Here is a 142,371-nt window from a genome sequence, read left to right on the forward strand (position 1 = left end):
GACCAACATGCAGAAACCCCATCTCGCTTGAACCCAGGAGGCAGAGGTTGCAGTGAGCCAAGATCACGCCATTGCACTCTAGCCTGGGCAGCAAGAGCAAAACTCCGTCTCAAAAAAAAAAAAAAATCACCCCATTAGTCATCAGGAATCTGCCTCTGAGACAGCAAGTTACAAAATCCCCATTTAAGCCAGAACCTGTTTTCTTTTTTCTTTTCTTTTTTTTTCTTTTTTTGAGACGGAGTCTCGCTTTGTCACCCAGGCTAGAATGCAGTGGCATGATCTCGGCTCACTGCAACTTCCGCCTCCTGGGTTCAAGCAATTCTCCTGCCTCAGCCTCCCAGGTAGCTGGGACTACAAGCGCACACCACCACCCCCAGCTAATTTTTTGTATTTTAGTAGAGACAGGCTTTCACGGTGTTGCCCAGGCTGGTGGTGAACTCCTGACCTCGTGATCCACCCTCCAGAGCAGGGACATGATAGGGGATGGGTGGGTAAAGGTCATACAGGCATGAGGGGATGGAAGGTGCCCCTGGGCCATACATGAGTCTGCACTTCTCTTCCTTCTTGTGCTCTGTCTAGATGCACTGCAATTTGCAGATGAATTCCTTTGAGATGCTCCCATGGACTGAGGCCATGTATGTCATCTGCACTCTCCAGCTCCATTATGTTCCTGGATCAAGTAGAATTTGACCAATTTAAGGAGTAGACAGTACAGGGGGAACAGAAAGGAGAGAATGGAAGGGAAATTCTTTGCAGTCTTCTCAGACACCATGGACACCAGGAACAATTTCATCATGCCACATCATTTGTAGGCAATCGCCAATTGATTGGGATATGGAACAACTGGAACTCTCATTCATAGCAGACTGGAGTGTAAAATAATCCAATTTAGAAAAACAGGCAGGGTGTGGTGGCTCACACCTGTAATCCCAGCACTTTGAGAGGCTGAGGTGGGAGGATCACTTGAGTCCAGGAGCCTTGAGACCAGCCTGGGCAAGATAGGAAGACCCTGTCTCTACATATAATTTAAAAAACAAGTGAGCCGATTGTGATGGTGCACACCTGTGGTCCCAGCTTCGTGGGAGGCTGAGGTGGGAGGCTCACTTAACCCCAGGAGGCCAAGGCTGCAGTGAAGTGTCCTCATGCCACTGCACTCCAGCCTGGGCAATAGAGCAAGACTCTGTCTCAAAAAATTAAAAAATAGAAAGAAAAACTGCTTGGTGAGTTGTAATACAGTCATATATCTACATCCATGTTCTGGCTTTTCTACTAAAAAATTACTCAAGAGAAAGGAAAATATATTTGTCTGTTTTTAACAGCTTTACTCATCATAGCCCCAGGCTGGAAACAATGCAAATGGTCACCAACAGGAGAAAGGAGAAATGAATTGTGGTTTTCATACAACAGAGTGGCCTTCAGCAATAATAAGGAGCTAAGTCACAGGAAACATCAATGGGCCTCCCAACTGAGTGGAAGAAGCCAGATCCAAACAGACACATGCTGTGAGAATTCCATTCGAGTCAAGTTGAACAACAGGCCATAATGGCGTCACCCTTGGGGGTCACTGACTGGGAGAGGCACAAAGGAGTCCTCCAGAGGCTGGAAATGTTCTGGATCTGGTTCTGGGTGGTGGTTGCACAGGTGTTTGCCTCCATTAAAAACAGGCTGAGGCTGGGTGCAGCGGCTGACGCCTGTAATTCAGCACTTTTGTAGGCTGAGGCAGGAGGATTGCTTGAGCCCAGGAGTTCGAGACCAGCCTGGGCAGCATAGCAAAACCTGGTCTCTACTAAAAATCAAAAAAATCAGTGGGGCATGGTGGTGCATGCCTGTAGTCCAAGCTACAGGGAGGCTGAGGCAGGAAGACTGCTTCAGCCTGGGAGGTTGAGGCCACAGTGAGAGCTGTGATCGCGCCACTGCACTCCAGGTTCAGTGACAGAGCAAGAACCTGTCTCCAAACAAAACAAAACAAAACAAAACTCAAACAGAAAACGAGGATCTACATTTTATTCTACCTAGACAATATCTCCATAAAATACTGCTAAAAGAAAAAAATCTCCCAGAGCCCAAGGAGGCACAGGCACAGCTCAGAGTTCCAGCAAATCAGCACCTTAGCATCACCTTGAGCCTTGGTGGTTAGTCACAGGTAAGCAGCCACATTGGTGAGTCTAGCCCATAAAGGAGGGCCCTCTGCTCCAAGCCTTGCCTGGAGGGGCCCTGGTCATTCCCACTATCCATCACAAGTTCAATGGCTAACCAATGTGTGCCAAATACATAAAATGTAGCGGGCACAGTGGCTCATGCCTGTAATCCCAGCACTTTGGGAGGCTGAGATGGGTAGATCACAAGGTCAGGAGATTGAGACCATCCTGGCTGACACAGTGAAACCCTGCCTCTACTAAAAATACAAAAAAATTAGCCAGGCATGGTGGCAGGCGCCTATGGCCCCAGCTGCTTGGGAGGCTGAGGCAGGAGAATGGTGTGCACCCGGGAGGCGGAGCTCATAGTGAGCCGAGGTCCTGCCACTGCACTCCAGCCTGAGCGACAGAGTGAGACTCCATCTCAAAAAAGCAACAACAAAAAAGGAAGCAAACTGGGTATGTGCTTTTAGAGATGTTGTACGTTTTCAGCATTATAAATGAATAGAGATGACTAGCAATAGTTAGTTTGGTGGACAGATTTTTGGTATCTTAGTTTTGGATTTCTTCCACTAAAGGGATTGCCTGTTGAACGTTGTTAGGAATGTTAAGTACTGAAGGCAAACTGCCTGGGTTTGAATTTTGTTCTGTCCCTTGCACCCTGCCTGGCTTCAAATCCTAGCTTTGCTTATTAAGTTCTTTTAAGGGGATGATCTTTGAGCAAATGTCTTAGCTTCTATTTTCCCAAGTAAATGGACACAGTAGTTGCTACCTTGTGAAATAGTCATGTAATTGACCAGCATTTACTAAGTTGCGTCAGTGTTCAGTTTCAGTCATTGGTGATTCTGTAGTCAGACTGTGAGGAGGTTTTAGGGTGGGGGGTGGTGTGTGTGTGTAGCACTTAATTTCATACAGAAAGGAAAAGATACTTTTGATAACTGAGAGGCAGCTTTTCTCTGCTTTTGCATCAAAATGGAAGAAGGGAGTTTGGACAGGGAAACGAATTCTGTTCAATACTAAGCTCTCTTCCTCAAAATCAGAGGTACATAGAATGTGTAATAATTTACAGAATGTCTAGACTGAAACCATCCATTTTTTTAAATTTATTTTTATTTTTTCAGGTTGAGACTGAGCTGAAGTTAATCTCTGGCGACGTTCTGGATGTACTGGACAAACACCTCATTCCAGCAGCTAACACTGGCAAGTCCAAGGTTTTCTATTATGAAATGTAGGTTCTATACTAACAACTAACAAGTGTACTTCAATAATTTTAAACACTCTCAGGAATAATTGGCTTTCTTTTTTTCTTAGACATTTCCTATTATTTTCCTTATTAAATATAACCAAAAATCCCACAGAAATTAACTGAGGAGCCTCTAAATATCAACAAAATTATCATTTGATAGACTAGAATTAAACAAGCAAGTGGTTCCAAGAAATGGCACAAGTGTATTAATCATAAAATAAAATTTCTCCATGAAACATTCAGCCACAACTGTGAAATGTGTGGCCATTTGGGGGAGGGGAATGAGATAGGTCCCATGAAAGCAAAAGAATATAAATAAGTAAAGCAAAAGCTAATGCATTTTTATAATAGCCTGACCATCTTTTTATTCCAACATTGACTATCCTTCTAACATTAAACAATTATTTTTAAATAAAAGTTGGAAACCTACATAGAAGAAAGTCATGATTCTAAAATGGCCAACTTTTAATCTTACCTTTTCCTTTCTAGTATAGACCCTACATTTCATAACAGAAAACCTTTGACTTGCCAGTGTTAGCTGCTGGAATGAGGTGTTTGTCCAGTGCATCCAGCATGTTGCCACAGATTAACTTTAGCTCAGTCTCAACCTGAAAAAATAAAAATAAATTTTAAAAAATCATATTGTTTCAGTCTAGAAATTCTGTAAATTATTACACATTTCTATCTACCTCTGGTTTTGTGGAAGAGAACTTAGTAATACAGAGAATTCGTATCCCTCTCCAAACTCACTTCTTCACTTTTGACACAGAGGCAGAGAAAAGCTGCCTCTCGGTTAGCAAAAGTATCTTTTCCTTTTTGCATGCAATTAAGTGCTACACAAACACACCACCCCCTACCCCAACACCCCATCACAGTCCAATTGCAGAATCACCAATGACTAAAACTAAACACTGATGCAACTTGGTAAATGCTGGTCAATTACATGACTATTTCACAAGATAGCAACTATTGTGTCCATTTACTTGGGAAAACAAGCTAAGACATTTGCTCAAGGATCATCCTCTTAAAAGAACTTAATAAGCAGAGCTAGGATTTGAAGCCAGGCAGGGTGCAAGGGACAGAACAAAATTCAAACCCAGGCAGTTTGCCTTCAGTACTTACACTCCTAACAATGTACAACCGGCAATCCCTTTAGTGGAAGAGATCCAAAACTAGTTAAGATACCAAAAATCTATGGACCAAAAAAACTATTGCTACTCATCTCTATTCATTTATAATGCTGAAAATGTACAGCACCTCTAAACGCACATACCCAACTTGCTTCCTTTTTTTTTCTTTTTCTTTTTTTGAGACAGAGTTTTGCTTTGTCCCTCAGGCTGGAGTGCAATGGCACAATCTCAGCTCACTGCAACATCCATCTCCCGGGTTCACACCATTCTCTGCCTCAGCCTCCCAAGTTGCTGGGACTACAGGCACTACCACCATGCCAGGCTAATTTTTTTTTTTTTTTGTATGTTTAGTAGAGACGGGGTTTTGCCGTGTTAGCCAAGATGGCCTCAATCTCCTGACCTTGTGATCCACCCACCTCGGCCTCCCAAAGTGCTGGGATTACAGGTGTGAGCCACTGTGCCCAGCCACTTGCTTCCTATTTTCTATGAACTCATGGCACTACTGTTGAACCTTTCTAGGTTCCTCTCATGCCCCTGGAACCTCCTTTCCACTGTAAAACATTCTCTCGCTCTTTCTTCCATAATAGCATCCTTATCTTAGCTAAGCAAAACAATTTTCTGAATCAACTATCTTCCTGATGACTTTTCAAATAGAGACTGCTGTAGGAGATGAAAGGTTTCCATGTTCTCCTAGCTCCTCACATACTCAATGACTGCTCTCCTGTTACTCCAAATCTTTCCTCCTCACAAGCCGATATTCTACATTCCATTTCTCAGTTTCTGTCATCAATAGATCTCTAGGTCCTTATCCCACATTCACTGACTATCTACAGCCAACCTATCCAATACCTGAGATCACACCAAGGTATGGTGTGGCCACGTTCCACTCAACAGAGTTCTTTGCTTTCTACTCGAAGACTTGCACATGTCCATACCCCTAACTGTGCTGCTCCATACTAGAAGTCATACACTGTAATGCTCCACTCTTGGCCATGGCTTCCTCTTTTAGTTTCTTTTCTCTTCTTGTTTATACTTAGGGACTCAACAAGACATCTACACTCTTTCTCTCTCCCTTTCTTTCTTTCCTTCCTTCTTTCTTTCTTTTTCTTTCTTTCTTTCTTTCCTTCTTTCTTTCTTTCTTTCTTTCTCTTTCTTCTTTCTTTTCTTTCTCTTTCTCTCTCTCTCTTCTTCTTTCCTTTTTTATGCCTGTACCTCATCTAAGACATCCAGACTCGAACTTTTCACATCTTCTCCCAATGTATCAGTTACTTCCTCATTCCTCTGGGACACAAAACTTGTCTATTGGTCATCAAAATTCTTTGACCCAACATATTTCATGGTAATGATAACATCAACCCCAGCTTACAACTTTATTTTTAGGGACAGGGTCTCACTTTTTTTGCCCACTGCTGCAGCTTCCAGGAGAAAAAGTTATTCACCTCTGCCCTGGAATATTCTGTAGCCTAATCCACGTGAGCAAAAGACAAAAAATCTACCAAGATATAAAATGTGTACTACATATACAGTCAAGTGAGCACTAGGCTGTGACCTCAAATGCCAATGACTATGGCCAAATTACTGACAGACATACCCTGAGAACTAAGCCAGACACTCAAAAGAAACAAGCCTCCCTTTTCAGAGACATTTTCTAAAACCATAAAGATAAAAGGCAAAAATTAGGACATATTCAGTTAACAACAAACTCCTTCTCCCAGATAATTTCTGTTGTATAAATCCAAAGATTAAAAACTATGACATTGGATAAAAAAACCTGAGTCTTTCAATAAAAAGGAGAATGGGACAAATTTAACCCAAAGCATTCATCATTTTTCTTGAAAATACAGTAGTTCCCTTTTATCTGAGAGGGATCCATTCTGAGACGCCCCAGTGGATACACTGAAACCATGGATAATACCAAACCTTATATATACTATATTTTGTTCTATACATACAAACTCATGGTAAAGTTTAATTTATAAACTAGGCACAGTAAAAGATTAATACCAGAACAATTATACTCTAATAGAAGTTACAAGAACATAGTCTCTTTTTCTCTCAAAATGTCTTATTGTACTGTACCACACTGGTAACTCAAACTGTGGATAAGGGGGGACTATGGTACAACAGTCTCACCATTTGCCGGTATTTCCGAATATTTTTCCCTTGTCTTATCCTCCCTTGTTTCCTTCTTTCTGTTCAAGGCTGCTGATTATTCTCCAGGAGGCTCTTGTAGCTCCAATCACGTGCTTATATGTAACAGATGGGAGGTTTCTTTCTTCAGCTGTCAGCTCCACATCCATCCCTGCTAATTTCTTCATTGACTCCACCATTTCTATAAGGGAAAAGCAAAATCTGTACACCTGCAGAATTAGCACCACATGGATGCTGCCAAAGGGTTTTCTGCCTGTGTCCTCTGGAGCGGTGACATCACATCCCCCCTGGACAGGAGCCCATTAAGCAACACTTGGCACAGTCAGGCAGTGCCACACCAGAATGTGGGGACCAGTGACTTCAGGGAGTGCTTGGCAGCAAGCCCCAAGGTCCTCAGGGTGTCCCAGGGCCTTCCTTGGAAACCGTACTGCTGTCAGTGCCCTGGCACCATGGGCCTGTGATGAGAGTGCAGCCTGAGCGATCTACACAATGCCTTCAGGGTCGTTCTTCCATCGTCCTGGTGAGGAGCACAGCCCTGATCCATGCAGGCCTCCTGACCCACACCCTCGTGTTCTCTCCCAAACACACTTTCTTATCTCTTCAATATGGGCAGGCTGAGAAGGCTAAAAATTTCCCACATTTTTGAGTTCTGCTTCCCTTTTGATTATAAGTTCTGTCTCTAAGTCATTCCTCTTTTCTTTCATTTTCCTAGAAACATTCAAGAGAATGAAGCTGCTCCTTCAATACTTTGCTTAGATATTTCTTCTGCCAAATTTCAGGTTCATCGCTGGCAAGTTCTGCCTTCCAGAAAACACTAGGACATGAGCACAATTCAGCCAAGTTCTCTGTCACATTATGACAAGCGTCACCTTTCCTCCAATGTCCGATAACGTGTTCTTCATTGCCATCTGAGGCTTCATCTGAATGAGTTTTCCCTTCTGTATTTTTATTTTTTAAAGAGACTGGGTCTCCCACTGTTGGCCAGGATGGTCTTGAACTCTCATCCTCAAACAATCCTCCCGTCTTGGCCTCCCAAAGTGCTAAGATTCCAGGCATGAGACACCATGCCCGACACCCTCCATATGCTACCAACATTCTGTCCAGCTCTCCTCTTCTCAGCCCTCGCCAGAATCACCCTTAACCAAGAGTCACAGGGAGAAGACAGCCACCCACACTTCAAGAGACAGGCCTGGAACAGAGCCTTCCTGCACAGCCTCAGAAGGGACTCACCCTGATGCCACCTTGATCTTGGACCCATGGCCTCCAGTACTGTGAGACAGTAACATTCTGTTGTTAAAGGTGCCCAGTCTGTGGTACTGTAAAACAGCCCTAGGAAACTAACACAGCCTGTTAGCCCACAGATGGTGGAGAGATGGAATGCTCAGTGGAGCTCCAGGCTTACTGTCTACAGCTCCCAAAGTGCGCTACGGGACCCTTGGGTGGGTGAGGTATGCAAGGTAATTTTGGGTGGTGCAGGGTGAAAAATTTCAATTGACATAAAAATGTGTTTATCTTACTGGGTAAATCAGGGGTCCTCACCTGTTAGGAACCAGGCTGCACAGCAGGAGGTGAGCAGCCAGCCAGCAAGCAAAGCTTCATCTGTAGAAACAGCCGCTCCCCATCCCTCACATTACTACATGAGCTCTGCCACCTGTCACATGAGTGGTGCCGTTACATTCTCATAGAATCCAACTGTGAACTGAGCATGCCAAGGATCTAGATTGCGTGCTCCTTATGAGAACCCAATGCCTGATGATCTGTGACTATCTCCCATCACCTCCTGATGGGACCATGTAGTTGCAGGAAAACAAGCTCAGGGCTCCCACTAATTCTATATTATGGTGAGTTGTGTAATTATTTCATTATATATTACAGTGAAATAATCATAGAAATAAAGCACACAATAAATGTAATGGGCTTGAATCATCTCTGAATCATCCCTTCCCCTTCTCCCAGGTCCGTGGAAGAGCTGTCTTCAAGAAAACTGCTCTCTGGTGCCAAAAAGTTTGGGGACCGCTGGTGTAAATGTTTCTAATAGTTAAACAACATAAACTTTACATGCTATGAAGAATACAGGTTTAAATGCTAATAAAAATAGGTGCAAATGAAAACACTCTTTCTGTGGTCCAGGGAATCTTAACCATTCTATCAGAAAGACTTGCAGCTTGGGGCTGCAGCTGCCCTCCCACATCCTGTCCACTGTAAAGCCCTGCAACACACACACACACACACACACACACACATGCATATACTTGCACACACACATGCACACAGATGCACATACATAAATACATTCAAATGTATATTCCTGCACACACACACACACATACATACATACACATGCATATAGATGCACACACACACAGACACACACACGCTGTGCTTCATGCCCTCACTAGGGTGGCCTGGAAGGAAATGCGTGTTTTTAGGAGAAGTGAAGACAACTGAGGCCCCTCATTCTCCTGGTGTTTGCACAAGTGCCTTCTCTGCAGACCATGCTTGAGTCTCTTTCTTGGTCCTCCCTCTTACTGAAAGAGAGAAGCAGAGGCCCAGCACATACTCGGCTGCTTAGGGCTCAAGCCAAGTTCGCAAGCTTCCTGGGGAGCCTAGTGAGATGAAGGCACTGCAGAGCCTTCTCCAAAAGAGGCGTCGGCTTTTCATGGATCCTTGAGCCCAGGAAGGCAATAGATGAGACATCACACTTCATCAGAAGACACAAGTAAACTCCAGTGAGAAAGGGCAATGGTCAAAGGTTTTATTCTGTCGGAGAAGGTGTTCTTGGGCTGTAAGCAGCAGGCAGAAGACTTTATTGCATGCGTAGTTAGGTGATGGCAACCTATGGTTTTCACTGGGGACTGGGATCAAGAGTGACCCGACCTCCTACTCATGCTTGTCTCTCCCTGTCTCTCTCTTTGCCTTTTGTGTCTCTCTCCCTATCTCTTGCTCCTTTTCCTCTCAGCCTCCTCTGTCTCTCTCCTTATCTCTCTTCCTCTCTCTCTCTAACTCCTTCTCCCCATCTCTCTTTCTCTCTCCTTCTTTTCCACTTCTCTCTCCCTCCTCATCTCTCTGCCTGCCACTGTTCAGGATCCTGTGGCCCCACGTGGATGGGCGGACACAGGACCCCTAGGCTACCTTTCACAGCGCAAGCAGAGGGCTGCAGGACCTTGGTCCCCACCTCCCAGCATCCTCAAAATGAGGGGTGTGGGATGTGCCTGTGCTCTCCTGGGTGGGCACCCCACACTCCAGGAAATAGAAACCGCAGGTCACAGCTGGCTCGAGTGGTGCCCACGGGGCTGCCAGCTTCCATCGTGTGATCTGCTGAGGCCAAAGCAGAGGACAGCAGCCCGGGCCCGACTCTGCAGCAGGGTGGGGGTAGGGGTGGGCTTGGGGGTGGGGATGGGGATGGGAGCCGCCAATGCAAACTGGCCCCTGGCTGGTTTCCTACCCTGCACCCTGCCATGCAAGGCCTCCTCTCCCACCCCTACCCCTGTCTGCCCCACCTCCACCCCTAGGCTGTCCCACACCCAGGCTCCAGAAGTCTCCCAGGATCCAGGAACTAAGGGCAACCACTGGGTTCCACAGCCCCTAGTCCATGGGTCAGCCACCCCTCTGCGTGCTGACAAACCTTGGCTCTCACGCCCCACCCCAAGCCAACCACACAGCCCTGTCCCCGCACCAGCATTATTACCGCCTCCTAATTTTGGCCCTGACAGCCCTGCTTCCTGGTAACCTTGCCCCCTCCCACCCAGCTCCAGGCAAGCCCAAAGGCCAGCGCCCTCCACCCACCCTTCCTGGGGGCCACTCTACTATCTCCTTGCCCAGATGTCTTAACCTGGCTTTACCAAGCTAGAATAAATAACAGGGATGAGGCCCCGGACTCCGCCAGGAAGATGTGCCAAAATACTCTCCATTTAGAAGCGGGAAAAGTGATGGGGCCTATGGATGACCCCAGGATTGTCACCCAAGCAGCAAGAAGGGCAAGGAGCCCGGTTTCCTGCTCTTACCCTGGGAGGACGTGGCCAGGGCTCCACAAGGCCTTGGAGAGGGGTGGGTAGGAGAGCAGATCCACCCTCCTCTTGAGGAAGCAACCACCACCCCCAGGAAGAGCAGATTGGGGCACACAGGCGGAGTCCCTGAGTGCTGTAGAGCAGGGCCAGCAGATTTGTACTCAGCCTCAGCCCCAGGGGAGCTGCAAGATAGACTGAGACCCTCACAGGTTGGGCTCTGTGTCCCCACCCAAATCTCATCTGGAATTGTAATCCTCCTGTGTCAAGGGAGGAACCTGGTGGGAGGGGATTGGATCTGGGGACAGTTTCCCCCCTGCTGCTCCCCTGATAGTAAGGGAGTTCTCAGGAGAGCTAATGGTTTGAAAGTGTGGCACTTCCTGGTTCTCCACTCACTCCCTCCTGCCGCCTTGTGGAGAAGGTGCCTGCTTCCCCTTCGCCTTCTGCCATGACTGTAGGTTCCCTGAACTGGGAGTCAATTAAACCTCTTTCCTTTATAAATTACCCAGTCTCAAGTATTTCTTTATAGCAGTGTGAAAACAAACTAATAACCCTTCCCTGAGGCGCCTTCTCCTTAGGCAACCAGCTGCCCCCATGCTCCTCCTCTGCTGCCTGTTCTTTCTTTTCCCCTCATGAGGCCCAAGTGATAAACAGGGCCAGCCGCAGCCCCAGCCCCAGCCCCAGCCCCATCCTACTGCAGGCCTGTGTGGCTGCTGGAGAGGCCGTGCTCCTTTCCTCTCCCCAAACCTGCCTGATACGCTTTCTGGATCTGCTGTTGCTGAATCTACAGATGCAGAGCTCCTGGATACGAGAGCCAAGTGTGCTTTGAGAGTAGGGTGGGTGACGTTGCTGATGAGTACAGGGGAGCAGGTGTTGATCAGGAGGACCCTGCACTGGGGCATCTGGACGTCCTGCCTCAGGACTTGAGACTCCAGTTGGATGGCACAGGCAGACTCAGCCCAGGTCAAAGTTGCCCCCTTGAAGTTTCATTTTATCCCAAGCTCTTTCTGGACCCTGGAATTTGGCATCCCCTAGGCCCTGCATGGAAGGACAGCTGAACCAGGTTTTAGATAACATGTCTAGAAGAGTGAGCCCCTAGTGTGTGCCCTGCACTTTCCCCACAGGATCCTCTAGCTAGAATATCCAAGGGTCATGGAGAGAAATACCCAGTTAAAATATCACAAATGAAGAAGTGATACCATTAGAGACACTAAAAAGATCATTAGGTAATAGTATTAGCTTTTGTATTCTGAGATCCAACAGCAGCAGTCACTTCCCTCCACCCCTATGTGTATCCCAGGACCACCCTGGGCAGGGAGGGCTGAAGTTAGGGAGCACCCATGGATGCTCTGATGCTGGCCCTGGGCCTCGGGGGTGACAGTGATGAGGAACTGGGTGCACACATGAGTGGGGCAGCCGGGCCTGGCCAGAGAAGCAACACACACGTGTACAGACGTGTTTACCCACATACACGTGTGCACGCACGTGCACAAACACATCGCAGGCAGGCATGTTGACGCCTCAGGCAGCGGAGGACCCTGACTATGGGCCCTGCTGACCCGGGCAAGGCCCCATTGTGATGCGTGCCATGACCTCAGAATGTCACTGGTGCTTAGCACCTATCCGCTCTCTGGCCTGCCTCAGTGTTCTACAGCAGTTACACACAGGCGGTGGTATCTGTGAGCAGCTCTGTGGACTCAAAGGTTTTCTCCCTGAGAGGCATAACCCAGGCCAGCTGATTCATCAGAATCAGGTGAGTGTGACCTGCTCTCTTCCCTCCAGGTTGACTTGGGGACAGTGGTTACGGTGTGGGCGGTGTTAGCGTCTGTGGGGCAGCTACCGAGGAGGGTCATCCCTGAGCACTCACCAGGCGCCCGTTCTACACTGCCCGTGTAGACGATTGGCTCTTTCGTCCTCATGGTGGCTTCGTAGAGTGGGTGCTGTTCCCAAATGTACCCATTCGACAGATGAGACGTCTGGGGTCAGAGAGGCAGTAACCGGCCTGGGAATCCAGACGTGACCCTGAGTTTTGCTCTCAGCCCTGCCGTGTGCTGTGCTGGAATTCAGGCCTGAACCCTGTGACCTCCTTACCCTAGATCCCAAATCTGCCCAGGTTTCCGATCCCGATGGGGCAGAGCCTGGTCCTGGCAGAGCCACTGGTATAGATCCACTGTGGGTGGGGTGAATAGGACGGTCCTCAGAACACGTCTGTGCCCTAAGCTGGGTCCTGATGGTCACTGTGGGCCCCACTGAACACACATGGTCCGTTGTCTGGGGGAGCCTGCTGCCCTTGGGCAGCTGTGGAAAATGAAGGAGCCCTGGAGGGCTGGCTGAGGGGAGACTATCTTCCCTTCTGTTCAAAGGGGTCCAGGCACTAGGGTTCTCCCCAGGTATTTCTTGCTCTGTGTGGTCCTCTCAAGGCCCCGCCCTCCTTTTGCCCCGAGTATTCCCAGGAGGGACGGTCCATCCAGGTGTTCTCCAGGACCAAGGACCCACTGTTCTTCCTCAGTGACCCAGGAAAATGAAGCCTCCTCCTCTAGGGACAGCTCAGAATGGTGGACTCCACAGTCTCTCTGCGAGAGACGTGGTTTCCATGAGTACAATAGATCTTTTTCATCCCCAAACCGAACACCCTCCTGCTCAACAGGCATTATTCCTAAAGTGGATTCACTGTTCAGACTGAAGGGCCATGGTAGCCAAAGTGATGAGCGGAGTAGAACCGAGTAGTCAGGAGAGATCTTGTTCCCTGTAGGAAACGGGGCATCTCTGTGGCCCTGAGCATCCCAGGAGGCCGAGTGTACAGAGACCTCTGGTCACTGACCCCAGTCTGCCTCCACATCCCTGGAACAGCCCATCATGGGCCCTTCACCCTTGGCAGGTGGAAACCATTCAAGTTGCTGGGGCAGGTGTGCCCCCATTTCATGGCATTTGGGGACAACAGGATTCTCTGTCCAGGCCCCACTGTACTCAAGTCCTTGGGAAGATGCCCACCCCTGCTTGGGACTTGGGACTCCAGAGACTCGAGCAGCTGTGGGCCACTGGGTCTGGCCCCTTTTTACCTGGGGGTGGCAGTAGAATGGGGTTTACGCAGCCAGCCAGCATCTGGGAGCCCGGCAGGAGTGGTTCAGGTGTTCTCCGAAGCTGTCAGGTACAGTGTAACCTTTAGACAATTTTGTCTCACAGGATGGACACGGTAGAGGACGCGGACAGTTGGTGGGCACAAGAGCGAGAGGACATCATTATGAAATATGAAAAGGTACAAGTCAGTCTGCTTCTTGGAGGGAGGCCTCTTCCAGTGCGCCCTGGTCAAAGGGTCCTGGGCTCCCTAGGAGCACAGGGCAGGGACGGGTGGCCAATGCCCCGAGGCCCTTGCACCCTTTACCTTGGACCCCTCAGCAAGCTCCCTCTGGGCTACAGGGACACGGAGCTCGGCTGCCAGAGGACAAGGGGCCTGTGCCTGTTGGAACCTACGGCAACATTGATCACTTTGGAATTCTGCAGTGAGTCCTCTGCACTCCCCTCACCCCTAAAGCACCTGTCTCAGCTCAGGGATGGGTTTGCTTTTAGAAAGGCCTTTCTGACGCAGGACATGTCTCGCCAGGTCGGGTCAACCTCCTTTCCAGGGACAGAACTCCTCGCTGGCTCTCCTGCAGGTCCAGCCCGAGGTTGTTGTTAGGCCAGAGGTGCGGGGCCCACCTAGGGAGCCGGTGGGAATGGAGACTGGGCTAGGTCAGGCACCTGGGCTCTCAGCAGTTCTGTCGGCAAGTGAGCACAAGAGGAGCGGGGCAGCCTGAGTGTCTGCCTTGTCTACTTGGAGACAACCCCAGTGAGATCCGAGGGTTGTGGCCACAGGGTGAGGGGATGCCTGGCCCAGCCTCGAGGCTGTTGTCCAGCAGGTCTCTGAGGGCCCACCTGCCCCTGTTCTCCCCCATTCCCCTAGAGCTACAGCCCTCACTGTCCCGTGAGGGGAAAAGGCATGGTGACAATGGAGGCTGTAGCCCTAGGAGAATGGGGGAGAAGATGGGCAGGGCCCCATTCTGGGCATCTCACGGTGAGGCCAGGGAGGCAGCAGGGCTTGTGGCTAAAGACCCTGGGTCTGGTGCTGGGAAGGGATCTGGGGCCAGGTAAGAGGAGCCCAGCCAGGATCTCATCCCTCAGGGATCATAAGATGGAGAGACAGAGGATCCCTGCGGAGGTAGGGTGGGAGGGAGCTGATGAGCCGTGCCACTTCTGAAACACAGGTGTGTGGCTCGGGTGCAGGGAGAGGCAGGTGGATGCTGGGAGGTCAGAACCTGCAAGGGCCTTGGGGCTGTCAAGTGGGATGGGCCCCTGGTACACCCAGAGTACACCGGGCAGGTCTCAGGGCAGGGTCCCTTGACCCTGGTGGGGTGATGTGGTCACTCCCTGAGGGACTCCTGTCAGGGCCCGGTTGCCCACTGTGGGCGACCCCCATCCCATCTCAGGGCTAACCTTTCTCAGCTCCAGCAGAAAGCACCACCTGGAGTCCAGGGCGGGCAGCCCCACTGGGCAGCCTGACCGCCTCCCACGCCAGGGGCCCCAGTAACCCCGGCCAGGCTGTCCCTGCACTCCTTCTTCTCCCAGGTCCTGCCCCTCCTGGGAGTCAGACCCACAGGAAGGCCCTTGTCCTCCCTTCCCTGTGCGTTCTCCTGGGCTGAGCCCTGAGCTGGATAGGGACAGAGCCAGTGCTTTCTAGGGGTCTGCTCCCGGGCTGGGGCGGCTCCAGGCCCCGTGCAGGTCCTCAGCTCTGCCTGGGTTGCCTTACAGTGAGACGGAGCTGCCTCCTCTGGCTGCACAGGAGGTGAAGGTAAGAGCCTGATGCATGGAGGGTCTGGTCCAGGGATGTAGGGACTGGGCGTGTGGTCGGTGAGGCAGAGGAAGCAGCCGGCCTGGGCGGTGGTGGGTGAGGGCAACACGCTGTCACTGGGAGGGGCAGCAGTCCCTGCTGGACCTGACCCCAGGTTGCTGTTAACTTTGGCAGTTTGATAAAATTTTCAAAAGGAGAACCACAGTCCTGGCTTGGGGGTGGCTGCATGCTTGTGTCACGACCCCACCTAGAGGCTGGGACCTAAGACTGGTGTGTCTGTGCCCTGAGGATGGTACATCCCGAAGTCCCAAGTCAGCCCACTGGTGCTCATTTGCTCAAAGGCTCTCAGCCCTTGAGGTCTGCCCTTCCCTAGCTCCTTCCAGCTGGGTCCCACCAGGGCTCCAGAGCCCAAGATCCAGCATCCGCGGACGGCTCTGGGAAGCCTGGCAGCTCCGCTAACTCCAACATGCCTCATTTGACAGAATCGGCGGGAGATGAGACGGACGAGCAAGTGGAGGAAAATGCTGGGAGAATGGGAGACATATAAGCACAGTACAAAAGTAATGTGTGGGGGGAGAGGCCCCTGGAAGCACTCTTTGCAGAGACAGGGGACAGGCACCCATGGCTGTGGCCTGGCACCGTCAGCCTCTCAGAGGGCGGGTGGCACACTGTCCTCACCCGGAGGACTGCAGGCCTGGTCGCCAGATTTCCTGCCTGTTCGTGCAAGCGTCACCTTGCTGGGAGGGAATCTGAATCTAGGGCTGGGACCACCCAGAGCTCAAGGCTAGGGATGCTCTGGTGACCCGAAGGAAGGAAAAGGTTCACATCAGAGTTTCGACTCTGAGTGTCCATCCACTCTTTCAGTCCTGGGAAGGGAGACCCTGTCCCAACTTGATTTCACCTCTACTGAGGAATCATGGGGCCAAAACCGACAATTTCCAGAATCCCCGGGCTCTGGTCCCCACTGGGGTCACCCTGTGGCCTGGGACACCAGACTGTTTTCTGCCCACAGCTCATAGATCGAGTGTACAAGGGAATTCCCATGAACATCCGGGGCCCGGTGTGGTCAGTCCTCCTGAACATTCAGGAAATCAAGTTGAAAAACCCGAGAAAATACAAGGTACGTTCAGCCAGAGCACAACAAACATGACAGGCCATGTCAGGGGCCCAGGTCTCCAGCTGGAGGGAACGTCAAGACCACCCTGGGGGGCTGGGGGCAAAGGTCAGATGAACACCCTGGGCACACATGGTTACACAGTCACCACAGACAAACTCAGCTGTGGTGACCCTCCCTGGCTTCAGTAACAAGCCAAAATGCAGCTTTCTGCAGAAGGAAACCTTCCTTCTGTCCTTTCTTCCCGAAGTGCTGACTGTGGGCTGACTGCCACTGGGGGCAGGGAGTCTTCCATCTGTTCTGAGGCTGCTTCCTCCTCTTGGCCCTGCCCTACAGATCATGAAAGAGAAGGGCAAGAGGTCATCTGAACACATCCACCAGATCGACCTGGACGTAAGCGGGACCTTAAGGAAGCATATCTTCTTCAGGGATCGATATGGAGCCAAGTAAGCCTACGGGAGCCACAGGGCCCCAGGGGAGATGGAGTGAACAAGAGGGATGGGGGCTTCCCTGGAGCAGAAGCCAGGGTCACCCAGGAGGGATGACAGAGCTGCCAAGAGCTCTCCTGGCCCAGGGAGCAGCCGGCACCATGAACCGAGCACCTCCCTGGTTCCAAGCCCTGGGTCAGACTGGAACATGTGGGGCCAGAACCCAGGAGGATCCTGAGGAGATGGAAGACAGTAAAGAAAATCATAAACAATGGTGAAAGGTGCTCTCCCTGACCCATGGGGACCCATGGTAGGACCCACAGGAGGGTGGCAGGATAGAGGGCCCATGAGCCCCCCACCCCCCCAGGCAACAATGACAGCAACCAAATGCTAGGAGAATTAGGGGTCCTGGAAACTCTCATCCAGGTCTGCTGGGAACATGACATGGCACAGCCACGTTGGCAGCCAGTTGGGCATTGGCTCACAAAGCTCAGTGGACTTGAACCACGCGTCCCCAAAGTGTCACAGATATTGAACCCACTGATTTGAAAACTGACATCCACATGAAACCTGCATGCCAGGTTCACTGCTTGATTGCTCGTCACTCACACAGGGAGCCTTCGGGGACGGCCTTGAACACGGGAATGGGGAGAGCAAGGCTGGTCCTCCCTTCAAACGGAAGACCCAGTGAGAAAAGGGAAGGAGCCAGTGATGCCCGCACGAATGTGGGTGGATCCTAGATGCATTTTGCTAAGGGAAAGAAGCCAGACCCAATAAGCTACCACAGTAGGATTCCCATTCCTAGGCCATTCTGGAAAAGGCCAAACCATAGGGACTGAGAAGCAGTCTGGGTGGCCAGGGGCTGACGGATCGGGGAGAGGCTGGGTGCATAGGGGCCACCCTGGAGACTTGGAGAATGAAGGAGTCGCTCCAGGAGGGGCTGCGGTGGTGGCCGGGAGACTCTGCACATTGGTTTGGAACCATGGAGGAACTGTACACCCACAGACTGAACTGGCGTGTGTGCAAACTGAAAAAAAAAAAAAAAATCATTCAGAGTGAAAAGGATCAGGCAAGTCACTGTACAACTGGGCTATTTGCATGTCACAGATGTGGATTTTACTGAAACATTTCTTCAACAGTCTCAGGCCCTGAAGAGCTCACTGCTTATCTGGTGAATCATCTGAACCTGAAATAGGATTTGCTGTTAGGCTGTGTAGACAAAGTGAAACAGCATCTGCACAAACCAAACCATAGCCCCTTTTCCCTGTTTCCTAGGCAGCGGGAACTATTCTACATCCTCCTGGCATATTCGCAGTATAACCCGGTGAGTATTCCCGGCAGTGAGGTTCCTGGGCCGTATTTCCATATTCACAGGAGTGGGTGTCTGGTGGGGGTGTCGTTGCTTCTTTTAAAGTTAGTATTTGTGACCCACCAGGATATAGGAGGTAGGATTCCAGCTCACCACTGGCATAAACCTCCAAGCAAGGGAGTGGTCTCAAGGGGTCAAGCTGAGACACAAAGGAGTCAGGGCCTCGACTCCTGCTGTCACTTGGGCCTGACCACCACTTCTCAGAACAAGAAATGACGCCCTCCTCCTGGGGCTGCTCCATAGCCCAGGAGCTTGGCAGCATCCCACACAGGATGGTGCTATCGGCAGACATTTTGGACAAGGTGCTGAAGTGCCTGATGGACTTGGCTCTTGTCATGAAATGAATTTGCATCCTGAGGAAGCCTCTTCTTCAGAGGAAGCCTCTCCAGTCACCTCTGCCCTCTCCAATGACATGAGTCCTCCCAGGTGACCTCAGCCCTCCCAGGTGATGTCCTTCCATGGTAACTCTGGCTCTTGCAGGAGGTGGGCTACTGCAGGGACCTCAGCCACATCGCTGCCTTGTTCCTCCTTTACCTGCCTGAGGAGGATGCATTCTGGGCACTGGTGCAGCTGCTGGCCAGTGAGAGGCACTCTCTGCAGGGTAAGTGAACAGCTGCCCCAGGGACCTCCTGCAGCCAGACCCGGGGATGGCCACCCTGGCCAGGTGATCACAGCTTTCAGCCAAGGCACCCTCCTTTTGTCACCAGCTTGTTGGGAGACTTTAGGATGTCTCTGCTGAGGGTCCCACAGGAGTCCACGGCTGACCCCCAAAGCCCAAATCAGATGCCTTTCATCCCCATCAGCAGAGGGCATCTCATCCTCCCCGTGGCCACCCTCTGTGTACTGGAGCCACACCCTCTGGCTCTGATTCTGTGCAGCTGACTCTCCCCTCCCTGAGAGTCCTCCTGCCTTCCAGCTGCCCGGGCTCCTGCTGCTGTTGGTGCCCACGAATGGGCCGACCAAGCCCAGGTGGCAGCATCTCCCCATCCCCTGTTCCCTGGCCTGACCCCACTTCCAGGAGATGACCAGGAAGCCCAGCACCCACCCAGTTCTGGCCGCCCTGTCGTGGCCTCAAAGTCAGGCTTGCCCTTTTTGCACCCTGGCCCAGGAGGCCTCCAGGAGAACCTCCAGCCAGGCTCCAGGGAATGTTCCCACCCCACCTCCCCAGGGTAAAGGCCGCATGGTGGGGTCACCAGATGGGAGGGTGGGAGGCCTTGGGGTTTGGGGGCCTCTCCAGCTGCCCAGCTCTTGCAGCTGATGGCTCCACATCTTGGGGGAAGGCTCTGATTTCATGATGGGCTGGGGGATTCTAAGGATTTCACAGCCCAAATGGCGGGATAGTCCAGGGGCTCCAAGACCTACAGGAGCATGTGGTACCCACATCACAACCCAAGACCATGTGGCATCAGGTGAGTTTGTGGTCCCCTCGGCTCTTCCCAGAGGCCCTGCCTCCTGTGGGGCTGTAGGAGCAGGGGAGCTGGAGCCCCTCGTGGGGCTGGTGACTGGCTGAGTCCCAGCCAGGGCCTGACCTGGGACGTCGGGTTCTCCGTGGGCTGGGAGTTGGTTTCCTTTCCTCCTCCTCCTCCTCCTCCTGGAGGAGACAGAGGCACAGGAATGGGGGCCCAGCTCCTGCAGAGCAGGGCAAAGGGCAGTGTGTCCACCGGGAGCGTGGGAAGGTGACAGTGTTGTGGGGAGCTCTGGACACTGCCCAGTTTTCTGCACTAGGGGAAGGGTCTTCAGAGGCCCTGGAAGAGGGAGTTTCTTAGGGCAGCCCAGTTGCCTGAGCACCTGTGTTGCTTCCATCAGGACAAGGAAGATCTATGTGGGCAGTGTTCCTCGTTAGGCTGCCTTATCCGGATATTGATTGACGGGGTAAGGAGGCATAGGGAGACCCTGGCTCAGGGACCCTCCTTACCCTGCAGTGCCCTGCTTCCCCAGCCCGGGGGTATGGCTCACTCCCAGCCCACAGGAGGCTCAGGCGGGTCCCCAAAGGACACACAAGGAAAACCCTCTGCCCAAGAGGGGTCATCCCAGTGAAATGGCTGGGGCTCAGGCCCAGCCTCATGGGCAGACTGGGCCAGGACCCGACTTGAGAGGGCTCAGGGAAGCCTCAGGCCCTGGGCAAGCCCCTCTCTCCAGGAGCCACATCCCCACTGAAATGAGTGCCCCCCATGAGGAGCTGCAAGACCTTGTCTGACCCAGCGTCCTGGAGGGCTCTGGCGACCCTCATGGGGAAGGTCACTGACTCTGGAGACTGAAGCCCCAGTGTGCAGCTCGAGCCACCAGCCCCAGCCTGGAAGGACCAGGTTCTTTCACACCTGCTGTCCCCACAGATCTCTCTCGGGCTCACTCTGCGCCTGTGGGACGTCTATTTGCTGGAAGGAGAACAGGTGTTGATGCCGATGACAAGCATTGCCTTTAAGGTTCAGCAGAGTAAGTCTACGTGTGCCCAGTGGGGCCTGGGGAGCCCTGGGGTCAGACCCCGACTGGCCCGAGGGCAGCTTCCTCACCCTGTCCTCATGATCCTCAGTTCTGGCCCAGAGGGAGGTCTGGCCAGGGGGGCTGGGCAGGACACTGTGACACCGAGTCCATCCCCCACATGACCCAGATGAAAGTCCAGAGTGTGGTGCGCACTTCCCTGCCCAGGTCGCCCCCAGCCACAGTCTCCTGTGTATATCTGGATGCCTGGGGTGGCCACAAAAGGATCCGGCACCGCCCAGTGGGAGACTGAAGTGGCCACGGGGTATGAGCTGTGACCATTCCCAGGTAACTCTCCTGGCCTGATATCCACCCTGTCCCTAGAGCGCCTCATGAAGACATCCAGGTGTGGCCTGTGGGCACGTTTTCGGAACCTGTTCGTTTACACCTGGGCCAGGGATGATGACACTGTGCTCAAGCATCTTAGGGCCTCTATGAAGAAACTAACGAGAAAGCAGGAGGACCTGCCACCCCCAGGTGGGCCCCAGTGCCATGTCCCCTCCCATGTCACCCTCTAGGGTAGTCAATAGTAGGGGAGTGCCCGGAACCCGCAACCCTACTACCTGGGCCTTCCTCTTCACCTTTTCTTCCTCCTCTTCCTCCTGCACTCTAAGAAGGTACAGGAGGCCCACCGGTCCTCAGGGCAGGCGCTCAGTGCCTGTATACTGGACGTGCTGTGCACGCAGGAGGGGGATGTGGGCAAGACCCTCCAACAAGCTCCCTCCCACTTTCCACGGTGTCTCGCTCTCCCCCTCACAGGGCCCTCAAAGTAACTAGATGAGCCCAGACCCATTTGGGGGAGACCCCGTCCCTCCCTGCAAGCACCCACAGCCTCAGAGAGCAGCAGAGGCCCCTCACTCGTGCACGCTCCTCCACGGTTGCCAGGACAACAAGCCTTGAGCCAGGGAGACAAGGGAATCGGTGTCCCTGACCCCCACAGCATTCAGGGAGAGGGCACAAGTGGGACCCCGGGCCCAGAGCCAGAGCCAAGAGTTCAGCCAGATGTGGGAACGGTCAGTCCTGGCATGGACTGGGCAGCCCAGGAGGGCAGAGGGTGTCCCACATCCGGGCCCAAAAACCCACTGCAGAGACGGGTCCCCATGTGAGGTGGCAAGGGGCTGGGTGACATCCAAGGCCCCTCCCACCTGAGTTCTGACTGGGGGTCGTATCCCAGGCCCAACAGCCCTGGGACAATGGTGTGTGGCAGGAAGCCCCCAGCCAGTCTGAATCCTGGGGGCAGTCTCAGGAGCCACCCCCGATGCCACGACAGCTTCTCCACGCCAGGCAGCACACACCCCTCCCTCTGGGATCAGCAGACTACAGGCGTGTCCTCAGTGTCAGGCCACGGGGGCCACACAGAGACCCCGAGGACTACAGAGATGCAGGCAGGTGGGGCCCAGCCCAGAAAGGCTTGCATGGGCTCACTGGAGACGCTGACCGCGTCTGTTTTCCTTTCAGCCAAACCCGAGCAAGGGTCCTCGGCATCCAGGCCTGTGCCGGCTTCACGTGGTGGGAAGACCCTCTGCAAGGGGGACAGGCAGGCCCCTCTAGGCCCACCAGCCTGGTTCCAGCGGCCCATTTGGTCAGCTTCCCCGCCATGGGCACCTCGTTCTTCCACACCCTGTCCTGCTGAGGCTGTCCGTGAAGACAACTACCCTGTGGGCACTCGGGGTGTACCCAGCCCGGCCCTTGCTCAGGGAAGACCTCAGGGTTCCTGGAGATTCCTGCAGTGGAACTCCATGCCCCGCCTCCCAACGGACCTGGATGTAGGGGGCCCTTGGTTCCCCCATTATGATTTCGAACAGAGCTGCTGGGTCCGTGCCATATCCCAGGAGGACCAGCTGGCCACCTGCTGGCAGGCTGAACACCCTGCGGAGGGGGTGAGATTGGCTTTCACTGCACTGAGCCACGACGTGGGCATGGACTTCCCGGCCCTGCAGTGCACCCAGCACTGAATCCAACCAGGGCACCCCCTTCAGAGCTAGGGACGAGCAGCAGTGCACTCCCACCTCAGGGCCTTGCCTCTGCTGCCTCCACTTGGAAAGTTCTCAGTTCCCTCCAGGTTTCTAGAAGCATCTGGGCCAGGGCTCATGGCTGGATAATTTCCCAAGGCTTAACAACCCAAGCAACCTTCCCATCCTCGTTTTATTTTTTGTTAAACTTATGAAAATTTATTAAGAAAGTGTGCAGCTCGAGAGACATTCAGAGATGGAACACACCAGCCCCAAGATCACAAAGCCAACCATGCCCAGCCCCTCCCAGTACCCCCAGACCCACGACCAGCGTTCTGAATTCTGATGACACCGCGAGCCTGCCTTTGTACTTTAAACTCATGGAAGGATAACCACCTTCACGTTTTAAAATAAATGTTTCCTGTTGAATGATTTTAGATTTTAGACAGAAATATTCAAAAGGCACTACAGTGTCCTCTTACACCTTCCATCCGGCTGCCCCTAATAATGACGTTTTGCAGTCCCATGGCACATAAGAAATTTAGGCCGGGTGTGGTGGCTCACACCTGTAATCCCGGCAATTTGAGAGGTCGAGGTGGGAGGTTCAGGTTCACTTGAGTCTACAAGTCTGAGACCAGCCTGGGAAGCATAGGCGGACCCTGTCTCTAGAGAAAAGTCAAAGAAATTAGCCAGGCATGGTGGTGTGTGCCTATAGTCCCACCTAGTCAGGAGGCTGAGGCAGGAGGATTGCTGGAGCCCGTGAGTTCCAGGAAGCAGTGAGCCATGATTGCACCACTGCACTCCAGCCTGGGTGACAGAGTGAGACTTTAGCTCTTAAAAAAAAATTGAGAAATGTAACATGAGTACAATCCTATTAACTAAATAATAATGTGAACTATTATCTAAGGTTATTAAGGCTAGAATTATCCCATTTTTGCCTAGCTTCTTGTACCTGTCCGAAGATCCCACCTTGGACTCACCCTCTGCCTTCAGCTCATGTCTCTTCAGCTTCCTCCAGATGGTCCAGCAAACACACACCTGGGCTGAATGGTAGAGCTGATTGCTCATACACAAGGGTAGACCGGTGGGCAGGGATTTTCAAACTTTTGCAGTAAATGAGTTTTCCATGGTGTTCTGGAGAGCACCGTTTGAGAAACACTTTGATAGTGAATCTAGGCCTCAATATCCATCAGCTGCTCTAGCTTGAATTTTGTTCAAGCTCAGTGAAAACCTGCTCTGCATGTGCATGTGAAATGGGCAAGGATGAGTAAGCTGCAGAAAAAGAAGACAGGACACAGGGGGTCTGTCTAAGCTCTATCTCCTGCCTGCAGCACTGATGGATCAAATCCAACGCTTAGGGAATAGTGACCACGTGCTGGGCCAGCCCCGGGCTCTGAGGATCTGACAGTGAGTGACGCTGAGCCAGGCCTTGCCCTTGGGGAGCTCTCCAGCATACACCTCCCTCTCCCCTCCCAGCGCCCTGCAAAGCGGCGTCAACGCCATTGTTAATGCACAGAGGAGGAACCTGACTGTTAGACCTGGGTTTTCCAGGGTTGCACGGCTTCTGGGAGACAGATGTGACCCTGAGGGCAGGGCACAGGCCAGTGTAATGCCAGGATGGAATGAGCTGTGATCTGTGCCATGTAGAGGCGTGGGCCAAGATGGGACTGACTGATGACCAGGTCAGCCAGGTTGCTGAAAATACTCTTGGGTCCTCACCTGCCAGCTCCCAGGAGTCCAGAACTGCCAGGAGAGTTGTGGCAGGTCCCCTATCCTCAGCTGGGTGGGCCTGGATAGAACAGCAAGGCGAGGGCACATTTCCCCAGCCATTCCCTCCAGGCACAGCTGTGACCTGCTCATTCCAATTTTTTGGAAATATTTCCACACACACACAGAACTGCAAATAGCAGTGGATATGGTGAGAGGTGTTTGGACATGGGATACGCAGTATTTTGGAGGCAGAGCCAGGACTTGCCGATGGGTTAGCTGCAGGGCTTGAGCAGGGAAGGAGAGTCGAGGATGATGTGTTCAAATCGGTTCACTCACCTTCCGTGTGCCGCGCCTGTGCTGGGCACTGGGTGAGACAGATGAGCACAGGAGCCCCAGGCTGGGGGAGATGTCGGGGGAAGCCCAGAATGTCTGTGCAGGGTAGGAAGCCCAGAGTGTCTACTGGGAGCTGAAGGCTTATGTCCACCTGGGTGCCGTCCAGGCTCTCTGCATGTAGAAGTATACGCTGAGCTGCCTGGAGGAGGAGCAGCTGCTGTTGGTGGTGACCAGCACGTTCAGGAACGGAGACTGCTCTGTCAACAGAGAGGGGGATGGCCTGAGGTCTGGATGGTGTAGCGGGTGGTAGGGCCCAGGAGGACCCAGGAAAGGGTCTCAGGGATGCAGAACATCCTACTGAGGGTGTTTGGGAGTCAGTGCTCAGGTCACTCTGGGTCACTCAGGTCATTTGCCAGCCTCTGTCATAATTATTGCCATATGAGAGTTCCACCTTTCCTATGACATATTTTATATATTTCTATGAATGGCCTACTTGTTTGTATTTATGAATTTATGTTTAAAGGATGGGCAGGGGTGCTTGAGAGGTCCCCAGGAGATTCCCTCTGGGGAAAGAGGGGCCCACCCCTTCCCAGCAGCCCTCTGAGCCCCCCGATCGCTTGGCCACAGCCCCTGCCTGGAGAAAGCATCCCCCTCGGAGATATATGGATATCAGAAGAAACCTTTCTCTGTCACCAGGACAAATCCTGTTCTTATTTGAACCAAGGCCAGTTTTCCTAATGAATGCAGGGAGGACAGCACAGACCAGTGAAACCAGCAGATAATCCATAAGACTCTATCCCAGAGCTGGGAAATCTCCTTCCCTGCCAAAACTTTTCCTGAAAGTTCTTAAGAATGAGGCAAACAGTTTAAGTCTCTCTTGCATTGTCCTTTTAGTGAAAGAGTTCAATAAGGAAGGAGAGGAAGTGGAGCAGATGCTTAGTTTCCAAGCTGGAAAAGTGGCCCGTGGTTAACCAAGACTGGATGTAAAAGTACAGGTAGCCGCGGGTCCAGGTGAGCCAGTCCTCTGATGGCATGGCTGCTAATGCCAGCAGATGCTCCCGTCCTCTCCTTTCAAAGACTGACTTCTTCTGGTCTTTCATTCATTAAAATAAAATTGACAGGGCATCATCCCAGAAGCTCTACACTTTCCCTTCCCTGGATTTCAGACTCTAGATTCTGCTGAGATTTGAGCTTCACGGTGAACACATTCTTGGTGTGCTTGCTGTTGAGGGGTGTGGAGGACAGAGAGATGGTGAAATGGCAAAGTGGCTCTTGAGCGTGGGTGGGGGAAGCCCCCACATTTCTGAGTCAGTGCCACCTGGACACTACCCTTGGAGCATCCTGCTGAGGTGGCCATTCAGGTTTTCCTTCCTTTCCTTTTATTCCACTGTTTCTGAATCACGAATAAAGATCCAAGGCAAATAGCACATTCAGATCCCCAAGCTCTACACCTTCAGTGTGACCAGGGACGTGCACCATTCAGGCTCATGCAGGACTCACAGCCTTTGGACAACAGCTAAGGGACCTGCTTCTCTTCAGCACATGGGGCTTGTTTGTGTTGGGGTCTGAGCCCTGAGCACATGGTCAAGGAGACCCCCAGGTCTTTCTGAACAGAGACAGCTGGCCTGGGGGCCTCCCTCTCACTGCATGCAAGAGTCTGTTAGGGTGGCTGTCTTGCTTCTAGGTGTTGGGAAATTCAATTTAGGTCCCTAAAAATGAAAAGCCCCAGGACATCTCCGTGGCTTGGGATCCACAGGAGAGCATCATTGATGCTGGGGATATCTTAAACATGTAGAAACCCGCAGGACTACCTTAGACAGGGCACGGGGCACAGCACCTGGGGATGCAGAGTGGAGAGTTCACCACTACAGCCTGGAATCACCTCTGTGATGCCTTCTTCAAGATACTTGGCTGCCTTCGCGGCTGGAAGGCTGATGCCCAGATCCCAATGTGGCCACAGGCTAGCAGCTTGCTTCACCTTCCTGAACTGCAATTTCTCCATCTGAGCCTTTCTCCCAAGAGGAGTGTCCAGGCTCACTTAGCCCATATGGGCCAGAAACCCCGCACGGTGCCCGGCACACAGTAGGCCCTCGGCAGATGCTGCCCCCTTCTGCCTCCACCACCCTCCTGGGGCTCCCTCCTGAAACAGCCTCCCTCAGCGCCTCGAGTCTTGCACCCTTACAGGCTCTTGCATGCAGTGAGAGGGAGGCCCCCAGGCCAGCTGTCTCTGTTCAGAAAGACTTGGGGGTCTCCTTGACCATGGGCTCAGGGCTCGGACCCCAACACAAACAAGCCCCGTGTGCTGAAGAGAAGCAGGTCCTTTAGCTGAGGTCCAAAGGCTGTGAGTCCCACATGAGCCTGAAGTGGTGCAGGTGCCTGGTCACACTGGAGGTGTAGAGCTTGGGGATCTGAATGTGCTGATTGCCTCGGACCTCAAACATCTCACAGGCTGCCTGGAAGAAGGTGGAGCAGACTGGGGTTAATGGTCAGCAGCAGCAGCATCCCCACCACTGGGGCTACCACTTTTAGGCCCTTACCATGGGCCAAACACTGAGCCGTGTGCTTTGTGTAACTTCTAAGCACACTTACCTCATAGGGTGACAGCAAACACTCGAAGAGGTGCCTGGGCTTGGCACATAGTAGCTATTGCTACTATTAGGAATGTTGTTTTGTCTTTGTTTTTGTTTTGAGACAGGGCCTCACTCTGTCACCCAGGCTGGAGTACAGCAGTGCCATCATAGCTCACTGAAGCCTCAACCTCCCTGGGGTCAAGCAGTCCTCCCACCTCAGTCTCCCAAGTAGCTGAGACTACAGGTGTGCACCACCAAGCCCAGCCAATTTTTTGTATTTTCAGTAGAGACTGATGTTGCCAAGTTGCGCAGGCTGGTTTTGAACTCTGGGGCTCAAGCGATCTGCCCACCTCAGCCTCCCAAGGGGCTGGGATTTCAGGCGTGTGATACTGCGCCCAGCCATTATGAATGTCAATATTGACATGATCTTGTTGTATCCTCATGCCCACACTGGGAGAGGTCTGATTGTCCCCATGTTCCTGCTGTGGAACCACATGGAGGAGGCCTATGTTATCCCAACAGCGCAGAAGCACAGTCTGAGTCTCTTCTTTGGCTGAGCCAAGGGCGTGCTGGAGAGGCCTGAGAGAAGAAGGAGCAGCCCTTGTGACCAGTGCCTTTTCAGTTCAGAAGGAACGTCTCCTCTTGTTTACGTGACTTGGCTGAGCTTGCTACTTCTGCTTTGAGAGTCCAATACCACGATCAAGACTTTAATTATCCCCAATTTACAGATGATGAAACCACATTGGGCAGGAAAGAAAGTCACCCCAGGAGAGTGAGTTGGACCTGGGCACTGGCTGAGGACAAAGTGGAATGATAATTTGGGATGTAGCTTGTTAAGGGGCCTCACAAGTGTTCTTGTGATCCAGGTGTTGAGAGGATAGAGCAGAAAGGTTGCCAGGGAGATGCAGGTAGGGTGCACTGCGAGAGTAGGAGAAATTAAAGAGAACATGCAACAAAGCCTTGGAACACCGGGAGGGGGATGGACCACCCGGTTTTGTGCTACGGGAGAAGAGAGCAAGAAAAGGAATCTGTGTTCAATCCTGGCAGCCTGCAGGAGAAGCAAATGCCCTTCATTTTGTTCATCAGCGGCGAGACTGGCATCCCTGTAGCTTTGGGAAACCAGGCTAGTGTGGATGCCAGCTCACTCCAGCGGGCCTGACTGGGAGACCTTGGGCTCGGGTTCTGGTCTGGGGCTCCTAGGCCTGATGGGAGGACAGTTCACCCCAGGTTTCCTGTACTTCAGCTCGTATCCAGATGATGGTAATTGTTGAAATGAGAGACTCAAAAGAAGCTGGAACCTGAACTTTCTTGTTGTCCCATATGGACACCTGTGTTCAGTTTCGGGTTCTACCTCTTGCTGTCTCTGTGTTCTTAAGAACTCACTTAAGCCTTTCTGAGTCTCATTTTCTTCATTTATAAAATAAAAGACATAACATTTATGCCAGATATTGTCCTCAGGATTAAATGGGAAAATGAGCAAGCCTCTTGTGCATTCCCCTGGCATCCAGTGGGTGGAGGCCAGAGAAGCTGTTAAACATCCTGCCAGGCACAGGACAGCCCCCATCACAAAGAATTGACTGGATCCTGATGTCAGTAAGGCAGAATTGAGGATCCTTCATGTGGGGGAAAAAGAATAAACTCAGAAGCTTGGCAGATCTCAATTCAAACCCTGGTTGTATCACCTCTAGCTGAGTGACCTTAGGCAGGTCTATGAACTCTCTGAGACTCGGCCTCCTCATTGGTAGAATGAGGTAGATAAAAATGCCAAGCTCACCCAGAAATAACCACATGCATATATGGTCAACCGATCTTTGACAAGGTCATCAAGGATACACAATGTAGATTCTTTTATTCCTTTACTTTCTTAATAGACTTGCTTTCACTGTACTATAAAAAAAATGCACAACGTAGAAAGGAAACTCTCTTCAATGAATGGTGTTGGGGAAACTGCTTGAAAAAGAATGAAATTGCACACTTGTTTTACATCATATACAGAAAATTAGCTCAAAATGCATTAAAGATTTAAATGTAATATCTGAAACCATGCAAATCCTAGAAGCAAACATAGGGAAAAATCTCCTTGCCATTGGTCATAATTGGCAACTTTTTTTTTGCTATAACACCAAAGCACAGTCAACAAAAGCAAAAATAAATAAATGGGACTACATCAACCTTAAAAGGTATTACACACCAAAGGAAACCATGACAAAATGAAAAGGCAACCTACAAAATGGAAGAAAACAGTTGCAACCCATATATTTGATAAGGGGTTAATTGAAAATATATGAGGAATTCACACGACTCAATACCAAAAATTAATAAATACATCAATAACCCAATTAAAAATAGGCAAAGTACCCCAATGGACTTTTTTCTCCAAGGAAGACATACAAATGGCCAGCCAGCATATGAAAAGGTGCTCAACACCACTAATCATCAGAGAAATGCAAATCAAAACCACAATGGGATATTGCTACATAGGATAAGACAGCTGTTATAAAAAATGACAAGAGATAACAAGTGTTGGCGAAAGCATAGAGGAAAGAGAACCCTTGTACACTGTTGGTTGGAATGTAAAGTGGTATAACGTTCATGGAAAACAGTATGGAGCTTCCTCAAAAAATCAGAAGCAGAACTACCATACAATTCAGCAATCAAGTTAGAATGTTGAAGAGAGATCTGCGCCCCATGTTTATTACAACACTATTCACAATACCCAAGATATGGAAACAGCCTAAGTGTCCAGCAACAGATGAATGGATAAATAAAATATATATAAACAATGGACTATTAGCCATTAAAAAGAAGAAACTCCTGTCCTGGATAAACCTGGAGAACATTACGCTAAGTGAAATAAGCCAGACACAGAAAGACAAGTTTTGTATGATCTCACTTCTATGTGGAATCTAAGAGAGTCAAACTCATAAAAACAGATAGTAGAATGGTGGTTGCCAAGGGCTGGGGGTGGGGAAAATGGGAAGCTATTAATCAAAGGGTGTAAACTTTCAGTTATAAGATGAAGAAAATTCTGGAGATTTAATGTACAGCATAGGTGGTAATGGATGTAATAAATTTGATTGTGATAATTAGTACACAACATATACATATATGAAATCATCACATTGTGTGCATTAAATATACACAATCCTTGTCAACTAAGTATTTAAAAAAATTGTTCTTAAATGCCTAGGTCATAAGAATTCTGATAAAGACAACATACATGAAGGGACCTACTACACAGAAGGTCCTAAATAGGTTCATTTTGTTTTATTTTATTTCAACTCTGGCAGATGTAGACTTATTGCAAAAGAATGTAGAATACACTTGCGCACAAAGCATTATCTATATGATGATTAAATATCCTGCATACATGCCATGTCATTTCTATTCCTCATTCAATGGATAAAAAAAGCAGAACCAGCCTTCTGGTGGTCACAAAACATTTTGACATGAGAAAGGCTGATCATGAGCAATTTGGCAATGTACATCCCAGAGCATGCATGCCCTTTGTCCCACAGCTACCATGATGTCATGTCTAGCGATTAGTCCTAAGGAGATGATCAGAGATGTGTAAAGAGATTTCATTCTAACAGCATCCTCTGTAGTGGTATATGTCAGGGGCTGGCAAACCATGTCCAGAGGAGCAGGCTGCATCTAGTCCACCACCTGTTTTTGTAAAGTTTACCAGAACACAGTCATGCCCATTCATTTACAAATTGTGTATGGCTTCTTTCCCTGCAACAGCAGAGTTGAGTGTTGCACCAGAAACCTATGGCCTGCAGAGTTTAAAATATCAACCCTTTGGCCTTTTGTAAAAAAAGTTTACTGACTCCTGGTGAGTACATTAAGAAAAAGTTAGAAAAACCTAAATCTTCAAGAGTGGAGAATTAGAAAATAAGACATGTTGTATATAAGACAAACTGTTTGTGTGTGTGTTTATTTCTAAATATATTATTTTGAAATAATGTTGTCGACATATGTTGCAGGTCTTAAAAATTGTTCAATATATAGTGTTAATCAAAAAACAGCAAATAGTAAAATGTAGACAGAACGTGATTGTGCATTTTGTGCATACACCAACAGAAAAGGGTGCTGGGAAACCTGTGGACCAACATACTAAGTGTGGTTCTTTTGATGGTGGTTATCATGGATTTTTAAAAATCTTCCTGGTTTTCCGTACATTCTGACTTTCCTCTAATGAGTATGAATAAATACGTATTTCTTGAGGAATGTGAAAATAACTTTATCTTCCCAGATTTCTCATAATTGAAAATGTTGGAATAAATGGTCCTGGGACAGATCTTTCCACTGAGAAGGGCAGAAGGGAAACCCTGGGGATTCAGCTGGGTTTCTGTTGCATTTCTAGTAACACACAGTTGTGAAAGGCCAGTGTTGGCCACTCCCCAGGACAGTCTGGGGTAGAGGAGGCCAGGATTTAACTACTTGAGGTACCAGGGAACAGATGTGGCCACAGCCCTTCCCGACTCACTGTTTTCCCTTCCACAGTCCCTGTCTTCTCTTCACTGATGCACATAGATGCTTGACCAGAGGAGAGATTTAGTTTTCATCCGAGGATTATCTGTTATGTTGCAGTTCTGAAATTCCCATAATGTTTAAGCTAGAACACAAGTGATTTCATTATCTCCAATGTGTATGGCTTGATATAAATATATTCCATTATGTAGCACCTTAAATCCAGATAAAACATAAGGAATTTCTATTCCATGTTTGTATGATCAATGTTAATAATATAAGAAAATCTAAAAAGAAGCTATTTCCTATATTACAGTATGAAATAAATATGCTGAATGATTTGTTTTGGGGGGTGGAAAGGTGTAAGACTGAAGAGGGTGCCTGTGGGGAACAGTGATAGGAGTCCTTTCTTAAGGGTTGGGTTTTACATATGTCTTTTAAAATAGATGATATCACTAATAAATTATCTGTGGGCATCATGAAAAAAGTGTATAATGTACAACTTTATGAGCTTGACAGTTGGTGAAAACTTTTCTGTTTAAAATTTTATTTGGCCCTCCCCAAAAGAAATGTTTATTTATGAGTATTAGGATAGTTCCAGTAGTAATGCCTCAAAAGAACCAGGAGGCATAGTGTTGTCTAAAATGTGGACTCAGGAGCCAGACTGCCTGGCTGTGCAATTAGCCTTGTCATTTCCTAGATATGTGGCAAGTTAATTAACTTCTCAGTGTTCTTAGCTGTAGAATGGGGATAATCACAATATACATCTCAGGGTTATATTAAAACCTGAAAAAGTTAATTTTGTAAAGCACTTAGAGTGATATCTGGCAAATAAAAGTGTTTATAAAAGTAAACCCTATGAAAGTGTTTACTCATTAAATACAATAATCTGAAACCATTAGTGATTTAAACATTTGTGGCTGACTTGGTAATGTTTATGAAAATAAATACTGTCTTTATAATCTTTGACCTTATTTTACTCCTAGGAATTTATTGTCCAGTAAACATTTTCACAGGCAAAAATATTACTATAAAATCATGTTTATTACATCAATCTGTGCAAAACGAAAAAATACACAATTAAAATGGCCATCAAAAGGAGTATTGATTAAACGAATGATAGTAAATCCATTCATTAGTAATCATATTATCCAAAAAGAATGAGGCATATTTATGTGACATGGGAAGATCCACAACTAATGTTAAATGGTAAAAGATATAAAACGTTATGCCCAATAAAATACTTTCTGTGAGAGAATATGTTAATTTATGCAAGTGGGGCCAATGTGGACGGTTTATGCTAATTTCATTATACCTCACAGACAGACCTGGGCTCTCCCACTCATCATCTATGTGGCCTGGGGTAAGTCATTGAACTGCTGTAAGCCTCAGCTTCTTCATCTGTCAGGCAGTGATACCCTGACTGCTCTGCAGGGTAACTCTGAGATTTAAACGTGATCATCCCAGAATATGCCTGGCAAACAGTAGGAGCTCAGAACTTGATGTTTTTTTCCTACAGCAACTGCTGTAGGGGATAGTAGCTAATGGAACATGTTGGTAAATCCTTATATATAGCAAATATTGTAGAAACATAACTACATCCTACTATTTTTTCAAACCCTCCCCCCACCCTTTTTTTTTCCCCTGAGACACAGTCTCACTCTGTTGCCCAGGCTGGAGTGCAGTGGCACCATCTCGGCTTGGCTCACTGCAACCTCTGACTCCCGGGTTCAAGCGATTCTTGTGCCTCAGTCTCCCAAGTAGCTGGGATTACAGGCATGTGCCACCATGCCCAGGTAATTTTTTTGGTATTTTTAATAGAGATGGGGTTTCTCCATGTTGGCCAGGCGGGTCTCCAGCTCCTGGCCTCAAGTGATCTGCCTGTCTCGGCCCCCCAAAGTGCTTCCTCAAACCTCTTCTATCCAGTAAAACAGCCTCACTGGGTCAGTGGATATCATGTGGCTGCCTCACATTTTTACTTTATAAAAGGTCATCCTGAGGCCATTCGAAAGTATGAATCAAAACACTTTAGGAACAGGGCCACAGGTTTGCATGAGGCTTGTCAGTGGACCTCCAGGATGAAGACCAAAGGAATTGTGCAATTTCTAGTGGAATCATTTACACTTAAGATCTTATTTATTTATCAAAAGCCTGCTTGCTGTGAGGTAGGAATTCTTAACCCCAATTTGCAGAAACTGAGACTTTGCCTGACACCACAGAGCTGGGAAAAGGTGGGCATAAGATCCTTACCAAGTCTGACTTCCAAAGGAAGATTTGAAAAGAAACCTCCTTGCTACCTGCCAAATCTCTGTAGAGCCAGCAGCCATGTTCCCACATGAAACAGGACAATGACAATAGCACCAGGAATAGCTACTCCTGGTCAGATCCCCTCATGAGCTCAACCCCGCAGGATGGGGACACCGGGCCCTGCTTAGGGGAAAGGAAGGGGGTTTGTAGAGGAAGCCCAGCCAGCCAAGCAACCAGAGATGGGAAAAACCCATTGGGAGGAACTTGCTTGCTCTAGCTGGGCTTTGCAAAGAACAGGAAAAGATGAGTCTGCACAGACAGAAATGGTCTAGAATGGCTGAATGTTTCATGTAGAAATTTTATGATTAATACACTTGTACCATTTCTTAGAATCATTTGCTTGTTTAATTCCAGTCCATCAAGTGATAATTTTGTTGATATTTAGAGGCTCCTCAGTTAATTTCTGTGGGATTTTTGGTTATATTTAATAAGGAAAATAATATGAACTGTCTAAGAAAAAAAGAAACAAAGCCAATTATTCCTGAGAATGTTTAAATTTATTGACGCACACTTTGTTAATTTTTAGTATAGAACCTACATTTCATAATAGAAAACCTTGGACTTGCCAGTGGTAGCTGCTGGAATGAGGTGTTTGTCCAGTACATCCAGAATATTGCCACAGATTAACTTTAGCTCAGTCTCAACCTGAAAAAATAAAAATAAATTAAAAAAAATCAGATCGTTGAAGTCTAGAAATTCTGTAAATTATTACACATTCTATGTACCTCTGTTTTTGTGGAAGAGAGCTTAGTGTTACAGAGAATTCGTTTCCCTCTCCAAACTCCCTTCTTCCCTTTTGACACAAAAGCAGAGAAAAGCTGCCTGTCGGTTATCAAAAGTATCTTTTCCTTTCGGCAGGCAATTAAGTGCTACACACACACACCATCCCCCACCCCAACACCCCCTCACAGTCCAACGGAAGAATCAGCAATGACTGAAACTAAACACCGATGCTACTTGGTAAACACTGGTCAATTACATGAATATTTCACAAGGTAGCAACTATTGTGTCCATTTACTTGGGAAAACAGAAGCTAAGACATTTGCTGAAAGGTCATCCCCTTAAAAGAACTTAATAAGCAGAGCTAGGATTTGAAGCCAGGCAGGGTGCAAGGGACAGTACAAAATTCAAACCCAGGCAGTTTGCCTTCAGTACTTATATTCCTAACAACGTTCAACAGGCAATCCCTTTAGGGGAAGAGATCCAAAACTAGTTAAGATACCAAAAATCTGTGGACCAAAGTAACTATTGCCACTCATTTATATTCACGTATAATGCTGAAAATGTACACCACCTCTAAAGGTACATCCCAGTTTACTTCTTTTTTTTTTTTTTTTTTTTTTTTTGAGAGGGAGTCTCACTCTGTCGCCCAGGCTGGAGTGCAGTGGCGTAATCTCAGCTCACTGCAACCTCCACCTCCCGGGTTCACGCCATTCTCCTGTCTCAGCCTCCTGAGGAGCTGGGACCACAGGCGCCTGCCACCACGCCCAGCTAATTTTTTGTATTTTTAGTAGAGACGGGGTTTCACCATATTAGCCAGGATAGTCTCGATCTCCTGACCTCGTGATCTGCCTGCCTCAGCCTCCCAAAGTGCTGGGATTACAGGCATGAGCCACCACACCTGGCCTATTATTTGTTTTTTAGACAGAGTCTTCCCCTGTCACCCAGGCTGGAGTGCAGTGGCCCTATCTCAGCTCACTGCAGCCTCTGCCTTCCAGGTTCAAGCAGTTCTCATGCCTCAGCCCCCTGAGTAGCTGGGATTACAGGGGTGTGCCACTGTATCCGGTTAATTTTTGTATTTTTAGTAGAGATGGAGTTTCACCATGTTGGCCAGGCTGGTCTTGAATTCCTGGCCTCAAGAGATCCACCTACCTCGGCCTCCCAAACTGCTGGATTATCGGTGTGGGCCACGTGTGGCCCAACTCTACTATTTCAATGAAGCTCCTGTACCCTAGGTCATCACTGACTTCCCAGTTGCTGAATCCAGTTGTCTTTACTGAGTTGGTCCTTAATTTAACTTTCTTTTGCATTGAAGCTACTGACTGACCACAGCATTTTGAAACTCTCTTTGTCTTACTACTGTGATTCTACTTTCCTTATTTTTCATCTTACCTCTTAAGTCTGTGGCTTCTCAGACTTCCTCACAATTCATTGCTTATTTTAAAAACTCAAAAATTTAAACCTCCTGAGCAGTTCAAAAATAATATACCTTTGAAATTTTTTAAACTTTTCAGAGTTGCAAGAATAGTTCAGTGATCATCAGTTGTTACCATTTTGCCATATTTTATATGTCTGTGTGTCCCTCCCTTTCTACCTGCCCCCACATATATGTATATCTATGAATATTCACGTTTTTTAACCTTAGTAAATTTTGTTCCTGTACAATTTGAGAGTTAACTGCAGATTTCATAGCACTTTACCCCTAATTTCTTCTATATGTCTGCTAAGAATAAGGGCATTTTTTTTTTTTTTTTTTTTTTTTTGAGAATGAGTCTCACTCTGTCACCCAGGCTGGAGTGCAGTGGCACAATCTTGGCTCACTGCAACCTCCACCTCCTGGGTTCAAGCGATTCTCCTGCCTCAGCCCCCCAAGTAGCTGGGATTACAGGTGCCTGCTACCACGCCTGCCTAATTTTTGTAATTGTAGTAGAGATGGGGTTTTGCCATGTCGGCCAGGCTGATCTCAAACTCCTGACCTAAGGTGATCCGCCCTCCTCGGCCTCCCAAAGTGTTGGGATTACAGACGTGAGCCTCCGTTCCCGGCCTCTTTTTCCTTTTGTAATTAACAAGTGATCTATGGAATGATAGAAACTGTGTGAATATTCTGTCCCATAATAATCTTTACTTAATGGTTTCATCTGAATTGCTTCTTGCCCAAATCAAATATTACTATAGTGATTAGAAAATGGAGACTTTTCTATTTTTTCTGTATTGTTTCTATATTGTCATTCTTCTGTAAAGATTTTTTTATACTCCTTTTTTTTTTTTTGAGACAAAGTCTCACTTTGTCACCAGGCTGGAGTGCAGTGGTATGATCTCAGCTCACTGCAACTTCCGCCTTCCAGGTTCAGGTGATCCTCCTGTCAGCCTCCAGAGTAGCTGGGACTACAGGCATTCGCCACTGTGTCCAGCTAATTTTTTGTATTTTTAGTAGAGATGGGGTCGCACCATGTTGGCCAGGATGGTCTTGATCTCTTGACCCCATGATCCAGCCACCTCGGCCTCCCAAAGTGCTGGGATTACAGGTGTGAGCCACCGCGCCTGGCCCTATACTCCCTTTTTACTGTTTTTTTTTTTTTTTTGAGATGGAGGTTCACTCTCTTGCCCAAGCTGGAGTGCAATGATGTGGTCTTGGCTCACTGCAACCTCCACCTCCCAGGTTCAAGCAATTCTCCTGCCTCAACCTCCTGAGTAGCTGGGATTACAGGTACGTGCCACCACACTCGGCTGATTTTTATATTTTTAGTAGAGATGGGGTTTCACTGTGTCGGCCAGGCTGGTCTTGAACTCCTGACCTCATGATCTGCCCGCCTCAGCCTCCTAAAATGCTGGGATTACAGGTGTGAGCCACTGCACCTGGCCCTTTTTTTTTTTTCTTTGTTTATTTTTTTCAGACAGGGTCTTCCTCTGTTGCTCAGGCTTGAGTGCAGTGGCACGATCATGGCTCACCACAGCCTTGGACCCCAGGCTGTCTCAGCTCACTGCAACCTCTGCTTCCCGGGTTCCAGTGATTCTCGTGCCTCAGCCTCTGGAGTAACTGGGAGTACAGGTGCTCACCACCATACCTGGCTAATTCTTGTATTTTTAGTAAAGATGAGGTTTCACCATGTTGGGCAGGCTGGTCTCAAACTCCTGGCCAACATGGTGATCCACCTGCCTTGGCTTCCCAAAGTGCTTCATATTGTTAGCCCTAATTTTAGTCGAATTCCATAGCGTTCTTCTTCTTTATTTTTATTTTTTATTTTTGAGATGGAGTCTCTATCTGTCCCCCAGGCTGGAGTGCAGTGGTGTGATCTCAGATCACTGCAGCCTCCACCTCCGGGGTTCAAGCAAGTCTCTGCCTCCGCCTCCTGAGTACCTGGGATTACAGATGCCTGCCACCATGCCCAGCAAATTTTTGTATTTTTAGTAGACACGGGATTTCATCATCTTGGCCAGGCTGGTCTTGAACTCCTGACCTTGTGATCCACCCGCCTCAGCCTCCCAAAGTGCTGGGATTACAAGCGTGAGCCACCGCGCTCGGCCACATTCTTCTTTCAGTTCATATTTGGATATCCTTTTTTTCTACAGTGAGAACTCTGGTAACAACATAAATAAATGCAGTCATTTGTTCGGTTGTACAATATATGCATTATGAAAATTAGAATACCAATAGTATTTCCAGCTACAAACCTACTAAGTTTGATTTAATATTTCTTTGCAAGTTTTTGTGTGCTTACCTATAGGCCACTAAGGGTGTGCAGTCTAAAATTACTTAAGTATCTTTTTCTTACTGGGAGCAGTGGCTCACGCCTGTAATCCCAGCACTTTGGGAGGCCAAGGCGGGCAGATCATGAGGTCAGGAGTTCGAAACCAGCCTGGCCAACATGGTGAAACCCCATCTCTACTAAAAATACAAAAATTAGCCGGGCATGGTGGCGAGCACCTGTAGTCCCAGCTACTTGGGAGGCTGAGGCAGGAGAATCACTAGAACCTGGGAGGCGGAGGTTGCAGTGAGCCGAGACCACGCCACTGCACTGCAGCCTGGGTGACAGAGTGAGACTCCGTCTAAAAAAAAAATCTTTTTCTCTTATATCTTTTTTCTCTTTCTCTTTCTGTAGTAAAGTTATTGGTGTAATAGTCAATTAAATTTATGTATTCCTATTGTATTCAGTTGTACTTCTCACCCCTCATCCTTGTTGATTTTATTTTACTTTTGAAATATATTAAACATTAATATGGTTCAAAAGAAAAAATCTACATTTTATAATTGCAGTAATATTTGATTTAGGAAAGAAAAAAATGGATGATGAAACCGTTGAGGTTTTACTCAGAAGGTATACTGAAAAGTCTTATTTCTTGTCCTTCCCTTCCATTATCGTTAGCTTTTAGTTTATCTTAGTTGTCTTCATTTTTGCAGGTATAAGCAGATACATATTATATATATATTCTCATTTCCCCTTTCTTGTACAAAAGATAGCATAGTATCCATGCTGTTGTACTTTTAAATACTCTTCTGTATCTTGCTTTTATGGAGATTTTTCTTATTTTTATAGCTTTGTTTAGATTCCATAGGTTTGGGGCCAATATCCTATGTCCAAGCATTTAGGCTGTTTCCAGTGTTTCACTTTCACAGATAATGTTGCAACCAATAACCTGTGTGTTTGCTTTCCATATTACTTATGGAGATGTACCATCGGGGTAACTTCCTGGAACTTATACCTGGCATGTCTAAAACAGGGCATCGTTTTCCCAAAACTTTTTCACTTTCATTTGACGATACTGAATGGCACCATTATCTAACCTATTACTTATGCAGAAATAAAGGTATCATCATTTTCTCTCATATCTAGTTTGTCAGCAAATGCAAATTATGTATTCTTAGCCTTTCATTTTTTTCTACCTTCATTTTCTTATAGATCTTCTTAGTTGGTTTATTATACTAGCCTCCTAACTAGCCTTATTTCTCTCCTAATACTCCCTACTGCTACTAGACGTGTCTGTCGTAAAGCCAAATATTTGTTCATTTCACCCAGACCTTCCTTTGTCCAGACCTTCCGTTTCCTGGCCTCTACCTACTTCTCTAGCCTAATCTCTAACCACTTCTAACCATAGTGAACTACTTGTAGATTCCCCAGACATATCCTGTCCTATCAAGCCTCTTTTGCACTGGAATGCCTTTTTTTACCTTCTACATTTCCTGCTTTCTTTGTTTCTTTTTTTTCTTTTTTTTTTTTTTTTACCATTTTTGTGGAGAATGGGGTCATGCTTGTTACCAGGCAGATCTCTGAACTCCTGAACTCAGGTGATCCACCTGCCTCGGCCTCCCAAAGTGCTGGGAATACAGGCGTGAGCCATGGTGCCTGGCCTATCTCCTCATTCTATATATGAGAAAACTGAGGCACAAATAGGTGAACTGGCTTGCTTGAGGTCACAGAACTACGCTGTGAACCCATGCAGCCAAGAACTTGCCGTGAACCAAGAGTCAATGCCAATAACCACCATGTTACAGGACCTCAATGCAGAGAAAGAACAGGATCTGGCAACTTCGTTATTACTTTCTCCTTTAAAACATTAAAATCCAGGAAGAAGCGCCCTTTCAGACAAGAAAAACTGATAGCTCTTTCCTACTGCTTTCTGAATCTTGGTTCCCACAAATTAAATAAACTAGGCTGTACTGTGTAAATAGCAGAGTGAACTGATGGAATTATTTGTTACAATTTCTAAGGTCAATTTGCAACATATAAAATTATATACAAGCAGGCAGTCATTGAAAATGTTTGTGGAAGGCTTATGAACTAAAGTTGATAAAAAGTATTAAGCAATATGTGGACACACACACATATATCCACCCTACAGAGCAGACAATCCCAAGTGCTACAGTGCTTGAGCAAATATCTTTAATGAAACTTAAGTAGAGTTACTGCCTTCCAAAATAAAAGCAGCTGCTTGTTTTAATATTATCAATGAGGAAGCTGTGATCTAAACGCATCAGCTGGAATTAAAAGTCATTTTTATTTCACTACTTTAATCCCTAGTCCTGAAACAAGGGAACAAGCCCCACAGTGTTACATTTCACTCGCTAGTAACTAAAGGAATGTATACTCATAACAAAACTTCCTAACCTTACGGAAAGACACAATAGAGAAAAGGAAAAGTTCTCCAGAAAATTTTCTCTCCAGAGATTATCATTATCTACGATTTTTATTTCTTCAGATTTTTTTCTATTCATATATGAGGTCAGTCTCTATCTGCAGATATAGCTTTTATAAAACACAATTAACAACTCCAAAAGCCTTAGAGAGCAATGGAGAACTTCATTACAGCTTTGAGAAAATGAATAACTGAAAATTACATTGCATGTCACAATAAAACTTCCAAAATGTCCACGTTAGCCATTTTCCCTCCATCTCACAAAACTGCCCTTTCTCTCTTTCTTCCTCCAAACTCATAGCTACCTTGTCTCAAACCTACTTCCTCTTGTTTCTTTTCCTTTTATGTTTTCCTATTCCTAAGCAAAGCAGTCTATAGGCATTTTCAGTTTCCAGCCTAAGTGACCCCATGGTTGAACAACTTGTCAAGTAAATGAAGGCTGCTTCCCCCTTAGAAAGGTCCCCAAAGGGAGGACAGAAACAGCAACAGAAAACACTCATAATTTAATGTTATGGTCCTTTTCACACATATGTAGCCATATCTATTATATTTTATTTTACTTTATTTTATTTTAATTTTTTAAGACAGAGTTTTACTCTGTCACCCAGGCTGGAGTGCAATGGTGCGGTCTCAGCTCACTGTGACCTCCGCCTCCCAGGTTCAAGCAATTCTTCTGCCTCAGCCTCCCAAGTAGCTGGGATTACAGACGTGCACCACCATTCCTAGCTAATTTTTGTATTTTTAGTACAGACGAGGTTTCACCATGTTGGCCAGGCTGGTCTTGAACTCCTGACCTCAGGTGATCCACCTGCCTCAGCCTCCCGAAGTGCTGGGATTACAGCACTTTTACAGCATGAGCTGCCATGCCCAGCCTATTTTATTTTATTTTGTCTTATTTTATTTAGAGACAGTCTTGCTCTATCCCCAGGCTGCAGTGCAGTGGCGTGATCATAGCTCACTTGGCTAATTTTTAAACTTTTTGTAGATATGGGGTCTGGGTATGGTGCCCAGCCTGATCTTGAACTCCTAGGCTTAAGTGATCCTCCTGCCCTGACCTCCCAAAGTGCTGGGATTACAGGCGTGAGCCATCCTGCCCAGCCTGTATCTATTTTATAAGTTGGTTTTTTTGATTACTTTAATGCAAATGAGATTATACCATACTCTCTTCTTTGTCACTTCCTATTTTCATGTAATTTAAGTTAGACATCTGTTGATGTCAGTATAAATAGATCTAGATCATTTTTTATAGTTGTATAGCTTTCATTACATGGATGTTTCACAATTTATTTAGCTAACTACCTATTGTTGGACATTTGGTTATTTCCAAATTTTTGCTATTTTATATAATGCTGCACTTATATAAAATAGTTTTATATAATTATGTTTAATTATATACTACTACTATGTCTGACAATTGACTTGTATCAAGAACATACAAAGAATTGTTACAAGTTGCCAGGCAGAGTGGCTCACGTCTGTAATCCCAGTGCTTTGGCAGGCCAAGGTGGGCAGATCTCTTGAGCCCAGGAGTTGAAGACCAGCCTGGGCAACATGGGGAGACCCCGTCTCTACAAAAATACAAAAATTAGCCAGGCATAAGGGCACACATCTGTAGTTCCAGCTACTTAGAGGCTGAGGTGGGAAGACTGCTTGAGCCCAGGAAGTTGAGGCTGCAGTGAGCCAAGATCACACCATGGCACTGCAGCCAGCGCATCAAAGGCCCTGTCTCAAAAAAAAGGAAGAAGCGGGGGTGGCAAATAAGTAGAGTACAAGCCACCTCATCCAACCTGACTGGAACCAGTAGTTGACTGGTTAATCAGTTCAAGCAAGGAATCATAAAAATTGATGCATGTGCCGGGCATGGTGGCTCATGCCTGCAATCGCCTCACTTTGTGAGACCGAGGTGGGCTGATCACCTGAGGTTAGGAGTTCAAGACCAGCCTGGCCAACATGGTGAAACCCTGTCTCTACTAAAAATACAAAAGTTAGCCATGCATGGTGGCACACATCTGTAATCCCAGCTACTCAGGAGGCTGAGGCAGAAAAAAGAAGAAGAAATGCTACGTGAAGCCTTTTTATAAGGGCATTAATTTTATTCACGAGGGCAGAGCACTCATGACCTAATCACCACCTTGAAGGCCTCACTTCTTAACATCATCACATTAGGTCTTAGGTTATAACATGAATTTTGGAGGACTCAAGAAAAAAAAAGTGAAAGACAACCCACAGAATGGGAGAAAATACTTGCAAATTATATACAAAGTAGGCCCACTTTATTTGTGGAAAATATGTAGCCAGACACAGTGGCTCATGCCTGTAATCCCAGAACTTTGGAAAGCTGAGGTGGGAGGGTCACTGTCCCAGGAGCTCAAGACTAACCTGGGCAACATAGGGATACCCTATCTCTACGATAAATAAATAAAATTACCCAGATGTGGTGATATGTGCCTGTGGTCCCAGCTACTTGGGAGGTTGAGGTGGGAGAATAATGTGAGCCCAGGAGGTTGAGGCTGCAGTGAGCCAAGATCGCATTAATGTACCCCAGCCTGGGTGATAGACCGAGACCTTATCTCAAAAAAAAATCTATATATCTATATATATATTTATCTATATATAGATATAGATAAATATAGATATATAAACTTATATTTATAGTTATATCGATACATAAATATATAGCTATATATAAATATATGTTTATAAATATATAGATACATATATGTAACAAAATATGTTCCAAGACCTCCAGTGTATACCTGAAACTGCAGGTAGTACCAAACTCTATATATACTATGTTTTTTTCCTATACATACATACATACTTATGATAAAGTTTAATTTATAAATTAGGCACTGTAATAGAATAACAACAATAAATAATAATAAAAGAGAACAATTAGAATATACTTTTTTTTTGAGATGGAATCTTGCTCTGTTGCCCAGGCTGGAGTGCCGTGGTGCCATCTCGGCTCACTGCAACCTCCGCCTCCCAGGTTGAAGCAATTCTCCTGCCTCAGCCTCCCAAGTAGCTGGGACTACAGGCGCCTGCCACCCCCGGCTAATTTTTGTATTTTTAGTAGAGACAGGGTTTCACCATATTGGCCAGTCTGGTCTCAAACTCCTGACCTTGTGATCCACTCACCTTGGCCTCCCAAAGTGCTGGGATTACAGGTGTGAGCCACCGTGCCCGGCTACAATATACTTTAATATAAGTGACATGAATAGTTTTCTCTCTCTCTCAAAATACTGTAATATTTGGGATTGCAGCTGCCTGCAGGTAACTGAAACTGCAGAAAGCATAAGGGGGACTACTGTATCTGACAATGGACTTGGATCTAGAACACATAAAGAACTCTTACAACTTGATAATAAAAAGGATATAACCCAATTTAAAAATGGACAAAAGATCTGAACAGATATTTCTCCAAAGAAGACATACAAATGGCCAGTAAGGGCCAGGTGCTGTGGCTTATGCCTATAATCCCAACACTTTGGGAGGCCGAGGCAGGTGGATCACTTGAGGCCAGGAGTTCAAGACCAGCCTGGCCAACATGGCGAAAATCCATCTCTACTAAAAATATAAAAATTAGCCAGGCGTTGTGGCGCATGCCTGTAGTCCCAGGTACTCAGGCAGATGAGACACAAGAATCACTTGAACCCGGGAGGCAGAGGTTGCAGTGAGCTAAGATTGCACCACTGCACTCCAGCCTGGGCAACAGAGCAAAACCCCACCTAAAAATAAATAAATAAATAAAAATAAAAGAAAGAAAATAAATAGCCAATAAGCACAAGAAAATACACTCAATTTCTGTCTTAGTCTGTTTGTGCTGCTGTAACAAAATACCTGAGACTGAGTAATTTATAAGCAAAAAATTTATTCCTCACAGTTCCAGAGGCTGGGAAATCCAAATTCAAGGTGATAGCACATTTGGCATTTGGTGAGGGCCTGTTCCATTGTTCCCGTTCTCGCAGAGGCATCTTCACACGGCAGGAGAAGAAAGGAAAAAAGAAGAAGAAATGTTATACGAAGCCTTTTTATAAGGGCATTAATTTCATTCACGAGGGCAGAGCACTCATGACCTAATCACCACCTTGAAGGCCTCACTTCTTAACATCATCACATTAGGTCTTCGGTTATAACATGAATTTTGGAGGACACAAACATTCAAACCATAGAAACATCGTTAGCCATCAGGGAAGTGCAAATCCAAACCACGTGAAGATACCACTTCACACTCACAAGAATGGCTATAATAAAAAGACAGATAATAACAAGTGTTCGAGAGAATGTGGAAAAATTGAAACACTCATATGTTGCTGGAGGGAATGTAAAATGCTTTGCAATGAAGTTGGAACTGCTTTGGAAATAGTCTGGCAGTTCCTTCAAAGTTTAAACATAGAGTTATCATATGACCTGGCAATGCCAGGCTTCATCATATTCCCAAGGGAAATGAAAACATATGTCCACACAAAAACTTATACGTGAATGTTCATAGCAGCATTATTCATAGTAGTCAAAAAGTGGAGACAGCTGGGCGTGGTGGCTCCCAACACTTTGGGAGGCCAAGGCAGGAGGATCGCTTGAGCTCAGGAGTTCGAGACCAGCCTGGCCAGCATAGTGAAATGTGATCTCTACTAAAAATACAAAAATTAGCGGGACATGGTATACGTGCCTGTAATCCCAGCTACTTGGGAGGCTGAGGCAGGTGAATGGCTTGAATCCAGGAGGCGGAGGCTGCAGTGAGCCAAGATCACACCACCGTACTCCAGCCTGAATGACAGACAGAGACTCCATTTCAAAAAAAAAAAAAAAAAAAGTGATAAAACAGATAAATGAAATGTATTATATTCCTACAATGGAATATTATTGAGCCATAAAAAAACAAAAGGAAAGAAGTACTGACACATGCTATAACATGAATGAACCTTGAAAACATTAGGTTACTTGAAAGAAGCCAGTCACAAAAGACCACAAATTGTGTGGTTCCATTTATATGAAATGTCCAAATAGGCAAATCCTATCCTAAAAGAAAGTAAATTAGCGGTTGCCTAGGACTGAGGGATGGAGGAAATGGGGAGTGACTGCTCATAGGTATGGGATTTCTTTTTTGGGAGAAATGAAAATATTCTAAAATTGATTGTGGTGGCCAGGCTCAGGGGCTCACGCCTGTAATCCCAGCACTTTGGGAGGCCAAGGCGGGCAGATCACCTGCGGTCGGGAGTTTGAGACTAGCCTGACCAACATGGAGAAACCCCATCTCTACTAAAAATACAAAATTAGCCGGGCATGGTGGCGCATACCTGTAATCCCAGCTACTCGGGAGGCTGAGGCAGGAGAATTGCTTGAACCAGGGAGGTGGAGGTTGCAGTGAGCTGAGATCGTGCCGTTGCACTCCAGTCTGGCGAGAGAGTGAGACTCCATCTCATTAAAAAAAAAAAAAAAAAAAGAATGTTTCAGGCAGAGGGAAGAGAAGTGCAATGGTGCTATTTCAGGCAGAAGCTTGTCAGGTTTGCTGTGGTGTGGCTAATGTGGAAGGACTCAGTGGGAAGGAAAAGAGATGAGGGCAGAGTACTGGGCAGGGCCAAGTTAAAGCCATATGCATACTGTTACATTTTTTACTTGTCTAATATATTTCAGTAAATATAGACAAAACATTATAAATAAAGATGTAACTTTTGACGTTTGTAAGGTCATCTGTTATTTCCACTCCTTTTTTTTGAGATAGGGTCTCACTCTGTCACCCAGGCTGGAGTGCAGTGGTGCGACCACAGCTCACATAAGCCTCGACGTCCTGGGCTCAAGCGCTCCTCCCACCTTAGCCTCCTGAGTATCTGGGACTACAGGCACATGCCACCGTGCCCCACTAATTTTTTATTTTTTGTAAAGACAGGATTACTCCATTGTACCCAGGCTGGTCTCAAACTCTTGAACTCAAACAGTCTACCCACCTTGGTCTCCCAAAGAGCTAAGATTACAGACATGAGCCACTGTGCCCAACTTGTTATTTGCATTTGTGATTTTAAAACTCCATGTTTTTTATCATAAGATTGTCAGGTGCTTTCTGAACAGGAAATGCCTTAATTTATGACTCAAAATACAAACAAATGTAGGTGATCAAATGCATATCTATGTCTTCAATGGAAATATATATACATATGTCATTAATGAAGACAACCTGAGAACATGAAATTCATGATATATTTTCTTTTCCATCACCTAGCCCCCTAAAGGAGAGATCTTTCATTCAGAGCCCTGGGTTTTGTTTTGTTTCATGATTTGCTTTTTTTTTTTAAATAAGAGTTTATTTATTTCTCTATCTGGGACAGGGTTTTACTCCCATCAGCCAGGCTGGAGTGCAATGGCATGATCTCAGTTCACTGCAACTTCTGCCTCCTGGACTCAAGTGATTCTCTTGCCTCAGCCTCCCGAGTAGCTGGGACTACAGGCACATACCACTGCATCCAGCTAATTTTTTGTAGAGACAGGGTTTCACCATGTTGGCCAGGCGGGTCTTGAACTCCTGAGTTCAAGCGATCCATCTGCCTCTGCTTCCCAAAGTGCTAGGGTTGCAGGAATGAGCCACCGCGTGGCCAAAAGAGTTTATTTTTTAAAGAAAATTGACTTCTTTGAAAAAGTAGAAATGAGGCTGGGCGCGGTGGCTCACACCTGTAATTCCAACACTTTGTGAGGCCGAGGCAGGTAGATCGCTTGAACTCAAGAGTTTGAGACCAACCTGGCCAACATGGAGAAACCCCGTCTCTACTAAAAATAGAAACATTAGCCTGGTGTGGAGGCAGGTGCCCGTAATCCCAGCTACTCGGGAGGCTGAAGCAGGAGAATAGCTTGAACCCGGGAGGAGGAGGCTGCAGTGAGCCAAGATCGCGCCATTGCACTCCGGCCTGGGCAACAAGAGCAAAACTCCATCTCAAAAAGAAAAGAAAAAGTAGAAATGAGGAAGTGGCCAGCCTGTGTGGGGATCTAATCAAACAAATCTTCCCTTGATGAGGGTAGTACTTAAGTTGAAAAAAATTTGCCTATATAATAAATATTGCAATACTTTATTTTATTTTACATTTTTTGAGATGAGGGTCTCACTGTGTTGCCCAGGCTAGTCTTGAACTCTTGGGCTCAAGGGCTTCTCCTGCCTCAGCCTCCCCAGTGGCTGGGCTAATAAGCACACACCACCGTGCCCAGCTCTACATACAGTTTTTTTTTTTTTTTTTTTGAGATACAGTCTTCGCTCTGTCGCCCAGGCTGGAGTGCAGTGGTGGGATCTCCGCTGACTGCAAGCTCCGCCTCCCGGGTTCACACCATTCTCCTTTCTCAGCCTCCGGAGTAGCTGGGACTACAGGCGCCTGCCACTGCGCCCAGCTAATTTTTTGTATTTTTAGTAGAGACGGGGTTTCACCGTGTTAGCCAGGATGGTCTCGATCTGCTGACCTCGTGATCCGCCCGCCTCGGCCACCCAAAGTGCTGGGATTACAGGTGTGAGCCACTGCGCCCGGCCCATACTGATTTTTAAATTAAAAAAATCTACATTCTATATGCCCATCATAGCTTCTCCCTAATAAAATCTTTGTGAGTGTTTATGGGACTTCTTCCCTGGAAAATCTGCAAGCAGCCTGGTAGCTTTATATATATAGGAAAGCCAAAGGACAAACTAGGAATTATGTCAGAGATGGGGAAAGACTAAGGATTTTACCCAAATCAGTTGAGAATCAGCCTTAAGTATAAATGGGCCAGGTGTTGGTGGCTCACACCTATAATCCTAGCACTTTGGGAGGCCAAGGCGGGCAGATCACTTGAGGTCAGGAGTTCGAGACCACCCTGGCCAACATGGCGAAACCCCGTCTCTACTAAAAATACCAAAATTAGCCAGGCGTGGTGGCACGTGCCTGTAGTCCCAGCTACTTGGGAGGCTGAGGCAGGAGAATCACTTGAACCTGGGAGGCAGAGGTTGCAGTGAGCTGAGACCACGCCACTGCACTGCAGCCTGGGTGACACAGCGAGACTCCGTCTCAAAAAAAAATAATAAAATAAAAAATACATGAAGCACAATTAACATTTTATAATTTTATAGAGCAAAAGTCCATAAAAATAAATATTCTAATTAACTGTTTCTCCTACATCTTATAAACACTATTATCAAGCTCATTTAAGATTGAAGATAAATTATATCATGGCATGGGTAAAGATTTTCGATAAGGAGTTGCTGAGATAAGAGTCAAAATTCTCCAGCATAAATTCACTGACAGGGATTTCTGTTCAATCTTTTTAAGATTCTAATATCCAATTTATTTCCTCTAGAGAATAACTCATGTAGAATCATAACCTCTTTGGTGGACCTTGATTTTTCCATCAGTAAAAGTATAGAACTAGTTTTGACTTAACAGTCAACAAATGCCTACCCTCTCCATATCTGGCTGATGAGAGCGCCCTCATGTGTGCATTTGTTGTAATGTTTTAGAAATCTGAAAAAGACAATATTAATCTCAGCAGTAATACAATAAATAATGTCTTCATTTGCACATTTATGATAGCTTCAGGTATTACTCAGTAAAAGCTAAAGGCAAATGCTGTAGTAGGTTAATCTTACTGTCGTTCACTATCAAACCTTTCATATGCCAATTTCATCCTAAAACAGTGAAGTTATTGTTTTGGTTTAAATTTTAATTTAATGACTTAAGGGATTTTTTCCCTTAAAACTTCTAAGTATTTCATTATAATATTATTTCATCATTAGGCTTAAAGGAAAATATGTGGTCAATTGAGTTGTTATTTATTATACATGATAGCTTGACATCATCTTTTTAGGGATGGAAAACAGCTCCAGGGACCAAGTCTAACTCAGGTTTTTGATATAAGAATTTACCTGTCGACCGGGCGTAATGGCTCACACCTGTAATCCCAGCACTTTGGGAAGCCGAGGCGGGCAGATATAGGTCAGCAGATCGAGACCAGGAGTTCAAGACCAGCCTGGCCAAGATGGTGAAACCCCATCTGTACTAAAACTACAAAAATTAGCCAGGTGTGATGGCAGGCACCTGTAATCCCAGCTACTTGGGAGGCTGAGGCAGGAGAATCACTTGAACCCAGGCAGCAGAGGTTGCAGTGAGCCAAGTTCACGCCACTGAACTCCAGCCTGGGCAATAAGAGCGAGACTCCATCTCAAAAAAAAAAAAAAAAAAGAATTTACTAGTTTAAATCATAACAGTTTCTTCCTACTCAAAGAGACTACATTGGAAGAAGCCAAAAGAGAAGCTTATTTATTTATTTATATGCTTTATTTATTTATTTTTGAGACAGAGTCTTGCTCTGTCACCCAGGCTGGAGTGCAGTGGTGTGATCTCGGCTCACTGCAACATCCGCCTCCTGGGTTCAAGCGATTTTCCTGCCTCAGCCTCCCTAGTAGCTGGGATTACAGGTGTGTGCCACAACGGCCAGCTAATTTTTGTATTTTTAGTAGAGACGGGTTTTCACCATGTTGGCCAGGCTGGTCTCAAACTCCTGACCTCAGTGATCCACCTGCCTCAGCCTCCCAAACTGCTGGGATTACAGGCATGAGCCACCAAGCCCAGCCTAGAGAAGCTTATTTTTTAAAAGAAAATATACAAAAAAATCAAAATCTCATAAGTCCAATTGTAATTTTTTTTGGCTTTTAAAAAATGCTAATGCCCTCAAATATTCTCCTATCCAATCATTGTATTTTAAATGGCATTCCTCCAACAAATATTTGTTGAGCCCCCCACTATATGCCAGGATTGAAATGTCAAATTGAAGGAGGCAATAGCTACTGAAGTAAAGCAAAAAAAAAGTACTGATTGTTTTTCCTTCTATAAAATGACCTAGTAATAACCGCTTTACCCAGGAGAGTTGCTGTAAAGATCTAATAACATGACATATATAACCACACCCCTAAAGAATGAGGTGTTATTAAAATGTTTGCAAGAGAAACCTTAGTAATTCCAAGCACATATTTTAGGAATGGTTTCTTGTGTAGAAAATCCTTGAATGTGAGGCTCTGCTGATTTTTTTAATGCATATTCTCTTCTTATGTATGTAGTTTTTTGTTTTTTTTTTTTTTGAGACAGAGTCTCACTCTGTTGCTCAGGCTGGAGTGCATTGGCACGATCTTGGCTCACTGCAACTGCCACCTCCCAGTTTCAGGTGATTCTCCTGCCTCAGCCTCCCGAGTAGATGGAATTACAGATGTGTGCCACCACACTTGGCTAATATTTGTATTTTTAGTAGAGATGGGGTTTCACCATATTGGCCAGGCTGTTCCGGAACTCCTGACCTTGTGATCCACCCACTTCAGCCTCTCAAAGTGCTGGGATTACAGGCATGAGCCACTGTGCCCGGCCTACTTTTTTAACTAATGTTTAAAGAGACCCACTTTATGTACAGAATTCTGGCTACAACCTAACACATGAGTTGCTCTGTTCATCAGTTATAGCCAATTTAAGTAATTGTGAAAAGCTCAACAATACTTTAACTGGCAATGAAAGCTTCAATATCTCACGTTTACCACCACAACTTCGGATTTCTTGGTAGCTAAATAAAATGCTTCTATTTTGTGGGGGAAAAACTGTCACATAAGTTGAAATTCTGCAATGTTCAATTGACAAAAAGGTCTCTATGTTAAATCAAAGCTATAAATTCCACATCAGTAATACATGAGAGAGAAAAAAAGCCAAAATTAAAGTGATTCATGCTCACTTCCCTAACTGAACCTAAGATTTTACTAACAGAGATGCCATAACTTTGATCATGCACACATCAAACTTGAATTTAAAAACATGCATGCACTCACTCATCTTTTATCTCTTATGTAATTAATACTGTAAGATTATATTTTGCCTACGTGCTCTATATTACTAATTTATAGGATTATTACTATTCAGTGTTGTTTACTTGAAACCATACTGTACTATACACAACTTTTGCATTCCATGCCAATTTTATTTTTTTTAATTAATTTTTTTTTTGATACAGAGTCTCACTCACTCTGTCGCCCAGACTGGAGTGCAGTGGCACGATCTTGGCTCCTGCAACCTCTGCCTCTCGGGTTCAAGTCATTCTCCTGCCTCAGCCTCCTAAGTAGTTGGTACCACAGGTACATGCCACCACACCCGGCTAATTTTTGTATTTTTGGTAGAGATGGGGTTTCACCATGTGGGCCAGGCTGGTCTCAAACTCCTGACCTCAAGGTTATAGGCGTGAGCCACCATGTCCCAACCCCACGCTAACTTTAGAGCTTATTTCCCATCCCATTCAAGATACAACACTACTTGTGTTACGTAGTGAGCAGTGTGGGGAAGAAAAGCATAGAATTAAGTTAGTGACAAATCCAAATCCAGTGAACTCAAAAAGAGGGAAAAAAACACTCCCAAACAATTGTTGTCCCCATATTCTATTCTCCCTAGAGGTAGTCCAAAAAGGAATGACAAAAGAAAAAAAAGGATACAAAATGAGATAATGGTTCATGTGACATATAAGTACAGTAATAAAATAAACAAACATATATGATATTTAAGCAAAATAGTATGTATGCATTGATGGTCATCTGATATAAATCCATCATTTCTGTTGGCCAATATCTAAAACCTTTACTTTTCTGAGGAGACAAGCTATAAATCTATACAGATATTTCTACAATGAGAATTCACTATTACATACGAACCAATATAATTTGATGTCAAATATTCACAATTAGTTTTTAAAAATCCCCTACTTGGCCGGGCGCGGTGGCTCATGCCTGTAATCCCAGCACTTTGGGAGGCCAAGGCAGGTGGATCATAAGGTCAAGAAATTGAGACCATCCTGGCCAGCATGGTGAAGCCCTGTCTCTACTAAAAATACAAAAATTAACTGCGCGTGGTGGCAGGCGCCTGTAGTCCCAGCTACTCAGGGGGCTGAGGCAGGACAATCACTTGAACCCAGGAGGCAGAGACTGCAGTGAGCTGAGATCGCGCCACTGCACTCCAGCCTGACGACAGACTAAGACTCAGTCTCAAAAAAAAAAAAAATCCCCTACTTATGTTAAGAGTACCAAAAATAGGGCCATGAATGATGGCTCATGCCTATAATTTTGGCACTTTGGGAAGCCGAGGTGGGAAGATAGCTTGAGTCCAGGAGTAAAATAGTGAGACTCTGTCTCTACAAAAAAAAATAAAAAATTAGCTGGATGTGGCACACGCCTGTAGTCCAGGTACTCACGAGGCTGAAATGGGTGGATCACTTCAGCCTGGGAGGTCAAGGCTGTAGTGAACTGTGATCACACCACTACACCCTACACCCAGCCTGGACTACAAGGTGAGATCTATAGCTCTTTCAGGAATAAAATACATGTAGTTAGTGAGGTTTTTCTCTCCCACTGCTATAACTTAATTTTTGGTTGAGATGCTAAGCCAAACATCATTTTAAGTCTGTGGCCCAACCAAAAAAGGGAATCATACTCTTCAAAGAATTGTACATTCCCACTCTAATTGCTAAAATAAAATGTTGGATTATGAAAATCAATTTTGTAGGTATCAATAAGTTATAAGAGCATGGCTTATTTAAAAAAAAAAAGTGGGCCAGGTGACCTACGTGAGCTGCAAAGCAAGCAAACTGAATTTACTTATCGAAGAGCCCATCCTCATACTTAAAATTTCCCGTGACTACATGGAAATTCTTTCACTTACCAGAAAGACCTGATTGGCACTTTCACTGAGAGCTGCGTCATCTGGGCTGTCGACAGGTGTCTGACGTGTAAACTTGGAATCAAACTGACTTACATCCTCTTCAGATTGCTTTACACAAACAAAATAATTTAGAAAATAATGAATAGTCTATACGACATCAATCAAATGCACTGTAAGCTCTGGGAGCTCTTTTCACAGGGTTTAACTATAATAAAGTATTAGAATAGTCTTAGCAGGCACAGAATGAAGAAAAAAATGCAAGTGGAAAGTACTGAGTCAAATTACATCTTCAAATCTTAAACATGCACTAAAATAGATTTTAGTACACTGTTATTCCTATTAAAACTGTGAATATATCGACTAGACATGGTGGCTTACGCCTGTAATCCCAGCACTTTGGGAGGCTGAGGCGGGCAGATCATGAGGTCAGGAGTTCGAGACCAGCCTGGCCAATATAGCAAAACCCCCTCTCTACTAAAAATACAAAACATCAGCCGGGCGTGGTGGCGGGTGCCTGTAACCCTAGCTACTCGGGAGGCTGAGGCAGGGGAATTGCTTGAACCTGGGAGGCAGAGCTTGCAGCAAGCAGAGATCATGCCACTGCACACCAGCCCAGGTGACAGTGCGAGAGTCTGTCTCAATTAAAAAAAAAAAAAAGAATATATCGAGCTCAAAACAAGCTGGAAAAAATGTGAATATCAATTTCCCCTCTCACAAAGCTTCAGTGTGCCTAGTCCACTGGCTAAATCCCTGTTTAGAGATAATTAATTCAGTTGGCTACTGCAGGTTTGTAATAAACCTGAAAAACTACTGAAGCAGAGTTAAAACATGAATAATACTGGTAAGATGCTCCAGTTAAAATTTCTTCCCACAGCTTATTTCATTCCTTTAGAAATCTAAAGGAGCAAAAATAATTTTCTATTCCGCATGGGTTATGTTATATTTCCTTGTGAAAGTATAGTTGTCACTTCAGTTGTAACCATGAGATTTATTTATTTAATTCCTTCTCTCTTTCCCAAAATATCTGGTTAGACTCTTGGGCCAAATGTAGGAAGTAAATAATAATTTAGAATATCTGACTTAATAGTAAAAGATGACCACACTGACCTTATAATTCTCTTGGAGCCCAGACTGTGAACCTGCACTCCCTGGAGGAATGGCTGATTCCAAGTGTGGGGAAAATGTACAAGGTAAGCATAGAACACCAGTTTCCTTATTTTGCTCTCTCGTACAACACCAGACAATGTGCTCGTGTCAAAAGGACTCAGAACCCAACATGAAGATGCACCCAGCATTCACTGCACCCAGCATTCAACGAAGGGAAAAAATGAGCATCAATAAAAATAACTGCCAGGTGCGGTGGCTCACGCCTATCATCCCAACACTTTGGGGAGGCAGAGGCAGGTGGATTGCTTTTGTGCTCAGGATTTGAAGACCAGCCTGGTGAACATGGCAAAACCCCGTCTCTACCAGAAACACAAAAATTAGCTGGGTATGGTGGTGTACCTGTGGTCCCAGCTACTCAAGAGGGTGAGGTGGGAGGATTGCTGGAGGCCGGGACGTCAAGGCTGCAGTGGGCAGAGATTATACCACTGCACTACAGCTTGGGTGACAGAGTAAGACCCTGCCTCAAAACAATAAATGAATAAATAAAAATAAAATAAAAATAACTGCAATGAAATGAAACACAAATATGTTAAAACGTGTAAGTTCATAATATACTGAAAAAGAAAAAAACACACACACAAATTTCATTGGTCAATTTTGGAAGATGCTAGGGAACTAATTCACTATTTTGAAAACTAGGAAAGAATCAAACATACATCCTGCCTTTCCTGTATGAACTGTACCTTGGGTAACTAACTGATCAAAGAGTTTCTCTTTATGAAAGAATTCTAGCTAACAAAGAAAGAAGAAATAACAGAATAAGACCATTTCACAAACACCTGATGAAATTATAAAAGTAGGCCAGAGTTTCTCAACCTCAGGGCTACTGACATGTTAGGCCTATTAACACTTTGCTGTAGGGGGCTGTGCTGTGCTGACTCTTACCCCTGAAGGTACCTATAGCATTCCCTCCCCCAAGCTGCGACAATCAGTGTGTCTCCAGACATTGCCAGATTACCCTGGTAGTGAAATGCTGACACAGGCAGTGACCACGAACATCACTAAAAAAAACACACATACACACACACAAGTACACATTATGCCTCCTGATCAAAGCATATGCAATATTGAGAGTTTAATCTGAATCAGATCAACCACCTAAATTTAACTACCAGTTTTTGCAAATTTGGGGAACAGATGAACATGGTCAATGATACTCTGGGGATAATATCAGCAAAATCAAAATTTGAGAATTCTACAGGACAAATGACCCCGTTTCTTCAATAAATCAAGAGGGGAATCTATAAATGAAAAGAGACCTAAGAGACATAGTAACCAAACTACATACAGACCTTGATTAAATCCTTACAAACAGGAGAAAAAAAAAAAAAGAATGGAACAACAACAACAAAAAAAATTAGGTGGGGCAACACAGGGAGACCTCATCTCTAGAAAAATTCAAAAAATTGGATGTGGTGATGCACCCCTGTGGTCCCAGCTATATGGGAGGATCCCTTGAGCCTCGGAAGTTGAGGCTGCCATGAGCCGCTATCATGCCACTGCACTCCAGCCTGGGCAACAGAGAAAGACCCTATCTCAAAAAAAAAAGAGGAAAAAAAAACCTGGGGAAAGTGTCAGCTTCTTAGGTGTGATGACGGGATGACAGTTATGTTTAAACAAGATGATCTAACTATTTTTAAGCTGGGCAGTAGGTGTATGACAGTTATCCTCCTTACAATTGTTTATTGTTTTTAAAAGTGGGTCACATTATGCTCCATGACCAAAAAATAATCACCATCATCATCCTCCTCCTTCTCCACCTACAGCCCAAAGAATGGAAAAAGAAACTGTGTTTTCTCAGATTCTGAGGTGGCAGAAAGACAATAACACACTAACTCATTTACTCATAAACATATTGTTATGGGTTGAATCATGTGCCTTACCCACCCCCAAAAAATTTCATATGTTGAAATTCTAACCTCTAGTTCCTCAGAATGTGACCTTATTTGGAAAGGGTTATTGCAGATGTAATTAGTGAAGATGAGGTCCTACTGGAGTAGAGAGGAACCCTAATCCAATATGCCTGGTATCCTTATAAAAAGGGGAAATTTGGCCACAGATATGCACACAGGTAGAACACCATGTGAACATGAAGGCAGAGATCCGAGTGATGCACCTACAAGCCAAAGAATGACAAAGATTACCAGCAAACCACCAGATGCCAGGGGAGAGGCATGGAACATACAGTTTCTCACAGTAGTCAAAGAAACCAACTCTAACAACGTGATCTAGAGTTTCTAGTCTCCAGATCTATGAGATAATAAATTTCTGTTGTCTAAGCCCCACGGTTTGTGGTACTTTGTTGCAGCAAGCCTAGCAAACTAATGCACACATATTCTATATTTTGAAGAAAAAATTCCCAGAGAATCATATTTAAAATAGTTAAATTAAGCAAAATAAAACAAACCAAAAAAAGAAAAGTCCCAACTACCTGAAATATTTAATTGTCTTAGGTAACTGACTTAAGAATATCTAATACAGTCAATTGCCACTGGTTTTAGTTCTTTAAAAGATAGTACAAAAATAAAAGATGCTTGGCTGGGTGCAGAAGCTCACACCTGTAATCCCAGCACTTTGAGAGGCTGAGGTGAGTGGATCACTTGAGCCCAGGAGTTCGAGACCAGCCTGGGCGACATGGCGAAACCCCGTTTCTACAAAAAATACAAAAAAATTAGCCAGGCATGGTGACACATGTCCGTAGTCGCAGATATTCGGGAAGCTGAAGTGGGAGAATCACCTGAGCCTGGGGAGGTCAAGGCTGCATTGAACTGTGATCGTGCTACTGCACTCCTTCCTGAGTGACAGAGTGAGACCCTGTCTCAAAATAAAATAAACAGGCCGGGCGCGGTGGCTCACGCCTGTAATCGCAGCACTTTCGAAGGCCGAGGCGGACAGATCACGAGGTCAGGAAATCGAGACCATCCTGGCTAACACGGTGAAACCCCGTCTCTACTAAAAATACAAAAAATTAGCCGGGCGTGGTGGCGGGCACCTGTAGTCCCAGCTACTCGGGAGGCTGAGGCAGGAGAATGGCGTGAACCCGGGAGGCAGAGCCTGCAGTGAACCGAGATCGCGCCACTGCACTCCAGCCTGGGCGACAGAGCGAGACTCCGTCTCAGAAAAAAAAATAAATAAAATAAATAAAAAATAAAAACAAAGATGCTGAAGAGAGGATAAACCAGAGATCTTTGAACTGCTAATAAAAAAAATGTTTCTGTCTGCTCTGAGATTTTTCTTTTCTTTTTTTTTTTTGAGACAGAGTCTTGCTCTGTCGCCCAGGCTGGGGTGCAGTGGCACAATCTCGGCTCACTGCAAGCTCCACCTCCCGGGTTCACGCCATTCTCCTGCCTCAGCCTCCGGAGCAGCTGGGACTACAGGCGCCCACCACCGCGCCCGGCTAATTTTTTGTATTTTTAGTAGAGACGGGGTTTCACTGTGTTAGCCAGGATGGTCTCGATCTCCTGACCTCGTGATCCGCCCACCTCGGCCTCCCAAAGTGCTGGGATTACAGGCCTGAGCCACTGCGCCCGGCCGAGATTTTTCTTATTCTAAAACAATCTCAAGCAATCTTCCTGCCTCAGCCTGGCAAGTAGCTGGGACTTACAGGCACAAGCCACCACACCCAGCTAACTTTTAAATGTTTTGTAGAGATGGAGTCTTGTTGCGTTGCCTATGCTGGTCTTGAACTCCTGGCTTCAAACAATCCCCCCACCTCGGCCCTTTAAAGTTTGGGGATTACAGGCGTGAGCCACTGCACCCAATTATACGCTTTCATGTATACTTACCAACAGAGGTTTAAAAGGGGGCTCCACCTTTTGAGCCAGAAATTTTTCCCAGTTAATGTGTCTAAAGAATGGATGAGCCTAGGGAAAAAAAAGCAGAAAGAAACGTTGGGGGGAATAGACTTTGCTGGATTGATAATCACCTTTTTGAAGTTACAAGTCACAAAATAAGCTAAACTTATAAGCAACTACATATAACCCTCAGAAATACATAAAACTAGCATTATCTTCCCCACAAAACAGCAAACATGCCAATCTCTACTTGCACTTCTCCAGCGTCCCCAGGACCAGCTCACAGATGAGAAGCAGCATTTCTTTTCAGCAGCTTTAAAGAGGATAAAGAACCTTAGTCAAACTGATTTTTTTCCTTTTTAGACTTTGCTTGTCTACTTTGCCTTGAGAAAATATAGTTTATTGGCTGGGCACGGTGGCTCATGCCTATAATCTCAGCACTTTGGGAGGCTGAGGCAGGTGGATCACCTGAGGTTGGGAGTTCGAGACCAGCCTGGCCAACATGGTGAAACCCCTTCTCTACTAAAAATACAAAAATTAGCCAGGCATGATGGAGCATGCCTGTAATCCCAGCTACTAGGGAGACTGAGGCAGGAGAATCACTTGAACCTGGGAGGCGGAGGTTGCAGTGAGCCAAGATCATGCCATTGCATTCCAGCCTGGACGATAGAGTAAGACTCCATCTCAGAAAAAAAAGAAAAGAAAAAAATATATAGTTTACTAATTACTGCTGAAAAATTGTTTAAGGGTCTGTAATCCCAGCACTTTGAGAGGCCAAGGCAGGTGGATCACCTGAGGTCAGGTGTTCCAGACCAGCCTGACCAACATGGTAAAATCCTGTCTCTATTAAAAATACAAAAATTAGCTGGGCGTGGTGGTGGGCGCCTGTAATCCCAGCTACTCGAGAGGCTGAGGCAGGAGAATCGCTTGGACCTGGGGGACTGAGGTTGCAGTGAGCCAAGATGGCACCACTGCACTCTAGCCTGGGCGACAGAGTGAGACTCCGTCTCAAAAAAAAAAAATTAAAAAAAAGAATATGAAAAGAAAGTCGTTAAACAAATCTGTACTTTGCCTTCAAAATTTAAAGACATTTTTGGTTCAATATATATTATTCAAAATATACATTAAATTCTATCTAGTTAAATCCTAGTCATTGAATCTTACAGTGTCAGTGACCATTTAAGAACCTTACCTTTTTAAGCAGACCTCTGGCTTCTTGTGTGAGGTAGGGAGGCAAATTGAGTTTACATTTGAGGATGTTGTCAATTGTTTTCTTTCTATTCTCCCCAGTAAATGGGGGCTAAGAGTAGAAGACAACTGAAAAATATTAGTATAACGAAACAAATTTTAAATAACAATATCTATTTCCTGAATTAGTTATGCATGGAGATCAGAAATGTATGCTGTGAAATGGGCTAACTGCTAAAGACCTTTATTTTGTTTTAGAGACAGGGTCTTGCTATGTTGTCAAGGCTAGATTCTATTAATAATCCTTAGCTCAAATGATCCTCCCGCCTCAGCCTCCTGAGTAGCTTGGGCTACAGGCATGCACCACAGTGCCCGGCAGACGTGCAGTTTTTAAGCAACAGGACAGAGGAAGTAGCAGTGTCCTGGAAGGAAGCCTGTGTTTCCACCGTTAACTTGCTGTGTGATAATAAGTGAGCCATGTGATTTTATGCTTCAATTTCTCCATTTATAAAATAAGGGCATTATCTGTTCAACATCTATTTCACAGGCCTGCTATGACATAGATCATTTAAATGAAAATGTTTCTGAAAGTATGAGATCCCATATAATCATACAGCATTATTAGTGTTAAACTGCTAATAACAAATCTTTGGGCTTTGAAAACTCCACTGGTAACATTTTCAGAAAGCACAGGACAGGTCTCTTGCTACAGTGACTCAGCACAGACCATAATACACACAGCTTTTAACTGTGCACCTACTGCTCCAGTCAGCATGTCATACATGAATGCTCCCAAACTCCACCAATCCACAGCACGATTGTGGCCACTTCTCATCAAGATTTCAGGGGCCCTACAATGAGGAAAATAATATGCTTAAAAATGCATCTAATTAGATGAATTCTAATTCATCTGAATTAGAATTTTAAAAACAATATACAGAGTCAATGAGGCTACAGAAAACAGGTACTATTCCTTAAAACAGGTAAAATTAGCTATTACCCCCAAACCAATTATGTTTAACATGCAGCTCACATGTATTTTATTGTTCCACAAAACGTGTGTGTGACTGTTCCATCATGAATAGATTCTTTGCGTAGTCCAAAGTCTGTTAGTTTCACATGACCTACAATGAAAGATTACAGCATGATTATTCTCAGAATTCCAAGTATGTGCAGTGTTTGAACATGTCATATAACACCTTAGTCTATCCTTCCATTTAACTTTCCTTGCCTCAAACTTTTCTTGCAGATGTCAAGAACAAGGTACCATCCATAAAATGGGATGCTAACTGTTTAAGGCTAGGGCAAAGTCACCTTTTGCCAATGATATAATCTCTCTAGTAAAGAGAAAATAAAGATAGAAAAAAAAGTGAAATAACCTGTTTAAGGCCCTAGCTTTAAGTATACGCAGAATCCTCTACCATCCTGAAAAAGAAAAATCCTGTTTTATGAAGTCTAGTTTAAGTACACAGACCCTAATAAAGATATTCTGTCCTTTTTAAACAAAGGTGTGAGATAGTACTTCAAATATATAGCTTTTATCACAGTGAACTGTGAAGAGTTCTTAAAATGGTCTCAGAAAGTCACTATAACAAGGTAGCTCATTCTACCCAATGCTGCTAATTAGGGGAAAGAAATAAAATTGCTAGATAGTATGAATCAATCATTGCTGACCCAGAAAGTAAAAAACTTACCACCTTATACAAAGATCATTTCAGTTCAAGTTTAGTTTTCTTTACTGGACTGTCATAACAAGTGGTTCAACAGTCTCAGGGACTCTAGTATTTGAGGTTCATTTCACAGAAAAGGCACAATGACCTATTGATTCAAATGTAAACATATACTACACTCTGATACAGAATAAGTATGGCCTTTATTTTCACAGAACCATCTGATACACTCAACCTTATAAATCAAAGAAGTTAACTATTCTATCGCTCCCCTATTCTATCCTGTGACTTAGAATTCACATCAGAATCCAGGTTTTGGGGAGTGAGGAGGTGTTGATGAGAGGAAGGAAGAGACACTGATTCCCTTGATATATTCAGTTAAGTATATCATTTCTCCTTAAAAAAAAAAGGTGGGTGGAGGAGTATAATCTGGAATGTTTATATGAGCCTCGGTTGTTCATACATCATTTTCTAAGAGTTTGAAACAATTAACTACCTCATGGATTATTCTGTAGACATCTAAGGATTAGCAGCTGCTACCACTTTCTAGATACCCTGGGTCAGCTGGTTGCTCCTTTGGGGTACGAGTGAATTGCCAAGTCTACCCACAGCCCAGATTAGCATAAGTTGAGCTGTCTGTAGCAGCATGCAGTTGCAGTCAAGGCTCACTATGCTATATCTATAGCTGTAAAGATTATTAGTCTCTCTGATGTTTATGTTTGTTGTTGCAAACAAACAGCAAGAATAAACTGATTCTGGCAGTGGGGGAGGTGGGTTATGCCTGTAATCCCAGCAATTTGGGAAGCCAAGGCAGGCAGATCAACTGAGCTCAGGAGTTTGGGACCACCCTGGGCAACATGATGAAACCCCATTTCTACAAAAAATACCAAAAATTAGCTAGGCGTGGTGGTGTGCCACAGTGGCCCCAGCTACTTGAGGGACTGGGGTGGGAGGATCACTTGAGCCTGGGAGGTGGAGGTTGCAGTGAGCTATAATCATGCCACTGTATTCCAGCCTGGGTGACAGAGTGAGACCCCCATCTCAAAAAAAAAAGAGTAACCTGATGCGTACTAAACATCATATTCCCAAAGTTTTATCAAATACTTTGGTTCAATTTCAATCCTTTTTCCAGCATTAATAAAACCTACTGTAAGAAGCATAGCTTCTAAAATTTGCATATTTTCTTTTTCTTTCTTTCTTTTTTTCTTTTTTTTTTTTTGAGATGGAGTCTCCCTCTGTCACCCAGGCTGGAGTGCAATGTTGTGATATTGGCTCACTGCAACTTTCGCCTCCTGGGTTCAGGCGATTCTCCCACCTCAGCCTCCTGAGTAGCCGGGATTACAGGCACCCACCATCATGCCCGGCTACTTTTTTTTTTTTTTTTTGTATTTTTGTAGAGATGGGGTTTCACCATGTTGGCCAGGCATCTTGAACTCCTGACCTCAGGTGATCCGCCTGCCTCAGCTTCCCAAAGTGCTGGGATTACAGGTGTGAGCCACTGTGCCCAGCCAATATTTACATATTCTCATTATTAAAACTCAACTTGTATAATTAAGATTCACTTTTCAATTTAAGTAACAAGCCAAAATTAATGTTTACGCTGGCTTTTACAGTCTAAAACATTACACAACATTTGATGTAAGGATTCCAAAAACATTAAAAACTATAAAGAGTAAGGATTAAACTAAAAAAGGCAGTTGAGCGACTATTATCCTCAACTTCTGTTACTCTCACCAAGCGTAATTACCTAAAGACTTAAAACATCACCAAGTACTATGATGCCATGAATTCTGAGGGAGGAAATATACAAAATAGAGAGATGAGTATGGGGCTTTGAAAATGGCCACGACCTGTGTGGGAGGATTTTAAGATGATTATTTACTATAGAATTGTTTACGGTATGTCTCCACTTGGTGATTAAGCATGATATTCTCCGGCTTCAGGTCTCTGTAGATGATCCCCTTTAGACGTAAATGCCCCAAAGCCATGGAGATTTCTGCCAAGTAAAAGCTGGAAACAAAAGTGATTTAATAAAACTAAAAAGAGTGTAATCTATCTAAAGCAGTTTATGTATGGAGCAAAATTCCTGGAAAGAAACAGACATGCACCAAAGACCAAATTAGTGGGGTAGGGGGATGTATGGGAAAAAGAGATAGCATAGGATGCTGCCAAAAGGCATGGGGACATTTATGTTTCACTCATTTTAGTGAAACTATGAAGTGCTTTATTTTGCCCTTAGAACATACTGCTAAAATTGCAAAGATGTCCGGAATATGCTAAACGGCCATTGGTCATGTTTTGTTCTGTCTGTGTAGGAATTAAGCTAATAGTCAATCATTTCAAAGCAAATTTCTCCCATCCACCCTCAACTTTAAAATCCCATAGGAAATAGGAACTTAATTATTCTCAGAGATCAAGTCTTGATTTCAAAAGGTGTCTTATAACCTGACCCTTAGAAGCCCACTCATCCCTTACTTAATACAGCTACATATTTATAGACAGCTTAGGCCCACAGTATCTGCCATCCCTCCTGTCAGCCAGCCCACAACTATAAACTGTGTGACACTCAAATTTATCTACCTCAAAAGAATAAAGGGCTGAATCAACCCTGTCTGGATTCGAAAAGCACAAGGCGCTGCAATACTGGCTGCATAACAATGTTGCAATCCTGCAGATTACTCCAGGATGGAGAGGGTGTGTCCCAGAGGACTGAGGCAGTTTCACAGCCAGCATGACCACAAACACAGCCTCCAACACGGCTCAGTGAGCCTCCTCCAAAAAAGGGCACTTCATCCCTAAGGCTCTTCAATGCAGCTTCTGCGTTAGAAAAGGCCTGAAATTAAACAATGGAATGCAGTTTTGGTAATTAAGGTAGAAAAAAACATTTAAGTGTTGTTTTCTATTAAATTAATGTGTAGGATAAACTGATTTATTGTGACCCAATATTGTTGCTTCACAAAAGGATGTGCATATTTTTAATTTGAAGCAGATGACATGTTTAGAAATAGGAGGGTAAATCCCATCCTGACTATATAATCAATCCACAGATGATATGCCCCGGCTTATCACCTCCCTAAGACTGCACCTTGAGAAACAGAAAGCCTAAAAAAAAGAGATGATTTCTGATAATTTCCATTGCTCCACACATAAAGGTTCACTGGAAAACCACACTCACCCACAGCCAAGGCAGGCAGCTTACCAATTCAAGGAAAGAAAGCAGCAATGAGAATGGTTCTGTTAGGAGCAACTGGTGTGAAGAGCGTTCCACTTAAGCCTAAGGGCAAAGGAATGATGCGACCTCCATAGCTGCCCAGTCCCAAAACTGCTTCTCCCCCTTGAGGTCCTGAGTGAGTGACTGGCTCCAGCTCAATTTACTGAATCATGTGGCTGCCCATAGTGGGAATGGGGCTTTGCTTGTAATTACCTGAATCTATGCAACCACAAAAAGTTCACTTACCAGGCAGTGTCTTCCATAAATATTCCCTCTCTTTCTAACTGCATAAATAGTTCTCCTCCTGTAAAAAAAAGAAAAAAACATTAGAAATAAAACAATATGGCCAGGCGCAGTGGCTCACGCCTGTAATCCCAGCACTTTGGGAGGCCGAGGCGGGCAGATCACGAGGTCAGGAGATCGAGACCACGGTGAAACCCCATCTCTACTAAAAACACAAAAAATTAGCCGGGCGTGGTGGCGGGTGCCTGTAGTCCCAGCTACTGGGGAGGCTGAGGCAGAATTGCGGGAACCCAGGAGATGGAGCTTGCAGTGAGCCGAGATCGTGCCACTGCACTTAAGCCTGGGTGACAGAGCGAGACTCCATCTCAAAAAAAAAAAGGAAAAAAAAGAAATAAAACAATGTTTATTTCCAACCCACTTCTAATAAGAGAGTTTGTGCTTTCCTTCTAACCATAATTAAAAGACATCATCCCCTTAAAAATGAAAAACAAATCCTAAAAATTATAGGTTTTAAAACTAAGTCCTCAGGATTCTATTTTTAGTAGCATTCTTATTCTTCTGTAACACACGTGTTTAAAAACTAGAACCGGCTTGGAATTCCAGGTGTTATATCTACAAACTTTGAAATATTTGTAGATTCCAGACGTGAGGTTAAAATAAAAAATCTTGATTAAAGACCCTTTAACATTTTACCCATAAGTAGAAAAATGATAGTCTACAATTAAATCACCCTCCCTAATTTTAGTGAATGCTCATATTTTGTATTTTCAGAACCCTTAAATAAACAGAATGAACCTGGCAGTGGCCTAGTAAAAAACATGGCACAATTTGAGTATCAAAATAAATAATGATAATGAAAGGTTACATCACATCAAATGATATCAGAATCCCTAAGTCCACAATGACATAAATAAATGAATACATAAATTTTTTAAATGGGGAAGAAGAGAAAGTTCCTTATTACAACAGAATGCCAAGTAATAAATGAAGAAGGCATGATGGAGTAAGAAAAATTACTTGGCAAACATCACAACTAATTGTTGCAGGCAAGAATCAATGGATGTCAAAACTGAATGTGGGCCGGGCGCAGTGGCTCACGCCTGTAATCCCAGCACTTTGGGAGGCCAAGGCAGGCAGATCACCTGAGGTCAGGGGTTCAAGACCAGCCTGGCCATCATGGCAAAAGCCCATCTCTACTAAAACTAAAAACATTAGCTGGGTGTGGTGGTGCCTGCCTGTCATCCCAGCTACCCGGGAGGCTGAGGCAGGAGAATCACTTGAACCTGGGAGGTGTAGGTTGCAGTGAGCTGAGATCCCACCACTGCAATCCAGCCTGGGCGACAGAGTGAGACTCCGTCTCAAACAACAACAACAACAACAAAACTGAACATGAAAGTCTGATGGAAGATATTTAAATAATCTCAAAGTATCTCCTCAAAAGATACTTATTAATTACAAAGGCAAAAATGTCACCAGGGAAAAAATCGGCAGACACCACCTTATACATGTGACCGAAGTTAACATCACAAGTAATAAGACAAAGATATAAATATCATGTACCTCTTAATCTGATGCATTAAGGGGACACAATGTCACTTCAGTGGTCCTGCCAAAATTGCATAACCTGAATCTAATACTAAGGAAACATCAGCTAAACCCAAAGCATTCTACAAACTCACTGGCCTGTGCTAATCAAAAATATCAACATCGTGAAAGTCAAAGAAAGACTGAGGAAATGTTCCAGATTAAAGGAAACTAAGGAGAGTTATAATTGCATCAATGTCAACTTCCTATTTCTGATCATTTTAGTATAGTTATGTAAGACACTGTCCTTGATTTTGGAAAATATACACTGAATAGGCTGGGTGCAGTGGCTCACACCTGTCATCCCAGCACTTTGGGAGGCTGAGGCGGGCAGATCACCTAAGGTCAGGAGTTCGAGACCAGCCTGGTCAACGTGGTGAAACCCCATCTCTACTAAAAATACAAAAATTAGCCGGGCGTGGTGGTGGATGCGTGCAATCCCAGCTACTCGACAGGCAGAGGTTGTAGTGAGCCCGAGATTGCGCCACTGCACTCCAGTCTGGGCGAGAGAGTGATACTCCATCTCAAACAAACAAACAAAAAAGAAAGAAAACATACACTGAAATTTTAGGGGTAAAGGGAAATCATGTCTGTATCACTCTCAAACAGTTCAAAAAATTATGTATGCGTGCGTGTATATATGTATACACATATATACATATACATAGAAGGATAAAACAAAATAAATGTGGTGAAATGGTGACATTTGGGGAATCCAGGTGAGAGATACATAGGAATTCTTTCTTTTTTTCGTGACTGAGTCTCGCTCTGTTGCCCAGGTTGGAGTATAGTGGTGCGATCTTTGCTCACCACAACCTCCACCTCCCAGGTTCAAGCGATTCTCCTGCCTCAGCCTCCCGAGTAGCTGGGATTACAGGAGCACACCACCATGCCCGGCTAACTTTTCTATTTTTAGTAGAGACAGAGTTTCACTATGTTGGCCAGACTGGTCTCAAACTCCTGACCTCATGATCCACCTGCCTTGGCCTCCCAAAGTGCTAGGATTACAGACATGAGCCACTGAGCCTGGCATAGGAATTCTTTATACTACTCTTAAAACGTTTTAAGTATGAAATTATGTCAAAATAAAGTTTTTCTAGGACGGCATGGTGGCCCACACCTGTAATCTCAGCACTTGGGAAGGCCAAGGCGGGCAGATCACCTGAGGTCAGGAGTTCAAGACCAGCCTGGCCAACATGGTGAAAGCCCAGCTCTACTAAAAATACAAAAACATAGCCCGGTGTGGTGGCGCATGCCTGTAATACAGCTAAATGGGAGGCCCAGGCAGGAGAATCGCTTGAACCTGGGAGGCGCAGGTTGTGATGAGCTGAGATCACGCCTCTGTGCTCCAGCCTGGGCAAGAAGAGTAAAACTCCATCTTCACCAAAAAAAAAAAAAAGTTTTTTCAATGGCAGTACTCACAAAAAAGTTGCTCCATTCTGCACCTTTCTGTTCCATGTTACATGTTACTGCAAAATCAAGAAGAGAAGAGTGTATGTAAGTACTTCTCAACCAGTTTACCTCTCTGACCACTCTTACGGTGTTTGGGGGCAAAAAACTAAGGATCTAGACTCCCTAAACCGCTCGCTGGGTCCTTCTCTCCCCACAACGCACCGGGGCCAGCAGGAAGGCCGCTCCGACCCCTAATTTTTCCGCGAATTCAGTTCAAAGAGGCGGCCGGGCCCGCGATCGGCAGCGCGCACGGGCCAACCAAGCCGCGCCTCCGCGAGAAGCGCCTCCGCGTGACTGACGGGGGAATCCGCGGGCCAACGGGCTGGGCGGCCCGGCGGCGCGCGCTCCCGCCGGCCACTGAGAGCGCCGGACGGGGGAAATGGGCGGAGCAAGGCCAGGGTAGGGCGAGCGGCCTCCGAAGCGGAGCCGGGCTCTGAGGAGACGCTTTTTTTTCCCTCTTTTCTTTCCTCCTCTCCTCCTCCCTTCCCTTCCCCTCTCCTCCCCTCTCTCCTCCTTACCCCCTCGGTCCGCCGGAGCCTGCTGGGGCGAGCGGTTGGTATTGCAGGCGCTTACTCTCCGGGGCCGCCCGGCGGGTAGCTGGCGGGGGGAGGAGGCAGGAACCGCGATGGCGCCTCAGAAGCACGGCGGTGGTGGAGGGGGCGGCTCGGGGCCCAGCGCGGGGTCCGGGGGAGGCGGCTTCGGGGGTTCGGCGGCGGCGGCGACGGCTTCGGGCGGCAAATCCGGCGGCGGGGGCTGTGGAGGCGATGGCAGTTACTCGGCCTCCTCCTCCTCCGCGGCGTTACCGGTGAAGAAGCCGAAAATGGAGCACGTCCAGGCTGACCACGAGCTTTTCCTCCAGGCCTTTGAGAGTGAGTGTGTGCGAGGCTTTGAGGGCAGGAAGACCCACTCTGCCAACACCGGGGATGGGACACTCTGCTGGGCCCCCTTCCTCCTCGGGAGTCCATTTGTGTGGTAGTGGAGGGAGGAATTGAGGGGATGTCCCCCTTTCGGAGATTACGTCTCCAGGGGATCCGGAGTCTAGGGCCTTGGGAGAGCTGGAAAAGAGGGTCCGGGTAGGTTCTTGACTCCCCCAAGATTGACGCAAGAGGCTCGGGACTGGGGCCCCACGTTCAGAGCAGGCGGCTTTTAGATGAGGAGGTAGCAGTTGAACTGAGCCGCAGTCACATCCCAAGACTGGTTCTTGTTTTCTTTCATGCCTTTCGGACTCTAGAAATACAGGGGTTTCGGTTGTAGCTTTTGAGGGGCAAAATGAAGCCAGTGAAGGGGTGAGTGCAGTGGAACCGAAGAAATTGTCCTTAGTCTGAAATGCCTTCGCGCTAACTTGGTGCTGCAGGTTCATATGGCACCTTTGGATGCTTAAAACCCTTCAAATCTGTCCACCCATTTTGTGGATATGTAAACTGAGCCAGAGAGTGGTCAAGCATCTTCTCTGGAGACGACCCCGGAATTCTGCTTTTTCTCCTCGGCTTACAGAACATTTTCTTGCGTCAATTTCTGTTTCTAAGGTCTGTCCGGAAGGGGAAACTGACTTATTTGGAAAGGAGAGCGAGGTGTCTGGAAACAAACAATAGAGTTTATTAAAAACATCGTAAGTATAAATAATCCTGATTGTTCTTTAAGGAATGTTATATCCTGATTGGTTTCCTTTTTTGCTTTTGTGTGTTATAATTTGGGTGATCTTTAATAGCTAAATAATCTTACAGAAACTTGAATAAACTTGGCTCTACCGCCCAGTGTCCTTATTTATAATTTCACTGTGGCGTATGTTAAGGGCATGGTATCAGCTGTGCTTAGAAAGACGTATTACGTTGTTTAACACCCTTCCTTCATTCTCTCTCATTAGTGCTTCATGAAATTCTAATTGGAACTTAATAGAAGGAATTTCAGTTTTTATCGAAACGAATATTGAACCTGCTTCAGAGAGATTCACATTATCCACGTATTATATTTCTTAATATACTTTGAAATATCTGGAGAGGCTTTAATTGGAAATAGGATGGAGAACTGAAGGGCAGTGGTGACAAAAATGATACTTGTTTGTACCCCTTCTAAAGTATCTCATCTCCCTCTAGTTAATTGAAAATAAAACTAACCAATGGAAGATTTAGGTGGAAATTTTAAAAGTTCTTTCTGAATGTTAAGAGAAGACACATCCTCCAAGAAAGTTTTAACTATTTGCGTTGTGATGAGTCTACCTCAGGGAAGTCAAGTGTCATTTGAGCTAGATCTGGTCATAAAACAACTTGAAGTTGTTTACTGGAAAGTTTAAATACTTGAATGTAATTATTCACATAGTTGTTTCTATTTGGTTTATTCTAATACTGCTGTATAATGACTTAAAGTGGTACTAATAGGTCATTAATGTAACTGATATAATGGTATATGTATTTTTCATCGACTTAAGTCCTGTATAACAAATTACATTTTAACTAATTTGAAATTTAATTCAACTCATTTTAAGCGTTAGAAAGACTGTTTTGTGAATCTGTCAGTTGTGTAAAAAATGTATTGAGGTAATATTTATATTGAACAAAATAGATACAACTTTAAATTATATTTAGGAATATTTATTGAGAATTTTTGCTGCAGTTTGTGTCTGAGGTTTATTTCAATATTGACTGACTTTTGAGTGCAGTGGATCCCACCTGTAATCCTAGCTACTCTGGAGGCTGAGGCAGGAGGATCTGTTGAGCCCACGAGTTTGAGACCAGCCTGGGCAACATATCAAGACCCCTTTTCAAAAAAAGAAAAAAAAAATCTTGACTGACTTTCATCATACCTGTATTAGGAATGTCTGGATCTGTATTAGGATGTCATCATATCTGTATCAGGATGTATTAGGATTCTGTTTTGGCTGACTACAATTTTTTTTTATTTCTTATTTTTTTTTTGAGACGGAGTTTCGCTCTTTGTTGCCCAGGCTGGAGTGCAGTGACGCGATCTCGGCTCACAGCAACCTCCGCCTCCCAGGTTCCAGTGATTCTCCTGCCTCAGCCTCCCAAATAGCTGGGATTACAGGCATGCGCCACTATGCCTGGCTATTTTTGTATTGTTAGTGGAGACAGGGTTTCTCCATGTTGGTCAGGCTGGTCTGGAACTCCCGACCTCAGGTGATCTGCCCACCTCGGCCTCCCAAAGTGCTGGGAATACAGGCGTGAGCCACCGCGCCTGGCCGGCTGACTACAAATTTTTTAAGTGACCATTTAAAAAGTGAAATTTTCATCTTGTTTGGCATCAATCAATAGTTCTTTTGTTGACTCCGGCTACCTATTACAGCTGCTTTTTGGAATAAAATCGGTTATAAATAGTTTAAATTAGCTAAGTTAAATGAGTACAACTACTTCTCTTGAGTTCTGCTCGGTAACAATATCTTAGAAAGGCTTAAGAAAAATATTGTAGAGAACCTTCAGTATAAAAAGTGTAGATGATGAACTTTGTGAATGTATGCCATTGATTGAATACCTTTTGATCTTACTGTGCATACTTTCTTGATGTAAATATTTAGTGCAATATAAATATTTAGTGCATGATTTCCATAGCAGATGATAAGTTTATATTGATTATAACATGGTCTCGGTTGATATTTTTCTGACAAGTAAGTTTAGATCATGTTTGGATTTTGTTTCCTATTACCTAGAGCCAACACAGATCTATAGATGTTTTTGAACTCGGAATCTCATAGCAGTAAGTAGTCAACAAAATTCATCAGTATTATTTCTCTCTTATAACTGCATCTGTATTCAGTTTTAACATTTTTAAAACTTTTTGTAGCCAATATTTTTGCACAGAACTCTTACTTACATGTCTCATCGAAACTCCAGAACAAACATCAAAAGGTACATTTTATGAATCTTATTTCAAGCTGATCAAACCATGTTAGTTTTATTTTAAAGTACTATTTCTCAAAATAAAAAGAACAAAAATAAGTACTGTTTCTAACTAAAGATTTAATATGAAAACTGAAGTGAGAGAGTGACTGGTTGAATTGGTTGCAGAGTGGTTTTCAATAGTATAATCTTTGTAAGTCTCAGGTTGTTACTAGCTTTTTTTTTTTTTTTCCCGTAACAGAAATGAGGCTGGGTGTGGTGGCTCATGCCTATAATCCCAGCACTTTGGGAGGCCAAGTTGGGCGGATCACTTGAGGTCAGGAGTTCGAGACCAGTTTGGCCAACATGGCAAAACCCTGTCTCTACTAAAACAAAAATTTGCCGGGCGTGGTGGTGTGTGCCTGTAATCCCAGTTACTTGGGAGGCTGAGGCAGGAGAATTGTTTGAGCCTGGGAGGTGGAGGTTGCAGTGAGCCGAGATTGCACCGTTGCACTCCAGCCTGGGCAACAGAGCGAGACTCTACCTCGAAAAAAAAAAAAGAACTGATTTTAGTAGTGAAGTGAATAAAGTGATTTTACTGATTATATTTTTACTCTGTGCCATGGGTTATTTCTCTTTTTTTTTTGTTTGTTTGTTTGTTTTTTTGAGACAGAGTCTCTGTCGTCCAGGTTGGAGTGCAGTGGCGCGATCTCGGCTCACTGCAAGCTCCGCCTCCTGAGTTCATGCCATTCTCCTGCCTCAGCCTCCTTATTTTTTTATTTATTGTTGTTGTTGTTTTGTTTTTGTTTTTTTTTTTTTTTTTTTTGAGAGAAATCTCACTCTTGTCCCCCAGGCTGGAGTGTAATGGTGCAATCTTGGCTCACTGCGACCTCTGCCTCCTGGGTTTAAACGATTCTCCTGCCTCAGCTTCCCAAGTAGCTGGGATTACAGGCACCTGCCACCACACCTGGCTAAGTTTTGTATTTTTAGTAGAGACGGGGTTTCCCCATGTTGGCCAGGCTGGTCTCGAACTCCTGACCTCAGGTGATCCACCCGCCTCGGCCTCCTAAAGTGCTAGGATTACAGGCATGAGCCACCGTGACTGGCCCTTTTTTTTTTGAAACGGAGTCTCGCTCTGTCTCCCAGGCTGGAGTGCAGTGGCGCAACCTCGGCTCACTGCAACCTCCGCCTCCCAGATTCAAGAGATTCTCCTGCTTCAGCCTCCCGAGTAGCTTGGACTATAGGCGCGTGCCACCATGCTCGGCTAATTTTTTGTATTTTTGGTACAGATGGGATTTCTGTGTGTTAGCCAGGATGGTCTCGATCTCCTGACGTCAGGATCCACCTGCCTTGGCCTCCCAAAGTGCTGGCATTACAGGAGTGAGCCACCATGCCCAGCCTGGCCTTCTTTTTTTTTTTTTTGAGATGGAGTTTCGCTCTTGTCTCCCAGGCTGGAGTGCAGTGGTGCGATATCGGCTCACTGCAACCTCCGCTTCCCAGATTCAGGCAATTCTCCTGCCTCAGCCTCCCGAGTAGCTGGAATTATAGGCTCCCGCCACCACACCCAGCTAATTTTTTGTATTTTTAGTAGAGATGGGGTTTCACTATGTTGGCCAAACTGGTCTCAAACTCCTGACTTCATGATCTTCCCGCCTTGGCCTCCCAAAGTGCTGAGATGACAGGTGTGAGCCACTGCGCCCGGCCTCCGCTGGTTATTTTCAAGTTTGATAGAAGTTGAGGATTTAAATATTTACTAAAGGGCTCAGGGTAACTATATTTGTTACGTAAAATTTAAGTTAATTTTTGATTATTGTATGTAATTTGAATTAGCTCCTGTAATGGTGGGTTCAGAAAGTCTCATTTTATATCTTTGGTTTTTTGTTTTTTTGTTTTTTTGGTTTTTTTTGAGACAGAGTTTCACTCTTGTTGCCCAGGCTGGAGTGCAATGGCGCAATCTTGGCTCACTGCAACCTCCACCTCCCGGGTTCAAGGGAGTATCCTGTCTCAGCTTCCCAGGTAGCTGAGATTACAGGTGCCCACCACCACGCCTGGCTAATTTTTTGTATTTTTCATGAAGTCGGGGTTTTACCATTTTGGCCTGGCTGGTCTTGAACTCCTGACCTCAGGTGATCCACCCACCTTGGCCTCCTGAAGTGCTGGGATTACAGACCTGAGCCACAGCGCCCAGCTTTGGTGGTGGTCTTATTGAAGGGGAAACACTTTTGAAATCAATAGGATGAAGGTTTTTTAAAAACAATGAAGTCTCAAATCATTAGATTTTAAAGTGGGGTCTGGAGGTGGGAGACAGCTTATTTTTGCTGTGTAACATTTAGTACTTAACCATACATAATTATCAATGCAAGTTTTTTGTCCTAGGTGCAAGATTATATTTATTTGAGAGTATCAGGTGAACAAGTTTACATTTAAAGGTGAGAATTGTGTTAAGCATCTGGTATTGTCATTATAGTTTTAGTAAAACCATCAAGTTATCTGGATAGAGTTTGAAACTAAGCTCTTTGGTGGACTGCTACTGTTTATTAAGTAGGTATCACATTTCTATAGCAAGACATAGTTGAGTTTTGTAAATCTACTTGTATTTTGAAGGATTGAAGTGTGAAAATTATTTTTCTTTTGGCAATCTTTCTGAATAGAGAGCGTGCATGAGCAAGTTTGCATTGCAATTAATAGGTGAAAATTACTGAGCACCTAAGTAACTAAAAAGGAGGTGATGAATTAGGTTACAGAATTAGTTTTGTCCACCCTTTACCTGTCTACTCCATTATTTGATTTTTGCCAGCATTCAGCATGCTTTTTCTGTAAAGGACCAGTAAATAGTAATTATTTTAGGCTTTGGGGCCAGGATGCAAAATTGAGGATATTATGTAGGTACTTAATATTAAAAGAAAGAAAAAATTTACAGTTTTTTAAAATTTCAGTCCAAAATGTCAATCTGTAAATTTTTTGTTGATAAAAATACAACAATATAAGATAGAACATTTTGTAATACAGGCCTACTAATGAGAAACGAGAATTTTATTTTTGTGAGGGTAGGGGAGATAACACTTAGCTGAATTGGGGTTCAGAGTTAGTGTTTTCTATAATCAAATCAATTGCTAATGTTTATCTGTAAAAACCATTCTTTCCGGGCTGTACAAAAACGGGCGATAGGCCAGATTTGACCATGGTCCATAGTTTCCCCACCCTTGATTTATTCTATAAAACTAGTAGAATTTGACTAACTGTTTTGTTTCATCAAAGGTTTTTTTTTTTTTGAGACAGAGTCTTGCTCTGTCGTCTAGGCTGGAGTGCCGTGGCGCAATTTCGGCTCCCTGCAGTCTTCGCCTCCCAAGTTCAAGCAATTCTGCCTCAGCCTCCTGAGTAGCTGGGATTACAGGTGTGTGGTACTACGCCCAGCTAATTTTTGTATTTTTAGTAGAGACAGGGTTTTACCATGTTGGCCTGGCTGGTCTCAAACTCCTGACCTCATGATCCGCCTGCCTTGGCCTCCCAAAGTGCTGGGATTACAGTCATGAGCCACCGTGCCTGGCCATCAAAGCATTTTTAATATAGAAGGTCAGTTGAGTTGCTGCCTAGGATGCAACCTGATCTTAATTTACAAAATAATTAAATTATTATAAAATAAGTTTGCATTCATAGATTAAAAAGTACACATTTATTTTATTATTATTATTATTTTTTGAGATGGAGTTTCGCTCTCGTTGCCCAGGCTGGAGTGCAATGGTGCAATCTTGGCTCACTGCCACTTCCACCTCCTGGGTTCAAGTGATTCTCCTGCCTCAGCCTACCGAGTAGCTGGGATTACAGGCATGCGCCACCATGCCTGGCTAATTTTGTATTTTTAGGAGAGAGAGGGTTTCTTCATGTTGGTCAGGCTGGTCTCGAACTCCCGACCTCAGGTGATCTGCCCACCTCGGACTCCCAAAATGCTGGGATTACAGGTGTGAACCACCGCGTCCTGCTAAAAAGTACACATTTAAAATCTAAGTTCCATTTTCCCGTCATGTTTATTAATTTGTCCCATTGCAGGATATGTTTCTGTTGTCTGCATGGGTAGAGATAATTTTAAAAGCTTGGTTAAGTAAAAACTGATTTTCTTAATTATTGCCCTTTAGGTTAAAAAAAAAAAAAAGTCTTTGGGGAATTTTTAAGCAATCTGCCAGCCAAGAAACAAATTTAAGTCCCACCTAGTTTAGTTCCTACAGAAATGGGTAGGAATAGGCTAGGCATGGTGTTTCAGACCTGTAATTTCAGTATTTTGGGAGACTGAGTTGGGAGGATTGCTTGTGTAACATTTAGTACTTAACCATACATAATTATGAATGCAAGTTTTTTGTCCTAGGTGCGAGATTATATTTATTTGAGCATATCAAGTGAACAAGTTTACATTTAAAGGCGAGAGTTATAGGGTCAGCCCTGGCAACATGGTGAGGCCCTATATCTACAAAAAATTAAAACAATTAGCTGGGCGTGGTGGCTCATGACTGTAGTCCCAAATACTCAGGAGGCTGAGGCAGGAGGGTCACTTGAGCCCAGAAGTTCGAAGGTTGCTATGAATGTGCCGGTGCACTCTAGCCTGGGCAGTAGAGGGAGACTGTGTCTCAAAAAAAAAAAAAAAAAAAGTATGGGAATCGTTTAATCATCTTGTTAGATGCCTGATCTTATTACTTATTAGGACTAGTTATTAAGAAATTAAAGCACAACTCGTTTGCTGTTGTCTTCAGTGTAGTTGACGACTTTGGAAGGTGGCAGATTTGGCCCAGTGATTGTCGTCTTTTCTCAAAATGTTTTCAGAACTCCTTTTTTGCTATTACAACAACATAATATCCATTGTTGGAATAAGCATATCACTCCCTTTAAAGTCATACTCTCAGTTGTGATATTAATTCTGGTATATTTATTAAAGTCAGCTTGTGCTTTACTCTTTCTAGAAGTATTCAACTTGTATAGGCTAACACTGCCCCAACAAAGTAGAAATAATAGGTCACGAGAAGGGCATCTTTTATTGAATCCATCTTGCTAGATTTTGTGTAAGCTGTTTCTGAAGTCTCCCAAGAAAATTTTCTGAAATTTCTTGAATTTTTAAATATTCTCCTTTTCGATGACCTTTTGATAATTATTTCCTTCTTTAAATCTGACCTACAATAACATTACCTTTCTAAAGAACAGAAATACTTGGTGTTGGGGGAGGAGCGGCTTTTATATAGTTGCTTATAAGGTTTGTTTTGTTTTTTTCCTAAGGAAGGCTGGGTTGCTTTTGTGATCTTATCTGTTTCAAATGGTTAATATTCAATTCTGTTCACTTCTCCTGTATACAGCTTCATAAAGGTAGACGAGATGAACCTTAGAACGTACAGTCTTTTTCTGCAGACAGAATTTCTTAATCATTACATAAACATTATTCTGAAAAGTTTCCAGTAATTTCTTGGCCCTCCTCAATAGTAACTTTCAGTATTTATACTGAATAGCTCTTTGCAACTAGCCTAAAAGAGTCCTTTATTTTTGTTCTTTTTTCTCTCTTATCTGTGGAGATTGAAAATATATTGCCATCCTTCAGAAAGCACTTCTTACTATACTCTATTGGATGAAACTTTAATATTGAAGTTTTCAGTAACTCTAAAGGTAAAGAGAGCAGCTTTTTTTCCCTTAAGATCTTCGCTATGGAGGCTCTTCTCATTCACTTGAAATATAGATTGTATCAATTCTGCTGTAATATCAGTAGTTTACTATAATACATTTACATTAACGTTTCTCTACTGATAATTTTTACAGTAGTTGAATACAATAAATAGCTCTTTTTTGGCCAGACGTGGTGGCTCACACCTTTAATCCTAGCAGTTTGGGAGACAGGGGTGGATAGATCACCTGAGGTCAGGAGTTCAAGACCAGCCTGACCAACATGGTGAAACCCTGTCTCTACTAAAAATGCAAAAATTAGCCGGGCGTGGTGGTGCACACCTGTAATCCCAGCTACGCGGGAGGCTGAGGCAGGAGAATTGCCTGAACCCAGGAGGTGGAGGTTGCAGTGAGCCGAGATCACGTCATTGTACTCCAGCCTGGGCAACAAGAGTGACACTCCCATCTCAAAAACAAAACAAACAACCAAAAAAAAAAAACACAAACAAGAAAAGCTCTTTTTGAGGAATGAGATCATTTGTAATTTTTGGTGTCTGCATTCAAGCATTATAAAGTAATAAATTGATGTGGAATACATGTGGCTTTTCAGGTCCTAAAGAGGAAGGGACTATGTGAGTATAAAGAGAAACATTTTTTCTAATTAAATTATGTATGGGTATAGATTTTTAGACTCTATCTCTAGAACATGTCATAGACCACCTTAAGAACTAAGATGAGGCTTGTTTTACAATCCATTCATTCTTTAATTGCTTTGAGAAGTTATACTTAAGTTTCTATTTTTGGGGAAATAGCTTTTTTCTCTTAAACTTGTCAAGTTAAAAGCTAATAGTTTTATTACGATTTGATGGATCATTCCCTAACTTCAAAATTTTTTCATGATGTCAACAACCATCTCTTTAATATGACATCATTGAGCTTTAGGCTTTGCTGATAATCTTTGAGGATACCTTATGAACTTCAAATACATTTTATAGAATATTTCTTTTTTTATGTGATGGTGCTAGTACATATTTGTTGTGTCGCTTAGTAGACGTATTAAGTGTTTCAGAATACACATAATTTATATTTGTTTGGCTTAATTCAACAGATACTTGAATACCTACCAAGTATAAGGCACTATGCCAGCACTGCATAGCTTTCCTTGAAGAAGAGCAATTACTGCCCTTCAGGAGTGTATAATCTAGTAGGAGAAATAAAATATTTACATGAGTTTTACATGTAGGAAACTGAATGAAAACTAAGTGTCAAAATAAATATAAACCCAGTACCATGGGTAAGGAGAAATCACTGGTTTGGGAATAATTGGGTAAAAGGTTTAATGAAAACAAGTTAGCGTTTTAGATGGGGCTTGAAGGCTTGTGTGCTGTGTTATACACCGTCTCCATAGTATTCATTGTTATGGCTAATCATCCATAATTTATCTTACTAAAAATAATCAAAATCTGATTTCCATCTTGCCTGTTAGAGTGACAATAAAGTATAATTTGTTTCTTTTTTCCAGTTGAGAAGTGATTATTTTGTTTATCTCTTTCTTCCAGGAAAACATTTAAAGTTGATGATATGTTATCAAAAGTAGAGAAAATGAAAAGAGAGCAAGAATCTCATAGGTAAGATAACCTATCAGTTTACATTAAGTGATATACTTTAGGAAAGAGGAAAAATTACAGTGATAATTTTCCTAGTGATCACCTTGATATAAGGAGTTAGAAGGAATCTTAGAGGTCAGTCAGTTTGGTCCAAACTCACACACAAGTCAGAAATTAATTTCTGTAGCATTACTGCAGGGAATACTTAAGCTGTGGCTTGAATACCTCCAGTGTAGTTGTATTTATTATTGTTTGTCTTTATTACCAGTTTCTTCCATTTTGAGCGAAACCTCTGACTTCAGCTGTTGGTCTTAACTCTACCACCTCATTTAAAGAGGGATACTCACATTTATAGTATATGTGCTAGGTACCGTGGCAGGGACTTCACAATATCACGTATCTTGTAAGTTATTCTCAAATATGAGAGGGGTTCTCTTTTTTCCATCTTTTTCTTCTCATTTAAATCTGTCAGGCAACATATTCATAACTTTTATTTCATATTTGAAATATGTTTCTCACGTAGTTTCAGAAACGTGAACATTTGGACAGAATCTACTTATTGTACGTTATCAAATATATACCTAGAACGAATCCCTAAATATTCTGACTAGTCTAATATCTGTCTACTCTAGATAGTATGCTTCTATTTATTTTTTGATATTTTTGATAGAAAATTGAATAGTCTAAAGAGAAACAGCAGCTTGGGTGGTGTTTGTTCATTCATTAACTACCTTTAGAGAGAATGCAGAACTAAAAATATTAGATTCTTGAAAAAATAGAGTTGGAAAATTTGTCACAATGCATTTTTCTTTTCCTTCTAGTTTTAAATCACAGCTTACGAATTTAGATAGGATATACACTTAATGATGCATCATTTATGCATCTCATTGTTTTCCCATTGTTCTGTTGACTGGTAAAAGACTTCCTTTTTTTCAGTTTGGCTTCCTTATATTTAAAGTTTGGCTTTGGAATTAAGTGATTTTTTTTACTTGGATTGTAAAATGATATTTTTTATTTTATATCCTGCAATCTTGTGGGGTTGAAGTATAATTTATATTTCCATGTCTAGGCAATCCTGACTTGTAAATAAACTGTGATAGTCCATTCTAGAAGCTGAGATCCTGAATTGTTACCTGTTATATCTGTTAATGCCCGGGGAGGACCCTATAAGATAGAACTGAGAATATTCCCAGTGCACACACATTTTTCTTTACTGGAATTTATATTCCAGATTCTTGTCTGGTCATCCACCCTAGACAGAGCTCTTGGGATCCTCAGGGCCTTTTTTACTTAAAATACAGACTGTAGTAAGATCCTGGTCTGACCTCCCTGCTGCTTTTCTCCTGCCACATTAAAAGTTTGCCCTATAGTCATTTCAGGGTTCAAGTGAGAAGGAAGCATGAACCAACAACAAGAACACTTGACTCTTTTCTTCATCTTCCTCATCAAGGTTTACCTTCACTACTAAACCCTATTACTATCTCATTGTGACACTGGGTTTGAAATTACAGAGCTTCCCTAAGTAAGAGTGTGTGGGAGATACATACTGTTCAATTCTCTCTGAACAATTGTTTCCCCAGTAATTTTGTTCCTTTTCACCCGGTGGGTTCAATAGCAACTCAAAGATTAAAATCAGAGGGTTACATGAATTCCTGCTCGTAGTTTTGGAAGAGAATTTTTTCAGTCTTTAGGGTCTAGCTAGGACCAGTGAGTTGGCCATTTAAGCCTCTCAAGATTCTTATGAATGTCTCAGTATTGCTCCCAGAGGCACTAAAGATGAATTAAGAAAGTGTATCATTTTAAGTTTACTGCTAAGACCCTACATTATTAACTTTCTTTAATCTATTTCTTTTTTTTGAGATGGAGTCGTGCAGTGGTGCTATTTCAGCTCACTGCAACTGCCACCTCCTGGATTCAAGCAATTATCCTGCCTCAGCCTCCCAATTACCTAGGATTACAGGCGCCTGCCACCACACCCAGCCTTTTTTTTTTTTTTTTTTTTTTTTTTTTTTTTTTTGAGACCAAGTCTCCTCCTTGCTGAGGCTGGAGTGCAGTGGCGCGATCTTGGCTCTACAGCCTCCACCTCCCGGGCTCAAGCGATTCACCTGTCTCAGCCTCCTGAATAGGTGGGAATACAGACGTGCACCACCACACCCAGCTAATTTTGTATTTTTAGTAGAAACAGAGTTTCACCATGTTGGCCAGGCTGGTCTTGAACTCCTGACCTCAAGTGATCCACCTGCCTTGGCCTCCCGAAGTGCTGGGATTACAGGTGTGAGCCACCAAGCCTGGCCAATTTTTGTATTTATTTATTTATTTATTTTGAAATGGAGGTTTGCTCTTGTTGAGCAGGCTGGAGTGCAATGGCGTGATCTCCGTTCACTGCAGCCTCTGCCTCCCACGTTCTCCTGCCTCAGTCTCCCAAGTAGCAGGGATTACAGGTGCCCGCCATCACACCCAGCTAATTTTTTCTTGAACTCCTGACCTCAGGTGATCTGCCCCACCTCAGCCTCCCAAAGTGCTGGAATTACAGGTGTGAGTCACTGCGCCCAGCCTCCTTTAATCTATTTCTTATTTCAAATTAAGGTAATCTTATTTTTCTCCTAAACCTATCACACAGGATTGTAAGAAGGACCCTAAACACCAGTATATGATGCCAGCAGTATAAATATTTGCTTCTAAAATCTATTGTCAAAGATAACACAGGCCGGGCATAGTGGCTCACACCTATAATCCCAGCATTTTGGTGGCTGAGGTGGGTGGATCACTTGAGGCTAGGAATTTGAGACTGCCCTGGCCAACAGGGGAAAACCCTTTCTCTACAAAAAACACAAAATTCAGCCAGGCGAGGTGGTGTACACCTGTAATTCCAGCTACTTGGGTGACTGAGGCAGGAGAGTCCCTTGAACCCGGGAGGCAGAGGTTGCAGTGAGCTAAGATTGTGCTACTGCACTCCAGCCTGGGCAAGATGTGACTCTGTCTCAAAAAAAGAAAAAAGATGATAAATCTTTGTTGTTCCATAACATTAGTTAGTAGAAGTTAATATCTTAAGTCATACACAAAAGTATCTCTCCTCCATTTATATTCTTTTTTTTTTTTTTTTTTTGAGACGGAGTCTCGCTCTGTTACCCAGACTGGAGTGCAGTGACGCGATCTCGGCTCACTGCAGGCTCTGCCCCCCGGGGTTCATGCCATTCTCCTGCCTCAGCCTCCCGAGTAGCTGGGACTACAGGCGCCCACCACCTTGCCTGGCTAATTTTTTGTATTTTTAGTAGAGACGGGGTTTCACCGTGTTAGCCAGGATGGTCTCGATCTCCTGACCTCGTGATCCACCCATCTCGGCCTCCCAAAGTGCTGGGATTACAGGTGTAAGCCACCGTGCCCAGCCTTTTTTTTTTTTTTTTTTTTTTGAGACAGAGTCTCACACTGTTGCTCAGGCTGGAGTATAGTGGTGCGATCTTGGCTTACTGCAACCTCCATCCCCCAGGTTCAAGAGATTCTCCTGCCGCAGCCTCCCTGGTAGCTGGGATTACATGCATGCCCTACCACGTCTGACTAATTTTTGTATTTTTAGTAGAGACAGGGTTTCACCATGTTGGCCAGGCTGGTGTCAAACTCCTGACCTCAAGTGATCCTTCCACCTTGGCCTCTCAAAGTGTTGCAATTACAGGCGTGAGCCACTGTGCCCAGCCTTCTTTTTCTAAGAGACAGAGTCTTGCTCTGTTGCCCAGGCTGGAGCACAAGTGGCTGCTCACTGCAGCCCCTAACTCCTGGCCTCAAACCATCCTCCTATCTTAGCCTCTTGAATAGCTGGGACTACAGGTGCATACCACCATGCCTGGCTAATTTTTAAATTTTCATAGAGGCAGGTTCTTGCTATGTTGCCCAGGCTGGTCTCAAACTTCTGGCCTCAAGTGATCCTTTCAGATTGGCTTCCCAAAGTTCTGGGATTACAGGTGTGAGCCACCACGCCTGGCCTTTATTTTCTTTACAGAAGGTCTGATATGATGCCTTACATCCTTTCCAGCTCTTGTTTCTGGTACTCCAGTTTTGAATTTTTCATGGATTTTGACCAGGCACTAAGGCTGATTAGAATAAGTCTCTTGCCTTTGTGTGGTTGTATATGCTAGCAGGATTCTAGGGATTCTTATGCTGTCCTACCAGTTTTGGAATTATCTTTTTTTTGTTGCTGTTTTTTTGAGATGGAATGTAGCTTTGTCGCTCAGGCTGGAGTGCAGTAGCATGATCTCGGCTTACTGCAACCTCCTCTTCCCGGGTTCAAGCAGTTTTCATGCCTCAGCCTCCTGAGTAGCTGGGATTACAGGCATCCGCCACCACGCCCAGCTACTTTTTGTATTTTTAGTAGAGACAGGGTTTTACCATGTTGGTCAGGCTGGTCTTGAACTCCTGACCTCAAGTGATCCGCCTTCCGTGGCCTCCCGAAGTGCTGGGATTACAGGCGTGTGCCACCGTGCCTGTCCCCAATGTTGGAATTCTCTGGTAACAACTCTTGAGTGCTGAGTGCATCTCCATGGACTAAAATGCATCATGAAAAGATTTTTAAATCTGAGTTGCTTCCAAGTGTTTACCAGGGCCAAACGAAGCAAAATGTCACTTCTCTCTTGCCCTTATTCCTCTTCTATTCCTGGTCTTCTGTTAGTAGCTGGAGAAAAATCCCCTCAAAGGATACCCGAATTAGAACTTTTATTAGGGTTATTTTCAAGCATATATTTTTATTTTTTGAGACAAAGTCTTGCTCTGTCACCCAGGCAGGAATACAGTGGCATGATCTTGGCTCACTGCAACCTCCGCCTCCCAGATTCAAGCAGTTCTCGAGCCTCAGCCTCCCCAGTAGCTGGGATTACAGGCACCTGCCACCACACCTGGCTAATTTTTTTTTTTTTTTTTTTTTTTTTTTTCCAGTAGAGACAGGGTTTCACCTATTGGCCAGGCTGGTCTCAAACTCCTGACCTCAGGTGATGCACCTGCCTCGACCTCCCAAATTGCTGGGATTACAGGTGTGAGCCACCATGCCTGGCCTTATTTTTATTTTTTGAGACAAGGTCTTGCTTTGTCACCGAGGCTGGAGTATAGTGGCACAATGATAGGTCACTGATGGATTGAACTCGTGGACTAAAGGGATCCTCCTGCCTCAGCCTCCTGAGTAGCTGGGACTACGGGCATGTACTGTCGCACCTCACTAATTTTTTGAATTTTTGTAGAGTCAGGGTCTCACCATCTTGCCCAGGCCAGTTTTGAACTCCTATCCTCAAGTGATCCTCCCACCTCGACATCCTGAAGTGCTGAGATTACAGGAATGAGCCCCCATGCCCAGCCTCAAATTTTTTTTTTTTTTTTTTTTTTTTTGAGACTGAGTCTCGCCCTGTTGCCAGGCTGGAGTGCAGTGGCACGATCTCAGCTCACTGCAACCTCTAACTCCTTGGTTCAAGCAATTCTCCTGCCTCAGCCTCCCGAGTAGCTGGGATTATAGGCACGCGGTACCACGCCCAGCTAATTTTTGTATTTTTAGTAGAGAAGGGGTTTCACCATGTTGGCCAGGATGGTCTCGATCTCCTGACCTTGTGATCCACCCACCTCAGCCTCCCAAAGTGCTGGGATTACAGGTGTGAGCCACCGTGCCCAGCTCATTTTTATTTTTAGTAGGTTGATAAATCAATGTGCCTTTTTTGACTATGTATTTATTTATTTATTTTTGAGACGGAGTCTTGCTTTGTTGCCCAGGCAAGAGTGCAGTGGTGCCATCTTGGCTCACTGCAACCTCCGCCTCCTGAGTTCAAGCTGTTCTCCTGCCTCAGCCTCCTGAGTAGTTGGGATTATAGGCACACACCACCACACCCGGTTAATTTTTGTATTTTTGGTAGAGACGGGGTTTCACCATGTTGGTCAGGCTGGTCTCGAACTCCTGACCTCGTGTTCTGCCCACCTCAGCCTCCCAAAGTGCTGGGATTACAGGCGTGAGCTACCGCGCCCAGCCCCTTTTGTACTTTTTGTAGAGATGAGGTTTCACCATATTGCCCAGTGTGACCTCGAACTACTGAGTTCAAGTGATCTGCCCACTTTGTCCTCCTAAAGTGTTAGGATTACAGGCGTGAGCCACTGCATCCGACCTATTAAATTATTTTTAAGAGAACTATTGTATTAATGATTTTTTCCTACTTTTCTATTTTGTACATTTAGCTGCATTTTAAAATCTTTAGGCTGGCCAGGCATGGTGACTCACGCCTGTATCCCAGCACTTTGGGAGGTCAAGGCAGGCGGTTCACTTGAGGTGAAGAGTTCGAGAGCAGCTTGACCACCGTGGTGAAACCCCATCTCTACTAAAAATACAAAAAATTAGGCCAGGTGCAGTGGCTCACGCCTGTAATCCCAGCACTGTGGGAGGTCAAGGCAGGCGGATCATGAGGTCAAGAGATTGAGAGTATCCTGGCCAACATGGTGAAACCCCGTCTCTAGTAAAAATACAAAAATTAGCTGGGTGTGGTGGCACGTGCCTGTATTTCTAGCTACTCGGGAGGCTGAGGCAGGAGAATTGCCTAAACCTGGGAGGCGGAGGTTGCAGTGAGCCGAGATTACACCGCTGCACTCCAGCCTGGCTACGGAGTGAAACTCTTGTCTCAAAAATAAATAAATAAATAAAAAATTAGCTGGGCATGGCGGTGTACACCTGTAATTTCATCTACTCGGGAGGCTGAGGCAGGAGAATTGCTTGAACCCAGGAGGCGGAGGTTGCAGTGAGCAGATATCGCACCACTGCACTCCAGCCTGGGTGACAGAGGGAGACTCCGTCTCAAAATAAATAAATAAATAAAATCTGTAGACTACCTCTTAGGTTGGTTGTGTGTTTTTCCCACCATTAATAAGATCTGATGTTTTCCCTTTCTTGTTTTTTTTTTAATACATTTTGCCTTGACTATAAGCTTTGAAGTTGTTTTCAAATTGTCATCTTTTCAGTCTTGAGTTTTTGTTCTTTTTTCAGAACCTGGCTATACATTTCTTTTTGCATACTTACTCTTGAAGGTGCCTCATCAGTTGCCGCTTGAGCGTATCTGATTCTTAAAAATTTGAATATTCAAGAACAAATTGTAAAAATATTCCTTGTATAATTTTTGGTTTTGTAGTAATTCCTTTGTTTTCTTCACAGTACTTCTGCAGAGTGATCCATTTATAATTAATAGACACACACACATCATCCACTATTCAGCTTTATCTTCTCATTACAAAGTGCGTCTAACCCCTATATTTTGAGATCCTGGATTTCAGAATATTGGACTTGATGTAGACACGAGTTTTTCAGCTTTACATATCATAGGATAAAATGTATATGACAAAAGTTGAATAGCTAACATCTAACTATAGAAACCAAGTAGATTATCAGACTTGTCCTATTTTGAGGTAACACTGCCATGCCCTTAAAATGAACCCTTATTCCTGCCGCTAGCAGATTCATGTATATAAATTAAAGGCACTAATCTTGGTCTCCTCTTGTCATAAAAACTACTTCCTCTGTGGGATCTGGCTGTTCTTAAAATGGGAGGCTCTTCCTTGAATTAGATTTCAAAGTGTTAGTCTCTTATGAATTAGCTTAGCATCATTTTCTGTAGACTGTATCAGAACTGTCAGATGTTTGTGCTTGGAATGCTGAAATTTGCGTCTCAAAATTTCAAATTCTCTACCTGATTTCTTGTTATCATGTGTCTTACTTCCTGAGAAGATACAGGGAGCACATCACATAGATGAACTAAGTTTCTTATATCTTATTCTGGTCATCTAAACTAGATTTTTTTGTGGCCTAAAACCAAATAGTCCTGACCAACCTTACATGTTTCTTTTCCTCCCGTTCATCTAGTCCAGCCTAATCAATTAAGATGTGGACAAAGTAGCTGCAAGAGAGGGGAGAGGGAAGGGAGAGAAAACTTTGCCCTTTTCCTTGGAACAAACTACCTATGGGAGGGATCCTTGGTACACTTTATTCTAGGTACATATCAGAGTGTTTACTTTTTTTTTTTTTGAGACGGCGTCTCGCTCTGTTGCCCAGGTTGGAGTGCAGTGACGCAATCTCGGCTCACTGCAACCTCCGCCTCCCAGGTTTAAGCGATTCTCCTGCCTCAGCCTCCTGAGTAGCTGGGATTACAGATGCCTGCCACCACGGCCAGCTAATTTTTGTGTTTTTAGTAGAGACGAGGTTTCACCACGTTAGTCAGGCTGGTCTCGAACTCCTGACCTTGTGATCTGCCCGCTTCGGCCTCCCAAAGTGCTGGGATTACAGGCGTGAGCCACTGTGCCCAGCCAGAGTGTTTACTTTTAGGTGAGGAAGGGGAAATCATGCATAGCAAGTCACATTCCCAATGTCACCTTTATTTATTATTTATTTATTTATTTTTGAGACTTGCTCTGTCACCTAGGCTGGAGTGCAGTGGTGTGATCTTGGCTCACTGCAATGTCCGCCTCCCAGGTTCAAGCTATTCTTCTGCTTCAGCCTCCTGAGTAACCGGGATTACACGCAGGTGTCACCACGCCCAGCTAATTTTTTGTATTTTTAGTAGAGACAAGGTTTCACCATGTTGGCCAGGCTGGTCTCCAACTCCTGACCTCAAGTGGTTCCCCCTGCCTCCTTCCCAAAGTGCTGGGATTATAGGTGTGAAGTCACCGTGCCTGGCCCCAATGTTCCTTTTAAAATTGGTTAATTGAAATTTAGAATTCTTTCTTAAAGTCTGGGTATGGTGGCTCACACCTGTAATCCTAGCACGTTGGGAGGCCGAGGCAGGTGGATTTCCTGAGCTCAGGAGTTTGAGACCAGCCTGGGCAATACGACGAAACCGCTCTCCACTAAAAAATACAAAAAATTAACTGGGCATGGCAGCATGTGTCTGACTCCCAGCTATTCAGGAGGCTGAGACAGGAGAATGGCTTGAACCCTGGGAGGCAGAAGTTACAGTGAGCTGAGATCACGCCATTGAACTCCAGCCTGGGTGACAGAGCGAGACTCCAGCTCAAAAAAAAAAAAAAAATTCTTTCTCACAACGAAACACTAGTATAATAATGGCTGGTTGGCTGGGCACAGTACTCATACCTGTAATCTCAGCACTGGGAGGCCGAGGCGGGTGGATCACCTGAGGTCAGGAGTTCTAGAACAGCCTGGTCAACGTGGTGAAACCTCATCTCTACCAAAAATAGGAAAATTAACCTGGCATGGTGGCGGGCACCTGTAATCCCTGCTACCCAGAGACTGAGGCAGGAGAATCACTTGAACCCAGGTGGGAGGTTGCGGTGAGCTGAGATCATGCCACTGCACTCCAGCCTGGGCTACAGTGACACTCCATCTCAAAGAAAAACAAAACAAAACAAAGCTGGTTATACAGGCTATCCTATGTAAGGTATAATGTACCATTTAAACTGTCTCAAATCACCTGTGGCGAAAGATCATTTTGTTTATTTGTTAATTTTCAGTGTGTTGTTAGTAGTAGTCTCAATTTCTTGAGTTGTTATAGAATGGTAAGATTTTTCCTAATGACCTCAGTTTGTAGACAACATTTTAAGTAACACTGATTTAAAATATTCTCTGGGGTAAATAAATGTAAGATCTTTCTGGCATTTCAGAGTTGGAGCTTACCCTCACACTTCTCAGAAAAATAATGTAAATAATACTAATAGTACTGCAATGTAATGGGCCATCATTCCTGACCTTTAAATTTGTATTACTCTAGGAGGACATTATCTTATGAAAAAAATTTGTTGGGTCACTTTCTGTAAGACACTGCTAGATGCTAGGGACACTAATAAAATGATGTATATGGAAAAATAGTGGTAAATAAGAGTGCTTGTAAAGGGATAAAGTGGTCATTTAGCTCTTGATTGATTGGGTTTAGGGTCTTTGTAGAAGAGAGAGAATTTTGCTGGATACTTTATTACTTTCTGCAAGCCTGACTGGGCACAGTGGCTCATGCCTATAATCGCAGCACTTGGGGAGGCTGAGGTGGGATGATCACTTGTGCCCAGGAGTTCATTACCAGCCTGGGCAACATAGCGAGACCCTGTCTCTAAAAGAAAAAAAAAATAATAGAATTAAAACCTTAAACAGGCCAGTCGCAATGGCTCACACCTGTAATCCCAGCACTTTGGGAGGCTGAGGCAGGTGGATCTCTTGATCTCAGGAGTTTGAGACCAGCCTGGGCAACATGGCAAAACCCTGACTCCACAAACATGCAAAAATTAGCCAGGCGTGATGGTGCATGCCTGTAGTCTCAGCTACTCTTGGAGGCTGAGGTGGGAGGATCGTTTGAGCCTGGAAGTTGGAGGTTGCAGTGAGCCTAGATTGTGCCACTGTACACCAGTCTGGGTGACACAACGAGACCCTGTCTGAAAGCAAAAAACAAAATCTTAAGCCTCACACTGTGAGACAAAATATCCTCATTTTATAGATAACAGACCACAGCGAATAAGTGGCACCAGAATTCAAACTTGGATTTTCTGACTCTCTAAATTCGATTCTATTTTCATATGTAAGGCTTTCGTAGAACAAGAAATGAGAACCATTTCAGCAGTTAGACAAAAGATTTGGTAGTTGGGGTCTCAGTAGATGTGGAGAAAGGAATGATAGATAAAAAGAGTCTTATGAAAGTTAATCTGGACTTAGTATGTAGGTTTAATTGAAGCAACAAAGTAGGATAGATTTGTTGTGACTGGTGGATTGTCTTCTAATGTGAGAATTGTAGAATATTCCTCTTTCACTTATGTTTTGGGTTTTAGCTAATTCTGCTATGTAAGGTAGTATTTATGGAACTTTTCCTAGGATAATGCTGTCTTTTTAGTAAAATAGCATGTAGAAATTATCTGATTTATGTAAAAATGTTTATAATATATGAGTTGTTTATACAGAATACGTTTTTAAGGCTCCTATTGTACACGATTTTTTGTTTGTTTGTTTGTTTGAGACAGTCTCGCTCTGTCACCCAGGCTGGAGTGCAGTGGCACAATCTTGGCTCACTGCAGCCTCCACCTCCTGGGTTCAAGTGATTCTCCTGCCTCAGCCTCCTGAATAGCTGGGACTACAGGCGCATGCCACAACGCCTGGCTAATTTTGTATTTTTAGTAGAGATTGGGTTTCACGGTGTTAGCCGGGATGGTTCTTGATCTCCTGACCTCGTGATCCACCCGCTTCATCTCCCATCCCACCTTATCTCCTGTCCCGCCTCATCTCCCGTCCCGCCTCATCTCCCAAAGTGCTAGGATTACAGGCATGAGCCACCATGCCCAGCTGATACTTAAGTTGTGGTGGTGGTGGTTCTTAGGGGTTTTTTTGTCTTTTTGTGTTTTGTTTTTTGTTTTTTGAGACGGAGTCTCACTCTGTCGCCCATGCTGGAGTGCAGTGGCGCGATCTTGGTCACTGCCACCTCCGCCCTCCGAGTTCAAGTGATTCCTCCGCCCTTTGAGTTCAAGCGATTCTCCTGCCTCAGCCTCCCGAGTAGCTGGGATTACAGGTGCCTGCCACCGCGCCCGGCATTTTTCTTTTGTATTTTTAGTAGAGACGGGGTTTCACCATCTTGGCCAGGCTGGTCTTGAACTCCTGATCTCATGATCCACCGGCCTCGGCCTCCCAAAGTGCTGGGATTACAGGCGTGAGCCACCGCGCCCGGCCATTCTTAGTTTTTAACTTTATATTTTTGCTTTCTCCCATCCAAGTACCGACCCTGCTTAGCTTTCGAGATTTGGTGCGTTCAGGGTGATATGGCCATAGGCACCGGCCCTATGTTTTCTAACTCTGCTTGGACCCTTATAGTTCTACTCTTCGTAATAATTTTGTCCTCTACTGATAGCATACTTTTTTGTTGTTTGTTTTTTGTTTTTTGTTTTTTTGAGGCGGAGTCTTGCTCTGTTGCCCAGGCTGGAATGCAGTGATGCAGTCTCGGCTCACTGCAACCTCTGCCTCCTGGGCTCAAGTGATTCTCCTGCCTCAGCCTCTCGAGTAGCTGGGACTACAGGCACACGCCACCGTGCCTGGCTAATATTTGTATTTTTAGTAGAGATTGGGTTTCACCGTGTTAGCCAGGATGGTCTCCATCTTCTGATCTCTTGATCCTCCTGTCTTGGCCTCCCAAAATGCTGGGATTACAGTTGTGAGCCACTGCACCCAGCCCCTAGCATACTTTCTGTACTACTGTTCTAGAAATGCCCTTCAAAATGCCAACTCTGTAGGTGTTTTTTTTTTGAGACGGAGTCTCCCCCTGTCGCCCAGGCTGGAGCGCAATGGCTCAATCTCGGCTCACTGTAACCTCTGCCTCCTAGGTTCAAGCGATTCTCCTGCCTCAGCCTCCTGAGTAGCTGAGACTACAGCCATGTGCCACCATATCCAGCTAATTTTTGTATTTTTAGTAGAGACGGGGTTTCACCATATTGGCCAGGCTGGTCTCGAACTCCTGACCTGGTGATCCACTGCGCCCGGCCCACACTGTAGTTTTTTTAGCAGACAGTTTCATGGCCTACTTCACTAAGTAGATGGAGATATCCCCCCATCTTCCATGGAAATGTCTTTCTTTCCTGCATCTTATTTCTCTATCTTAGAAAAAGAGGAATCCAGTCGGGCTCGGTGGTTCACACCTATAATCCCAGCTACTTGGGAGGCTGAGGCAGGAGAATCGCTTGAACTCAGGAGGCGGAGGTTGCAGTGAGCCAAGATTGCGCCATTGCACTCCAACCTGGGTGAAAAGAGCGAAACTTCATCTCAAAAAAAAGAAAAAGAAGAGTCCTGGTCAAATTTACAGGGCTGACCTCTTCATAATATGTCCTTATTTCCAGTCATTACTTGCTCCTTAGTACTCTTTTGCCACAATGTCTTTCTGTAACTGTTCCCATCTGACTATAAAAATGCCTAGATTGTCACCATCATTTAAAAATATATATATATATATATATATGCCCTTTACTAGTCCTTAGTGCCCAGCATCTATTTCATTAGTAAATGCCTTATGTGAGGGATCAGTACTACTTTCCTTTGCCCACCATCTGCTCTGTATAGCCCTCCATAATCTGGTGTCTGTACATGTCACACTATGGAAACTATGCTCAGGAAAGTTATGAATGTCTCCTGATAAACAACTGTATTCTGTTTTGCAGTTTAAAGGTACTTCAAAAGCTTATTGATGCTTCTGTTTATTTTATCCCATCCTTATAGTTTTTTTCTATTGTTAATAGATGTTTGTGAAAATAGAAGGAGCACTAGTTCTAGTTCATGCTTTCTTTTGCTTTTCCGTAGCTTCTAAAACTAACAGTGAAAATGATATATTGAAACCGTAAATTATAGCTCTATACCAGATTTGTAATTGTGTATTTCATTGCTATTTGAAGTATAAAGTAATGGTTCTGTATCATTTATTGGGAAGGTTGAATTTCCATAGCTTCAAAATATTCAAATTTTTTTGCATGGATGTAGCTACCCTTTTCAAAATTTCCTTTGGATGAAGTCATTGACTAAAGCGTCATTAAAACAAAACAAAAAATTCCAAAAACCCTCCAAAATTCCTTTTTAAAGATAGGACGGCATACTTGCTGTCATTTTATAGGTAGAACACTAAAACACAGTAAATTACCTGGCCTCCAACTTGGTAGTCTGATTTTTTCTGCCTTGCTCTGGTGTTTTTGTGGTTTTGTTCTTACTTTTTGTGAGTTGTGAGGGGTTTTTTGTTGTTTATTTTTTGTTAGGTGTATAGACACACTTTTGGATGTCATATTTAACAGGGAAAGCAGAGTCATGGGCCTGAATAACAATTGAGTACAAATATTTATAAATTAGTTGAAGTAACTTTGATTTCAATGTTATACTTTAAAGTCTAGGTTATTTTACTACTGAGCATTAAAATGATAAAATATTTCCTTTTTTTTTTTTTTTAGCTTGTCAGCTCATTTGCAGCTTACGTTTACTGGTCTCTTCCACAAAAATGGTATGTACTTAAAAGTAAATAAAGTGGCATTTTAATAGCAAGATACCTTTATGAATGTAAAAAAAGTGGGGCTTCTGAGTGTAAATTTATAAAATTATGTTTAATGGAAAAGATGTTGATTCTGATGTTTTTGAGCTTTAAGGTATGAAGGCTAATGATGAAATTTGTTTTTGGTGGGGCGGTGGGGCAGAGTCTTGCTCTGTCGTCCAGGCTGGAGTGCAATGTTGTGATCTTGGCTCACTGCAGCCTCCGCCTCCCGAGTTCAAGCAATTCTCCTGCCTCAGCCTCCTGAATAGCTGGGATTACAGGCATGCGCCCCATGCCTGGCTAATTTTTTGTATTTTTAGTAGAGACAGGGTCTCACCATGCTGGCCAGGCTGGTCTTGAACTCCTGACCTCATGATCCACCCGCCTTGGCCTCCCAAGGGGGCGTGAGCCACCACGCCTGGCTAATGGTGAAGATTTTAACAAATTGTCTTAGAACTTCAATAGGTAAAGAATCTCCTCGGTAGAACCTTTTATGCATAAACATTTTGAATTAATATACTGTGTCATGTTTTTAAAAAACACAGTAAAACAACTGAAATAACCACTATTACCAATGGCATATATTAATATTTTAGATATTATTCAAAGGAAATTATAGAGTATATTACTCCAGTAAAAGCTCAAAGCATGCTGGAAAGAATTAGAGGTGTTTCAAAAATGGAAAAATACGGCCGGGCGCAGTGGCTCACGCCTGTAATCCCAACATTTTGGGAGGCTGAGGCGGGTGTATCGTGAGGTCAGGAGTTAAGGACCAGCCTGGCCAATATGGTGAAACCCCATCTCTACTAAAAATATAAACATTAGCCAGGCATGGTGGTGGGTGCCTGTAGTCCCAGTTACTTGGGAGACTTAGGCAAAAGAATCGCTTGAACCTGAGAGTTGGAGGTTGCAGTGAGCTGAGATTGCGTTACTGCACTCCAGCCTGGGCGACAGAGCGAGACTCCATCTCAAAAAAAAAAAAAAAAGGGAAAATTACTTATCAGCTTATCCATCGTAATTCTGTGTATATGGCATATCTTATTATTATGCAATGGAATAAAACCATTATTAGAAACATGCCAGGTTGGTTGTCTTGGTATCGTTTATTAAGAAACAAAGATTGAAAATGAGTCCTGGTGGGCCGGGCATGGTGGCTCACGCCTGTAATGCCAGCACTTTGGGAGGCCGAGGCGGGTGGATCACAAGGTCAGGAGATCGAGACCATCCTGGCTAACATGGTGAAACCCCGTCTCTACTAAAATACAAAAAAAACTAGCTGAGCGTGGTGGTACACACCTGTAGTCCCAGCTACTTGGGAGGCTGAGGCAGGGGAATCGCTTGAACCCAGGAGTTGGAGGTTGCAGTGAGCCAAGATCATCCCACTGCACTCCAGCCTGGTGACAGTGAGACTCTGTCTTAAAAAAAAAAAAAAAAAAAAAAAGAAAGAAAATGAGGCCTGGCCTGGTGGCTCATGTTTGTAATCTCAGCATTTTGGGAGGCTGAGGTGGGAAGATGACTAGAAGCCAGGAGTTCAAGACCAGCCTGGGCAACATAGACCCCATCTCTACAAAAATTAGCCAGGTATGGTGGTATGTCCTGTAGTTCTAGGTACTTGGAAGTCCAAGATGGCAGGATGGTGTAAGCTCAGGAATTCAAGGTTACAGTGAGCTATGATTGCACAACTCTACTCCAGGCTGGGCAACAGAGTGAGACCCTGTCTCCAAAAAATCCCAAATTATTAGACTGGGCATGGTGGCTCACAGCTATAATGTCAACACCTTGGGAGGCTGAGATGGAAGAATTGCTTGAGGCTTGCCTGGGCAACATAGGGAGAACCTATCTGTGGGCAACATAGGGAGAACCTATCTGTAAGAAGTAAAAAAAGATTAACTGGGCACAGTGGCACATGCCTGTAGTTCCAGCTATTCTGCAGTCTCAGCTACTCAGGAGGCTGAGGTGGGAGGATTGCTTGCGTCTTAGAGGTTGAGGCTGCAGTGAGCCAAGATCACACCACTGTACTCCAGCCTGAGTGACAGAGTGAGACACTGTCTAAAAAGGACAAAAAGACAACCTTGCCAGTTGGCCAATTGTCAAAATGCTCTAATATAACCATTTTTTAATGACTCTTTGGGGGTTGGTTGTTTGTTTAGATGGGGTCTTGCTCATGTCACCCAGGCTGGAGTGCAGGGTATGATCAACTTCTGGGCTGAAGTGATCCTCCTGCCTCAGCCTCCTGAGTAGCTGGAACTACAGGCATCCCCACGATGCCTGGCTAATTAAAAAAATTTTTTTTTGTTAAGATGGAATCTCACTACATTTCCCAGGCTGGTCTCAAACTCCTGGTCTCAAGTGATCCTCTCACCTCATTCTCCCAAAGTGCTGGGATTACTGGTGTGAGCCACTGAGACTGGCCCCAGTCAGGGTTTTTATGTAAGAAATTTGAAATCTCGTATTTGTATTAGTAGCTAAAGTAACTTCTAGTTTTTACCTTAGATCTGGTCTATTTTTTATATAGAAGTAACCTGGGTAGCATTACGGTTTTTGTTTTCCTTAAATTATTTGTAATGGTCTGCTTAGAGTCCTTATTTCTAGTCATCGTATTTTGTTTTCTGTGGTACTTCTGACGTGTCTAGACTTTAATTCCTCAGAAGCTTATAATTTGAATTTTATACATTCATTAGCCCTTTGTTCTCAGGGACCTGTGTAGAACACATAGTTTATCCATCACTGAAATTTTTGGAAAGTAGTCATATTAAGCTTTTTTCCTATCTACATGACAAAATATATAAAGTTCAACAATCGCTCAGATTTACTTTGTTTTTATTTTTCTTGATATTGAAGTAAAAGAGATAGTGAACTCTGTTGATACCTCTGTTTCCAGAAAATAATTCCTCTGTCACCCAGGCTGGAGTGTAGTGGTTTGATCTCAGATCACTGCAGCCTCTGCCTCCAGGTTCAAGTGATTCTCATGCCTCAGCCTCCCAAGTATCTGGGATTACAGGCGGGTGCCACCACACTAGCTAATTTTTTTTTCTTTTTCTGAGATGGAGTTTCGCTCTTGTTGCCCAGGCTGGAGTGCAATGGCGCAATCTCGGCTCACTACAACCTCTACCTCCTGGGTTCAAGCAATTCTCTTGCCTCAGCCTCCAGAGTAGCTGGTATTACAGGCATGCGCCACCATGCCCCGCTAATTTTTTGTATTTTTAGTAGAGATGGGGTTTCTCCATGTTGGTCAGGTTGGTCTCTTGAACTCCCGATCTCAGGTGATTTGCCCGCCTCGGCCTCCCAAAGTGCTGGGATTTCAATAGGCATGAGCCACCGAGCCCGACCCCTAATTTTTATATTTTTAATGGAGACAGGATTTCATTTCACCATGTTGGCCAGTCTGGTCTCAAACTCCTGACCTCAAGTGATTCGCCCACCTCGGCCTCCCAAAGTGCTGGGATTATAGGCGTGAGCCACCACGCCTATGTTGAAAATAATTTCTGTTATAACTTTGAAACTAGTAGAAGTTGGAAGTAGATATATTGTGTTTCTTTTCCATCCAAGGTTTATTTGTACCTTTTTTGTCTTCAATAATATTTTTAAGAAACCAGGATAGAAAACCAACATGAAGTTCTCTAAAATGTACCAGGAGCAGTGATGCTTGCCTGTATTTCCAGCTACTGAGGAGGCTGAGCTGGGAGGATTGCTTGAGCCTAGGAGTTTGAATAGAGTCTGGGCAACATAGTGGGACCCTCTCTCAAAACAAGCAAAAAAATTTTTTAATTCTTAAAATGTGATTTTTTCTTCTTATTTTCTTACTATTAATTATTTTTTAGACAGAGTCTTGCTCTGTCACCCATGCTGGAGTGCAGTGAGCAGTCTTGCTTCATTGCAGCCTCCCGGGCTCAAGCGATCCTCTCACCTCAGCCTCCCAAAGGGCTAGGATTACAGGCATGAGCCACTGCATCCGGCCTCTTTTGTTTTTAAATGAAAACTTTTGTTTGGCAATTACTACTTGAAACTGCTTCTTAGAATGAATACACAAAGATTATTTGGGTACTATTTTCATGGTGAGTATTGTTCGGCAAATATTTTTGTTACTGCATTTAGACATTGGACTATTTTTTTGCTGTATTAAGGTGTTTTTATCCTGGATGCAACTTCCGAAGAAACTGATCAAATGTGTTTTACACACACACCCCCAATAAGAATGATTTTAAGTAGAAAAAAAGTGTTGCCGGCCAGGTGCAATGGCTCATCCCAGCACTTTGGGAGGCTGAGGCAGGTAGATCACCTGAGGTAGGGAGTTTGAGACCAGCCTGGCCAACTTGGTGAAGCCCCGTCTCTACTGAAAATAACAAAATTAGCTGGGAATGGTGTTTCATCCCCGTAATCCCAGCTACTCTGGAGATTGAATCATGAGAAGTGCTTGAATCTGGGAGGTGCAGGCTGCAGTGAGCCGAGATCGTGCCACTGCATTCCAGCCTGAGCAACCAAGTCAGACTGACTCAAGAAGAAAAAAAAAAAAAAATTACCCGGGCTTGGTGGCGTGTGCCTGTAGTCCCAGCTACTCGGGAGGCTGAGGCAGGGAGAACTGCTTTAACCCAGGAGGCGGAGGTTGCAGTGAGTCAAGAACATTCCATTGCACTCTAGCCTGGGCAACAGAGCGAGACTCTATCTCTCAAAAAAAAAAAAAAAAAAGTAAAGAAAGAAAAAATGTGTTGCCCAATGCCTTAGAACAAAAAAATTTTTTTGTATGTTCATGGATTCATCTATTATAATAGTTCTGGATGTTATTGAAGCTATTTGATGAATTAGTGATTTAATATTCAGTTATGAACTGTTAATACCTTTGGGACTTTAAAAACAAGTTATGGAGGACTACGCTAGAACCTTAATTTGTAAAGCCTTTGTTAGTTAATTTACATGGAGAATATAGACTATGGTATTCAAAATTAACACTCCTAAATTTTTTGTAAGCCAAGATATTCTTCTAGATAGTAAATAATATCTTGATTTTTGTTATCCCATTTAAACTGTAGAGAAATTCTGGGGAAAGCTTCTAAAAATAGCCCTGTCTCTACGTTTTATAATGTTTAATGTTTTTTGAAATTCATTTGTTACCCTTTTGGCCACAAGTCTTGGTCAGATCAAGAACTTTTTAGTTTAGTTGTCTCTGTGCATTCATAATGAAACATGTATAATAGTAACTAATTTAATTCAAATGTTATCTTAATAATTTTTCCAGTAGATTTTAGGAGAAGAAAAAAATTGAAGATGCTTATTTTGAACGTGGTTGTCTCCTGCAATTTTTTTTTTTTTTTTTTTTTGGAGATGGAGTTTCGCTCTTGTTGCCCAGGCTGGAGTGCAATGGTGTGATCTCGGCCCACTGCAACCTCTGCCCCCCACCCCTGGTTCAAACAGTTCTGCCTCAGCCTCCCAAGTAGCTGAGATTACAGGCTTGCACCACCATGCCTGGCTGATGTTGTATTTTTAGTAGAGACGGGGTTTCTCTGTGTTGGTCAGGCTGGTCTCGAACCCCTGGCCTCAGGTGATCCACCTGCCTCGACCTCCCTAAGTGCTGGGATTACAGGCGTGAGCCACCACACCCGGCCCTCCTGCAACTATTTTCATTTATGCTTTCTGCCAAGAAGCTTTAACTGTATTTGTCAGAATTACTTTTGACTAGCAGTGTATTATCATAAATGTTAAATCTTCAAGCCAGCCCAGTTGCATGTGCCTGTAGTCTCAGCTACTTAGGAGGCTTAAAATGGGAGAATCACTTGAGCCCAGAAGTTTGAGACCACCCTGGGCAACATAGCCAGACCCTTGTCTGAAAAACAAACACAAATATTAAATCTTCAAATTAGAAATATTCAGTAAATATGGCCAGGTGTGGTGGCTCACACCTGTAATCCCAGCATTTTGGGAGGCCAAGGCAGGTGGATCACTTGAGGTCAGGAGTTCAAGACCAGCCTAGCCAACATGGTGAAACCCCATCTCTACTAAAAATTAAAAAAATTAGCTGGGTGTCGTGGTGCGCACCTGTAGTCCCAGATACTTTTGGGAAGCTGAGGTGGGAGGTTCATTTTAACCCGGGAGGCAGAAGTTGCAGTGAGCCAAGATCGCCCTACTGCACTCCAGCCTGGGTGACAGAACGAGTCTCTGTCTCAAAAAGAAAAAAGGAGTTAGGAAATATATATAGAAATAGAAACGTGTAGATGTGTTTTAGACACAGGATCTCACTCTTTCACCCAGACTAGAGGGCAGTGACAGGATCATAGCTCACTGCAGCCTTGAACTCCTTGGCTCAAGAGATCCTTCCACCTAGCCTCTGAGGGTAGCTAGGACTACAGGCACATGACACCCGCCACACCCAGCTAATTTTTTGACATTTTGTAGAGACAGGGTCTCTGTGTTGCCCAGGCTGGTCTTGAACTCTTGGCCTTAAGTGATATTCTTGCCTTGGCCTCCCAAAGTGTTGGGATTACAGGCATGAGCCACTATGCCTGGCCAGTGAATATTTTTTATACTTAAAACATGGGCATGGTGGCTCACGCCTGTAATCCCAGGTACTCAGGAGGCTGCCTTGCTGATGTGTGAGGATCACTTGATCCCAGGAGCTTGTGACTGCAGTGAGCTGTGATTGTGCCACTGCACTGTACCTTGGGCAACAGAGCAAAACCTATATCTAATGGAAAAAAAAATTACAGCATGTAGGACGGTAATTATATTTGTTTTGTGAGTGGTTTATTTATACTATATATAAAGGCTTTTAAAGAGTTTGCTGTAAGTTTGGAACTGATTTGAGGAAAAAAGAACGAGTGAACTTTTGAGAAGTCTTATTATGGGAAATCTCTGTTTGAAGTTCCCTGACTTGTTAGCAAAATGAATACCGTGTTCATATATTTTTAAAATATATTTTAAAATACTGATTTTCTATTTAGATAAGCCATCACAAACTCAGAAAATGAACAAAATTCTGTTACCCTGGAAGTCCTGCTTGTGAAAGTTTGCCACAAAAAAAGAAAGGTAATGTCAACAAAATGATATTGGTAGATTAAATGGAATAATTTGCTTAATTGGACATCTTTATGCATATATATTGTATTTTAAAGCTGAGTTTTAAATTTTGAAAGCTTAAGAAATATGTTGATGGCCTAATTATAAAACTGATAACCTCTTTTGCCAACTCGCATATCTGTGTAGTTTTTCTAGTCTTTTAATAAGTGTCTGTACAAAACTTTCTCATAGGAGTCTGGAAATGGAGAAGCTGTGTTTTAGCATCTGGCATAAATTCAGTTGCTTTTTTACCATTTCAATCTGTTAGCGTATTTCTTAGCTATTTGTACCCATTGACATTTTAGATAAGGGCTAAGAGAAAGTGTTTTCCACAAGATTATCCTTTGTAACACTGCCCTCAGGCAAAGAAATTTTGTTGTCAGCGTTATTAGCCATTCACTTATTAGTACATTGCTTCAAATTTTTATAAGGTAAAGTTATTTCACCATAGAAACAAGTGTTAAGATGTTTCCTGGTCAACCGATGAAAGCCAACATATGTGCCTTTAGTTGCCTCAAGTCCTCGAGTGTTTCAAGAGGAGTAGGAACTGGTCTGGGTCCAGGGTCCCAGTGCTGATATTCTTCCAAGACCATAGGCCATACGGGCCTCAATCATTGGGAGGGAGTAGACTAAGGCACCTCGGAGGCAGCAGTGGAACTTTATTTTTGAAAGTTTATGTAAAGGCCGGTTGCCGTAGCTCACACCTATAATCCCAGCACTTTGGGAGACAGAAGTGGGCAGATTGCTTGAACCCGGGAGTTAAGCATCCTGGGCAACATGGCGAAACCCTGTCTCTACCAAAAATACAAAAATGAGCTAGGCATGACGGCCTGTGCCTGTAGTCCCAGCTACTCGGGAGGATTGCTTGAGCCCAGTAAGTCAAGGCTGCAGTGAACCATGATTGCACCACTGAGCTCCAGCCTGTGCGACAGAGTGAAACTGTCTCAAGGAAAAAAAAAAAATGTATGTAAAGTTAGGAGATATCACTCCTTGCCAGGTGCAGTGGCTCACGCCTGTAATCCCAGCACTTTGAGAGGCCAAGGTGGGCAGATCAAGAGGTCAGGAGATCGACTGGCTAACACAGTGAAATCTCGTCTCTGCTAAAAATACAAAAAATTAGCCAGGCGTGGTGACGGGCACCTGTAGTGCCAGCTACTTAGGAGGCTGAGGCAGGAGAATGGTACGAACCCGGGAGGCGGAGCTTGCAGCGAGCCGAGATCGCACAACTGCACTCCAGCCTTTATCACTTCTTACTCCTAACCTCCATACACGTTACAAGTGATATGAAAATCCAAGATACATTACTTAGAATAAGATATGAATATAAATATAGTCATTCTTATGTTCAAAAAAATGTATCAGGGGTAATCATTTTCCTGGAAGAATATACACAGCCAACTGCTAGTATTAGTCATCTCCGGAGCGTAAGACCTGGGGGTGGGTGAGAATTCATAGTTTTCACTTTATAGTCTCATAAAATAGAAATTTTTTTAGACTGTACGTATTCTATTTATTTTAAAAGAAGTAGCTGCTGTAAGATACTGTCATAAAGGTCTTCTGATCCTTCCAGTTTTTCTAGTATGCATTTTCAGTGTAACTAATCATACAATAACAGAATATTACTCAGAATATGATCATTGGTAGATAAAACCAGTTTTGTTTTTGTTTTTTTAAGGATGATGATCCTTTCTGTTAAACAACATATTTTAACTATATGGATTTACTGTTTCATAATGTAGTTGTTGACCATGGGATTATTAGTCATTTTTTTTATTTCTAATGGTCCTATTAGTCATTGTCATGTTAAAAAAGAACATTTAAGAGATTTGATAAAAGTACATGAGTTGAACATTTTAGCATGGTTTTTTTGTTGTTGCCAAAAAGCCTTACCAGAGAGATTTAGCATGCTTTTAGTTCTAAATTTCTAATATACAACTGTTTCAGATCACTGTTAGCTAAATATTAGATGTACTGTATCATAATTTCATTATGTTGGAGAAAACCTCAATTGCTTTAATATTTGGAATATAGGTATTTCGAATTTTTATTTTTGCTTCACAGTTTTCAGAACTATGGTTAGAATTTTAACATTCCATTTGGTGATCATGGCCTATCTCCCGTGTTTCCTATAGCTGTGATTAGAAGTTTTATTATAATTCTTATTGCTTATGTACAAATAAACATAAATTAATAATCTTTACCTTTGCAGGATGTAAGTTGTCCAATAAGGCAAGTTCCTAGAGGTAAAAAGCAGGTGCCTTTGAATCCTGACCTCAATCAAACAAAACCTGGAAATTTCCCGTCCCTTGCAGTTTCCGGTAATGAATTTGAACCTAATAACAGCCATATGGTGAAGTCTTACTCGTTGCTGTTTAGAGTGACTCGTCCAGGAAGAAGAGAGTTTAATGGAATGATTAATGGAGAAACCAGTGAAAATATTGGTAATTTTTTTTTTTTTACTAGATTTTATCACTGGAGATTAAGATGGTCATTGAAAATGATTGTACCAGTGTTCCTTCATGATAGTCATGGTGCTGAGTCTTAAAGCAAACAGTGAATTCACCTCCACCTCAACATTTTGTTGTGCAAATTTTCAAACATAAAGGACAATGAGGAGTATTTTATAGTGAACACCTATCTACTTACCTCTTAGATTCAACAATGAACATTTTATTATACTTGTTGCGTATTTATCCCCCTACCCATCCCTCTTTTCTTCCAACAATTGTGAATTCATCTTTGAGGTATTCATTCAACAAACACATAGGTGCTGGGGATGATTTAATTTAATCCAAGATGATTAAAACATTCAGTCCTATCCTCCAAAGTCTCACAACCTAGTGTAGGGAAATATACATGAAATATATCATTGCAGCAAAATGATGAGTGGCATAATACAGGTATATGTGAAGTTCAGCAGAGAAACACGTTGGAAGAAATAATCTTTGACTCTTGAAGTATTGTTTGAAGTTTTTGGAGAGTTACCATGAGTGAGAAGGAATTTGCCTAGCAAAGATAATTCTAAACAGCAACATTAGCATTTGCAAAGATGTGGGGTTAATGTTGTGAGTGTTAAAAAGAACATACAGTAAAAATGCAAAATTGGAAAACGTGGTCTGTATATTATTGCAACTTTAGTGTAATTCGTACCTCATTTGGGATAAATGTAGCATGTTTTATGTTAAGGGACCATATATCATAACACATTTTTGTTCTAATATTTGATTTATGAGAAATGTTTGTTAAATTTAGATGTCAATGAAGAGCTTCCAGCCAGAAGAAAACGAAATCGTGAGGATAGGGAAAAGACATTTGTTGCACAAATGACAGTATTTGATAAAAACAGGTAATGTTGATGAACAAGTGAGGCTCCCACAATGTTCTGGAAATGTTTTCATTCTGAAGCAGAATATAATTATTTATATTGATTATTTCATTGCCTTTGTTTCTTTTTATTCTTACGGATGAAAAAACAAATTTGCAAACACTGAATTTTTGTCTGTTTCATAGAAAACAATAATTAAGGAACTATTTGGATAGATAGCTCAGTTAAACTTACTTATTTGGCAAATATTTTCTGAGTGTCTACTCTTTGCCAGACACTGTTCTAGACATTAAGAAGGCAACAAAATCCCTGCCTTCACCATGGAGCTTAACTTTTAGTGGAGGAAACAGACCACCACCCAAAAGATCAATTAATGTCACTTAGTGATGAGTGTTGTGAAGAAAAATAGAGAATAAATGGTTACTGTTTTAGAGAGATATCCTCTGGGAGGAGGTAATATTTGAGAAGAGACTTAAATGGACTGGGCCCTACGTAAATCTTGGGGTTATGTGTTTATTAAAAATTAAGGAAGAGGAGCTGGTCATGGTGGGTATGCACCTGTAGTTGCAGCTACATAGGAGGCTAAGGTGGGAGGATTGTTTGAGCCCAGGAGTTCAAGGCAGCAATGAGCTATGATCATGCCACTGTACTCTGGCCTGAGTGACAAAGTGAGATCCCATCTTTTTTTTTTTTTTTTTTTAGGATGGTGTCTCACTGTGTCACCCAGGCAGGAGTGCAGTGGTGCAATCTCTGCTCACTGCAACCCCTCTGCCACCTGGGTTAGAGCAAGTCTCCTGCTTCAGCCTCTGGAGTAGCTGGGATTACAGGTGCGTGCCACCACGCCCGGCTAATTTTTTGTATTTTCAGTAGAGATGGGGTTTCACCGTGTTAGCCAGAATGGTGTCGGTCTCCTGACCTTGTGATCCGCCTGCCTTGGCCTCCCAAAGTGCTGGGATTACAGGCATGAGCCACCATGCCTAGGTGAGACCCCATCTTTTTTAAAAAAAGAAAGAAGGCCGGGCGCAGTGGCTCACACCTGCAATCCCAGCTCTTTGGGAGGCTGAAGCGGGTGGATCACGAGGTCAGGAGTTTGAGACCAGCCTGGCCAAGATGGTGAAACCCTGTCTCTAGTAAAAATACAAAAATTAGCCGGGCACGGTGGCGTGTGCCTGTAATCCCAGCTACTCAGGAGGCTGAGGCAGGAGAATCGCTTGAACCCGGGAGGCAGAGGTTGCAGTGAGCCGAGATCATACCACTGCACTCCTTCCTGGAGATCATACCACTGCACTCCTTCCTGGGTGACAGAGCAAGACTCTATCTTAAAAAAAAAAAAAGAAAAAAAAAAAAAGAAAATCATGTATAATCATTGTGTACCTCTGTGCATTTGGTACAGGATGGCAAGAAACACAGACTTATAATAATTTCTGCAATTTCTATTTGGAAACGAAATATTTTAGTGAAAATATCACCAGTGAAAGAATGTCTGGGAAGCAAATCCAGCATTTTTTCTTTTTGAGACTGGAGAAAGAAACCTATGCCGTCATTTCTTGTAGCAGGCTGCGTGCTGGTAGTTAACAGTTTATTGTCAGGTATAGGACAAAGAACCAGGGAAAGTAACTAGGCCATTCTTCCTATTGTTTATTTTTTATTTATTTGTTTATTTTTGAGACGGACTCCCGCTGTGTCACCCAGGCTGGAGTTCAGTGGCATGATCTCAGCTCACTGCAACCTCTGCCTCCTGGGTTCAAGCGATTCACCTGCCTCAGCCTCCTGAATAGCTGGGATTACAGGCACCTGCTACCATGCCCAGCTAATTTTTGTATTTTTAGAGAGATGAGGTTTCACCATGTTGGCCAGGCTGGTCTGTAGCTCCTGACCTCAGATCATCCACCTGCCTCAGCCTCCCAAAGTGCTAGGATTACAGGTGAGCCACCGTGCCCGGCCAGTGTCTTCTTAAAGTCAGAAATTTTATTGTGGATCGAAGATTTAAATGGAAAACAGTAGAACCATAAATGTACTAGAAAATAGTGGTCATGTCTGTGGGGGAAACAATTAGAATGAGGCGCATTGGACTTCATCGATGCTGTTAATTGTTCTATTTTAGGCAGCATGGGGTATGTTCTATTTTCTTTTTCAATCACTGTACCTGACACATATGTTTACACATTTCTTGTAAGAAAAAGATAATACTTTTATTTTAAAGAAAAAGTGCCGAGAAGAAACTGGGAGAATTTCCCCACAGCAGCTTATTTTGAAAATATTCATCCGGGCGTGGTGGCTCACGCCTGTAATCCCAGCACTTTGGGAGGCTGAGGCGGGCGGATCACGAGGTCAAGAGTTCGAGACCGTCCTGGCCAACATTGGTGAAACCCCATCTCTACTAAAAATACAAAAATTAGCTGGGCGTGGTGGTGTGTGCCTGTAGTCCCAGCTACTCAGGAGGCTGAGGCAGGAGAATTGCTTGAATCCAGGAGGCAGGGGTTGCAGTGAGTTGAGATCACGCCACTGCACTCCAGCCTGGTGACAGCGAGACTCTGTCTCAAGAAAAAAAAAAAAAAAAAATTCCAAACTATAGGAAAGTTGAAAGAATACTAAAGTCATTTAATATCCACATACCCTTCATCTAGATTGTATCTTTTGTTAACATTTTGCCACATTTGATTTATTTATGAGTATATATTTTATTTCTCTGCTGAACAATTTGAAAGTTGGCTTTATTCCTCATTTATAAACTCTCTTGTATGTATCTCCTAAGAACGAAGACATTTTCTGGTATAACCACCGTACACTTATGAGGAAAATTAAAATACAAATACAATACTATCTCCCCAGTTGACCTCAATAATGTCCTTTATAATTTGTCCTGTCCCCACCCCGATTCCATAGCTAGATGTCATAGTTCTTCAGTCTCCTTCAATTTGGAATAGTCCTCTAGCCTTTCTCCCTACCTTCTGTGACATTTTTCCCCCAGTATAGGCCTGTAGTTTTGCAGAATGTATCTCAATTAGGACGTCTGTGATGATTTCCTCTTGATTAGCTTCAGGTTAAACATTTTTGGCAGGGATTCTAATGAGGGATGTGTTGTTTACGTACTACATCACAGACAAAAGGTAATATTAGGTTTGATCACTCAGTTAAAATGCTGTTCACAATATTTCTCCATTGTAACAGTACTTTTTTTCCCTTTTATATAAATCAGCATATAATTCTTATGCTAATACATGAAGCTGAGTAAATATCCATTTTCTTCCCATAGCCTTTCACTCAATAGTTTTAGCATCGATTGATTATTTTTGCTTGAATAAATTATTCCTTTGGCAGTTGGAAAATGGTAATTTTCTAACATTTCTTCCACATTTATTTGCATTTTTTTATAAAGAAGAGCATTCCTTCTCTGCTCCCACTGCTTCACTTGACTAACCCTAAAAATATCTATGTGTGTGTGTATATATATATATAGACAGACAGAGAGAGAGAGAGAGAGAGAGAGAAACAGGCAGGCATGGTGGCTGATACCTGTAACCCTAACACTCTGGAAGTCCAAGGCAGGAAGACTATTTGAGCCCAGGAGTTTGAGACCAGTCTGGGCAACATAGCAAGACCTCGTTCCTAAAAAGAAAAAAAAAATTTTTTTTTAAGTTACATGTGAATTTAAAAAGAAGAGCATTCCTTTCCTCAGCTTTGATATTTTAAAATCAGTATGGATTAACAAATTCTATTTATCCAATTAGTTTTAATCTATTGATACTGTTATTTTAATGCTCAAATTGTCTCATATTTGGTCAGGAGGAGCCCTTCTAAGTAGGCTTCTGTGTCCTGTTTTGTTGCTGCTATTTTTCCTGATTTTCTAGAATAGTAACATTTACCAGAATCACCTTCTCTTTTTTTTTTTTTTTTTTTTTGGAGACGGAGTTTCACTCCTGTTGCCCAGTCTGGAGCGCAAAAGCACGATCTCAGCTCACCGCTACCTCTGCCTCCTGGGTTCAAGCGATTCTCCTGCCTCAGCCTCCCGAGTAGCTGGGATTACGGGCATGCGCCACCATGCCTGGCAAATTTTGTATTTCTAGTAGAGACAAGGTTTCTCCCTGTTGGTCAGGCTGGTCTTGAACTTCCGACCTCAGGTGATCCTCCCACCTCAGCCTCCCAAAGTGTTGGGATTACGGGCATGAGCCACTGCGTCCGGCCTACCTTCTTCTTTTCTTACCTCTGCTCTGAAGTTGTGATTTCTTCAAGGAGTCCTGATTCCTTATGGAAGAATAGTATTTTTAAGCCAAAATCTGCATGTTAGATGTGTAAAAATTGTTTTTAAAATCTCACAGAGGGCTGAGTGCAGTGGCTCACACTTGTAATCTTAGTACTTTGGAAGACCAAGGTGGGAGGATCTCTTGAGCCCAGGAGTCTGAGGCTGTAGTGAGCTATGATTGTGTCACTGCACTCCAGCCTGGGTGACAGAGCGACTGTCAAAAAAAAAAAACGAAATCCAGTTAATTCCTTGAAATAATAACCAATATTCAAAAGCCATATAGGAAAAGAATGCAAAGTTGAACAAAATAAAAATCAAAAACTTCTTCAGAAAACAAAAAAGCCACCATAACCAAAGTCAAAAATGACAAGATGGGGAGAAATTATTTTCAACTTGTCTTTCAGGTAGATACCTCATTCTTGAATGTAAACAGGTCATACTAATTTTAAAAGACCACTGCCCAATAGAAGAATGGGCAAAGGAAACAATAAAAAGTTTACCAAAATAGATATATATGGTTCTTAAACAATTAAAACGATAAAACATCTGAATTAAAAGTACACTGAGATGAGTTTTTTCACTTATCAGATTGACAGAGATCAAAAAACTTGATAAAGCACTTGATGAGGCTGTGGGGGAAAGGTCTCCACATACATTACAGATAGGAGGGTGCATTGGATTGTAGGTATCAAATGTACACCCACAAAATGGAATAGTATGTATCTATGTAAAAGCATAAGGAAGCTCCTTTGTGATTTAGAAATACATGAATTTATTACCTATTTGAGTAAAGAAATTAGTTTTTAAAGAGTTGAATGGCTTTGCTGATGTACTATTGAAGTTGACTAAATTTAAGTAGTACAGCATAGAGAAAAGACAAAAATTCTTAAGTGTCAATCATTTGGTTTTAAGAGACTTTAGAGACAGACACCTGGATTCATTTGCTAGATCTGGCTATTTACGGTTTGATTTGAAGGCAAGTTATTTAACTTTTCTTGCCTCAGTTTTCTCTTCTGGCAGTGGAGTAATAGTACATAGTTCGTAGCATTGTTGGGAAGATTAAATGAACCATGTAAAATCTTTATAATAGTGCCTGGCACATAGTGAACACTCAATAAATGTCAGCTGTTTTTATCTAATAGAATTTCTCTAAGAGTGATGAAGAGAAGCCAGTTTCTTGATATATACAGTTAATTACTGAGCATGGTTGAAGAATGGTGTTTAGTAGTGGTTACTAGTGTTTAAAGTATGGAAAAAATAAATTATACATAGACACATACGTACACATACCTTAAAACTATATTGTGTGAATATATTTGAATTATTTGATTCAATTAGTATTCCATGAAGTGTTTATTGAGCACCTATATGTGCCAGGTGCCCCCAGAATTCCATAGTTACCAGATTCGTCATTATAATAATCAGTTTACTGGTCAAGTATAAAAGTAAAGGATTCTAGTTCAAACAATTACAGTAGTTAAAAGTAACAGAATTCTTAGTGTTTCTCTAAGACAAGCATTGTAACACTGTTATCCTATTTTTAAAAATACAAAGCCTGGGCTGGACGCGGTGGTTCACGCCTGTAATCCCAGCACTTTAGGAGGCCGAGGTGGGTGGAACAGGAGGGCAGGAGTTTAAGACCAGCCTGGCCAAGATGCAGAAACCTGTCTCTACTAAAAATACAAAAATTAGCCGGGCATGGTGGCACGCGCCTGTAATCCCAGCTACTCGGGAGGCTGAGGCAGGAGAATCGCTTGAACCTGGGCAGCAGAGATTATGGTGAGCGGAGATTGCACCACTGCACTCCAGCCTGGGTTGCAACAGAGCAAGACTCCGTCTCAAATGAATAAATAAATAAAGCCTGTACTTACGCTTTATATTTAATGTTGACAACGTACCAGGTTTTGAGACCTCAGGCATATTATACTTTACATGTTTAGAGTTATATCTGAGTAGCTACAGTAATGAATTCCTAGTAATACAGTTTTTAGTGTACCTCATTAAAATTGCTTTCATCAGGAATGGAGTGTAGGTGTATTTTTAAAATCTTGTTGGGTATGTAAGCTAGTTTATAAATTTAATAAATGGTTTTAGTATAAATCTAAAGATGTAGAATTTGTGTACTTATAGTAATAACACAGGTTACGTTAAAGTATATGTGTTTGTCTAACAGGCGCTTACAGCTTTTAGATGGGGAATATGAAGTAGCCATGCAGGAAATGGAAGAATGTCCAATAAGCAAGAAAAGAGCAACATGGGAGACTATTCTTGATGGGAAGGTACGGACTACTTAGAAAGTTGAGCACGTTATAGTTATGAACTCCCGTTTTTGATTGATGTTTTCTTCCCCAAATGCTAATTCATGTTGGAAGTAGAGTCCTTTGGTTTTTGTACTTTAAAAAACACAAGTAAGTGATCTAGTCAGAGCATTTAACGGAGGGTATCATTCTTTTTTTTTTTTTTTTTTTTTTTTTTTTTTTTTTGTGAGGGGGAGTCTTGCTCTGTTTCCCAGGCTGGAGTGCAGTGGCATGGTCTTGGCTCACTGCAACCTCCACCTCCCGGGTTCAAGCGATTCTCCTGTCTCAGCCTTCCGAGTAGCTGTGATTACAGGTGTGTGCCACCACGCCTGGCTAATTTTTTTTTATTTTCAGTAGAGGCGGGGTTTGACCATGTTGGCCAGGCTCGTCTGGAACTCCTTACCTTGTGATCCACCCACCTTGGCCTCCCAAAGCGCTGGGATTACAGGCATGAGCCACTGCACCCGGCCACACAGAAGGCATCATACTTCGAGAGCCAGACTGCCTGATTCAAATCTCTGCTCCTAGCTATGTGGCGTTTGGCAAGTTACTTATCCATGTCTCAGTTTCTTCACCTGTAACATGAGACATAAAATTGATGGATTAGATGAAATAATAAAATATTTAGTACAGTGCCTGGCATACAGTAAGTGCTCAATAAATGTTAACGGCTATTTTAAATTCTATTCATTGTAATGGCAGGTAATAAGGGATGACTAGTGATACGTTTATCCAGAAATCTGCAGAATTTAGATTAAGCATACTTAAAATAACTCTTTTAAGAGATGAAGAGGAATTCATACATTTCTTAAATAGGTAGATTCAAAACTAACGATGTCTTTTATTTCTAAATATGTTAGGTCAGTGTACCATCCAATGCAAAATCTCATAAGGATTTTTTTAAGCCTTAAAATTAGTTCCAAGTTAATCTAGAAGGACAAGTATTTAGTAATAGTAAGAGAAATTTTAGAAAAATATTTTGAGAATTTTTACGTACCAGTTGTAGTATGATATACAATATACAGTAGTACATACCATAAGGTTAAGAGAACTTAAACTCTATGGTATAAGCATAGGAATAGACAAGCGTATCATTCAGGCATAGTCCTGAAATAGTTTGATGTATATTTGAAATTTAGTTTATGATAAAGGTGGTGGTATAGCTATGTGAGAAAGAGAAACTGTTCATTAATTGTGACAACTCTTCTCCAGTCATCTGGAAATAATCTTAGACCTAATACATTCTGGAAGGCTCATAAACATGTAAAAATGAACATTCATAGGCATGGAAAAAAAATAGGTGAATGTTAATATATTGCAGTGAGGAAGACCCTTCTAAGGATGATTTAAAAGTAAGAAAGCATAAAGTAAAAATTGTCGGGTTAAAATTAGTCATTTTTATACTGCAAAATATCTAAAGTTACAAACAAATTATGGAATGGGGGAAATATCTGTAACACAAAATGCTAATATGAATACATAATATTGTGAATTATAAAACAAGAAAAAGATACGCAGTCTAATAAGAAATATGTGTCAGGGACTATCACGCAGTTCTTAAAAAAACAAATATAGATGGCCAGCAAACTTTTAAAGCAGTACTCAACCTTATTAGTACTCAAAGGCATGCAAATGCAGAGATAACTACTTTTGAGAGTTCAACAAAGATTAAAAGTTTGACAGTTTCTAGTGTTTTAGGGATGTGAGGACACATATACTCTCAAATAATATTTTGATGCAACAGTAAGTTGGGGTCGGGCTCAGTGGCTCATGCCTGTAATCCCAGCACTTTGGGAGGCCAAGGCGGGTGGATCACCTGAGGTTATGAGTTTGACAGCAGCCTGGCCAACATGTCAAACCACATCTCTACCAAAAACACAAAAAATTAGCCGGGCATGGTGGCAGATGCTTGTAGTCCCAGCTACTTGGGAGGCTTAGGAATATTAACTTGAATCTGGGAGGCAGAGGGTTTCAGTGAGCTGAGATTTTGCCACTTCAACTTTATCCGGGGAGACAGAGCAAGACTCTGTCTCAAAAAAAAACGTTGATACAGTCTTACTATAGGGCAGACTGGCAATATATATAAAGTTAAAATTGTATATTTTAACAGTCCAAGGCTGTGGTGAGCCATGATCGTGCCACTGCACTGAAGCCTGGGCAACAGAGGAAGACCCTGTCTCAAAAAAAAAAAAAAGGGCCAGGTGCAGTGGCTCAACACCTGTAATCCCAGCATTTTAGGAGGCTGAGGCGGGCAGATCATGAGGTCAGGAGTTCAAGACCAGCCTGGCCAACATAGTGAAACCCCATCTCTACTAAAAATATAAAAATCAGCCGAGTGTGGTGGCACATACCTGTAATCCCAGCTACTCAGGAGGTTGAGGCAGGAGAATTGCTTGAACCTGGGAGGTGGAGGTTGCAGTGAGCCAAGACCACATCATTGCACTCCAGCCTGGGCAACAGAGTGAACCTCCATCTCAAAAAAAAAAAAAAATGTAAAAAGGGAGTATAGGGCCAGGCGCGGTGGCTCACACCGGTAATCCCAGCACTTTGGGAGGCCGAGGTGGCTGGATCATGGGGTCAAGAGATCAAGACCATCCTGGCCAACATGGTGTCACCCCATCTCTACTGAAAATACAAAAAATTAGCTGGACACAGTGGCGAATGCCTGTAGTCCCAGCTACTCTGGAGGCTAAGACAGGAGGATCGCCTGAACCTGGAAGGCGGAAGTTGCAGTGAGCTGAGATCATACCACTGCACTCCAGCCTGGTGACATAGTGAGACTTCGTCTCAAAAAAAAAAAAAAAAAGGAGTATAAAAAAATCTTTACAGAAGAATGACAATATAGAAAAAATAGAAAAGTCTCCATTTTCTAATCACTATAGTAATATTTGATTTGGGCAAGAAGCAATCCAGATGCAACCATTAAGTAAAGATTATTATGGGACAGAATATTCACACAGTTTCTATCATTCCATAGATCACTTGTTAATTACAAAAGGAAAAAGAGCCCGGGAACGGAGGCTCACGTCTGTAATCCCAACACTTTGGGAGGCCGAGGAGGGCGGATCACCTTAGGTCAGGAGTTTGAGATCAGCCTGGCCGACATGGCAAAATCCCATCTCTACTACAATTACAAAAATTAGGCAGGCGTGGTAGCAGGCACCTGTAATCCCAGCTACTTGGGGGGCTGAGGCAGGAGAATCGCTTGAACCCAGGAGGTGGAGGTTGCAGTGAGCCAAGATTGTGCCACTGCACTCCAGCCTGGGTGACAGAGTGAGACTCATTCTCAAAAAAAAAAAAAAATGCCCTTATTCTTAGCAGACATATTCTTAGCAGAAATTAGGGGTAAAGTGCTATGAAATCTGCAGTTAACTCTCAAATTGTACAGGGAGAAAATTTATTAAAGTCAAAAAACATGAATATTCATAGATATACATATATGTGGGGGCAGGTAGGGAGGGACGCACAGACAAAATATGGCAAAATGGTAACAACTGGTGATCACTTAACTATTCTTGCAACTCTGAAAAGTTTAAAAAATTTCAAAGGTATATTATTTTTGAACTGCTCAGGAGGTTTAAATTTTTGAGTTTTTAAAATAAGCAATGAATTGTGAGGAAGTCTGAGAAGCCACAGACTTAAGAGATAAGATGAAAAATAAGGAAAGTAGAATCACAGTAATAAGAGGAACAGAGTTTCAAAATGCTGTGATCAGTCAGTAGCTTCAATGCAAAAGAAAGTTAAATTAAGGACCAACTCAGTAAAGACAACTGGATTCAGCAACTGGTAAGTCAGTGATGACCTAGGGTACAGGAGCTTCATTGAAATAGTAGAGTTGGGCCACACGTGGCCCACACCGATAATCCAGCAGTTTGGGAGTCCGAGGTAGGTGGATCTCTTGAGGCCAGGAATTCAAGACCAGCCTGGCCAACATGGTGAAACCCCATCTCTACTAAAAATACAAAAATTAACCCGATACAGTGGCGCACCCCTGTAATCCCAGCTACTCAGGGGGCTGAGGCATGAGAACTGCTTGAACCTGGAAGGCGGAGGCTGCAGTGAGCCGAGATAGGGCCACTGCACTCCAGCCTGGGTGACAGGGGAAGACTCTGTCTAAAAAACAAAAAATAGGCCGGGTGTGCTGGCTCATGCCTGTAATCCCAGCACTTTGGGAGGCCGAGGCAGGCAGATCACGAGGTCAGGAGATCGAGACCATCCTGGCTAACATGGTGAAACCCCGTCTCTACTAAAAATACAAAAAATTAGCTGGGCGTGGTGGCAGGCACCTGTGGTCCCAGCTCCTCGGGAGGCTGAGACAGGAGAATGGCGTGAACCTGGGAGGTGGAGGTTGCAGTGAGCTGAGATTACGCCACTGCACTCCAGCCTGGGCGACAAAGTGAGACTCCCTCTCAAAAAAAAAAAAAAAAAAAGTAAACTGGGTATGTACCTTTAGAGGTGGTGTACATTTTCAGCATTATACGTGAATATAAATGAGTGGCAATAGTTACTTTGGTCCACAGATTTTTGGTATCTTAACTAGTTTTGGATCTCTTCCCCTAAAGGATTGCCTGTTGAACGTTGTTAGGAATATAAGTACTGAAGGCAAACTGCCTGGGTTTGAATTTTGTACTGTCCCTTGCACCCTGCCTGGCTTCAAATCCTAGCTCTGCTTATTAAGTTCTTTTAAGGGGATGACCTTTCAGCAAATGTCTTAGCTTCTGTTTTCCCAAGTAAATGGACACAATAGTTGCTACCTTGTGAAATATTCATGTAATTGACCAGTGTTTACCAAGTAGCATCGGTGTTTAGTTTCAGTCATTGCTGATTCTTCCGTTGGACTGTGAGGGGGTGTTGGGGTGGGGGATGGTGTGTGTGTGTAGCACTTAATTGCCTGCCGAAAGGAAAAGATACTTTTGATAACCGACAGGCAGCTTTTCTCTGCTTTTGTGTCAAAAGGGAAGAAGGGAGTTTGGAGAGGGAAACGAATTCTCTGTAACACTAAGCTCTCTTCCACAAAAACAGAGGTACATAGAATGTGTAATAATTTACAGAATTTCTAGACTTCAACGATCTGATTTTTTTTAATTTATTTTTATTTTTTCAGGTTGAGACTGAGCTAAAGTTAATCTGTGGCAATGTTCTGGATCTACTGGACAAACACCTCATTCCAGCAGCTACCACTGGCAAGTCCAAGGTTTTCTATTATGAAATGTAGGTTCTATACTAAAAATTAACAAGTGTGCTTCAATAAATTTAAACATTCTCAGGAATAATTGGCTTTGTTTCTTTTTTTCTTAGACATTTCATATTATTTTCCTTATTAAATATAACCAAAAATCCCACAGAAATTAACTGAGGAGCCTCTAAATATCAACAAAATTATCACTTGATGGACTGGAATTAAACAAGCAAATGATTCTAAGAAATGGTACAAGTGTATTAATCATAAAATTTCTACATGAAACATTCAGCCATTCTAGACCATTTCTGTCTGTGCAGACTCATCTTTTCCTGTTCTTTGCAAAGCCCAGCTAGAGCAAGCAAGTTCCTCCCAATGGGTTTTTCCCATCTCTGGTTGCTTGGCTGGCTGGGCTTCCTCTACAAACCCCCTTCCTTTCCCCTAAGCAGGGCCCGGTGTCCCCATCCTGCGGGGTTGAGCTCATGAGGGGATCTGACCAGGAGTAACTATTCCTGGTGCTATTGTCGTTGTCCTGTTTCATGTGGGAACATGGCTGCTGGCTCTACAGAGATTTGGCAGGTAGCAAGGAGGTTTCTTTTCAAATCTTCCTTTGGAAGTCAGACTTGGTGAGGATCTTATGCCCACCTTTTCCTAGCTCTGTGGTGTCAGGCAAAGTCTCAGTTTCTGCAAATTGGGGTTAAGAATTCCTACCTCACAGCAAGCAGTCTTTTGATAAATAAATAAGATCTTAAGTGTAAATGATTCCACTAGAAATTGCACAATTCCTTTGGTCTTCATCCTGGAGGTCCACTGACAAGCCTCATGCAAACCTGTGGCCCTGTTCCTAAAGTGTTTTGATTCATACTTTCGAATGGCCTCAGGATGACCTTTTATAAAGTAAAAATGTGAGGCAGCCACATGATATCCACTGACCCAGTGAGGCTGTTTTACTGGATAGAAGAGGTTTGAGGAAGCACTTTGGGGGGCCGAGACAGGCAGATCACTTGAGGCCAGGAGCTGGAGACCCGCCTGGCCGACATGGAGAAACCCCATCTCTATTAAAAATACCAAAAAAATTACCTGGGCATGGTGGCACATGCCTGTAATCCCAGCTACTTGGGAGACTGAGGCACAAGAATCGCTTGAACCCGGGAGTCAGAGGTTGCAGTGAGCCAAGCCGAGATGGTGCCACTGCACTCCAGCCTGGGCAACAGAGTGAGACTCTGTCTCAGGGGAAAAAAAAAGGGTGGGGGGAGGGTTTGAAAAAATAGTAGCATGTAGTTATGTTTCTACAATATTTGCTATATATAAGGATTTACCAACCTCTTGCATTAGCTACTATCCCCTACAGCAGTTGCTGTAGGAAAAAAACATCAAGTTCTGAGCTCCTACTGTTTGCCAGGCATATTCTGAGATGATCACGTTTAAATCTCAGAGTTACCCTGCAGAGCAGTCAGGGTATCACTGCCTGACAGATGAAGAAGCTGAGGCTTACAGCAGTTCAATGACTTACCCCAGGCCACATAGATGATGAGTGGGAGAGCCCAGGTCTGTCTGTGAGGTATAATGAAATTAGCATAAACCCTCCACATTGGCGCCACTTGCATAAATTAACATATTCTCTCACAGAAAGTATTTTATTGGGCATAACATTTTATATCTTTTACCATTTAACATTAGTTGTGGATCTTCCCATGTCACATAAATATGCCTCATTCTTTTTGGATAATATGATTACTAATGAATGGATTTACTATCATTCGTTTAATCAATACTCCTTTTGATGGCCATTTTAATTGTATTTTTTCGTTTTGCACAGATTGATGTAATAAACATGATTTTATAGTAATATTTTTGCCTGTGAAAATGTTTACTGGACAATAAATTCCTAGGAGAAAATAAGGTCAAAGATTATAAAGACAGTATTTATTTTCATAAACATTACCAACTCAGCCACAAATGTTTAAATCACTAATGGTTTCAGATTATTGTATTTAATGAGTAAACACTTTCATAGGGTTTACTTTTATAAACACTTTTATTTGCCAGATATCACTCTAAGTGCTTTACAAAATTAACTTTTTCAGTTTTTAATATAACCCTGAGATGTATATTATGATTATCCCCATTCTACAGCTAAGAACACTGAGAAGTTAATTAACTTGCCACATATCTAGGAAATGACAAGGCTAATTGCACAGCCAGGCAGTCTGGCTCCTGAGTCCACATTTTAGACAACACTATACCTCCTGGTTCTTTTGAGGCATTACTACTGGAACTATCCTAATACCCATAAATAAACATTTCTTTTGGGGAGGGCCAAATAAAATTTTAAACAGAAAAGTTTTCACCAACTGTCAAGCTCATAAAGTTGTACATTATACACTTTTTTCATGATGCCCACAGATAATTTATTAGTGATATCATCTATTTTAAAAGACATATGTAAAACCCAACCCTTAAGAAAGGACTCCTATCACTGTTCCCCACAGGCACCCTCTTCAGTCTTACACCTTTCCACCCCCCAAAACAAATCATTCAGCATATTTATTTCATACTGTAATATAGGAAATAGCTTCTTTTTAGATTTTCTTATATTATTAACATTGATCATACAAACATGGAATAGAAATTCCTTATGTTTTATCTGGATTTAAGGTGCTACATAATGGAATATATTTATATCAAGCCATACACATTGGAGATAATGAAATCACTTGTGTTCTAGCTTAAACATTATGGGAATTTCAGAACTGCAACATAACAGATAATCCTCGGATGAAAACTAAATCTCTCCTCTGGTCAAGCATCTATGTGCATCAGTGAAGAGAAGACAGGGACTGTGGAAGGGAAAACAGTGAGTCGGGAAGGGCTGTGGCCACATCTGTTCCCTGGTACCTCAAGTAGTTAAATCCTGACCTCCTCTACCCCAGACTGTCCTGGGGAGTGGCCAACACTGGCCTTTCACAACTGTGTGTTACTAGAAATGCAACAGAAACCCAGCTGAATCCCCAGGGTTTCCCTTCTGCCCTTCTCAATGGAAAGATCTGTCCCAGGACCATTTATTCCAACATTTTCAATTATGAGAAATCTGGAAGGATAAAGTTATTTTCACATTCCTCAAGAAATACGTATTTATTCATACTCATTAGAGGAAAGTCAGAATGTACGGAAAACCAGGAAGATTTTTAAAAATCCATGATAACCACCATCAAAAGAACCACACTTAGTATGTTGGTCCACAGGTTTCCCAGCACCCTTTTCTGTTGGTGTATGCACAAAATGCACAATCACGTTCTGTCTACATTTTACTATTTGCTGTTTTTTGATTAACACTATATATTGAACAATTTTTAAGACCTGCAACATATGTCGACAACATTATTTCAAAATAATATATTTAGAAATAAACACACACACAAACAGTTTGTCTTATATACAACATGTCTTATTTTCTAATTCTCCACTCTTGAAGATTTAGGTTTTTCTAACTTTTTCTTAATGTACTCACCAGGAGTCAGTAAACTTTTTTAATAAAAGGCCAAAGGGTTGATATTTTAAACTCTGCAGGCCATAGGTTTCTGGTGCAACACTCAACTCTGCTGTTGCAGGGAAAGAAGCCATACACAATTTGTAAATGAATGGGCATGACTGTGTTCTGGTAAACTTTACAAAAACAGGTGGTGGACTAGATGCAGCCTGCTCCTCTGGACATGGTTTGCCAGCCCCTGACATATACCACTACAGAGGATGCTGTTAGAATGAAATCTCTTTACACATCTCTGATCATCTCCTTAGGACTAATTGCTAGACATGACATCATGGTAGCTGTGGGTCAAAGGGCATGCATGCTCTGGGATGTACATTGCCAAATTGCTCATGATCAGCCTTTCTCATGTCAAAATGTTTTGTGACCACCAGAAGGCTGGTTCTGCTTTTTTTATCCATTGAATGAGGAATAGAAATGGCATGGCATGTATGCAGGATATTTAATCATCATATAGATAATGCTTTGTGCACAAGTGTATTCTACATTCTTTTGCAATAAGTCTACATCTGCCAGAGTTGAAATAAAATAAAACAAAACGAACCTATTTAGGACCTTCTGTGTAGTAGGTCCCTTCATGTATGTTGTTGTCTTTATCAGAATTCTTATGACCTAGGCATTTAAGAACAATTTTTTTAAATACTTAGTTGACAAGGATTGTGTATATTTAATGCACACAATGTGATGATTTCATATATGTATATATTGTGTACTAATTATCACAATCAAATTTATTACATCCATTACCACCTATGCTGTACATTAAATCTCCAGAATTTTGTTCATCTTATAACTGAAAGTTTACACCCTTTGATTAATAGCTTCCCATTTTCCCCACCCCCAGCCGTTGGCAACCACCATTCTACTATCTGTTTTTATGAGTTTGACTCTCTTAGATTCCACATAGAAGTGAGATCATACAAAACTTGTCTTTCTGTGTCTGGCTTATTTCACTTAGCGTAATGTTCTCCAGGTTTATCCAGGACAGGAGTTTCTTCTTTTTAATGGCTAATAGTCCATTGTTTATATATATTTTATTTATCCATTCATCTGTTGCTGGACACTTAGGCTGTTTCCATATCTTGGGTATTGTGAATAGTGTTGTAATAAACATGGGGCGCAGATCTCTCTTCAACATTCTAACTTGATTGCTGAATTGTATGGTAGTTCTGCTTCTGATTTTTTGAGGAAGCTCCATACTGTTTTCCATGAACGTTATACCACTTTACATTCCAACCAACAGTGTACAAGGGTTCTCTTTCCTCTATGCTTTCGCCAACACTTGTTATCTCTTGTCATTTTTTATAACAGCTGTCTTATCCTATGTAGCAATATCCCATTGTGGTTTTGATTTGCATTTCTCTGATGATTAGTGGTGTTGAGCACCTTTTCATATGCTAGCTGGCCATTTGTATGTCTTCCTTGGAGAAAAAAGTCCATTGGGGTACTTTGCCTATTTTTAATTGGGTTATTGATGTATTTATTAATTTTTGGTATTGAGTTGTGTGAATTCCTCATATATTTTCAATTAACCCCTTATCAAATATATGGGTTGCAACTATTTTCTTCCATTTCGTAGGTTGCCTTTTCATTTTGTCATGGTTTCCTTTGGTGTATAATACCTTTTAAGGTTGATGTAGTCCCATTTATTTATTTTTGCTTTTGTTGCCTGTGCTTTGGTGTTATAGCAAAAAAAAAGTTGCCAATTATGACCAATGGCAAGGAGATTTTTCCCTATGTTTGCTTCTAGGATTTGCATGGTTTCAGATATTACATTTAAATCTTTAATGCATTTTGAGCTAATTTTCTGTATATGATGTAAAACAAGTGTGCAATTTCATTCTTTTTCAAGCACTTTCCCCAACAGCATTCATTGAAGAGAGTTTCCTTTCTACGTTGTGCATTTTTTTTATAGTACAGTGAAAGCAAGTCTATTAAGAAAGTAAAGGAATAAAAGAATCTACATTGTGTATCCTTGATGACCTTGTCAAAGATCGGTTGACCATATATGCATGCGGTTATTTCTGGGTGAGCTTGGCATTTTTATCTACCTCATTCTACCAATGAGGAGGCCGAGTCTCAGAGAGTTCATAGACCTGCCTAAGGTCACTCAGCTAGAGGTGATACAACCAGGGTTTGAATTGAGATCTGCCAAGCTTCTGAGTTTATTCTTTTTCCCCCACATGAAGGATCCTCAATTCTGCCTTACTGACATCAGGATCCAGTCAATTCTTTGTGATGGGGGCTGTCCTGTGCCTGGCAGGATGTTTAACAGCTTCTCTGGCCTCCACCCACTGGATGCCAGGGGAATGCACAAGAGGCTTGCTCATTTTCCCATTTAATCCTGAGGACAATATCTGGCATAAATGTTATGTCTTTTATTTTATAAATGAAGAAAATGAGACTCAGAAAGGCTTAAGTGAGTTCTTAAGAACACACAGACAGCAAGAGGTAGAACCCGAAACTGAACACAGGTGTCCATATGGGACAACAAGAAAGTTCAGGTTCCAGCTTCTTTTGAGTCTCTCATTTCAACAATTACCATCATCTGGATACGAGCTGAAGTACAGGAAACCTGGGGTGAACTGTCCTCCCATCAGGCCTAGGAGCCCCAGACCAGAACCCGAGCCCAAGGTCTCCCAGTCAGGCCCGCTGGAGTGAGCTGGCATCCACACTAGCCTGGTTTCCCAAAGCTACAGGGATGCCAGTCTCGCCGCTGATGAACAAAATGAAGGGCATTTGCTTCTCCTGCAGGCTGCCAGGATTGAACACAGATTCCTTTTCTTGCTCTCTTCTCCCGTAGCACAAAACCGGATGGTCCATCCCCCTCCTGGTGTCCCAAGGCTTTGTTGCATGTTCTCTTTAATTTCTCCTACTCTCGCAGTGCACCCTACCTGCATCTCCCTGGCAACCTTTCTGCTCTATCCTCTCAACAACTGGATCACAAGAACACTTGTGAGGCCCCTTAACAAGCTACATCCCAAATTATCATTCCACTTTGTCCTCAGCCAGTGCCCAGGTCCAACTCGCTCTCCTGGGGTGACTTTCTTTCCTGCCCAATGTGGTTTCATCATCTGTAAATTGGGGATAATTAAAGTCTTGATCGTGGTATTGGACTCTCAAAGCAGAAGTAGCAAGCTCAGCCAAGTCACGTAAACAAGAGGAGACGTTCCTTCTGAACTGAAAAGGCACTGGTCACAAGGGCTGCTCCTTCTTCTCTCAGGCCTCTCCAGCATGCCCTTGGCTCAGCCAAAGAAGAGACTCAGGCTGTGCTTCTGCACTGTTGGGATAACATAGGCCTCCTCCATGTGGTTCCACAGCAGGAACATGGGGACAATCAGACCTCTCCCAGTGTGGGCATGAGGATACAACAAGATCATGTCAATATTGACATTCATAATGGCTGGGCGCAGTATCACACGCCTGAAATCCCAGCACTTTGGGAGGCTGAGGTGGGCAGATCGCTTGAGCCCCAGAGTTCAAAACCAGCCTGGGCAACTTGGCAAAATCAGTCTCTACTGAAAATACAAAAAATTGGCTGGGCTTGGTGGTGCACACCTGTAGTCTCAGCTACTTGGGAGACTGAGGTGGGAGGATTGCTTGATCCCCAGGGAGGTTGAGGCTTCAGTGAGCTATGATGGCACTGCTGTACTCCAGCCTGGGTGACAGAGTGAGGCCCTGTCTCAAAACAAAAACAAAGACAAAACAACATTCCTAATAGTAGCAATAGCTACTATGTGCCAAGCCCAGGCACCTCTTCGAGTGTTTGCTGTCACCCTATGAGGTAAGTGTGCTTAGAAGTTACACAAAGCACACGGCTCAGTGTTTGGCCCATGGTAAGGGCCTAAAAGTGGTAGCCCCAGTGGTGGGGATGCTGCTGCTGCTGCTGACCATTAACCCCAGTCTGCTCCACCTTCTTCCAGGCAGCCTGTGAGATGTTTGATGTCCGAGGCAAACAGCACATTCAGATCCCCAAGCTCTACACCTCCAGTGTGACCAGGCACCTGCACCACTTCAGGCTCATGTGGGACTCACAGCCTTTGGACCTCAGCTAAAGGACCTGCTTCTCTTCAGCACACGGGGCTTGTTTGTGTTGGGGTCCGAGCCCTGAGCCCATGGTCAAGGAGACCCCCAAGTCTTTCTGAACAGAGACAGCTGGCCTGGGGGCCTCCCTCTCACTGCATGCAAGAGCCTGTTAGGGTGCAAGACTCGAGGCGCTGAGGGAGGCTGTTTCAGGAGGGAGCCCCAGGAGGGTGGTGGAGGCAGAAGGGGGCAGCATCTGCCGAGGGCCTACTGTGTGCCGGGCACCGTGCGGGGTTTCTGGCCCATATGGGCTAAGTGAGCCTGGACACTCCTCTTGGGAGAAAGGCTCAGATGGAGAAATTGCAGTTCAGGAAGGTGAAGCAAGTTGCTAGCCTGTGGCCACATTGGGATCTGGGCGTCAGCCTTCCAGCCGCGAAGGCAGCCAAGTATCATGAAGAAGGCATCACAGAGGCGATTCCAGGCTGCAGTGGTGAACTCTCCACTCTGCATCCCCAGGTGCTGTGCCCTGTGCCCTGTCTAAGGTAGTCCTGCGGGTTTCTACATGTTTAAGATATCCCCAGCATCAATGATGCTCTCCTGTGGATCCCAAGCCACGGAGATGTCCTGGGGCTTTTCATTTTTAGGGACCTAAATTGAATTTCCCAACACCTAGAAGCAAGACAGCCGCCCTAACAGACTCTTGCATGCAGTGAGAGGGAGGCCCCCAGGCCAGCTGTCTCTGTTCAGAAAGACCTGGGGGTCTCCTTGACCATGTGCTCAGGGCTCAGACCCCAACACAAACAAGCCCCATGTGCTGAAGAGAAGCAGGTCCCTTAGCTGAGGTCCAAAGTCTGTGAGTCCTGCAGGAGCCTGAAGTGGTGCACGTCCCTGGTCACACTGAAGGTGTAGAGCTTGGGGATCTGAATGTGCTGTTTGCCTTGGATCTTTATTCGTGATTCAGAAACAGTGGAATAAAAGGAAAGGAAGGAAAACCTGAATGGCCACCTCAGCAGGATGCTCCAAGGGTAGTGTCCAGGTGGCACTGACTCAGAAATGTGGGGGCTTCCCCCACCCACGCTCAAGAGCCACTTTGCCATTTCACCATCTCTCTGTCCTCCACACCCCTCAGCAGCAAGCACACCAAGAATGTGTTCACCATGAAGCTCAAATCTCAGCAGAATCTAGAGTCTGAAATCCAGGGAAGGGAAAGTGTAGAGCTTCTTGGATGATGCCCTGTCAATTTTATTTTAACGAATGAAAGACCAGAAGAAGTCAGTCTTTGAAAGGAGAGGACGGGAGCATCTGCTGGCATTAGCAGCCATGCCATCATAGGACCGGCTCACCCGGACCCGTGGCTACCTGTGCTTTTATATCCAGTCTTGGTTAACCACGGGCCACTTTTCCAGCTTGGAAACTAAGCATCTGCTCCACTTCCTCTCCTTCCTTATTGAACTCTTTCACTAAAAGGACAATGCAAGAGAGACTTAAACTGTTTGCCTCATTCTTAAGAACTTTCAGGAAAAGTTTTGGCAGGGAAGGAGATTTCCCAGCTCTGGGATAGAGTCTTATGGATTATCTGCTGGTTTCACTGGTCTGTGCTGTCCTCCCTGCATTCATTAGGAAAACTGGCCTTGGTTCAAATAAGGACAGGATTTGTCCTGGTGACAGAGAAAGGTTTCTTCTGATATCCATATATCTCCGAGGGGGATGCTTTCTCCAGGCAGGGGCTGTGGCCAAGCGATCGGGGGGCTCAGAGGGCTGCTGGGAAGGGGTGGGCCCCTCTTTCCCCAGAGGGAATCTCCTGGGGACCTCTCAAGCACCCCTGCCCATCCTTTAAACATAAATTCATAAATACAAACAAGTAGGCCATTCATAGAAATATATAAAATATGTCATAGGAAAGGTGGAACTCTCATATGGCAATAATTATGACAGAGGCTGGCAAATGACCTGAGTGACCCAGAGTGACCTGAGCACTGACTCCCAAACACCCTCAGTAGGATGTTCTGCATCCCTGAGACCCTTTCCTGGGTCCTCCTGGGCCCTACCACCCGCTACACCATCCAGACCTCAGGCCATCCCCCTCTCTGTTGACAGAGCAGTCTCCGTTCCTGAACGTGCTGGTCACCACCAACAGCAGCTGCTCCTCCTCCAGGCAGCTCAGCGTATACTTCTACATGCAGAGAGCCTGGACGGCACCCAGGTGGACATAAGCCTTCAGCTCCCAGTAGACACTCTGGGCTTCCTACCCTGCACAGACATTCTGGGCTTCCCCCGACATCTCCCCCAGCCTGGGGCTCCTGTGCTCATCTGTCTCACCCAGTGCCCAGCACAGGCGCGGCACACAGAAGGTGAGTGAACCGATTTGAACACATCATCCTCGACTCTCCTTCCCTGCTCAAGCCCTGCAGCTAACCCATCGGCAAGTCCTGGCTCTGCCTCCAAAATACTGCGTATCCCATGTCCAAACACCTCTCACCATATCCACTGCTATTTGCAGTTCTGTGTGTGTGTGGAAATATTTCCAAAAAATTGGAATGAGCAGGTCACAGCTGTGCCTGGAGGGAATGGCTGGGGAAATGTGCCCTCGCCTTGCTGTTCTATCCAGGCCCACCCAGCTGAGGATAGGGGACCTGCCACAACTCTCCTGGAAGTTCCGGACTCCTGGGAGCTGGCAGGTGAGGACCCAAGAGGATTTTCAGCAACCTGGCTGACCTGGTCATCAGTCAGTCCCACCTTGGCCCAAGCCTCTACATGGCACAGATCACAGCTCATTCCATCCTGGCATTACACTGGCCTGTGCCCTGCCCTCAGGGTCACATCTGTCTCCCAGAAGCCGTGCAACCCTGGAAAACCCAGGTCTAACAGTCAGGTTCCTCCTCTGTGCATTAACAATGGCGTTGATGCCCGCTTTGCAGGGCCCTGGGAGGGGAGAGGGAGGTGTATGCTGGAGAGCTCCCCAAGGGCAAGGCCTGGCTCAGCGTCACTCACTGTCAGATCCTCAGAGCCCGGGGCTGGCCCAGCACGTGGTCACTATTCCCTAAGCGTTGGATTTGATCCGTCAGTGCTGCAGGCAGGAGATAGAGCTTAGACAGACCCCCTGTGTCCTGTCTTCTTTATCTGCAGCTTACTCATCCTTGCCCGTTTCACATGCACATGCAGAGCAGGTTTTCACTGAGCTTGAACAAAATTCAAGCTAGAGCAGCTGATGGATATTGAGGCCTAGATTCACTATCAAAGTGTTTCTCAAACGGTGCTCTCCAGAACACCATGGAAAACTCATTTACTGCAAAAGTTTGAAAATCCCTGCCCACCGGTCTACCCTTGTGTATGAGCAATCAGCTCTACCATTCAGCCCAGGTGTGTGTTTGCTGGACCATCTGGAGGAAGCTGAAGAGACATGAGCTGAAGGCAGAGGGTGAGTCCAAGGTGGGATCTTCGGACAGGTACAAGAAGTTAGGCAAAAATGGGATAATTCTAGCCTTAATAACCTTAGATAATAGTTCACATTATTATTTAGTTAATAGGATTGTACTCAGGTTACATTTCTCAATTTTTTTTTAAGAGCTAAAGTCTCACTCTGTCACCCAGGCTGGAGTGCAAGTGGTGCAATCATGGCTCACTGCTTCCTGGAACTCACGGGCTCCAGCAATCCTCCTGCCTCAGCCTCCTGACTAGGTGGGACTATAGGCACACACCACCATGCCTGGCTAATTTCTTTGACTTTTCTCTAGAGACAGGGTCCGCCTATGCTTCCCAGGCTGGTCTCAGACTTGTAGACTCAAGTGAACCTGAACCTCCCACCTCGACCTCTCAAATTGCCGGGATTACAGGTGTGAGCCACCACACCCAGCCTAAATTTCTTATGTGCCATGGGACTGCAAAACGTCATTATTAGGGGCAGCCGGATGGAAGGTGTAAGAGGACACTGTAGTGCCTTTTCAATATTTCTGTCTAAAATCTAAAATCATTCAACAGGAAACATTTATTTTAAAATATGAAGGTGGTTATCCTTCCATGAGTTTAAAGTACAAAGGCAGGCTCGCGGTGTCATCAGAATTCAGAACGCTGGTCGTGGGTCTGGGGGTACTGGGAGGGGCTGGGCATGGTTGGCTTTGTGATCTTGGGGCTGGTGTGTTCCATCTCTGAATGTCTCTCGAACTGCACACTTTCTTAATAAATTTTCATAAGTTTAACAAAAAATAAAACGAGAATGGGAAGCTTGCTTGGGTTGTTAAGCCTTGGGAAATTATCCAGCCATGAGCCCTGGCCCAGATGCTTCTAGAAACCTGGAGGGAACTGAGAACTTTCCAAGTGGAGGCAGCAGAGGCAAGGCCCTGAGGTGGGAGCGCACTGCTGCTCGTCCCTCGCTCTGAAGGGGGTGCCCTGGTTGGATTCAGTGCTGGGTGCACTGCAGGGCCGGGAAGTCCATGCCCACGTTGTGACTCAGTGCAGTGAAAGCCAATCTCACCCCCTCCGCAGGGTGTTCAGCCTGCCAGCAGGTGGCCAGCTGGTCCTCCTGGGATATGGCACGGACCCAGCAGCTCTGTTCGAAATCATAATGGGGGAACCAAGGGCCCCCTACATCCAGGTCCGTTGGGAGGCGGGGCATAGAGTTCCACTGCAGGAATCTCCAGGAACCCTGAGGTCCTCCCTGAGCCAGGGCCTGGCTGGGTACACCCCGAGTGCCCACAGGGTAGTTGTCTTCACGGACAGCCCCAGCAGGACAGGGTGTGGAAGAACGAGGTGCCCATGGCGGGGAAGCTGACCAAATGGGCTGCTGGAACCGGGCTGGTGGGCCTAGAGGGGCCTGCCTGTCCCCCTTGCAGAGGGTCTTCCCGCCACGTGAAGCCGGCACAGGCCTGGATGCCGAGGACCCTTGCTCGGGTTTGGCTGAAAGGAAAACAGACGCGGTCAGCGTCTCCAGTGAGCCCATGCAGGCCTTTCCGGGCTGGGCCCCATCTGCCTGCATCTCTGTAGTCCTCGGGGTCTCTGTGTGGCCCCCGTGGCCTGACACTGAGGACACGCCTGTAGTCTGCTGATCTCAGAGGGAGGGGTGTGTGCTGCCTGGCGTGGGGAAGCTGTCGTGGCATGGCGGGCGGCTCCTGGGACTGCCCCCAGGATTCAGACTGGCTGGGGTCTTCCTGCCACACACCTTCGTCCCAGGGCTGTTGGGCCTGGGATACGGCCCCCAGTCAGAACTCAGGTGGGAGGGGCCTTGGATGTCACCCAGCCCCTTGCCACCTCACATGGGGACCCGTCTCTGCAGTGGGTTTTTGGGCCCGGATGTGGGACACCCTCTGCCCTCCTGGGCTGCCCAGTCCATGCCAGGACTGACCGTTCCCACATCTGGCTGAACTCTTGGCTCTGGCTCTGGGCCCGGGGTCCTGCCTGTGCCCTCTCCCTGAATGCTGTGGGGGTCAGGGACACCGATTCCCTTGTCTCCCTGGCTCAAGGCTTGTTGTCCTGGCAACCTTGGAGGAGCGTGCACGAGTGAGGGGCCTCTGCTGCTCTCTGAGGCTGTGGGTGCTTGCAGGGAGGGGCGGGGTCTCCCACAAATGGGTCTGGGCTCGTCTAGTTACTTTGAGGGCCCTGTGAGGGGGAGAGCGAGACACCGTGGAAAGTGGGAGGGGGCTTGTTGGAGGGTCTTGCCCACATCCCCCTCCTGCGTGCACAGCACGTTCAGTACACAGGCACTGAGCGCCTGACCTGAGGACCGGTGGGCCTCCTGTACCTTCTTAGAGTGCAGGAGGAAGAGGAGGAAGAAAAGGTGAAGAGGAAGGCCCAGGTAGTAGGGTTGCGGGTCCCGGGCACTCCCCTACTATTGACTACCCCAGAGGGTGACATGGGAGGGGACATGGCACTGGAGCCCACCTGGGGGTGGCAGGTCCTCCTGCTTTCTTGTTAGTTTCTTCATAGAGGCCCTAAGATGCTTGAGCACAGTGTCATCATCCCTGGCCCAGGTGTAAACGAACAGGTTCCAAAAACGTGCCCACAGGCCACACCTGGATGTCTTCATGAGGCGCTCTAGGGACAGGGTGGATATCAGGCCAGGAGAGTTACCTGGGAATGGTCACAGCTCATACCCCGTGGCCACTTCAGTCTCCCACTGGGCGGTGCCGGATCCTTTTGTGGCCACCCCAGGCATCCAGATATACACAGGAGACTGTGGCTGGGGGATGACCTGGGCAGGGAAGTGTGCACCACACTCTGGACTTTCATCTGGGTCATGTGGGGAATGGACTCGGTGTCACAGTGTCCTGCCCAGCCCCCCTGGCCAGACCTCCCTCTGGGCCAGAACTGAGGATCATGAGGACAGTGTGTGGAAGCTGCCTTCGGGCCAGTCGGGGTCTGACCCCAGGGCTCCCCAGGCCCCACTGGGCACACGTAGACTTACTCTGCTGAACCTTAAAGGCAATGCTTGTCATCGGCATCAACACCTGTTCTCCTTCCAGCATATAGACGTCCCACAGGCGCAGGGTGAGCCCGAGAGAGATCTGTGGGGACAGCAGGTGTGAAAGAACCTGGTCCTTCCAGGCTGGGGCTGGTGGCTCGAGCTGCGCACACTGGGGCTTCAGTCTCCAGAGTCAGTGACCTTCCCCATGAGGGTCGCCTGAGCCCTCCAGGATGCTGGGTCAGACAAGGTCTTGCAGCTCCTCATGGGGGGCACTCATTTGAGTGGGGATGTGGCTCCTGGAGAGAGGGGCTTGCCCAGGGCTTGAGGCTTCCCTGAGCCCTCTCAAGTCGGGTCCTGGCCCAGTCTGCCCATGAGGCTGGGCCTGAGCCCCAGCCATTGCCCTGGGATGACCCCTCTTGGGCAGAGGGTTTTGCTTGTGTGTCCTTTGGGGACCTGCCGGAGCCTCCTGTGGCTGGGAATGAGCCATACCCCCGGGCTGGGGAAGCAGGGCACTGCAGGTTAAGGAGGGTCCCTGAGCCAGGGTCTCCCTATGCCTCCTTACCTCGTCAATCAATATCCGGATAAGGCAGCCTAACGAGGAACACTGCCCACATAGATCTTCCTTGTCCTGATGGAAGCAACACAGGTGCTCAGGCCAATGGGCTGCCCTAAGAACCTCCCTCTTCCAGGGCCTCTGAAGACCCTTCCCCTAGTGGAGAACACTGGGCGGTGTCCAGAGCTCCCCACAACACTGTCACCTTCCCACACTCCCGGTGGACACACTGCCCTTTGCCCTGCTCTGCGGGAGCTGGGCCCCCATCCCTGTGCCTCTGTCTCCTCCAGGAGGAAGAGGAGGAGGAAAGGAAACCAACTCCCAGCCCACGGAGAACCCGACGTCCCAGGTCAGGCCCTGGCTGGGATTCAACCAGTCACCAGCCCCACGAGGGGCTCCAGCTCCCCTGCTCCTACAGCCCCACGGGAGGCAGGGCCTCTGGGAAGAGCCGAGGGGACCACAAACTCACCTGATGCCACATGGTCTTGGGTCGTGACGTGGGTACCACATGCTCCTGTTGGTCTTGGAGCCCCTGGACTGTCCCGCCATTTGGGCTGTGAAATCCTGAGAAGCCCCCAGCCCATGATGAAATCAGAGCCTTCCCCCAAGATGTGGAGCCATCAGCTGCAAGAGCTGGGCAGCTGGAGAGGCCCCCAAACCCCAAGGCCTCCCACCCTCCCATCTGGTGACCCCACCATGCGGCCTTTACCCTGGGGAGGTGGGGTGGGAACATTCCCTGGAGCCTGGCTGGAGGTTCTCCTGGAGGCCTCCTGGGCCAGCGTGCAAAAAGGGCAAGTCCTGACTTTGAGGCCACGACAGGGCGGCCAGAACTGGGTGGGTGCTGGGCTTCCTGGTCATCTCCTGGAAGTGGGGTCGGGCCAGTGAACAGGGGATGGGGAGATGCTGCCACCTGGGCTTGGTCGGCCCATTTGTGGGCACCAATGGCAGCAGGAGCCCGGGCAGCTGGAGGGCAGGAGGACTCTCAGGGAGGGGAGAGTCAGCTGCACCGAATCAGAGCTGGAGGGTGTGGCTCCAGTACACAGAGGGTGGCCACGGGGAGGATGAGATGCCCTCTGCTCATGGGGATGAAAGGCATCTGATTTGGGCTTTGGGGGTCAGCCGTGGACTCCTGTGGGACCCTCAGCAGAGACATCCTAAAGTCTCCCAACAAGCTGGTGACACAAGGAGGGTGCCTTGGCTGAAAGCTGTGATCACCTGGCCAGGGTGGCCATCCCCGGGTCTGGCTGCAGGAGGTCCCTGGGGCAGCTGTTCACTTACCCTGCAGAGAGTGCCTCTCACTGGCCAGCAGCTGCACCAGTGCCCAGAATGCATCCTCCTCAGGCAGGTAAAGGAGGAACAAGGCAGCGATGTGGCTGAGGTCCCTGCAGTAGCCCACCTCCTGCAAGAGCCAGAGTTACCATGGAAGGACATCACCTGGGAGGGCTGAGGTCACCTGGGAGGACTCATGTCATTGGAGAGGGCAGAGGTGACTGGAGAGGCTTCCTCTGAAGAAGAGGCTTCCTCAGGATGCAAATTCATTTCATGACAAGAGCCAAGTCCATCAGGCACTTCAGCACCTTGTCCAAAATGTCTGCCGATAGCACCATCCTGTGTGGGATGCTGCCAATCTCCTGGGCTTCGGGGCAGCCCCAGGAGGAGGGCATCATTTCTTGTTCTGAGAAGTGGTGGTCAGGCCCATGTGACAGCAGGAGTCCAGGCCCTGACTCCTTTGTGTCTCAGCTTGACCCCTTGAGACCACTCCCTTGCTTGGAGGTTTATGGCAGTGGTGAGCTGGAGTCCTACCTCCTATATCCTGGTGGGTCACAAATACTAACTTTAAAAGAAGCAACGACACCCCCACCAGACACCCACTCCTGTGAATATGGAAATACGGCCCGGGGACCTCACTGCCGGGAATACTCACCGGGTTATACTGCGAATATGCCAGGAGGATGTAGAATAGTTCCCGCTGCCTAGGAAACAGAGAAAGGGGGCTATGGTTTGGTTTGTGCAGATGCTGTTAGTTTCACTTTGTCTACACAGCCTAACAGCAAATCCTATTTCAGGTTCAGATGATTCACCAGATAAGCAGTGAGCTCTTCAGGGCCTGAGACTGTTGAAGAAATGTTTCAGTAAAATCCACATCTGTGACATGCAAATAGCCCAGTTGTACAGTGACTTGCCTGATCCTTTTCACTCTGAATGATTTTTTTTTTTTTCAGTTTGCACACACGCCAGTTCAGTCTGTGGGTGTACAGTTCCTCCATGGTTCCAAACCAATGTGCAGAGTCTCCCGGCCACCACCGCAGCCCCTCCTGGAGCGACTCCTTCATCCTCCATGTCTCCAGGGTGGCCCCTATGCACCCAGCCTCTCCCCGATCCGTCAGCCCCTGGCCACCCAGACTGCTTCTCAGTCCCTATGGTTTGGCCTTTTCCAGAATGGCCTAGGAATGGGAATCCTACTGTGGTAGCTTATTGGGTCTGGCTTCTTTCCCTTAGCAAAATGCATCTAGGATCCACCCACATTCGTGCGGGCATCACTGGCTCCTTCCCTTTTCTCACTGGGTCTTCCGTTTGAAGGGAGGACCAGCCTTGCTCTCCCCATTCCCGTGTTCAAGGCCGTCCCCGAAGGCTCCCTGTGTGAGTGACGAGCAATCAAGCAGTGAACCTGGCATGCAGGTTTCATGTGGATGTCAGTTTTCAAATCAGTGGGTTCAATATCTGTGACACTTTGGGGACGTGTGGTTCAAGTCCACTGAGCTTTGTGAGCAAATGCCCAACTGGCTGCCAACGTGGCTGTGCCATGTCATGTTCCCAGCAGACCTGGATGAGAGTTTCCAGGACCCCTAATTCTCCTAGCATTTGGTGCTGTCATTGTTGCCTGGGGGGGCTCATGGGCCCTCTATCCTGCCACCCTCTCATGGGTCCTACCATGGGTCCGCATGGGTCAGGGAGAGCACCTTTCACCATTGTGCATGATTTTCTTTGCTGTCTTCTGTCTCCTCAGGATCCTCCTGGGTTCTGGCCCCACATGTTCCAGTCTGACCCAGGGCTTGGAACCAGGGAGGTGCTCGGTTCATGGTGCCGGCTGCTTCCTGGGCCAGGAGAGCTCTTGGCAGCTCTGTCATCCCTCCTGGGTGACCCTGGCTTCTGCTCCACGGAAGCCCCCATCCCTCTCGTTCACTCCATCTCCCCTGGGGCCCTGTGGCTCCCGTAGGCTTACTTGGCTCCATATCGATCCCTGAAGAAGATATGCTTCCTCAAGGTCCCGCTTAAGTCCAGGTCGATCTGGTGGATGTGTTCAGATGACCTCTTGCCCTTCTCTTTCATGATCTGTAGGGCAGGGCCAAGAGGAGGAAGCAGCCTCAGAACAGATGGAAGACTCCCTGCCCCCAGTGGCAGTCAGCCCACAGTCAGCACTTCGGGAAGAAAGGACAGAAGGAAGGTTTCCTTCTCCAGAAAGCTGCATTTTGGCTTGTTACTGAAGCCAGGGAGGGTCACCAGAGCTGAGTTTGTCTGTGGTGACTGTGTAACCATGTGTGCCCAGGGTGCTCATCTGACCTTCGCCCCCAGCCCCCCAGGGTGGTCTTGACGTTCCCTCCAGCTGGAGACCTGGGCCCCTGACACAGCCTGTCATGTTTGTTGTGCTCTGGCTGAGCGTACCTTGTATTTTCTGGGGTTTTTCAACTTGATTTCCTGAATGTTCAGGAGGACTGACCACACCGGGCCCCGGATGTTCATGGGAATTCCCTTGTACACTCGATCTATGAGCTGTGGGCAGAAAACAATCTGGTGTCCCAGGCCACAGGGTGACCCCAGTGAGGACCAGAGCCCGGGGATTCTGGAAATTGTCGGTTTTGGCCCCATGATTCCTCAGTAGAGGTGAAATCAAGTTGGGACAGGGTCTCCCTTCCCAGGACTGAAAGAGTGGATGGACACTCAGAGTCGAAACTCTGATCTGAACCTTTTCCTTCCTTCGGGTCACCAGAGCATCCCTAGCCTTGAGCTCTGGGTGGTCCCAGCCCTAGATTCAGATTCCCTCCCAGCAAGGTGACGCTTGCACGAACAGGCAGGAAATCTGGCGACCAGGCCTGCAGTCCTCCGGGCGAGGACAGTGTGCCACCCGCCCTCTGAGAGGCTGACGGTGCCAGGCCACAGCCATGGGTGCCTGTCCCCTGTCTCTGCAGAGAGTGCTTCCAGAGGCCTCTCCCCCCACACATTACTTTTGTACTGTGCTTATATGTCTCCCATTCTCCCAGCATTTTCCTCCACTTGCTCGTCCGTCTCATCTCCCGCCGATTCTGTCAAATGAGGCATGTTGGAATTAGCGGAGCTGCCAGGCTTCCCAGAGCCACCCGCGGATGCTGGGTCTTGGGCTCTGGAGCCCTGGTGGGACCCAGCTGGAAGGAGCCAGGGAAGGGCAGACCTCAAGGGCTGAGAGCCTTTGAGCAAATGAGCACCAGTGGGCTGACTTTGGGACCCCGGGATGTACCATCCTCAGGCCACAGACACACCAGTCTTAGGTCCCAGCCTCTAGGTGGGGTCGTGACACAAGCATGCAGCCACCCCCAAGCCAGGACTGTGGTTCTCCTTTTGAAAATTTTATCAAACTGCCAAAGTTAACAGCAACCTGGGGTCAGGTCCAGCAGGGACTGCTGCCCCTCCCAGTGACAGCGTGTTGCCCTCACCCACCACCGCCCAGGCCGGCTGCTTCCTCTGCCTCACTGACCACATGCCCAGTCCCTACATCCCTGGACCAGCCCCTCCATGCATCAGGCTCTTACCTTCACCTCCTGTGCAGCCAGAGGAGGCAGCTCCGTCTCACTGTAAGGCAACCCAGGCAGAGCTGAGGACCTGCATGGGGCCTGGAGCCACCCCAGCCCGGGAGCAGACCCCTAGAAAGCACTGGCTCTGTCCCTATCCAGCTCAGGGCTCAGCCCAGGAGAAGGCACAGGGAAGGGAGGACAAGGGCCTTCCTGTGGGTCTGACTCCCAGGAGGGGCAGGACCTGGGAGAAGAAGGAGTGCAGGGACAGCCTGGCCGGGGTTACTGGGGCCCCTGGTGTGGGTGGCGGTCAGGCTGCCCAGTGGGGCTGCCCGCCCTGGACTCCAGGTAGTGCTTTCTGCTGGAGCTGAGAAAGGTTAGCCCTGAGATGGGATGGGGGTCGCCCACAGTGGGCAATCGGACCCTGACAGGAGTCCCTCAGGGAGTGACCACATCACCCCACCAGGGTCAAGGGAGCCTGCCCTGAGACCTGCCCGGTGTACTCTGGGTGTACCAGGGGCCTATCCCACTTGACAGCCCCAAGGCCCTTGCAGGTTCTGACCTCCCAGCATCCACCTGCCTCTCCCTGCACCCGAGCCACACACCTGCATTTCAGAAGTGGCACGGCTCATCAGCTCCCTCCCACCCTACCTCCCCAGGGATCCTCTGTCTCTCCATTTTATGATCCCGGAGGGATGGGCTCCTGGCTGGGCTCCTCTTACCTGGCCCTAGATCCCTTCCCAGCACCAGACCCAGGGTCTTTAGCCACAAGCCCTGCTGCCTCCTGGCCTCACCGTGAGATGCCCAGAATGGGGCCCTGCCCATCTTCTCCCCCATTCTCCTAGGGTTACAGCCTCCATTGTCACCATGCCTTTTCCCCTCATGGGACAGTGAGGGCTGTAGCTCTAGGGGAATGGGGGAGAATAGTGGCAGGTGGGCCCTCAGAGACCTGCTGGACAACAGCCCCGAGGCTGGGCCTGGCGTCCCCTCACCCTGTGGCCACAACCCTCGGATCTCACTGGGGTTGTCTCCAAGTAGACATTGCAGACCCTCAGGCTGCCCTGCTCCTCTTGTGCTCACTTGCCGACAGAACTGCTGAGAGCCCAGGTGCCTGACCTAGCCCAGTCTCCATTCCCACCGGCTCCCTAGATGGGCCCCGCACCTCTGGCCTAACAACAACCTCGGGCTGGACCTGCAGGGGAGCCAGGGAGGAGTTCTGTCCCTGGAAAGGAGGTTGACCTGACCTGGCGAGACATGTCCTGTGTCAGAAAGGCCTTTCTAAAAGCAAACCCATCCCTGAGCTGAGACAGGTGCTTTAGCGGTGAGGGGAGTGCAGAGGACTCACTGCAGAATTCCAAAGTGATCAATGTTGCCGTAGATTCCAACAGGCACAGGCCCCTTGTCCTCTGGCAGCTGAGCTCGGTGTCCCTGTAGCCCAGAGGGAGCCTTGCTGAGGGGTCCAAGGTAGGGTGCAAGGGCCTGGGGGCATTGGCCAACCATCCCTGCCCTGTGCTCCTAGGGAGCCCAGGACCCTTTGACCAGGGCGCACTGGAAGAGGCCTCCCTCCAAGAAGCAGACCGACTTGTACCTTTTCATATTTCATAATGATGTCCTCTCGCTCTTGTGCCCACCAACTATCCGCGTCCTCTACCATGTCCATCCTGTGAGACAAAATTGTCTAAAGGTTACGCTGTACCTGACAGCTTCAGAGAACACCTGAACTGCTCCCGCCGGGCTCCTAGATGCTGGCTGGCTGTGTAAACCCCATTCCACCGCTGCCCCCAGGTAAAATGGGGCCAGACCCAGTGGCCACTGGGATGCTCAGGGCCACAGAGATGCCCCGTTTCCTACAGGGAACAAGATCTCTCCTGACTGCTCGGTTCTACTCCGCTCATCACTTTGGCTACCGTGGCCCTTCAGTCTGAACAGTGAATCCACTTTAGGAATAATGCCTGTTGAGCAGGAGGGTGTTTGGTTTGGGGATGAAAAAGATCTATTGTACTCATGGAAACCACGTCTCTCGCAGAGAGACTGTGGAGTCCACCATTCTGAGCTGTCCCTAGAGGAGGAGGCTTCATTTTCCTGGGTCACTGAGGAAGAACAGTGGGTCCTTGGTCCTGGAGAACACCTGGATTGACCGTCCCTCCTGGGAATGCTCGGGGCAAAAGGAGGGCGAGGCCTCGAGGGGACCACACAGAGCAAGAAATACCTGGGGAGAACCCTAGTGCCTGGACCCCTTTGAACAGAAGGGAAGATAGTCTCCCCTCAGCCAGCCCTCCAGGGCTCCTTCATTTTCCACGGCTGCCCAAGGGCAGCAGGCTCCCCTGGACAAGGGACCATGTGTGTTCAGTGGGACCCACAGCGACCATCAGGACCCAGCTTAGGGCACAGAGGTGTTCTGAGGACCGTCCTATTCACCCCACCCACAGTGGATCTATACAAGTGGCTCTGCCAGGGCCAGGCTCTGCCCCATCGGGATCCGAAACCTGGGCAGATTTGGGATCTAGGGCAGGGAGGTCACAGGGTTCAGGCCTGAATTCCAGCACAGCACACGGCAGGGCTGAGAGCAAAACTCAGGGTCACGTCTGGATTCCCAGGCCGGTTACTGCCTCTCTGACCCCAGACGTCTCATCTGTCGAATGGGTACATTTGGGAACAGCACCCACTCTACGAAGCCACCATGAGGACGAAAGAGCCAATCGTCTACACGGGCAGTGTAGAACGGGCGCCTGGTGAGTGCTCAGGGATGACCCTCCTCGGTAGCTGCCCCACAGACGCCAACACCGCCCCCACCGTAGCCACTGTCCCCAAGTCAACCTGGAGGGAAGAGAGCAGGTCACACTCACCTGATTCTGATGAATCAGCTGGCCTGGGTTATGCCTCTCAAGGGAGAAAACCTTTGAGTCCACAGAGCTGCTCACAGATACCACCGCCTGTGTGTAACTGCTGTAGAACACTGAGGCAGGCCAGAGAGCGGATAGGTGCTAAGCACCAGTGACATTCTGAGGTCATGGCACGCATCACAATGGGGCCTTGCCCGGGTCAGCAGGGCCCATAGTCAGGGTCCTCCGCTGCCTGAGGCATCAACATGCCTGCCTGCGATGTGTTTGTGCACGTGCGTGTACACGTGTATGTGGGTAAACACGTCTGTACACGTGTGTGTTGCTTCTCTGGCCAGGCCCGGCTGCCCCACTCATGTGTGCACCCAGTTCCTCATCACTGTCACCCCCGAGGCCCAGGGCCAGCATCAGAGCATCCATGGGTGCTCCCTAACTTCAGCCCTCCCTGCCCAGGGTGGTCCTGGGATACACATAGGGGTGGAGGGAAGTGACTGCTGCTGTTGGATCTCAGAATACAAAAGCTAATACTATTACCTACTGGTCTTTTTAGTGTCTCTAATGGTATCACTTCTTCATTTGTGATATTTTAACTGGGTATTTCTCTCCATGACCCTTGGATATTCTAGCCAGAGGATCCTGTGGGGGAAGTGCCGGGCACACACTAGGGGCTCACTCTTCTAGACATGTTATCTAAAACCTGGTTCAGCTGTCCTTCCACGCAGGGCCTAGGGGAGGCCAAATTCCAGGGTCCAGAAAGAGCTTGGGATAAAATGAAACTTCAAGGGGACGGCTTTGACCTGGGCTGAGTCTGCCTTTGCCATCCAACTGGAGTCTCAAGTCCTGAGGCAGGACCTCCAGATGCCCCAGTGCAGGGTCCTCCTGATCAACACCTGCTCCCTGTACTCATTAGCAACCTCACCCACCCTACTCTCAAAGCACACTTGGCTCTCGTATCCAGGAGCTCTGCACCTGTAGATTCAGCAACAGCAGATGGAAAATATTCAGAAAATAAATTGGATGGTTATGTTTCTATGGAACATGTGCAGACTTTGTTCTTGTCATCATTCCCTAAAGAATACAGTGTCACGACCATTCATGTAGCATCTGCATTGTATTACATATCATAAATATTCTAGTAATGGTCTAATGTCTACGGGAGGATGTGCATAGCTTATACGTAAATACCAGGCCATGTTATATCAGAGACTTGAGCATCCACGGATTTTGGCATTCCCAGGGACCCTAGAACTAATCCTCCATGGATACCAAGGGATGACTGTATATACTCACTCAGGAAGGCTTCTCATTGGAGGAAGGGCCGAGTTCAGGACAGACAGGGACATCATCCCTGGACTACTGTCCATCCATCCATTCATCCATTGGCACCACCCTCTAGGACTGTCCCAACGACAGCCCTAGCAAGTGGAGACAAGAAAAAAGCCTGGCTCAAATGGTACAGCTTTGAGGTCTTGGAAGCTGCACCAAGACTGGTACTCATACTGGTGATGTTGCACCAGTATGAGAATAGTGGGTCAGTTTCCTCCAGGATCCAGAAAGCGTATCAGGCAGGTTTGGGGAGAGGAAAGGAGCACGGCCTCTCCAGCAGCCACAAAGGCCTGCAGTAGGACGGGGCTGGGGCTGGGGCTGCAGCTGCGGCTGGCCCTGTTTATCACTTGGGCCTCATGAGGGGAAAAGAAAGAACAGGGGGCAGAGGAGGAGCATGGAGGCAGCTGGCTGCCTAAGGAGAAGGTGCCTCAGAGAAGGGTTATTAGTTTGTTTTCACACTGCTATAAAGAAATACTTGAGACTAGGTAATTTATAAAGGAAAGAGGTTTAATTGACTCCCAGTTCAGGGAACCTACAGTCATGGCAGAAGGCGAAGGGGAAGCAGGCACCTTCTCCACAAGGCGGCAGGAGGGAGTGAGTGGAGAACCAGGAAGTGCCACACTTTCAAACCATTAGCTCTCCTGAGAACTCCCTCACTATCAGGGGAGCAGCAGGGGGGAAAGTGTCCCCAGATCCCATCCCCTCCCACCAGGTTCCTCCCTTGACACAGGAGGATTACAATTCCAGATGAGATTTGGGTGGGGGCATAGAGCCCAACCTGTGAGGGTCTCAATCTATCTTGCAGCTCCCCTGGGGCTGAGGCTGAGTACAGATCTGCTGGCCCTGCTGTACAGCACGCGGGGACTCTGCCTGTGTGCCGCCATCTGCTGCTTCCTGGGGGTGGTTGTTGCTTCCTCAAGAGGAGGGTGGATCTGCTCTCCTACCCACCTCTCTCCAAGGCCTTGTGGAGCCCTGGCCATGTCCTCCCCGGGTAAGAGCAGGAAACCGGTCTCCTTGCTCTTCTTGCTGCTTGGTTGACAATCCTGGGGTCATCCATAGGCCCCATCACTGTTCCCGCTTCTAAATGGAGAGTATTTTGGCACATCTTCCTGGCGGAGTCCGGGGCCTCATCCCTGTTATTTATTCTAGCTTGGTAAAGCCAGGTTAAGACATCTGGGCAAGGAGATAGTAGAGTGGCCCCCAAGAAAGGTGGGTGGTGGCCGCTGGCCTTTGGGCTTGCCTGGAGCTGGGTAGGAGGGGGCAAGGTTACCAGGAAGCAGGGCTGTCAGGGCCAAAATTAGGAGGCGGTAATAATGCTGGTGCGGGGACAGGGCTGTGTGGTTGGCTTGGGGTGGGGCATGAGAGCCAAGGTTTGTCAGCACGCAGAGGGGTGGCTGACCCATGGACTAGGGGCTGTGGAACCCAGTGGTTGCCCTTAGTTCCTGGATCCTGGGAGACTTCTGCAGCCTGGGTGTGGGACAGCCTAGGGGTGGAGGTGGGGCAGACAGGGGTAGGGGTGGGAGAGGAGGCCTTGCATGGCAGGGTGCAGGGTAGGAAACCAGCCAGGGGCCAGTTTGCATTGGCGGCTCCCATCCCCATCCCCACCCCCAAGCCCACCCCTACCCCCACCCTGCTGCAGAGTCGGGCCTGGGCTGCTGTCCTCTGCTTTGGCCTCAGCAGATCACACGATGGAAGCTGGCAGCCCTGTGGGCACCACTCAAGCCAGCTGTGACCTGCGGTTTCTATTTCCTGGAGTGTGGGGTGCCCACCAAGGAGAGCACAGGCACACCACACACCCCTCATTTTGAGGATGCTGGGAGGTGGGGACCAAGGTCCTGCAGCCCTCTGCTTGCGCTGTGAAAGGTAGCCTAGGATTCCTGTGTCCACCCATCCACGTGGGGCCCCAGGAGCCTGAACAGTGGCAGGCAGAGAGATGGGGAGGGAGAGAGAAGTGGAAAAGAAGGAGAGAGAAAGAGAGATGGGGAGAAGGAGTGAGGGAGAGAGAGGAAGAGAGATAAGGAAAGAGACAGAGGAGGCTGAGAGGAAAAGGAGCAAGAGATAGGGAGAGAGACACAAAAGGCAAAGAGAGAGACAGGAAGAGACGAGCGTGAGTAGGAGGTCGGGTCACTCTCGATCCCAGTCCCCAGTGAAAACCGTAGGTCGCCATCACCTAACTACGCATGCAATAAAGTCTTCTGCCTGCTGCTTACGGCCCGAGAACCCCTTCTCCGAGAGAATAAAATCTTTGACCATTGCCCTTTCTCACCGGAGTTTGCTTGGGTCTTCTGATGAAGTGTGATGTCTGACCCATCGCCTTCCTGGGCTCAAGGATCCATGAAAAGCCGACGCCTCTTTTGGGGAGGCTCTGCAGTGCCTTCATCTCACTAGGCTCCCCAGGAAGCTTGCGAACTTGGCTTGAGCCCTAAGCAGCCGAGCATGTGCCGGGCCTCTGCTTCTCTCTTTCAGTAACAGGGAGAACCAAGAAAGAGACTGAAGCATGGTCTGCAGAGAAGGCACTTGTGCAAACACCAGGAGAATGAGGGGCCTCAGTTGTCTTCATTTCTCCTAAAAACATGCATTTCCTCCCAGGCCACCCAAGTGAGGGCATGAAGCACAGCGTGTGTGTGTGTCTGTGTGTGTGCGCATTTATATGCATGTGTACGTATGTATGTGTGTGTGTGCAGGTATATACATGGGAATGTATTTATGTATGTGCATCTGTGTGCATGTGTGTGTGCAAGTATATGCATGTGTATGTATGTGTGTGTGTGTGTGTGTGTGTGTGTGTGTGTGTGTTGCAGGGCCTTACAGTGGGCAGGATGTAGGAGGGCAGCTGCAGCTCCAAGCTGCAAGTCTTTCTGATAGAATGGTTAAGATTCCCTGGACCACAGAAAGAGTGTTTTCATTTGCACCTATTTTTATTAGCATTTAAACCTGTATACTTCGTAGCATGTAAAGCTTAAGTTGCTTGACTATTCTTAGAAACGTTTTCACCAGCGGTCCCCAAACTTTTTGGCACCAGAGAGCAGTTTTCTTGAAGACAACTCTTCCACGGACCTGGGAGAAGGGGAAGGGATGATGCAGAGATGATTCAAGCCCATTACATTTATTGTGTGCTTTATTTCTATGATTATTTCACTGTAATATATAATGAAATAATTACACAACTCACCATAATATAGAATCAGTGGGAGCCCTGAGCTTGTTTTCCTGCAACTACATGGTCCCATCAGGAGGTGATGGGAGATAGTCACAGATCATCAGGCATTAGGTTCTCATAAGGAGCACGCAATCTGGATTCTTGGCATGCTGAGTTCACAGTTGGGTTCTATGAGAATGTAACGGCACCACTCATGTGACAGGTGGCAGAGCTCATGCGGTAATGTGAGGGATGGGGAGCAGCTGTTTCTACAGATGAAGCTTTGCTCCCTGGCTGGCTGCTCACCTCCTGCTGTGCAGCCTGGTTCCTAACAGGTGGGGACCCCTGATTTACCCAGTAAGATAAACACATTTTTATGTCAATTGAAATTATTCACCCTGCACCACCCAAAATTATCTTGCATACCTCACCCACCCAAGGGTCCCGTAGCGCACTTTGGGAGCTGTAGACAGTAAGCCTGGAGCTCCACTGAGCATTCCATCTCTCCACCATCTGTGGGCTAACAGGCTGTGTTAGTTTCCTAGGGCTGTTTTACAGTACCACAGACT

At 45.4% G+C, this 142,371-nt stretch overlaps 3 protein-coding genes, 2 long non-coding RNA genes and 1 pseudogene across 16 annotated transcripts; 3 read left to right on the forward strand and 3 right to left on the reverse strand.

The window, feature by feature from the left end:
• The first annotated feature begins 7,111 nt into the window (after positions 1–7,111).
• On the forward strand, positions 7,112–8,773 carry LOC134738636 (uncharacterized). Its single transcript, XR_010124515.1, has 2 exons — positions 7,112–7,182; positions 7,375–8,773. It is a non-coding gene; the product is annotated as an uncharacterized LOC134738636 (long non-coding RNA).
• Positions 8,774–11,698: 2,925 nt separating this feature from the next.
• Positions 11,699–23,264, forward strand: LOC129016562 (TBC1 domain family member 3G-like). Of its 5 annotated transcripts, XM_054455913.2 has the most exons (15): positions 11,699–12,419; positions 13,850–13,922; positions 14,084–14,166; positions 15,452–15,491; positions 15,974–16,051; positions 16,504–16,611; positions 16,942–17,051; positions 18,309–18,357; positions 18,883–19,003; positions 19,717–19,811; positions 20,209–20,274; positions 20,736–20,835; positions 21,205–21,357; positions 22,339–22,774; positions 22,818–23,264. In XM_054455913.2, the coding sequence occupies exons 2-15, from the start codon at positions 13,851–13,853 to the stop codon at positions 22,948–22,950; spliced, it is 1,644 nt and encodes a 547-aa protein (XP_054311888.2). In that variant the 5' UTR covers positions 11,699–12,419; position 13,850; the 3' UTR covers positions 22,951–23,264. The 5 variants fall into 5 exon arrangements, with proteins under 5 accessions (XP_054311888.2, XP_054311884.2, XP_054311885.2 ...); XM_054455909.2 differs by having other exon boundaries at positions 11,728–12,419; positions 14,063–14,166; positions 22,339–23,264; XM_054455910.2 differs by having other exon boundaries at positions 11,731–12,419; positions 22,339–23,264.
• Positions 23,265–34,745: 11,481 nt separating this feature from the next.
• LOC129016567 (ribosomal protein S6 kinase beta-1-like) lies at positions 34,746–68,462 on the reverse strand. 8 transcript variants are annotated; one of them, XM_063655465.1, is made up of 12 exons: positions 68,236–68,462; positions 68,044–68,090; positions 65,041–65,098; positions 63,466–63,593; positions 60,947–61,037; positions 60,653–60,764; positions 59,918–60,025; positions 58,717–58,794; positions 53,765–53,872; positions 46,379–46,476; positions 45,751–45,866; positions 44,936–45,055 (listed from the first exon to the last, which is right to left on the reverse strand). In XM_063655465.1, exons 3-12 carry the CDS (start codon positions 65,082–65,084, stop codon positions 44,952–44,954), a joined length of 987 nt encoding a protein of 328 aa, XP_063511535.1. In that variant the 5' UTR covers positions 65,085–65,098; positions 68,044–68,090; positions 68,236–68,462; the 3' UTR covers positions 44,936–44,951. The 8 variants fall into 8 exon arrangements, 2 of the variants coding, with proteins under 2 accessions (XP_063511535.1, XP_063511536.1); XM_063655466.1 differs by having other exon boundaries at positions 60,674–60,764; positions 68,236–68,436; XR_010124519.1 differs by lacking the exons at positions 45,751–45,866; positions 63,466–63,593 and adding exons at positions 34,746–34,870; positions 58,976–59,038 and having other exon boundaries at positions 44,963–45,055; positions 46,379–46,499; positions 59,918–60,764.
• Positions 68,463–68,560: 98 nt separating this feature from the next.
• Positions 68,561–115,327, forward strand: LOC129017573 (polycomb protein SUZ12-like; annotated as a pseudogene).
• An 11,424-nt stretch (positions 115,328–126,751) lies between these two features.
• LOC129016585 (TBC1 domain family member 3G-like) lies at positions 126,752–141,105 on the reverse strand. The gene is made up of 16 exons (XM_054455957.2): positions 140,930–141,105; positions 138,628–138,752; positions 136,086–136,158; positions 135,843–135,925; positions 134,519–134,558; positions 133,958–134,035; positions 133,398–133,505; positions 132,958–133,067; positions 131,659–131,707; positions 131,013–131,133; positions 130,204–130,298; positions 129,744–129,809; positions 129,182–129,281; positions 128,659–128,811; positions 127,242–127,677; positions 126,752–127,198 (listed from the first exon to the last, which is right to left on the reverse strand). Exons 1-16 carry the CDS (start codon positions 141,041–141,043, stop codon positions 127,066–127,068), a joined length of 1,884 nt encoding a protein of 627 aa, XP_054311932.2. The 5' UTR covers positions 141,044–141,105; the 3' UTR covers positions 126,752–127,065.
• A 457-nt stretch (positions 141,106–141,562) lies between these two features.
• On the reverse strand, positions 141,563–142,228 carry LOC134738638 (uncharacterized). The gene is made up of 2 exons (XR_010124523.1): positions 141,836–142,228; positions 141,563–141,720 (listed from the first exon to the last, which is right to left on the reverse strand). It is a non-coding gene; the product is annotated as an uncharacterized LOC134738638 (long non-coding RNA).
• Between the last annotated feature and the right edge of the window lie 143 nt (positions 142,229–142,371).

This window comes from Pongo pygmaeus, chromosome 19, assembly GCF_028885625.2.
Source record: "Pongo pygmaeus isolate AG05252 chromosome 19, NHGRI_mPonPyg2-v2.0_pri, whole genome shotgun sequence".
Taxonomy (NCBI): Eukaryota; Metazoa; Chordata; class Mammalia; order Primates; family Hominidae; genus Pongo; species Pongo pygmaeus.

Bases quoted from the DNA above. Each gene is read 5' to 3' on its own strand.
- LOC129016562 (XM_054455913.2), top strand. From the start codon at position 13,851: ATGGACACGGTAGAGGACGCGGACAGTTGGTGGGCACAAGAGCGAGAG. The intron at 16,052-16,503 runs GTAATGTGTGGG...TTCTGCCCACAG, and splicing joins CATATAAGCACAGTACAAAA to CTCATAGATCGAGTGTACAA. The intron at 20,275-20,735 runs GTAAGGAGGCAT...CTGTCCCCACAG, and splicing joins TCCGGATATTGATTGACGGG to ATCTCTCTCGGGCTCACTCT.
- LOC129016567 (XM_063655465.1), bottom strand. From the start codon at position 65,084: ATGCAGTTAGAAAGAGAGGGAATATTTATGGAAGACACTGCCTG. The intron at 63,594-65,040 runs GTAAGTGAACTT...TTTTGTTTCCAG, and splicing joins TTTATGGAAGACACTGCCTG to CTTTTACTTGGCAGAAATCT. The intron at 45,056-45,750 runs GCACGTATACCA...TGCCGTGTGAAG, and splicing joins CCAAGTAGCTGGGATTACAG to ATGCCTCTGCGAGAACGGGA.
- LOC129016585 (XM_054455957.2), bottom strand. From the start codon at position 141,043: ATGAAGGCACTGCAGAGCCTCCCCAAAAGAGGCGTCGGCTTTTCATGG. The intron at 138,753-140,929 runs GTGAGAAAGGGC...TCCACTTGCTAG, and splicing joins GAAGACCCAAGCAAACTCCG to GGCTGTCGTTGGGACAGTCC. The intron at 136,159-138,627 runs GTGAGTATATAC...TTTGTCTCACAG, and splicing joins CCAATGAGAAGCCTTCCTGA to GATGGACATGGTAGAGGACG.